A 119868-nucleotide genomic window follows, 5' to 3' on the forward strand; every position below is an offset into this window, starting at 1 on the left:
TAACTGACTTCACGGACGTTCCTTGCAGGTCCGCGGGGTCGATAATGATGCAGTACTGCGTCGTTTTGGCGATCCTGTTCATGACCATGGTCGTGGTCGGCATTGGCGTCTACTTCGCTTTCATCAAGGACAAAAGTGCGTCTGTATTTGCCACTTGCTGAATCAGTACTGCGTAACTGTTGCTTCATTTATTCACGTGCTGTGTAATGACATTATGCTGCATCGTTCGTCGATCCACCAGTCGATTTTAATTTATAACGCTACCCGTTAACATATAATTACCTCCTGTACAAAAAGTCCCAATTTTTCGTTACATGGAGGTTTTCGTCCCATGCAGGTATTGAGTTAATGCCCGCGTGAATGAAGCAGGGACTAAAACACAATGCTAGACATCAGTGACGGTGAACTTCAAGAATTTAACTGGGTGAATTGCACCTGTCACTTTCCCACGAGCTTATTCACTACACGGCACTCCAAAGAAGCAATTTCACTCCCCCCCCCCCCCCCGTATTTTTTTTTTTTTACTTTTCTGTGACTTAACACGTTTCAAGGGCCAAATGCATGCTGCAAGGGCAAGTTTTTATGAACTTCATGCTCTTTCCCGCACTAAAAATTGGTGGGAGCGTGCTAGCTGGTATACTGTACTCGGCGGCTTCGCTCTTCTTTTTCGCCGGCGCAGACGACATTTAAAATTGCGAGTGTGCCTTGGAAAGACGAAATTTTTCGTTTCCTGGCAGCAGAACTCACGGGACATCGACGAACCGACACCACAGGTAAAAGTGGAGACGCGCGCGACTACACGCAGGCTGGCAGGCCTAGCACCTAACCGTCACCACACTCACACAGGGAAACGCGTGGTAGTTTGCGGTGCGGATGAAATTCGCAAAATTAGTGCATTTCTCCAGCCGCTTTTTTAGTAAAAGGTACTAAAGCGCACAGAATTCGCTACATCAAGGTTCACCGTCGCGACGCCTTCGTTACACAGAGGTCGCCAACACATGGATTTCAAAGGGGCTGGCAATGGGGAGTTGAAAAGCTTCGATAAATCCAGGAATTCGTTATATAAAGGTTCGTTACATCCAGGTTTAACTGTATCACTGAAAATATATTTACATTTTTTCGCCACAGGTGAAGGCACGCCATCAGGTACGACGTAGGAGCTTTTCTACTGCTAGCGGGTCATTTGCGTGTGTTAATCTGAAATTGCAATCTAGTGCTTTCCCATTCATTTGCAGAATTCCCTGCCATAACGAATCAACAGTGTAAGGCTTTTTACCTACTCTGCTTGTAGCCGCGTGCATGATTGACATTTTTTGCAAGACCGAACCCGGGGCGTAGATACTGCACGAATATGATCAGAAGAAAACATGCAAACGGTATCACTCCTATTGAGAAGTGCCAGGATACACATGCAGGAGTTTGGCTATATAGTAAAAACGTCGTTAACTCACACATCATAGTTCTACTTCGTACGAACGCTATTCTTGATAAACTCCCCTGAACTATTATTGGCATGTATATTGAGAGTTTATAGTCTATTGCAACAAAAGGTACCGCTAGAATGTGTTTTCACGTCAAGAGCTGAATGTGCTAAGAGCAATCTGAGAGTTCACATTCCGTTGTCGATAGGTGGCGCCACGTGCTTATAGTCGCAAATAACCTTCGAAAATCTTGCGACCTGTGCTTTCAAAATCATCGTCACGCTAGAATCAGACTTCTGCTATTTCCTACATCACGACCAATAACCGTTATCTCGATAGTTAACGGCTGGCACTTGTGCCCATCCCCCATGGTGGTCTCACTGAACCATGATTTCTGCTACACGTTTCCGGCCCTGTGTGATCCTCGTACTGCCTGGCAAACAAGGGAGGTGCAGGTCACAGGGCTTAGCCGTGCACTACACTCTTAATCTGGTTCCACGTAAGATCCACTTAGTAACTGGAACTTTTTTGCAAAAAAGTTCCAGTTATATATTTGGAACCGTGTTCTACATATCCTGAAAATTAAGTGGAACAGTTCCCCACATATTTTTGCAACTAAATTATGTGGATCGGTGTTCCAAATAAAAGTATGCGGATCACTGTTCCAAATAAAAGGGTAGTTTAAGTTACTGGAACATTGATCCATGTAAAATGATTATGGAATTTATCCGGTGCGCCGTTCCAGGTACCTTCAGGCCAGCTGTTTATATAAAACGGTGTTCCTATAGGCATTGGGAAGCTGTCTATGGGACTCCACTTTTCCAATATTTCTGCTTTCCTGTCGGTATACACCGAGGTCATATGCCAGGCTGGCGGATGCATTGGTATCAGCAGAAAACCGCAAGCACCATTTTAACACAGCCTTGATCTATGACCCGCAGTGATACCAACAATTGGAAAGCAGAAACCACCGCAGCAGTGGGGTCCCTGACAGTTCCCAACAGTTGCCTATCGGAGCACAGTTCTATATAAAAGTTGGTCTGAGGCACCTAGAGCGGCACTGTCTTTGGCTTCACCCGCAGAATCCTGTTCTGGGTTTCAGCTGCATGTAAAAGAAACAATATACTTGCATTAAAATACGCACTAAACCAACTATTATGACTCATACACTGCTTTTCAATATACTATACAACTTTATTGGGTGTTAGTCTGCATACATTTCAGATTTGAATAGCTGTCTATTTTAAATTGCACAGAAAATGACCAACGTACAAGGAATAAATACCATAACGATAACACTAGGCTCCAAGTGGCATTTTCACATATTCACCTTTACTCAAAAACATGGTTAATAAAGACGGTATTAGGGGCAACTGCTTCACAAATAAATAGACGTGTGCGTCTACCGCGGCACTGACACAGACATTATACAACAGTGAGCATCAAATATGCTGTCTTAACAGATAAACCACGGTAATGCAAAGGCGGAATGACTCATTGCGCTTGCCATACTATGTTTACGCATAAATGTTTGGGAAAATGCAGTTTGCTATTAAATTGTAGGGAAAGGCCTAAAAACAAGCCATACACGGTTGTATTATCACAAACCTACAACAGTGCAGTGCAAGAGTTTAGGAAAACAACGCTCGAGCCAAGATTAACGATAAAACATTTTGACACGAGAGGTCACATGTGTCAGTATGCCACCATTAAAACATCATTATTAAAGATAGTAGTTTCCTGACACCAGACGTAAGTGGAACATCAAGCTATTTGTAGGCAAAATAGACTTTATGAGCGTCCTGAAAAGGCCTGACATAAGGCACGTTACTTGCCCAAACAATTTGTAGCTGTTTAAAATAATTCATCCCAAGAAATCTCACAAAAGCCAGCGTGAATCTTATATAATTTTGCAAACCAGGTAGCTGGAAGCATGTTACACATATTAAAATTTAACAAGCAGACTAATTATATACGTCATCAATTCAAGCGGCAACAAGTCAGACATCCGTAAGAAGCAAACAAGCCAGCGTTGAATCATACAGGTGACCAGTTTTACAAAGCAGACTTGAAAGCATTTTTTCCAGCCTCAACATTTTACCTTAGGTGAAACTCACAGTTGCGTGCTATAAAAACCCTCCCGTCTTGCTATCAGTGTAATTGTGACCAAAGCCCTGCTTCTGCCAAACAAGAAATGCAGCTTTGTTCAAAAAAGAAAACTTGTTCAAGCCAAATGCGCACATTTTAAATTCTTCTCGGACATGGGTGTCAGCTCATATCCTGTACTAAAATTTATCAATGAAGGCGGAAGCCATCTGCGTAAATAATCACTGTCACTTTTGCATCAGCAGTAGCACTGCCATGAAAAAAAAAAAAAATCTCATGAGCTACACTTGAATAATAAGGACGTTACAGTGAGGTGCAATGAACTACATTAACACCCACTATAGATTCAAAGGCAGCCAGCGCATTGTGCCAATGATGAAAAATAAGGCACGACTTCAGTGTTCAGCTGACATGAAACTTGCATGTGCCAGTAACTTAAACCACTTCATCTGATTTCACCCCCTTCATGCCTTTCATCTGACCTCCTTCATGCCTTTCAAGAGATACTTTAACCTTTACCAATAATTTAAAATCCCAAGTGGAGCTGAACACTTAAAGTATTTCAACAGAGATTCCAACTTAAATGACACCAGGCCACTGTCAAACTTCTCATGCTTTCCAAGAACTCCCTGCAAAAGTCCCAAGAACTCTCCAAAGGCACACAACCATATGAACATGATGACACGATGAAAAAGATGACATATGGGGCGAAGAGGATGACCACATCCTGAAGTGACAATGCAGGCGGCGAATCTGTGATGTGTTTCTTGCGGGCAATATTGATGCCGCCAGTCCCTTCTCTCAGAATAACCGGGCCTCGAGAAGACTTACTGCTCACCTCATGTACCTTCAAGAAAACAAGAAAATTTTGTTACATGGTTGCTTTAAATGAGTGAGTTGCTTAGTCCCTTTCATAACACAGTAATTGATTTAAAATCAGTGATTCCTTGGGTTTTTTCTGGGAGTGCTGCTAAAGGTGAAAGTGCGCTAAACAATATCACCACAGACAATCAATGAAATTGCCGTGATTCTGGAAGGTATCCAACTTTGCTGCCTCGGTATCCTGAATATAAGGTTTTTTTTTATCTTTGAAAGGTTTCGTTTATTAATCAAATAACAATTACCATAATCACCTTTCGGCATTATATTTTGCACACCTTCTCTCTGCAAAAAATGTTCTCTGTACTGTATAATGTGCTCCCTAGAATGCTGTAGTGAAACTGGCTTATTATAACTTACAGCTAAACGATGTTTCTACCACAAAGAAATAAATGGCCAATCACAGGAAATCATAAATATCGCACTGTGGCAAAATTTTTTTTTGGAATTAGTTCCCCCTAAAATATTTCCCTCTCGATATGTATTACCTCCATGGTTCGTAGTGGTATGAGGCAGAAGTTCAGCTGACTAATGCTGAACTAGGCTGTTGCACAATTTTCTTATAAATCCCAACTATAGCACATTTTCTTGCAGACGTCACTTTCTGCGCTCTAAACAATTCCCTTTAAAAAAATTACCCCTTATTTAACCACCTGTCAAAATCCAATGCAAGCATTACTCATGCTACACCTGAATTTGGGAGTATTATTGGTGCTACGGGCGTATTAACAGCGGGAAGTTTAAATTGTCAGTTGCCACCGTATTGTTGTAGCAGCAACCACGTTGGGCGTGTCCGTGGTGCTGGCAAATCACAACTCTCAAGGTGTAAAAGCTAAATATTTACAAAACTAAAATACAAAATAGTGGTTTTTTTTTGCCACTGTTGGAGCATCCGTAATAGGCGGAATGTGAACACAATGGCCAATATTGGCGTTCACGATAACTTCTTAACACTGAGATTTTATTAGGACGAACAGACCCAGAAATTGAGTCTCGCAAAAACAAAATGCCAGTTTACCCAACCAAAATTAAGACCCGGGTGTTTCTGCCAGGGCCGTCTCAAAGTGCACTTCCAGGAAAGTTTCGCTAACGTGTTCCGAAAAGCTCCGACTGTCACCTTGAGCCACAGGCCAAGCTGTCACTGAAAAGAAGTTTCAAACCATTAGTTATAAAGAAACTACCTAAAAACGCGCCATGAAAGACCCAAAAATGGCAGTGCGTACTTACTTGTAGAATGCAATGATTTCATCCCGTGCAAGAGCTTTAATGTGTTGCCTTCTGATGATACACTTCCAAGAAGGGGTCCAAATACAAATAAAATGGCCATATGCATTCCTTGTACCACTGTTCTAGGTCTATCTTCGCCCTATTGCCTAGAAAATAAACAGTACAAAAATATCAGATAATAAATTTATGCCTCGCTTTACCCAAGGAGCACGAGAAAATATTGAACAATGTCTGATTCGTTCCACGAAAGTATAATGTCTTTTTTACAGCGGAAGCCCTGGTAATCTTTCCTTGCTAAACAATTTGAGATATGAAAATATTTGAATATACTTTAAGCTCACCTGTCCTTGGTCTATGCGAACTGGTGAATATCTGCACAATATGCACAACTCAAAAAGTACTCTTTTGTGGCTTATGAGCTCCACAGAGCATTCATAATCCGCCACACTCTCCCCGACGACCCTTCAGCATGCCAAAGATATCTTCAGCCAGTGAATGCCACAGTCATGACTTCGCAGGAGCATGTAAAGAAAGGAAATAATTTGTTTTCATTTTTTTTTGCAGAGGAACAAAAACGTTTGTCACAACCTATCAGTGGAGGGCCAAATGTCTCCACAGTCAGCCATATACTCTTTCTGAACAGGTCATAGAGTATGAATACAGAATGTAGCAATCTGTTTTTGCAGTATAATTTCTACGTTCAAAGTAGAATAGAAATGAATTAATGTTTGCTGCACATCATGATGCAACAACTTTGCACCCGAGCGTTTTGAAAATTATTCCAACTCTCGAGCTGCCACTGACATTGATAGCATAAAATGGCAGGAATGGATTATTTTTAAACTTACTTTGTGACGTTACAACTTCTAATAGTCCACACGTGAGTTTTATGGGTAATTATTCTGAGGTCTCAGGTTACCACTGACATTGACAGCATAGAAACGGCACCACACTTTCTGCGTGTTTCCACCTGCCTTCCCCTCCACAAAAGGAACGTTTTGTTACTACGCTACTGCTCAGACAACCACTTTCCCTTGCATTTCACTACACGTCAGGGAGCCAACTAACGTTGACTAGTGTAAATAGACCACCTAAATTCATCGAAGGCATTGGAAGAAACAATGAACAACTACACACACAGCACAGATAAACGTAAGCAGTGCTGCCGCCAACGCCTTGAACGCACATCAACTTTAGACGGAATAGCGTGATTAGCACAGTAAATTTATGGCTCTCAGAAGACCAACACAACGCAATTAACACGAAAGTTTGAAAATACCGATAAGTCTAAAGACAGACGCTCCGACAAACATGTTGTGCAGTGTGTGCGCGTGAGACAATAGCGTGCGACTAACCCGAGAAGATTCAGTAGCGCTGACAGGCACAGCAACCGTCAATATACAACTAAGCAACACCTCACCGTAAGGGGGCATGCAGACTCGAGAAATGCGCGCACCAGCCACTTTCTAACTAGCACTAGCTAACGTACGCAGTCAGAAATGTCAAGCCGACTCCGACCCACAAACACACAAGCTTAAGTGAATAACGGCCGCAAACGTTCCCGCATCGAACAGGCAGCGGAGCGGCACGTTTATCGGACGCAGTGATGAACAAGTCAATGAACAACAACCGTTACCAGAACATAAATAAGCAGCACTGACCTTTTTTGCGCCTCCCGGCAAAACTTCACTTCGTCGAACAGTAAATACAGCCTGAGGACATGAAGAAATCCGCAGTTTCACGCCACAACCAAACTGGTAACCGTTCCCACCAGTCTGACCGACAGTTCATTTAGTACATCAGGCGCATAACGCGAGCAATCGAGAAAATCGCTACAGAAGGCCACTGGCGGCGCTGCATGCGGACGAACAAAAACTAGCTTCCGTAAACGTTGAGACGTAGGGGCGCTGCTGTCGTTAAAAGTGTTCACGCAGTCCCGTTTTTCCCTCATCGTCGTTGTACCCGTTGCTGTCCCACTATACCATGCATCAACGCAAGCGGCGCTGCCTTGTATTCTTTCCTGCATGCTGTCAACGCATGCGCACGGCATGCCGCACTGAAGTGGCGGTCGTTTCGTAATCGTTTCGGCCAACTTTTTCTTCCTGCGTGCCTTTGGCGATGCACGCCGACGCCGTGGCCAGTGACCAGTCCGCGGAAGAGATCACAAACTCGGCACCCTTGATCGCTTATATTTGCTTCGGAAAATGGGAGTAGGCCTTTAAGCGGACGTCTACGCTGCTCTGAGGCTGGAACAAAGAGCTCAGATATTAGCCAATTTAACACGTTAGTTGGGCTAAAGTTGTTTCTCTCCGTGGTCCGTGAGCGCGTGCGGTATGTGTGCATAAACTTTGATGACAGCTTTATTTCTTTCTTTGCAGTGAAAACAAAACGACGCTTCTTTATTGACTGCGTTCTCTTGACAAGTCTTTCCAATACCAATTATATATACTGCGACACTCTTTGATACCCACGTTATAGATAACTACTACCGCATAGTGAATCCAGTGTGATTACTCGCTAATTAGCGAGTAATAATACATCTGCCCGTTTTCCAGCAGTTTTTCTTCATGAACACCAATAGTGCAGGGGGGACCAGCAGGAGAAGGCAGGTCATTCGGTGAACTTGAATTACTACGGCAAGTAACAACATTAGGGTAACACTGCGAATTTTCGCGTACTGCAATGCATAATTTGAAATAAGAATGCCATTTCAGTATAAATATATAGAATGTAAGGCAGATGCCGCGGGGTAGATTTAGTTCTCCGGGTTTTGTGTCATTCTCCTCCTGCAAAGAGGCTTGCGTTTTTGCTTGTGAAAATTACTAGCCGGGACGAGACAAAATAGAAAAACTAACTACTAAGCATATAACTGCATGCGTAGCATGATGTGTGTGGTGTAAAATGTGACGCAGTTGGTTACCATTATGTATGTACCCCATCACAACATAAGTAACGTGCACTAAGTACCATTGAGCGCGTACTACACCACAGCGAGATGATGACTGAGTGTTGAACAAAAACTGCCGTTTCTGCGACGCTTTGTAAACCAAATGCATAAAATGTAATGGCCTCAACATGTATTTCGTAATGAAGATGTTCACAAAAGCACCACGAATTCTTCAGCGCTATAGGCACCGGTCACTGCTCAGAGGGCGCGACGAATAAGTACACCCAGCGCCGCCCCGCGGAGTCTTGAGCTAACTTCGGGTCGGTGACAGGCAGACGGCGGCCGCGCGTTCATATATTCGCACCCCTCGGTTTGTTTTTGCGATTCTGCAATTGTTTTTGAAAGGTGTCTCGACCTTGAAAACTGTTCTGGCGAATGGTTTCCCCGTGTCTCAAGTGCTTCTGTGCGATTTTCGCACAATTACGGAGCTGAACTACTACTGTCGGCCTCGCGTGCGCAAGAAGTTACAGAGATTGTACGTTCCCGCGCGCGTGTGCGCCGTGAAAGAAATTGACGGGACAGACATCATTGCCAAGTCCCATTCTCAGCAAGGGAAGCTTATTTACAGCGCCAATTCAGGTCAGTAGCAAGCCTATACAACGGCGCTCCACGACAGAAGCGTGTTTGTGTTATTGTTTCCTCTGTTCGCGCAACCACACTACAGTTACTTTTTCGTTTGCCCTTCTTCAGCTCGGTTGGTGTCGACACTAATTAAAAATGCATTCCAAACGTTATTAGCTGTTGACAAAGGAAACGCAGTTCCACAGAGTTCGAAATCAGCTGCGGAGCGGCGGTTGTCTTTACGAAGATTCCGTTTAGTTTCGGCTTCTATCTTGTGAGTAATGTTAGAGTAGTCTTAGCGGCTAATTGTGATACAGTTTGTTCAGGCCGTTCGGAATTCTCCGAAAAAATGTTTCCTCCTCCTCCCCACCCTCTGCTTAAACAATAGTAACCTCAACATTCAGAGTACGCAAAACGCATTAAAGAATTCTCCTCCCTATCCTCTGTTTAAACAATAATAACCTCAACTTTCAGAGTACGCAAAACGCATTAAAGAAGTCAGCGCGAGTGAATGCAACCTTCCCTTAGATAGCTTTCCACGCTCTCGCTTGGAATGCGTGGCCGAACTATGTACTACACGTCGGGGAACAAAGCAGGGCAGTAAGCGAGATGCGTATTGACCGTCTTGACATTGCTTTTGGCATCACCCGCGAAGTGCTGTGAATGCATATTCTTGTGCCGCCTTTTGGTATCCATTAGGTGCCGTGAATGTCGCTAAAAAAGGTTACTGCTGATAAAAATAGTGGCGGAAGCGGTAATACCTTGTGTTATGCAACTACTACGATGGCATGCGATTCATCGCAGCGCGTGATGTTCATGAACACTGAAAGCAAACGTTTTAGTTTTACGGCCCTTCGTGTCTGCGCTGCGCATAAACGGTAATCGTACTCATTATTTTACTCCTTCCACTGACAAAAAATGTCATGACTTTCTTACTTCCTTGACTTTTCTTACTGCTAAAATCATTTCTTGCGACGCTTATTCTCCCACGGCTGCCCGAGCGAGAAACCTGTACAGAACGATGGCAGGCTGCCTTTTGCGATTGTGGCTGTCCTTCGAGCAGCAGTAGCGGCGCTGCCACTAATTCTTTCCTGCAGCCTTTTGATCCTTTCGGACCCTGCAACTTGCAATTATAACTATGTTTCTTAAAAAACTTCCGCCACACAACGTCGAACCGCACGCAGCGCGTGTGTTTTTACGTGCGCTGAACAGCCGGTCGCGACAACCACCGACCCGGAGTTGCTAAGCGGCGGCGAGAGGCGGCGCTGGAGTCGCGCGCAAACTGCAGTGTCCGGTGCCTATAGCAGCTATGGCTTTGCCCGAACGGCATATGGGGAAAGGGAAGACGTTTAGTCCTTCTCAAATTGAAGTCACTGGTAATTTTGTACTTGACGCCTCAAATTAGAAAAATACGATGTTCACGAAGCGGTTTGGGTGCCGCAGAACACCTGGAAATGGGTTCCTGCGATTTCTTCTTTTGCCTAAGATATTCTCCTCTCGACATTTTTAATGCTTTGTACGGCGTTGACAAAAAAGTGGGATTTCGTTTTCTGTCAAAGGACATCACTAAAACTGCAGCTTAGCCGTATAATGAAAGTTAACTGCTGCAAGGCAGTATCATAGATGTCGGCGAAGTTCATTAAATTTTATGTGCGGTGTGCGCGTGTATATTAAACGCGCACGTGAATCTTGGGTCAAGAAGCACATAATATATATGCGGTTCATTGTTCCAGTTGATGCATGAAAGAGTGCATACTTCACTGCCGTGCACGAGTTATGTGGAACAAGACACGAGCAAAAAATATACAAACGCACTCTCCTCAACCGTTTACTGGGACATAAGTGGAACAGTAACCGGAACCGCCGACATCGCATGACCCCATTTCTTCGGTTCCAGATAAAAACCACGAACATAAACAAAACAAGCTGACGGTTCCAGATAAGATCCACCTATATGCCTCGTTCCAGCTATTCTTTCGTTCGGATCCACATAAAATATGTGGATCACCCTTTTTAACTGGAACTTATATGGAACCAGATTAAGAGTGTAGAAGCGGTTTACCTGCGAAGCCCTCCCTTCGCGCTTGGGACATAACTGCGCACTTTTGAAGCGCCCGTCCTCATCGAACAACCGTATCGCAGAAATGACCCTTTCCACTGCATCAAACCGAGAAATCAGAGCCTTGCCTGGACTGGACTGGATTGGATTGCTGAACGTTAGCTCACGATACGTATATCCTGGCATAGCCGAGCTAAGCCAGTGCTATTTTTTTTTAATGATGACCCACACGCGTTTATACGAGCAGGACATGGTAACGCCATGGCGGTCGGCCCAATATTACTTAGGCTTGGTGTGATTACAGAGCGTGGCACGACTAAGCTTATAAAACTGCTTTCGTCCGAAATCAAGTTGTTTGTGCATCTTCAGTTTTTCTATGATTATGAGGCTACTAAGCCCAAAACTACCTACTCACTTTTTATACGCAGGCAACAAGCTCCAGGATCCGCGTAAGCAATGTTTTTCTTTTCGGCTTTTTTCCCACCACGAACTACGAGAGTCGTAATGACGCATTTAGTAATGTATAATAAGCTGGATTATACCTTGCCTCTCCAGGAGGGGATCTGGCCACTCTGCGGTAGTATTTGGCCGAATCAACCAATGATATGGGAGAGCCCATCGCTTTGCGGTGGACACGAATGCGCTCATAAATGCTGCTAACATATGTGTATAAAGAAAGAGGCTTTAACGGCTGTCATTGGCATCCACATCTTTCTGCTGATCGCTTGCATTTGTCGAAATATGTGTCGCTCGGAGTTCCCTTCGTCCCCAATAGGAATAGGAGAGATAAAGGACTCTAGCTTTCGTGTGGGCCAAGAAAACCGCTGTCAGTTCCGCAGTGCTGAACTAGATAAGTTAGACCGTACCAGGAACGCTCCCCGGGAGGGTAGTATTCGGCATAACATTCATTACGATGCGAGAGGCTTTCGTCCGGCAGTGACGGGCTCATGATGAATAAGATGTATTAGTATTCATACATTGTCACGCAGCAGCAACACTTATGACTGCGTTCGTGATCATCTATTTACTACTTTCTGTTGTGCCTCAAAACAGGCCTTTCTTCAACCCTGCAGAATATCGCTGTGAAATAACCGCTGTCTATAAGGTAATACTTATTTCACGGCAACGGCGCCTTGAAGATGCCAGGGAGAAACAAAAACAAAACAAAAATTAAAGGGGCCATCAAAAGAAAATACAAGTTTGGGTAACTAAAAAGACTGCTTTGTCCAAATAATAAGTAAACCAATTTTGTCGCACAATTGATAAAAACCGAGATATTAAAGAAAACAGATGAAACAGTGACGACACCCCAGCCACAGTCCAGAAATTCTATGTGACGTCACACATAGATTGGCGATTGGCGTGTGTGCGATTGGCGACCGCCAACATTCGCCATGGTATGCCTTGACTGCTAACGTGGAGTTAACGCACTGATAACGATGTTTTTTTAGTGCTGGCCCTTATTACGTCAATCCGGCCCATATTACTTCACTGAAGCACGAAATTTCAGTTTTTTAATATTTATGCTTTTTTTCGCATAGAGAACATTTTACCGACTGGGATGGAACTGAGTGAGCCACAAAAGAGAAGTTCTCACAAATTGAACAGAGTTATATATTGCCTATAGTGGCCCCTTTTAAGCTTGGTATGAAACATTCGTAGCTAAAGTAACTAACTTGACCGAAGTGATAAAACTACAGTTCCCCCCTTGATTGACGATGTTTTTAGAAATGGCTCTTATTACCTTACTGTATTGCAAGCTAACCTGTTCGCAGCATTTGAGCGTCTGCAATAGGATTACAGGTTGCAATCTCAAAGCCGCGCCAAAGCAATGCTATCACGGGAAAATACGTGTTTGTTGGAACTTCAAAGAAGCGGAATGGTTCTGCAATCTGAAAGTTCGAAAGTAGAACCTGACACCATACGCTGACACAACGACATATATAGATTAAACGTGAGCGTCTACTAAGGGCCCAGTGATTAACAGAACAAAGAAAGCTTGCGGGAAGGCTTCTAAAATGTGTCTCTTAAGGGCAGTTTTCTTTTTATTACTCAAGAGTTGTGGACGCAGGGATATCCCGCCTTACGTCACAGCGCCAGTTTGACGCGCAGCTTGATAGGCGCACTCAGAGAAAACATGAACAGGTGGGAGCGCCACCTCGCAAAGGCTGGACAAACCCTGTAAATGTATCATTATTTCATTATACAGTAAACTCCTGCTACGAAGAACTCGAAGGTACCGTGAATATTCGTTCGCAGTATCAGAAATTCGTCTTAAGCGGACGTTTTTTTCGTTGTGCGCGTTAAACGGAGCAGGTGGCTTTGTTCGTTTTAACCACGAAATTAACCGCGAGTTCGTCTTAAAGGGAGTGTACTCTAGTATCTGCAAAGACGCGCTGCCGACCGGGACACAGCCCGAGAGTAGCGTAGCCTATTTATGGCGTATTCGATTGGCCGCTCCGGTCCACTGGCTCGGAGTCGCCAGATGCAAAGGTGACTCGCAATCAGAGCGCGAGAGGCAGCGTACCAACCGAATGCATCGGCGATCTCGGAGCAGCTAAGGCCTTAGGAGCAGCGCTCCTGTAGCGCCACCATGCAGCCAGGGCGGGAAGCCGCCAGGTAAACCGCGGCGTTTTGTGTCACGTGACCCGTCCTCCCGTCCAGATCGCGCCACGCTCTCACTTCGAAGTAAGAGCGGTCGGGAGCACTGAGCGGTCGGGAGTAAGAGCACTGATGTCCACTTAGTGGAGATCAGTGGTCGGGAGCGCTCCGAGTCGGAGGCTGACGTTCCGAAAGAACCAACCGAAGGCAGATCGAGCGCTCGAATTCCACCAACCGAAGGCGCGGCCGCTTTTCAGAGCACTCCAGAGCGCTGGTAAACGCCAAACCAAATACGCCATTAGTGACGCTACCCGTGAGACGGTAGCGCACGCGGAGGCTAGAGCGCTGGAAAGAGCAAGAGAGTAACAGACAAGTGGATGCCTCCCCATTTTCGGCTGACGCGGCAGGTGACGTTACACAGGCGGCGTTGGTTAGACTCTCGCACCCACAGCCCGGGAAACTTAAGAGCGAACGTTTCCTTCTCGCCTCTTCATATCATTTCAACATCCCTCCGGATCGACGGGTCGTCGGAGCTTCGTAACACAGCCACACTTTGCACTAGCAGGGACAAATAATCGTGTTTTCCTGCGCTTCATTCGCATTCTATCCCAAGAAGCGTTGATTTCACAGTTGGACTGTGGTTGAGGCAATATTATTGGATCAGTGGAGAAGATATCGATGATCGAACCACGTATGCGCAGCACAACCCAGAATACGCGCCTATCTTGCCAGTCTATGCCAGTATACGCCAGTCTTGTGTGGTGACGTTCTGGGTTTGTCACGTTCTCGGCTTCTCGGCTGCAGAAGAGGGCAGCTCGCCCCTGCTGTGCTCATTGGACGGGCGGCGCGACTTCGAATGGCCGCTCTACCTGTGCTCGCACCTGGTCTACCTGTCGGCTGCTGTTCGCCAAACTCCGAACAGAAATTACGAAGCCTACGCCAAGGATGGCAGTAAGGACGCCCCCTACTCCTACTCTGGCAACACGTTTTTCAACTTTTTTCTAAATCTTAAATGCTTTCAGAGCGTAGTCACCAGACACATTCGGTACTTATAACAGGGGTTCACAAAGTACCTCAGTCAAGAGTTACTGCTCTATACCTTCCGAAAAAGATTTCTCTCTCTTTCCCGAGTCTTGAAGTTCTTTGAGCGCTCGAATTACGACATTACGGGAATGTAGCGGCTATCGGCTACTCCCTTTCTCGGCTGCAATAAACGCATTCGATAGCCACTTTAGAAAAAAAAAAGCCACAAAGCAAAGCAAAAACGGATGTCGGATAGTTCTGCTGTGACGAGCAAATCACGCAGTGCCGCTCTGTGCTATTGATAACTACAGCTTTGACTATGCTTTGGGGAAGCAAAGGAAAGGGTGAAAGCGTTTATCGGAATTGTCACAGAGTCCCTTTACGCGAATATGGTGTGGTTAGAGTTTCGCAAGTTTCGCGTATTTTTGATGTCCGCGAACGGAAACTTTATAACCTCCACGTGTCCTTGACGCGCGAGACGTTGGAAAATTATCGTAACGGGGTGTAGTGGTGACCGAGTGCTTCTAGCGTGTGCTTCTAGCGCGCACGCGCACGCACGCACGCACGCACGCACGCACGCACACGCACGCACGCACGCACGCACGCACACACACGCACACACACACACACACACACACACACACACACACACACACACACAACGACGAAAGACGACGATAGTCGACGGTAGTCGACGATGGTCGACACGAAGATAGTCGACGAAAGACTATCGTCTTTCGCCGACATTTGCAACGAAAGCAGCCAATTTTTTATTCAGCGCAGTTAACATTTCGCTCCCGTCGATAGTTCAGCTGTATAAACATGGTATGCCACAGCGATCGAAAACACTATTGCGCAGCATGCCGGACAAAGAAAAATACGATCAAGGAAACGCTTATAAAACTGGTTAGGTACTTGTGGGATCGCGCAAGCAGTACATCCTATTTCAAGCTGTGCGATCCGCTTATGTCCTCTTGTGTTGCTACAAAAGTGAAAACGCCTGCGTATCGAGATGTCGGCGCACCCCAAGGCTCCCCAAGTGGTCAAATCCAATGCGGGGCCCTCCACCATGGCGAACATCACGGCCCAGGTGCAGCTCCGGCGCGTTAAAGGAGCCATGAAGACAAAACACAACTTTGGTTCATTCGAAAGTTTGCCTCGTTAGAATCGTACTGACACCACTTTGAACGTACTCTTCGCTCAAATATATAATTAGGAAAAAAAGGGATGGCCATGCGACCCACTAGATCTTTTCCCGCAACAGAACCTATGAAGTCATGTGAGCCCAGCTGTGCGATTGGCTGAAGCCGGAAAAATCAAACGCAATTTAGGCAGAGCTTATAAGCTTGCCGAACGAGCTATCTGCTCCTAAATGCAATGCATATTCATTTTACAGCAGTAAGAATGGTGCGGTAAACAACAAAAGTTACGAAAATACACATAAACATAGAAGTACCGATGCGCACTGCTGTTGGTACTGGGCGAACTATGGTTGTTTTAGCTGCACAGCAGTCCGACGATACGACAACGGCCGATTGGCGTAAGCGACGTTGCCTTACGTGACCCTGTTTGTCAAGCATACTTCATGTTTTACGAAGCGATTCCTTTCTACCGTAACAAAACCAAGCCAGATGTAAATACTGTCAAAAACAAAGCAACGGCGGGGTGCTGACTATGCTAGCGCCATTTGAAAGGTTTGACGGCAAGCAAGGCTGCAGAGCCGAATGGCGCACTGGAAGTATACGCGCTGTTATGACTTCATTGTAGACGTCACCAAAACACACGATTTGGCGGGAGAATCAAAATTTTAACCTGAATTGATTAATTTCTCAGTGAGTACGGCATCATTTGATGCTGCATGCGAAAGCGCTGGGGACGCTATAAAACACGAAACCTGTCGGATAAAACAAACTTGTATTCTGTCTTCATGGCTCTTTTAAACACCCTAAATTTTTTGAATTTCTTCTCTCTTTTTTTTTTTTTTTTGCAGGTGACCAGAAGTTTCAGGAGTTTAAAGCCATTACGCGGGACGGTACAGCTGTCCAGAAGCTCGTGTCCTTCGACGTCATATCTATCAAAACGCTGTCGGCGACTGAAATCGACAAACTCTTCACAGGCCTCCATGGAGGAGAACTGCACGGCATCGATATTCGGTATATACCCAGCATAAACTTGGGGAACCTTCAGAAGGCTCTCAAGGTGCGTGTCAGAGCGCCAACAGAAAGGTGACGTCGCGGAGTTCGTACCGGTTTTTTTTTATTTTGTGCGTCTGTTGCGGCTGCAATATTACGTCCATTTGATTGAACAGACAGTTGAAAATTCCGTTCGCCCCATTTGCGGAATTAAAGCTAGACATCTAACACCCCCTTCTGGAAGAAAGATGGTTCAAACGCAAAGCTTTCCTGATACAAATGCAAAGTCCACAATCCACTCAGCAAAAGTCAAGATCTACGGCACACTGTAAAAAATTTTTGCTCGAAAAAACAGAAATTTTCTGGCAGCTGTCCTGCCAGAAATTTTCTTTAAGGTTATGTTTTCTGTTTTTCATGTTTCTGTTATTTTACAAGCATTTTCTGTTTCTCACTACAGAGAATTTATGTCAATTCCCTGTTTTCGGTTTCTCATGGTTCTGTTATTTTACAAGCATTTTCTGTTTCTCACTACAGAAAATTTAGGTCAATTCCCTGTTTTCGGTTTTTCATGGTTCTGTTATTTTACAAGCATTTTCTGTTTCTCACTACAGAAAATTTGTCAATTCCCTGTTTTCGGTTTTCAGTTTTCTGCGTTTTTATAAAACTTTTTCTGTTTTTAAGGTTGTGTTTTCCTCCAGAAAATCTGTGAACCTTCTGTTTTTCACTGGTAGCTTTTCTAAGACTATTTGTGTTGTGTATACATCGTTTTTTTACCAAAATTAAAATAATGTACTGTTTCACGTTTCTTGTTAAATTGTTTTGCTCACTTAACAAGTAAGGCTAAATTGTTTTGCTATGACTTATTTTGACATTATTCTCTGCTAAAATAAGTCAAAGCAAAAGTATTCAGCGCCATGACACAATTTCGGTAATGGTTCTTCATATAATACATGTCCTGTTACTTTTTCACATTTTGAAAGTACTGCAGTTGAATTCGCGGCTTTATGCTTCATGGGTGAGAATAATCATGCCTTGAAAATAAAACATCACCCTGTATCATATTGTTTGAAACTGCCCACACAATTACTGGTGTGCAGTACATAGCATAAAGTCACCACTCAGGCACACAAGAAAGCAGGATGAAAGTATCATTAACATTATTTATTTTTCTACCAAACTTAAGGCTGTTGCTACCAAGAATTAACTTAGTTACGAACAACGTATCAACAATCTCAAATATGAGGATCTGAGTATGAAAACAAAATCACAATTCATGATATTATGGCACAGTGAACAAAAGGAGACTTTCAGTGAAAGAGGTTTTGTTCGACTAGGAAGATCACCTTTTTTTCAACTTTCAGAAATACCCAAAAACACGTCATTGAGGCAAATCAAACTACTTGCAGAACGTAATCAGTGACGTTAAACTAAGAACACTTTTTCCACAGTGACATTAAGCTACAAAATGTACACATCTCATATTACTACAGTACAATACTACTACTGGGAGTGCTCCGATACGACTAGGAACACATTTTTTTCTACTTCAAAAAAAAAAGTCCATCAATAAAATAAAATCGCACATTTTTCCTGCTTTCTGGAAGCAGAAAATGCAACATAACGCAAATAACACGGTAATGAAAAATGAGGGAGGAAGTGTTGTGAGACTAGGAACATAACATCTTTTCCACATTAATGAAATCACAAAAAAGCAGAAAACATTTAAATGTCAATTCATACAATAGCAAAGTAACCAAGAATGCGGCACGTTTGGTGCAAGGCGCTTCCATAAGAGGCATTATAATTGCTGCTCAGGGAAACTGGAGTGGGGGGCCTAGTAGATTTCATGGTCTTCCACCACAGTGATCAGGGATGCGACATTTGGAAACAGGAAATGCTGCTTTTGCTTTGACTTCTCCACCTTTGCTCCATGTCAGGGTTGATGGCTGCTATAACCCTGAAACAAGAATAGCATACGTTCCGCATATAAAATACATGTGCACCAACAAACAAGCATCGTTTGCAGGGTTTTATGTATGGTATCATGTTGTAATAATAGCTGCCAGTTGTTTGAAATCAAGTGTTAAGCTAGCCTCAGGTGTTTGATAACTACATTCCGTTTTCTTGTGCTACTGAGGCGATCCAGACGTACCACCTGAGCAAAGGCAAGAAATATATATAGCAGACTACCAACATTGCAAGGGGGTGAATAAATACAGTTCACTGCATTTCTTCACTACCCGCTTCACAGTACACAGCGGGAGCAGTCAACCTCGATTTTTTCCCAAACGGCCAAACTGCTCCCGCTCACTGAGTAGCCAGTCAGTGTTACTTATTAATCACTATTAACATTTGCAGATTATCCTACGTAGCTCTATCAATGGCTACATCAGCCTTGGCTTCAGCCTAAGCGGCAGCGGTTTGCCCGGTTGAATGAAAATTAAGACCGACCTTCCTCGCGGAGTAACCTTTGGAATGAATGGACCTTTGTCCAGTACCGGCCCTCCAGTCGGCCGCCACGGTGATTCAAACTGGCTGTAAGGCACGTCCCCAAAAATGTTTGGCTTTCGGGGAACCTGTGCGCGAAATATCCTGGTTCTGCACTCCCTCCCGCACCCAGCTGTCACCCGCGCCTCTCAAATTAATGCCACGGTAGCAGGCGCACGCTCGCGTGACTAACCTGCAGTGGCCGAAGCACCTCCTTTTCTTTACTTTTTTTTTTTTTCATTTTCCTTGCTCCCTCACAGGTAGCCAAGTGCTCACAGCGCTCAGCGTCAAACATTTTTGACCCTTACTTTGAAAGCCTTTTTTGTGTGCATGTACGAACTCACTGCGAACTTCCCCGAAAGAGAAAATAAAAACGTGCAGCCCTAAGAAGCATAGCCGCTCCCCAAGCAGCAAGCTGAGGGGGCGCGCTTTTGGTTATTTGACCAGAGGCAACTGCCAATTATGGTGGACCGGCAGCCCGCGCATGTGCAGGTCGCCACTGGAAAAAGGCCCAATGGAACTTTTTCCAGTAGCGATCTCTTCATACGGGGCGTGAAGTGTAGCTACAGCTAGTAAAAAGGCAAGCCACGGCCACAAAAAGAAAAATAGAAAGAGGAAAGCTTGGGGAGACTCGAACCCGTAATTATAACATCCGCAAGCAGAGACGTAACCTTTACACTAAACTCCACGACGGAAAACCGCATCTGATCCGCCGAATTTCATTTCGTCTGGACGGAACTTTCAGCAACCCACGCTAGACAATGCCTATGTATAACCACAGACAACGCGCGAGGTGGTGTTGATTCGCGGTCACCAGCTGGTAAATATAGAGGATAAGGGGAACACCGCGCCTGCGTCGTGCGTGTAACATTCATCAAAAGAAAAAAAAACTCATATTAAGGCGAGCGTCACTACATAGGCACGGCACAACACTCTTGTCCCACGAGGCGACGTTTCGTTACGCTACGGGGCGAGCACTTCATAACAATCTATTTCCATCCAACAAGCCAACAAACAACAGTGCAGGCACGAAAAAGAGAGGCATAAACAGGAACTAGGCGCAGCCTCCACACGACATAGTTAAAATTTAATACTCACCTGGGAAGATGAAAAATTGAAGAAAGAAGCCCGCTGCTGTATCGTTGTGCTAGTACCTACAGGGCGGCCATTTGCAAAGGGCCGCATTTCAGAATTGCAGGAGCGCAACAAAATGACCTCGGCCGGGCGCTGTTCGACGGTTAAGTAAATTCTTGTTAAACATTTAAAAAATTGTTCCTATTTTCTTCTATTTTATGCAAATTAAAAGTACAACATTTTCACGATTTCACGCGTGTTATTGGTCAAGACGAGGAAATAACAGAAAATGTGTGTTTTTTCTGTTAACAGGTTTCTGTTTAATAAGCTTCACAAAAAACTTCTGTACGGCAACAGACATTGTATGTAAAAACTCGGTAAATTTACCGAAATTTTTTACAGTGCAACGCTGAGCTAACCGAATGTGATGTTATGATTTTTTATCTAATATAGTTTGTGGTTCGGGTCACCTGGATGTGATGATTCGGTTAGCTAAGCGTTGTCTTTGATTTGGGCTCCCCCTTAATTAAAGGGACCCTGCAACACTGTCGATTGAAACGCTTTCGCTCTTTCCTTCGCGTCTGGAAGCACTGCGAAATCTATATTTATCACCAGCTCGGAGGGGCACTGCATGATTTGCTCGTCGCAGCAGATACGCCTTCCGTTTCTGCTTTGTTTTTGTGGCTTTATTTTTAGAGTCTCTATCGAATGCGTTCATTGCTGCAACTGAAGGTGAAACCGGCCAACAGCCGCTACATGGCCTTAGTGACGTAATTCCAGCCGTTGAAGAGCGCCAAGGCCGGGAAAGAGAGTAGAATCTTTTGAGCGACTTTCCAAATTGTCTGATGAGCATAGAGCAGTAATTTCTGGCTGAGGTAGTTTGCGACCCCTTAATCTAGGTACTGAGTGTGTTGGGTGACTACGTTCTGCAAGCATGTAGGATTTCAAAATAAATTGAATGTGTTGCAAGGTCCTTTTAAGAGCCTGGCCTGATCGTGTCATCGGCGCGCTTCTTTGGGAATGCTTTCATCATCACCATCGCTCAGCCGTATGTCGCTCACCTGCATTCGTCTACCACAATGGAACCCGTTATGCAAGCAAAGAAATCCCACTGGTTACGCGGTGTGTAATTGATGTGCTCTTTGTGGAAACCCAATGCGTAAAGTTGGCTTTCGTGCAGCGCGTTGTTTTTTTCGACGTCGCCAAAAGTGAGACATAGAACGCTTTGGTTTACAAGAAGTGCTATAACAAGCCCCGATGTAGAAGGCGGCCAACAATTGCGCTATTCGTATTTGTTTTCTGTTTTTAAGACTCTTTTCTCTTAGATGTAAAGCTTTGTAAAGATGTAAAGATGAAAACCTTTTTATTCTAAGTGCACCCAACTTCAGTTTAATTAATTCAGCACCTACAGCTCAGTATATTCCTGATTTTACCAAGCGCGGAATAGCGTTTCGGATATATTTTTCCTGCGAAGCAGTCTAAATCTGCTGTAGCGTTCACTTGCATATATTTTGGTACCTAGTATTGAAGGGATGCTGAATACTTTTTTAAGCTTTTTTTTCTAAATCTTAAATGCTTTCAGAGCTTAGTCAATATACACTGCCAGTACTTAGAATATGGGGTCACGAAGCTCCTTAGCCACAAATTAATGCTCTATGCCCATCAGGTAACTTGGAAACCTTCTTAAAATATTTTTCTCTCTTTCCAGAATCTTGGCATTTTTTGAGCTCGTTATTGCAGCAGTGTGCCGCCTATTGGCCTCTTCCTTTTTGTTGTAGCAACAAACGCATTCGATAGCCGCTTCAGAAAAACGCCTTTCCGGACTCCCTTCGGTTGCTGCACCCAACAGCACAGCACCCTGGCATTCTGTTATCATTTACATTGCGTTGTAGCACGTAATGTAATGAAAAAAAAAATACACCATTTTCCCGTGGGGAACCCTGATGAGGATGCGAAGCATCATGGGGGTTCCGTGTGGTTCCATTGTGCTGCCGTTATGTTGAGTGATCTGGTGTTCAGTAGCGCCAGAGGGAATTCGGGTCCACACCGGTGGCAAAGGCACGCAAGTACTGTTGTGTTACGGTGGGTAGGCGGTGGTTCTTGAGGCGCCGAAACTCGTCCATCATGTTCTTGTCGATGTTGTCGTCTCTGTTGTAGAATCGGTAGTCTCCGTCAGCTTTGGTGAGATAAAGGTTGTTGACGTTGGTGCACCGGCTGAGAGCAACATACACGCCTTCCTGTTCGCAGCTTTGTCTTCTTCTCGCTCTTCTTCTGCAGCGGTTCCCCTGCGGGAAGATGACGACGGTGGTTGAACGCCAAGCTATCTCGTGATGGATTCTTTGGTTGTCCAATCCCTAGGGGCATCCTGCCGCAATCATCATCAGAGGCGCTGCGGACGGGGCGAGAGCAACGTACACGCCCTCCTCTTCGCAGCTTTGTCTTCTTCTCCTCCTTCTTCTTCAGCGATTCCCCTACGGGAAGATGACGACGGTGGTTGAACGCGAAGCTGTCTCATGATGGATTCTTTGGTTGGCCAATCCCTAGGGGCATCCTGCCACAATCATCATCAGAGGCGCTGCGGACGGGGCAAGGACGCGGTACATCCCCCTGAGCAAGAGATGCTTCGCGTCTAAAAAATTCACGCACCTCCACGAAGTGAATCATGAGTGGGCGAAGCTCTGGGGATAATTCTTACCGTAAAACACCCGTTTCATTGCCCACTCGGGAATGTAAATAAGTGACAGCGCGTGTGTACAGTAATACAATTCCAATCCAATACGATACAATTCAATTTAATCCAATCCAATCCAGTCCAAATTCAATCCAATTCATTTCAAATCAATCCAAATTCAATTCAATCCAATCCGATCCAATGCTCCTCGCGCATGCGCAACACTGTGTACACGGACGCCCAGGCACAGGCAAAGCGAGGTCCTAAGGTGCGTCTTACCTAAAAAAAAACATAACCTGAGGGGGACGTATTTGCTTCGTGTTTGTCAGAAGCCGAAGCGGGAAAGATAAAATTTCCCTGTTTAGGTAGCCCAATCAACATTTACACAAACGGGAAACCTGGGGAGGGGCGAAGCATGCAGTGTATAAGTGTATACTTGGCACCTTGGCGTTTCTTCCCGCAGAGATGAAACCGTTGGGGGGTAGAGGTACAGAGCTTTGCTGTAAAAGTCTCGTGTCTTTAAAGCACGAAGCTTTCCAGTGCGAGCCGTTGGAAAACGAGTGTCCCGGTATTTTAGTAGCGTGACTACATGACATTACGACGACATAAGATGACGACATGAGACGCCGACAGCCAGAGCCCCTAAGGGGCTTCGCCCCTCAAAAGCAAAGCAGAAACGGAAGGCGGATGGTTTTGCTGTGACGAGCAAATCAACACATAGGGCCGCTCCGCGCTGTTTATAACTTTAGCTTTGACAATGCCTCCAGACGCGTAGGAAAGAGTGAAAGCGTTTACTGGAAGTGTTGTCGAGTCCCTTTACAGGTACTGGAGATGCGCTGAAACAACTTTGAAATGCTCGTTTCTGCAGCTTCTACTATATTTGTTCGCATCGGCGTGAATGAACTGTTGACCACGCTGCTGTTAATTTGCTTCTGCCCGCAATTATACCAAATCTTTTTAAATGATTTTCCACACATTACTGAAAAAAATGCCGCAGTAGTGGCTGCTTTGACATATAGAGGAGACATACATAGGGCTCTTGGAGGACATAGCCAATGGATGTATGGTGTTGTGATTGTGATGTGCTTTTATTTGAACATTTTTCTTACAATTCCATCGTCATGTACCCAGTGCAGTGCTGTTTTAGTACTGGGGTGTCACAGGTGCGGGTACAGTTGAGAAAGCCTCTAATAGGACCAAGACATAAGCCCTTGGTTGTTTTTCTTTTTTTTTTTAGGGGGGGGGGGAGTGCGGAGGGAGGGAGGGGGGTGGATGGGGTGGATCACATTCCTATTAAATCTCTGCATTTTACAGCTTGGCTAAGTAGCGTGATAAGGCAATTTGCGGCTAACTGAAGTTCAGAAACTCGGCTAACCGCAATTTTTAAGTTGAGGCAAGTTCGTTGAAGCAAGTGAAGCAAGTATTTCTGCGAGGAATCCTTACTATTCTTACTATCAGTAAGATGACTTCACGAGCCATTCTTGCCCAATGCTGCCAGAACTGGAAACATACTCCTAGCGATATTGGTAACGCCACACTCAGTTGTTTCGAAAACTCTCAGCCGAACAGTAAGGTGGCTCAACACATGCTGTAAAAAAAAATATTCTAGTATCAGATCGTAAAAACACGTTGGGAGCTAAAATAATTACGAAGAGGCAAACATTTTATCGAAGGTGGAGAAAACGATAAAGGGTCGTACGTTTTAACCCCTCCTCGTAAAAATGGTCCGGTGCTGTTTCGTCCATGCGCCGTTTGCCAGAACCACCAATTACACATGCCAAACGGCTGGTAACAATCGACCACATTTTTTTTTAACACACACCGACCATGCGGTGACGATACCGACGTCTACGAATCCGCATTTCTGTTGCGCTAGACGGTGGTAACCTAAAAATGTTAATCAGGAGATAGCTAATGTGGGCCTTCATTATTTGATGCACTTTTCGTTTCAATAAAAGCTAACTCAGTGCTGACTGCGAAAACAACGCCAAAAACGAGAACATAGGCGACACAGACAAAGCGCTGCTCTTCGAAAATGACTGGCGGCGTGCGTGTGAGCAAAGACGCGCCCCTTCACTGTCCCCTAAAAGAAGCAGATTTTATTACAACTCGCTCTCTCGAAACGTGCACTTTTTTTACCACAGGGACTTCACCTGGTAGCTTACTTCTATCTTACATCTGTGCAAATATTTCAAAACTCAATCGTCACTACTCCTCTGTTTTTCAGCGCTCCATCTGTGCCAAAAATGTTCTCGTCACTTTTTTTTTGAGCTGCTTAAGCTTCAAACAGGCAACAGACGTTCACTTTGCCAAAAAGTGTTGAAGGTAGTGACAACTACTACTTGAACAACAACTAGCTCTAAGCGGAAACGCGTTTCTTTCTCACCCGTTCGTGAGAGATTGGTATACAGCCGCCTTCAAAATTCGCTTCTTCTCATGCAGGAACTTGCAACGCGTGCCAACACGAAGAAGTACATCGTCCATGGGGTGTTCGACTCAGCGTATGTGGCCGCACTGGGGTATGATGCATTTTCGAGGCGGAGGCCTGTAATCTTTGTTTCAAGCACGCGCGTAACTAGGGGCAGAAAACACGGGACCGAAAAAGAGGAAGTTGGGCGAGGTGGGGAGCGTGAGGGAAGGAAAACAACAATTCGGGACGAAAAGGGTGGGATTAGCGTCACTAAAAGCTTGTTTAGTGACGCTAGGTGGGATGAGGGAGCTGAGAAAGGGCGACGCATCGCGCGCCGGGAAATGGTGATGGCTTGAGAGCAGAACGAGCTTCGTAGGGCGCTTGCCAGGGGGCCAGTCAAGTAGCGGCGGGCGTGGCCGCAAAGTTCAACGGAAAGTTCAACAACAGAACAACAGAAGGGCTTTTGCATTCAGAGCCTTAGAAAGTTCTGAGGATCCGCCCATTTCATTCCTCGTTCTCTTCTTCCATAATACAATAAAATGCAATAGAGCAGAACATTATACTTATATACATCATGTGCATGATGCAGGTCTCCTAATGCAGCTTCGTCGGAACCACCTCGTTGAGAGGGCAAGCGGTGCAATGATTGATGGTTGATGTTTAGTGGCGCAAGGCCAGCAAGGGCAAAAAGCGCCAAGAACGAGTTATTTAGTTAGTGATGTAATCGTAAATACTAAAAGCAGCGAGTAAAAGTAAATCTGACACGAAACAAAAGACAGTACAGATGGCTGGTGTATAGGGCCAGGATGATTATGCGTGATAAGACGAGAGCTGTAAAAATTTCATCTCTGCTAAGAACTTAAAAACACGTTGGGAGTGCGTTTCTGGTGTGTGGCCTATCCGTAGTCTAGCCGGGGCGACTTCTGTGTGTCTGTTGTGTGAGTCAGTTGCGTAGCGTCCTGATTGGGATTTTATTACGTGTAGTTTGTCGTCGGTTTGTTGACTCCAGTGTGATTGCCATGTGTTACGAAGCTGTGTTCTGACGCGTGTCTTGAGGTCAGTGTAAGGTACTGTTATGTCAATTGTGTTCATGACAGCAGCCGCGGCGGCCATTTGATCGGCAGCCTCATTGCCAGCGATTCTACAGTGCCCTGGAACCCAACGTATAGTTATTCCAAGATTTGAGGGTATTCAGACATTATAACCTTAAAAAGAAGATTGATCACATAGTTTCTAGATGGCTTTCTTGATGACAGTGCCTGCACAACGCTCAGGGAATGTGCACACGATGGACATGGGAATTTTATTTTGGATGATGCGATTTGAAACCAGAAATACGCTGTACGCTTCTGCCGTGTAAATAAGATATGAAAATTCACTGTTTTAGTGACACTAAAGTTTGGTCTGTGCGCCGCACATGAGACACTGGAAGCAGTTTTCGACGCATCACTATAGAATTCTGTACACCTGTTCTTGTCCTCCAGAAACAGGAAGTGCTGCAGAATCGCATTCCTGGGTACTCCATTTTTTTCTACTTGCGGGAATGACAGGTCGCATGATATAGGACATAGATCCCATGGTGGAATGAAATTATGGATGGGTATCTTGTGCGGGCCCGAAAGGGCGACCTTGAATTTACAAGCCTCCTTCCTTACTCTAAGAGAGAAAGGTAAGAAAATAGATGACCTGTTTAAAAAGAGTTGTAAGTTTGATGTATCGTTCGTGATAGGATTAAAAGGATGGTTGGTGAGAGACACGACCTTAGATGCATACAGCAGGTCAACATACTCTCCCGCTGATGCCCTAGGCACCATTTGTCGCACTCGACATACAGACTCTCGACAGGGCTAGTGCGGAAAGCGCCGCATAAGAGGCGAAGGCCAACATGCAGCACTGGGTCGAGCATTTTCAGTGCTGTCTTTGTCGCCGACCCATACACGTCACTGCCGTAGTCAAGCCGAGACCCTACCAAGGCAGTGTAGAGGCGCAGCAAGAGTTTGTTTGTCGGCCCCAAAAGATTGTGGGTACCATGTTTCGCTGGACGTCCGTCCCACGAAACGTGGGCTGACTGTTCGGAAAGAAGCTTCGAACGAAGCGAACGCGTTTTTTTAGGACGATAGCTTTTCTTTGGTTACTTTAACCCGAAAACTGTGGCCTGTATGCCTGCATGTTCCTAAAAACAGGGACAGACAGACCGTCCCGGTCTGTCCCTGCTTTGTGGAAACAGGGACAGACATGGAAACAGGCAGAAACAGGGACAGACAGGGAGAGACAAAAATAATTTTAATTAATTAATTAATATAAATTTTACATCAATTTTATTAAATGAATAAACAATTATTTAAAAATAATAATTTTTTGTCTGTCCCTGTCTGTCCCTGTTTCTGTTCCTTATGTTCCGTATGTTTATTATGTTCCTCTAGCTTGCGGCGCTAAAGGAACACAATGAGGGATTCCAAGTATAACACTTCAACTTGAACATTTGGCCACATAGGAACAAAAGGCCATAGTGGAGCCCCACCCGTGTGCAAGTTTTATGGCATGCACGCACATTTTGGGTGTAGATATTTTAAAAAAATTAGCAGGTGCATAGGATAGCCATCTACGGGTGGAAAAAAAAAAAACAATTAAAACTCCGTGCTGAACACTGCGGTGGTTAAACGGTTACCGATTGGGCTAAGAGGTCTCACGTCTGGTTCTCTCTCAGATTAATTTCTCTAAGATTAATTAAGAGTCCCAACACGTTGCACTTTACCAGATAATGGCGTCCTCATGGCCGTTTTCCGAATTTCGAAAGTCCTTAGTCTTGTTTTTGCTTTGCTCTTTATTATTTCAGTCTCGTCAACATTGCGTCTCTGCGGGTGTATACAGCCCCCACGTCGCCGTATAAGGCACTACCCATTCAGCCCATGGCCCATGTGGTGAGTGGAAACTCGGTTACAGTAGCTGCAAATAAGAGAAACTACGCGTACAGTGGCGTTGAGCCTTGGTACTGACTTCATTTTCGTGATTCTTGCGATGTACCGCATGTCAGTTATTCGCTTACCCTTCCGAACCTGCATCGCTGCACGAAAACTCGCGCGTCCTCTTAACTGCGGGGCCGACTACCCACATGGGGGGCGCTTGCATCGGTTGCTTCGATCGGAGGTGCCGTGCCTCGCAAAGCTCCACCAACTTTTCGTGTGTTGAGCTGGAGCCCTTAAACCAGTGCCGATCTACGTCGGATGATGTAAGGAACGGCTGGACATCACTTTTCCGGGCTGTCCTGAATTGTCCTGGACGTAATTTCGACTTTCTTGTGGAACACGCCGGGGTTAGGCCTAACTGCCAGGCCTACCCGCAACCAGCCACCTGACCATGCCTGCAGCCGCGTCCATGGAGGTCGTAGTGCAGGGAGAGGGTATCGACCCATCCGAACTCAACCAAGACGGCTGGGAAGCAATACGACAACGGCAACGCACCCATCAGCACGCCAAAAGTGAGTCTTCTCGAATTCCCCCAACAAACAACGCACCCGGTCGCAATGGTGCCCGGAACCGACCTGCCCGCCATGGCCCGCCGGCATTACCGCTCCGGGAGGAGGACATTAAAATCATCCTACGCCCAAGAAGAGGACTCGACCTCGGATCAGTGCCCCGGGCCCCACTGGCCGATGTTATCTTCCAAGAAGCCTGCATTGCCCAAAACATGACCGATCAGATACGGGTTCGCCGAACGCCTATTTGCTCATCAGCACCCCCGCAGAGGAGAGGGCTCAAAAATACGCCTCAGTTCTATTCTTAAGCATCAAAGATCGACGATACGAGATGGCCGAACACGTCTCAGCCCTAGCCAATACCGTCGCTGGAGTCATACTCAATATTTCCGAAGACGACTCTCCTAAAGACATTTTCCGCAGCGTCAGCAACAACAACCCCGACCTGCAAATCCTGCCAGCAAAACGTCTCCGAACCTCCAGCGTGGCACAGATTCTATTCAATAGCACCCGAGTACCTTTCTGCATCAGCTACAGAGGAGCGACTTACATATTTCCTTTAAACGCAAGACGGAGGCCTGCCCAGCTTGTTGGCAACCCGGTCACCGACAAGACGTCTGCCCTAATACAAGGCCACCGCCAAGGTGCAAGACCTGCGGGACTCCCTAAGCCGCTGCAGACCATACATGCCTCCCGAATTGCATCATGTGTGGTGGCCCACACCTCACTGGATCAGCGCACTTCCCGCGACGATTTCAACCCTGCAGGCAACCCCTTACGTACGCCCAGGCGGCCATTGCAGGCCACGACCAGCACGACGCCAAAACTACCCAACAAGAACGCCCCAAGAGATCCGAGCACAACGAAACAAAAGAAACCGGAAGCACGTGTAACCAGAAACAAGACAGCTCGCAGGCAGAAGAAAGCACCGAATGTACGATCCTCGAACAAGCAGCCGGGCGGCGACATGGTGAGCAGCCCCAGTGCCTCCTCTCACTGCTCACGCCACAGCGCTCAAATACCCGCCCCTTCCTCCGCAGCTAGTCAAGGAGCTAGCTGACATAAAAGCGGAGTTAGCGCTTCTTAGACAAGAAAACTACACGTTGCGACAAGAAAATATGGTGCTAAAATCGCAGCTTGAAAACCGCCCCCAGGAAGACTTAGATACTAACCCCCCGGTCTCCAAGCGTACAGCTGTAGATGGCTCTGCAGAAAATAGGGTAGAGGAACCTATGGAAGATGACGAGGTAGGTAAAAGAATTAACAACCTAGAGAAGAGCGCAACCTCAGTAAGAATTACCTTTCACGAACAAAAGCACGAATTAGTCCAACATGACCGCCACGCAGGCTAGCATAGAAGCTCTTCGAAATGAGGTGCACTCGTTCATAAGTAACGTTATGCAAAACATAAGCACCCCCACAGGGCTCGTCCCCCAAACAGGACTTCAACATGGATCAACCCAATAACAAAACCCGCGCAGTTAAAATCTGGCAACGGAACTGCAGAGGTTTCGCGAAGAGAACGTGCAATCTCCAGTTACTCGTCCAATCAGTCGAAATTCCCGAAGATGTCATAGACCTACAACAGACGGGCAAAGCAGTCAAACTTCCAGGCTATAAAGCCTTCCAAAGCAATAGCAATAACAAAACAGCAGTGCTTATTCAGCGTAATATCCCCGCCAGCAGGACTCGATCCGACAGCGTAGAAATATCTCACGATTTCATAATGATTCTGCCCACCAAAAGTGCCACGAAGCTCTTCATTCTAAATGTGTACAGTAATGCCAAAGCTGAACACCACCGATTCAACCTTCTCTTCTCGCTAGCCAGACGAGAGGCGGGTCCCCACACATTGGTCGTGTTAGGAGATTTCAATGCACCACACATAGCATGGGGATACTCCAAATGCACGAAAAAAGAAAACGACCTCTGGGATCAGGCGCAAATTCATCACATCACAATAGAAACAGAACCAAATACCCAAACCAGGATAGGTAACAGCGTACAGAAAGACTCCACCCCAGACCTAACTTTCACTCTGCACGCCAAACAGATCAGTTGGAAAACCACGGATGAATCACTTGGAAGCGACCATTTTATTATATAAATAGACCTTGAGCTCACTCACGCCATTAAGAAAACTCCTCAACAACAACACATCTCCGATTGGTACGAGTTCAGAAACGTCTGAGAATCACGGCGAGATGAAAAAGACACACGAAACCCCCCCGACCTTCACAACTGGGTCAAACAACTCGTTAACGACGTGAAATCAGTCACTCAAACGACCGACCCAGAAATTCCCGCGGAAACAGTGGACACGCCCCTTCAACACCTATGGGAAGCATTCAAGAGTTCAAAAAAGGTGGAGTAAAAATAAATACAATCGGAAACTACGCCGAAAGCTCGCTGATTTAGAATGCGCCACCCAAAAACACTCAACTCTTATAGAACCAATGGGACGAAATTTGCGACCGAATAAAAGGGAGCCTGGGGATGAAACGCACCTGGCAACTACTCAAACACCTGTTGGACCCCAGCAAGTCGAAAACAGACCAGGCCACCCGACTCACACACGTCATACAAAACTTCACTGGCTCGGACACATACCTTATTAATCGCATGAAAGATACGTACCTTCCCAAAACCACCAACGACCCCCTCCCCCCATACACGGGCACGGATAACCCGAACATGGACAGGGACATCACCGAAGCAGAGGTTAGGGGAGCCATACTTAAACTGCGACTTGGCTCAGCCCCAGGGCCTGATCAAAGCACCAACAAGATGCTAAGAAATTTAGACAACGACTCGGTAGTCGAGATCACTAGCAACTACTACTGGAAACGGGGCACACTACCGCACTCATGGAGACACGCCAAAATAACATTTATATCCAAGCCCAGTAAACCGCTCTCTCTTGAACACCTGCGACCTATATTCCTCACGTCGTGTCTGGGAAAACTCCTTGAACACGTGATACACGCAAGACTGCTCAGTCGCTTACAAACGACGAGCTCTATTCCACATACTATGATTGGATTTAGGGCGGGGCTTTCCACGCAGGACATTCTTCTCCAAATCTCGCAAGAAATCATAACCCCTACAAACAACCTCGACACAGCAGCCATCATAGCGAGCTCGATCTAATGAAATCATTCGACAACGTATCCCACTCAGCCATTATGCGAGGGCTTAGTTTAGTATAAACCCAGGGCATCGCACATACAATTACATACGGAGCTTCCTAACCTATAGAACGGCCATCTTACAGACTGGAGGAGTTACGTCGGACACGACAGAACTCCAGGCTAGAGGGACACCCAAGGAGCACTTTTATCACCCTTGCTATTCAATCTGGCCGTACTAGAAATCCCCCAACGACTTGACAAAATTCTGAATCTAAGATACAGTTTATACGCCGATGGCATCACCTTGTGGGTCAAAGGCGGAAGTGACGCACACATAGAACAAACGTTGAAGGAAGGAATACAAGAGGTGGTAACGGGAGCCGAGAAGGCAGGGTTAACATGCTCGCCTAGCAAATCCAAATTGCTTCTTCTGACCCCCAAAACACGATGCAAAGTAATCCCTAACATCAAAGTCCACATAGGGGATGATCCCATACCAACAGTCTCCACGCTCAAAATTCTAGGAATTCTCATTCAAAACAACAGAGCAAATACCGAACATTTGAAAAAACTTGAACGGCACGTCGCCCAAACGATAGGCCTTATCAGCAGAATTTCCAACCGCCGGAAAGGCCTACGCGAATGCGAAAGAATCCGGCTAATTCAATCACTCGTCATTAGCAGAATCACATACTCACTACCATACTTGCAGCCCTTTAAAACCGAATTGCAAAAAGTCAATATACTAATTAGAAAGGCGTACACATCGGCGCTTCAGCTCCCTCTAAGCAACTCCACTGCCAGATTCGAGAGCTTAGGGGTACACAACACGGCCGAAGAGCTTATAGATGCTCGCATATCTAACCAAATAGCTCGTTTATCCAAAACCACAACTGGAAACCACATTCTCAAACAACTTAAAATAAAGCAGACCAATAATACGGAAGACAGGTTACCCCTACCCCCTCACATTCACAAAACGTGACTGTCAAACGAAACTCCAGAAGTATGCATCCTGTATACCACCCCAATAGAGAGCAGAGGGCGAAGGCTCTACAGCAGCGATTTGCCATCAAAGTGGAAATAATCTATGTGGACGCGGTGGAATATAGACACCGTGCTGCATTCGCAATAGCAGTAACCAAGTCCCCCACCCCACCCCCCAACCCTTAACCTTAACTCTCTCTCTTCTCACCTCTAACCCTGCAACTGCGGAAGAGGCGGCTATAGCCCTAGCGCTCGTCCAAATTCCAACCCCTACAACCATAATCTCCGATTCTAAAACTGCCATTCGAAATTTTGCTGCAGGCCTATTAGCGCAGCAGGCAACCAAAATTATCCGACAGCACCCACCACAATCCCCAGTAGCACTCGTATGGACTCCGGCGCACGCTGACCTGGAGGGTAACGAGGCCGCTCACAGTATGGCATGAAGGCGTATTATCCGAGCCGGGCCGACCACGTTTCCCTACCATGGTGCCAGATCCGCCAGAGATACAATGGTCTCATATCAAGAAATACCCATGCACTACCGCCTATCCAGCAGAAAACTCCCCTTAGCCAACGTGCTGCTCACACCCGCACAAGAGCACACGTGGCGCCTCCTCCGAACGAACACCTTTCCGAACCCAGCCAAGCTCAACCTCACCCATCCTTCCCTTTACCCCTCACCAAACTGCAAAGCGTGCAGAGCCCTCGCGACCCTTCCCCACATCATATGGGAATGCATCAAAGACCCTTTCCCCCGAATTTCCTGCAGTGAGCAGCGGGAAGAGGCAGTGGCGAGCTCAGACCAGGAGATTCAATCTTCCCGGTCACCAGAGCCGCCGACGTCGCTGCCCGGCATAAACCGGCGGCCACAACAGCCTTCTAACCACGCAAAGCTCAAATAAAGTGCTTTCTCTCTCTACCCACATCACCACCGTGGGGCCGACGGATCCTTTTCGAATTATTGTCCTACTGTAGCTCCTAAACATGCGTATCAATATTCCGTCCGGCTTTATAGATAGCGACCTGCCCATGCGCGCCGTGTCCGGGTGCCGAATTTGTTACTGCTTGTTTGTTTGTTTTTAGTTATTTCCTACGCCACTCCATTAACTGGCGCTAAATTTAATCCTCATTTCTTCGCTGCGTGTACGAATTTGCTCAGCCCGCCATCGTTGTTATTTCGTCTTTTTTATGCCGGGGTCCACCAAGATCTAACTGACGTCATATCCGTCACGGAAATGACATCGGCAGAAAAACTTCGATTGACGCGGCTGCGCCGGGGTTCGAGCCACGAACTCTTGGCCGCGACGGGAGGTACGAAACGTGCTAAGGACTGCGCTATGAAAGACGCGTGAATAGGACGACGAACGCGCCTTGTATCCTTCCTTTCAGATGGTGCTGCCATCTAGGAGAGGCGAAGCGAAGTAGTGCATCATGGCGCTAATCAGCGCCGACAGTCACCGCCTCGATGCCAGCGCCTACGTGTGCGGGGGACGCGCAGCTGCAGCTGCGGAGAAGCCGACTTGCGGATGTCGCGCTCGTGGCACGGTCCGCTGCTCCTTTCACTCTAGGGGACGGTGTGTTCACCAAACGATTCGCTGACAATCCGTTTGGTTTCGTTCGCACGGACGGTTTGCGAGTGCATGTGGTTTCAGTCGGATTTACGCAATGCTTCGGCACGTGCAATCCAGTGTCTAAAGTTGATGGGTCTAACGGTGCCATACCGACGAAATATAAATAGCGATGTGCAAGTTCACATCGATGCAAAATAAACATTCAACTGCTCCTGTGAAGGCACATATCACTTTCGTGTTTTACCGATTCCTATGGAAGAGGGAACAACCACATTTTTTTTTTCTCGGTCCGTCGTGCTCAGTCTTTGCCTATTCCCACTGGGGTAGTGCACACCCTGCGTGGGCTCGACGGCGTGCTCAAAAAAATTCTCCCGCATTTCCCCGAGGGGGAGAATGTGAAAGTGCGAATGCACGGTTGTCGGCACGCTTGCGGCGCTTGCGCTCGGCCCCCGCAGCCCACCGCCTCGCCGCCTTCTCTTCCATCTCTTCCATCGGGTTTGTAGTATCACGTGTACACCACGCAGTTATCAAGCCGCTATAACGCCGCTGAGTCGCCAACGCACGCCGCTGACGACGTAGTTTGAATGCGTTAAAGATATAAGGCGCGTCACTAACATTGATATCAGCGTCGTGTCCGTGGCTTGGTCGGTAGAGCGTCGCGCTGCGGCCGCAAAGTCCTCGGATCGAAACCTGGCGCCGGATGCTGTTTCTTTTTTAAATATAGAGGAGCACTGCGGACGCCGCCGACGCCGACGCCGCCGCCGCCGCCGGCGGTGGATGGTTTGGGGTCGCTTATAAAGTGCATTCGCACTTAAAAAGTTGTTTTTAACGCGAAACTGTCCCTTCGCTAGGCTGGCGAAAGCACGCACACGGCCGGCGTCCACCGATCGTGCAACCACCCAAACATCGCCCGCAAGAAAGTGTCCACAGCTGCTAACCCTTTGCTAACGTGTTCCATGGCGTTCCACTAGTTCGATTGCGCGCGTACATCCGAAACAGTAAAACCCCCGTAAATAGTGAGCGCGTTTTGCTTTATAGCACAGATCAGAAAAAAATGAACAGGAAGAAGCACTTCGCGCGCGCTGTTTCAGATCATCGCATCGGCTGACGGCGCATAGCACGAGTACAACAAAATAAAAACTAGCGTGCATAAAAAATTTCCCGGGTAGTCTCGGTTGGCCTTTAGCTTTTCTGTAGGCAGTGTATCAGCAGCATGAATAGTAATTCTAGAAAAAAAGTAGCTGCAGTGAGTCTGATCCCGAGGTGGCAGTAGCTATAGGCTCGACGACAAGCCTATTCGCGACACAATCTGCTGAAAGATCCTGCAAATTTTTTTGCATCGTACTTTCAGTGAACATATCGTACACGATGTAATTTGTTGCGTACAGCGGAGAAAGCCCAGCAGGCGTACGGTAAAACAAATTTATTTTCATCAGGTTCCGATCTTCGGCACGTGGGCAGTAACTCAAAAAGATATCCCGAAGATAACAGCTGTGCTCACAGCATGCATTGATCGCGGACAGCTGCCATACCCAACTTTGCTTTTTGTGGGGCTTGTAAACCACCCCGACTGAGCTCCTAAAAACATGGCGCTCCAGTTACGGTAAAAACGTCGAAGCCGCTGAAAAAGTAGCAGTAGAATAGGGATCTCTTCTCCGAAAAAAAAAACAGTTTCCCCGCAAGAATGACGGCTCTTCCAGGCACAGAATGACTCTTTTGGAGCTGATTCAAGCCTTCTCTGTGAACTTTTGCAAATTCATAGACGACCTTCATGCAATAAGAAATCTCTTCGATGTAAAGCGGAAGACAATCAAGTTTCCGCTTGTTTACATGAACGAAAACGCTCGCAAAATGAAGAATGCTAGTCAGTCAGGCAGATCTGATAGCAGCATCATTTACATGCGTATGCTGAAGTTTGCACAGCTAACAAACGGGTCTAGATTTCGCCGGAATTCCCTTTGGTCGCCGGTATTACAGGTAACGACCGGCGCGACCGTCATTGATTGGTACGGCCGGTACTTTTTATGCGAGCCGTCGCCGGCCCCACTGCGAGCGAAGCGAAGCTGGCGAGTTTGGGGGTTAAACATAGCCCCACCTGACGGAGCCCGCCTTCCGTACACGGCAGTTTGTTGGCACGCTGGCTCCCATTGTCGCTGGCTGCGATGGGCAGATCGATATAAAGCCGGTAGCTAGTTGGCTGTGAGGCGCGCGTGGTAGTGGAGAGCTCTGGATTAATTTTGACGACCCTGGATCTTTAACGTGAGTAGAAATCTGGTCACGATTTTGAGTACCGACACTGTCCCAATGCGAGCAAGATGAGTAGCAGCGGCTGATAACGGTGCCCAAAGTTTAAGAGGCGTTCGTTTAGACACTAACCACCCTGTTACAAACCTGCACTTCCTGTAGCATTGAACTGCACTGACATACAGACAACAAGCTGCACTAAGTAAAAAAATTGGCTGCCGCCTTGGAAAGGGAAAAACCGTCGCGTCGTGCTGGTGAGCACGCTCGTGGTTGTGTCAAGGTGGGAGTACGATTAGTCTCTACGCTCAAAAGAGGCACCACACCGCGCGTAGCAGGTACCGCACGTGGAAGAAAGAGCCTGCGACTAAGCACTGGGGCGAAGGATCTACAGTCAAGCCTGAACCTGAAGAAAGGCTCCCGGGTTATCCGGCGCAAGATAGAGGACGATAAAAGAAATCGTTGTGTACCTTGCAAGGACCCGCTGATGTACCCCTGAATTATATTCATGGCGAGGTACTAGGCTTCGTTGGTTTACCAGTCCGGTATGATCCGTAACCCGTCCGAGGGCTCTTTCTTGGTTTTGAATGGTGAACAGTGACAAAGAAGCTGAGGCCAGACTGCAATAGACACCAGGTTTGTCAGAGAGCCTATGCGAATGCGCCGGAGCAGTTGAGTCAGGAAGGGCAACTTCGTGAGCGCCGATCATAAGAACTGCCAAAGATTAGCCGGTGGCTACCGTAAGCTGTCGCTCTGTGCTTCAGCTGGCACTCTCCCCTTTGTTATGTTTTGACGTCTGTAGACGTTCTCTGCAGCCCCTCCTGGCAGCGTGCATAGTTTTCCTTCCGTTCTTTTAAAGAGAAGCTTTCTATGCCTCCCTGATGGCGTCCGTGCGCACCACAAAACGCACATCGCGAGGGAAGTGAGGAGAAAACTTTTAAAAGAGCTTCCCGCCGTCGGGATCGAACCTGGGTTACTCGCGTTAGGAAGCCGGCGTCTATCCGATTGCGTCAATCCGACACGATCGAAACAGTTTGGATTTGGAGAGGGGTTCATGGACGTGCAAAACAGAAAAATTATGCATCCCTCCACCAAATGACGACCATTGTTGAACGGGAAGCTTACCTCGTGCGAAATCAAATGGCGAAGGTTCAAAGTCAAAGCCGCTGAGATCAAAAGTCCAAACTAGGTGCGGGTCAAAGTAAAAGCTTAAAGAGACAAAGTCTAAACCATCTGCTAGTAAAAGTCCAAACTCAGACGTCATCCTTCGCGTTCAACCATCGTCATCGTTACACGGAGTGGTGCACGATTTTTCGGGATATAATTTCGAATTCTCGCGCCTAGTATAGCCTAGCGCATGCGCAGGAAAAAGCCGTGGCCGAGTTCAAAGCAAAGCTGACCCTGGCAGTGGCACGGCCCCCTGGCTGGAATTGCATCGGCTTCAGCCTCTCGGCGACCTTCTACCCGAAGGCCAAGCAAATCCAAGACAGCGCGGACGGATCCGAACATGCCAAGTACTGCGAGGTAGGCCGCCTCCCGCACGCGCGAGACCGCATGCGCTACAGTGCAGCCCGGTCCGACGCACGTCCGCTGTAGCCCGGACGTGCGTCGGCAGAAAGAAAATGGCGAGGAGAATCTTTCGAAGGGTGGGACAGCGGAACCTCGCCATCCAGATCTGCTAGCTCGGGGCTACACCATGCACCGCGCGACACAAGCGTGGACACCAAAACAATTCGGATGTGAGCTTAGTGATTCCTATTTATACAGATTTAAACTAGCTAGCTTAGTATATTTGAGAATTGCGAGAAAACTGGTGGAACTTATATAATCGGTATTTATCAGAACCGATCGCTCTTTTCGCCTTTTGTAATACCTGTTAAAACACAACCGAACTGGTATTTACCAATTTAGAAAACGGAGTCCCATTCGTGGCAAGCAGTGAGCAAAAGGTAGGGTTTCTGTAGCAGCCAGGTGTCAGCATGTGGTCTTTACATTTTGTTTTCCCGCCCTTCAAACCAATCCTTAAGGTACCTTTGCCGTACGGCCACTTAATTCCGTCGGGTCCGGGTTACCCAGGAAGTGCTGTCGAACAAGTTAATCAATCCGTGCGAACGAAGCGCGCAATGGACGCGAAGCTGCCCCTAAAGAAGCCCAAAACAACCGTCGCTAAAACAGACGACAAAGCCTGGTCGCGCCGATGCGCCCGCCAGCGTGAGCGCGCGGGGAATGCTGGGTAAATTCGCCGCGCCATCTACACTGTGCTCCGTGAGTGAAAACCGCCCTTCCATCCACCGCCGCGTTGGGAATTTCTTTTCCCGCACGCCACGAAAGAACCGCTGGCTGGTAGAGGTAGAAAGCTTTGCTTTACAAATCAGCAGGATAGCGCTTTTGCAGCTGGGTCTCCCGCTTCTGGCGCCATTTTGATTGAAGTACGACACAGGAAGTGGTTGAACTCCATGCATATCTTCAGGATGCTGTTTCGCGCACTTTTCCCCGTCTTTTGTTGCAGCGCAGGTGATGCCTTTCTTGGTATATGCCAAAGAAGCCACTTACTCCCGTTACAAAATTTTATCGATTCAGCTGTTGTACCTGTATTGAAATGTGTGTTTGCATGCGTTGAAGAGGACGCTTATGCCGTTTCGTTCAGTTCAACAGGACAAGTGGCGCCAGGGCTCCATCAGACATTTCCTACACGGTTCCGTACAAGGATGGTCTGATCTCCTTCGAACAGCCCGCGGAGTTTAGAGAGAAGGTATGCGTACGTCAGTCGACCGGACGCTCGTTGCTCTGCTTTATATAAGACGAAACTGAAGTGAACGCTACACGAAAGGAGTATTTACGTGCTCAATCTATGTTAATCAGAGTGTTTTATTCGGCAGTGGTTTTAAAACATTTGAGTGCGTCTTGGGCCGATTTCGAGCATGCAAAAATGAACTATGTTTACCCGTGTTGATCCACGATGATGTTGATCCGTGTCATAATGTGAAGCTGTTTGCACTAGCAGGCAAATTTGTCCACATACTTATTCAATTTCAATACCCGCCTTTCGCGTCTGACGTTGTTGATGTGCGCGCCATGCTGTCAAACGATTTGCTCTCATAGCTGACGCCACCCAAACATCTATATGCTGCCATCCGTGTGTCTGGCTTTTGCGCATTGCCGGCGAGTTGTGCAAAGCACGAACGTTGGAACGTGTGCTACGCAGATAATTTAAACGGACCCTGCAACACTTTCGATAAGCGCTTTCACTCTTTCCTTCGCGTCTGGAACTACTGCGAAAGCTATAGATCTCGCCAGCGCGGAGCGGCACTGCTTGATTTGCTCGTCGCGCCAGATACGCCTTTCATTTCTGCTTTGTTTTTGTGGCTTTAGTTTTAAAGTTGCTTTCGAAAAGCGTTCATTGCTGCAACTGAAGGAAAACCGGCCAACAGCCGCTACATGGCCTGAGACGTAATTCGAGCCGTCGAAGGATGTCAAGACTGGGAAAGAGAAAGAAATCTTTTGAGCGAGTTTATAAATTATCTGATGGACATAGAGCGGTAATTTTTCGCTGACGTACTTTGCGACCCCCTAATCTATATATGTACTGGGTGTGTTGGGTGACTACCTTCTGCAAGCATTTCCGATTTCAAAAAAAAGTTGAAGAAAGTGTTGCAGGGTCCCTTTAAACGCACAAATCATGCACCGAAGCCACCATTTGGCGTTGTTAGCAAAGTTTGGCAAAAAGAAGCGAAGAATGGGTGGAGAAGAGTTCAAGAGAGACTTCGCGGTCGCTTGACACGCCCTCGAGGACCCTTGGGGTGCGCGGACTTTAACTTGGGAACCACTTTCTACAGCATCCCTGCCGAGTGCCAAAATATTTCGAGCCATGAACATTCGTGGACGACTGGTGGGCGCGGCACGAGGAGGGAAGGATGCTAAAAACGGTGTTGGGCTCACTATACAGCGTTGATGTATTCTCTTACTTCCCTGGCGCAGTGGTTTCACGGGGATTCCCCTTTTATGGCAACTTCCGGGGTGCACCTTTTTTACCGCAACCTGCGGCGCTGAAGGTGGGGAGACGATGATAAGAAGACACTTAACGTGCACCATGTTTTTTTTTTTTTTTGTGACGCCATGGTTATGTTTGCATAGTTTCTTGATGTTTAGTTTACCACATCCAGTGTTTTCTGGACTTCTACAAAGGAAAAAGAATCTTCTCGATCTCATTTGTTTGTCCTCACGCCAATACCCCCCCCCCCTTTTGTGATGGCATATAAGACGCCTACGAATGTAGGACATCAGCTTACATTCCCCCTGACTGCAACGCCCATGATTATGGTTTTCTGGTTTGTGATGGATTCCACCTAGAAATATTCGACCTTGAATTGTCAATTGTCTCCACTAATTGCGCGTCCCTTTTTTCGACTGCGTCCCAGGTTTTGAAGATCAAGGAACTGAAAAGCTACAATAGCTGCGTGCTTTTAGATGACGTGTTCTACGACCACCACAACTGTAGCTGCGATGACCACAACTACAAACTGCTGGGCGCCTCGCGATCGGCTCTCTGGCAAACCACTCTGACGAACACTAATTAGAGGGTGTTCTTTTTTTTTTTTTTGCAGCCACATGGGCGGAAACTTTTCCAACGGGTTTTTATCACTTCTTTTTCACCAGCCTAAGTAATAAGTAATGCTCCACAACTAATTGAAGTGCATCTAATCTGTGAATGACGCAAAAGCGATACAATGGCTGAATTCATCCTATTTCGCATCTCTGAAGTAACGCAGGAAAATGCAAATAAAAGTTGCCTGCGTCAGCGCGGGCTTTTATTGGGAATTAATTTCATGCTATACATTCAATTAAAAAAAACCCTCCGCGGTGGCTCGGTTGAGTGCGCATTGTGCCGCTGAGCACAAGGACGCGGGTTCAGTACCAGCCGCGGTGGCTGCGCCAACCACCTGATATCGTGCGAAAGCAGCATAGATTCCTTTCTTTTCGCCTGCTGCCGTTTTGCTGCATGTACTAGATGACTGGATGCAGTCTGTAGCGTGCTCTGAAGCACACGCACGGACGGCCCAGCCAGCACTCCAGCCATTGAGAGAGTAAGCGACCAAGCGCAGGCGAAGCAGCCATTAAACCTTCGCCTAGCCACGTGGCACTGAAACGGCGAGGCTCCGAGCGGGCGCCGCTGCGACGCCTCTCGCAGCGGAACACGTGGCGTGACGTCACACCTGCTACGCTTGTTCTTCGGTGGCTCAAGGTCGTTGCGACGCGATGAATGACCTTTCAAGACATGGCGTAGTAGAGCTTTCGCTCTAAAAGTAAATGTGCCCAGGCTGTCGATATTTCGGCGTACGTTAGTAACATGTAGCCCTCCACTGCGTCGCGCCTCATGCCCGAGTTTGGCGGGTAAAGAGCCTGTGTATCCTAGAATTCACATTTCGTAAAAATAGAATGCAGCACGTCAAATATCTCTGCCTGACTTCGATTATGCGAAGGGTTGCAGTTCTTTTTAGGAGCCATGAAGAGAAAACACAAGTTTGGTTCATTCAAAAGATCGCCTCGTTAGAATCATACTGACACCACTTTTAACTTAAACTTCGCTCAAATTAGCTACTGAATTAGGAAAAAAGGAAATGGCCATGCGACCCACTAGCTCATTTCCCGCAATAGAACCTATGATGTCATACCAGCCAGGTCTGCGATTGGCGGAGGGCGGCAAAAGCAAACGCAACTTAGGCAGAGCTTATAAGCTTTCCAAACGAGCTTTTGCGCTTAAATTTAGGGCATATTCTTTTTAAAGCCTTAACAATGGTGGGACAAACAGTACATGTTACCTGAGTCCTTCAATGCCTTTGTGGCCATGAAACTTCACCGTCACGCTATGGGAGATCTTCGTACGCTGCCGCGCCGCGGCGCTGGTGTTGATCGGAGAGCAACCGGGGGGCATGGCCAGAGCCAGAGCGCGTTTGGCAGGGAACGGACCACGGAGTAAGATAAAACAGACACTCGCCGCCGCAGCAGTGCGCTTTCGCTTTGCGTGTCGTGGGCCGCTCAAAAGCACTTATCATGTTGTGAGCGGCGAAAAAATTTGGTGCGATCGGGCATGCCGGTACTGCGTTCCTGCCTGCCGGTCTGGCTACAGAGCAGCGGCGGCCGTTCGATGCCCTCCGATCTGCGGTGGCGCCCCTCGCGGTATCCTTTGTCCCCGTACAAAACTTGGCCGGGAATTTCATGACCAGAGAAGCATTGAAGGACCCTGGTATTACGAAAGCACACGTAAACATAGAAGTGCCGATGCTTACTTCTGTTGGTACTGCACGCACTTTGCTTGATTTAGCTGCACAGGAGTGCGGGGCGTTGGGGTTGTCTCAGACGACACTGACCGATTGACGCAAGCAACGGTGTCTTACGTGACCATATTTGTAGAGCGAGCACTATGTTTTACGAAACGATCATTTTCTCCCTAAAAAAAAAAAAAAAACAAGCCAGGTTTAAATACGGTCAAAAACAAACCAAAGGCAGAAAACGGCTTGCCACGGTATGGTGGCGCCATCTAGATTCACTAACGGTAAACAAGCGCTTTTCCCGTCGTCCTTCTTTACCGTCGTTGTCCAAGTCGCGCTCTATTTTTTTAATCATATTGCACCAACTTGCCCAACAGATTTGCTTAATGAAGGCTTTCCAATCACGGCCGGACTGGCCTCCTCTCCTCCCGCGCTCGCGGGAGGAGGAGAGTCGAGTCCGGCCTATGGTCCGGCCGTGTCCCAATCGGCTGCAGAGCGGTCGGTTCCCGTGATGCCAATGCAGACCACGAAAACGCACGATTTAGCGGGAAAATCAAAATTTTAACTTCAATAAGTTCTCAGTGAATAAAGCATCGCTTGCATTCGGACAAGCGCTGGGTGCACTATAATACGAAATCTTTCGAATAACACACTTGCATATTGTCTTCATGGCTCGTTGAAATTTTCAGATAGATAGATTTAATGGATGGATGGATGGATGGATGGATGGATGGATGGATGGAGGGAGGGAGGGAGGGAGGGAGGGAGGGAGGGATGGAGGGAGGGACGGACGGATGGACGGACGGATGGGTTGGTGGATAGATGGATGGATGGCTGGATGGATGAATGGATGGGTGGGTTGGAACTTGGTTGGTGGGTTGGTGGATGGATGGATGGATGGATGGATGGATGGATGGATGGATGGATGGATGGATGGATGGATGGATGGATGGATGGATGGGTGGCTGGATGGATGGATGGATGGATGGATGGATGGATGGATGGATGGATCGATAGATAGATAGATAGATAGATAGATAGATAGATAGATAGATAGATAGATAGATAGATAGATAGATAGATAGATAGATAGATAGATAGATAGATAGATAAAGAAAAAAAGAAAGAAAGAAAGAAACATTTATTGAGCGTAAGTGCTGATGGCACGGCACTCGCCCAGTGGAGGGCATCCTTATTCCGGGATACCCAGGCTACGACTTGCTGTCCAGGCCCTCTTTGCCAGTTCTTGCTGGTGTCCAAGGTTCGGATCCACTGCTCAAAAGATGGGAAGGGGATAGGGGGTACGTTTGGAGTTTCTTGGTACTCCCATACCTCGTGGTAGAGGGTGCCGTTCGTTGGACAGAAATTGCAAAGTGAGAGATACTGAGTTGGGTAGAGGGAATAAATGAGGGTGCTGTAGGGATAGGAATTAGTCTACAGTCGCCAAAGAGTTGTGGCTTCTTCTCTGGTTAACCGAGGATGAGGTGGCGGGAATATTCTTCTGCCAAGCCTATAATGTTCCAGGACGTCTGCATACCGGAGAAATGGGTCCGTTTTGATGTCAGCGGAGGTCATTCCGTCTCGGGTAATGGCCCTGTGTAGGTACGCGCGGGCAGTGGTGTGACCCGCCTCATTACCGTCGATGGATTCATGCCCAAGAACCAGCGAAGGTTTTGCTTTTTGGTTCCGTTTACAGCATCTCTCTGCTCCGAGGATCTTATTTTCTTAGATAAATTGTTTAATTTATGTAAAGAATCAACAATGACCACCGAGGTTCAAGTTATCTTTAATTTTTGGGTACCCGCCTGTTTTATTCCGCCACTTGTTTCTGTATACCTTCAAGCAGGCTAAGCTATTCTGAAAAAAAAAAAAAGGTTTGTTTGGTCACGCACAATGTCGACTAAACTAGGTTGCATACTTTGTGCTTCATGATTTACCCGAACGTATAGCGAAGGTGGATGAACAGCGCAGCTTTGTGCTCATGTCAATAATGTCTGCGCTACACGGCAACCTTCAATCGACAGTTAAACGCTCGCTTACAAGTGCGCCCTGTGTATTTCCGATGAGGCACTCGATAGACAATTGGTTTATAGGCCTTCGGAAGGCCTTTGAAACGGCCGTGTAGCATACGTTTAAGTACAATGGCGTTGCCGTCGCTATGCTGCTGTCACAGAATTGAGAAGTAATTCAGTGGCCGATGTCTCGGGCGGGAGGAGCGACAAACAACTCCCCCCTGGATACGAACAGAGGATGTGGTTCGGACCTGCTAACCGGCGATAGGTCCACGCCTGATTGGCCGCTGGCGTGAGGAACGAGACGGGGCACGGGATAACAGTTTCAGAACAACGGGCATTTACTTTCTTCACATTCACAGGAAATTCAAGACAGACAGACAGAAGGTTTGACAACGTAATAACGCACTGCAGTTGACACCCCGTCGGGGTCAGAGCTGCCAAGAGACCGAAATTGAGCACATTGATGAGAATGAATGAAACGGTACTCGCCGTTACGAGCCCAAGAAGAAGGCGACAGTAACTGAAGGGGATAGTAGAGTGTACAATAGACGGGGTTGGAGGCTTCCCCCAACTGCTAACAAAGGCACGCGAAGAACACATACAGCGTGGTGCACTGAAGGAGGCGGATAAAATCCCGTGCAGTCCACTTAGAGAAATACAACAGAGAAGACGAGTAGAAAGAGTCCGAAGGAAAGTGGAGAAGGGGAGAACGTCTTAGCTGCGGTCCAGCTGATGGTCTCGCCGGGTTGACGGAGGCTGTCGGTCGTCTGTGGTGGGGCGCCACTCATCAGCGACGCAATTTGGGCGAACTTCGGCCGCGCACTTTCACCTCCTCGAAGCGATCTTCGGGGGCCCGGAGTTCACCGGCGTCGTCGCTCGGCCTCCCCAGCACAGCCCTCAAGGCCGACGCCGCGTCCCGGCCGTCCGTCCGGCCACCGCAAGTTCTCAGCTCTTTCTCCCCGGAAACCCCGCGGCCCGCGCTGCACCACGCACACAGTCCACCGGGCCGCACGTCTTCCAAGAATTCGCGGGGCGCAGCCTTCCGTAGGCCGCGGCACTCTCGCCCACCTCCCTCCCCGAAACACATGGCCAGCCGAACCGGGTGCGACAATGGCGGCGAAAACATTCCTTCGCTACGCGGTACGACTCCTATCGGCCCAAAAATGGTGGGCGGCAAGAAAACCCGTCAAAGAGGGACATGAATTTCGCGACAGATGCATACTGATCGGCACGGTTGCAGCTGAACACGTATTCATAGATGACGTCGAATCGACGCACGTGCGCCGCTGCCTGGTCGATTGGGCCGGATCGGAGGGGCATCGCAAGTCAAACGTCTCCAACGCGAAACGCGTAAACCACTCTCCTTTGGGTCCCGGCACGTCCACATTGAAATCACCGACAGGGACCAGACGTTTAGTGTCGCCGCCGCATCTAAGCCACTGCCTGAGGACACCTAAGAACTTCTTGAAGTTTCTCAGTGCGAACGTATCAATTTCCAATTGAACGCATGAGACGGTTTGCTTGTGCCTCGCGTTCTTTCCGCTTGAGACAATTTTGCTTCTCGATCCTCTTCTGACTTACGCTTTCGAACGTCTTTGGTCTGTCTCCTGCGCGATGCGCCGCTGCTCGTTCCTGCCGCAGAGTAAAGGAAGAGTTGACGAGGATGGTGGATATCGCTGCCTGTTCCTTCGCTCACTTCGCTGCGTTCTTCGGCTCCCTCACTTTATCTGCTATGCGCTGGCATTGACGGACACCTTTCAAACTCCTCTCTCTCTCTTCAAAGACACGTGGAACCTCGGAAGTTTGTGTGATGGCACTAAATTTAGACTGTACCCTACCTAGCCATATACAGTCCCGCTGTAAAGACGATTAGAGAGAAAAGGCTGAGAAGGGACCGATCGAGAGAGAGCCATGTCAGGGCCTCCCCTAAAACAAAGTATGAGTCGGAGTTAAAAAAGATAAGCAGTTGCAGATAAGCAACTTATACGAGTGACCCCCCCCCCCCCCTGTGGTGGCTCAGTGGCTAAGGCGTTGTGCTTCTGAAGACAAGGGCGCGGGTTCGTTTCCCGGCCGCGGTGGCCGCTTCTCTAGTGGAGGCCAAGAGCAAAGCGCCCGTGTGTCGCGCACATTAAAGATCCCCAGGTGGTCAAAATTAATCCGGAGCCCTCCACTACGGCAAGCCTCTCATAGCTCAAGCGTTAAACACCCACGTTAAACACCCACCATTTGGAAATTAACTTTTACCTATGCTAGACGGATGCTTTCAATTAACAGTCGACTACGTGCTTACGTGTGTGTCCAACGATTCCCCTTTAAATAGACAATGCGTTCAAAGGTCTTCGGAAGGCCTTTTAAATGGTCGTGTAGCGCAAGGGTTAGACAGGCGAAATGGCATATGCCATCACCCTGATCAGGAGGGGAAGCCTCTATTTGCTGCCATCATCATATTCATAATCATCATGGCCAGGCGGGAGTAAAGTTACATGGGAATGCGGAGAGAGGGAGGTTGCAAGGCTAAGCTGCGCGCAGAAACCGCGTTGAGTAGCGCTCCAAACCCGTGCTGCTACAGCTTGCAGCTAACGTTGTTTCATGACTCGTTGATTTTTCTTTGTAACCGTGAAATATGCTTCATCCGGCCAGAACAGGGGAAGGGAGCAGAAGGCGCTTAGCTCGGGATGAAACTTTCAGCCCACCTGAGCGGACAATCGCATCCACACAAACAGTGCACTAACCGTTAAAAACAATGTCGGTACGACGGCATTTTATACCACCACGCCTCAGGACAGCGCACATGCGGTGCCACCTGGCTCATTCAACGGTATAGATAGAGCACGTAAACACGCTCGCATTTTCGCTACTCCGTTGCAAAAACGCACCCACGGCCCAGGACTGAAGCCGCAACGCCCTTCACGCCGGAACAACGTTTTGGTCATGGAGGCACTGCAGAAGAGTAAGTCATTCGGTGTCTCTATAAACATAGCTAGCAATGTTTGGTATGGGCTCTAGTTTCCTATCGCCAGCATTCGGAATTTTTCCATGCATATATTTTTATCATAGAACATGACTCTGTGATGTTCCGTGCGGGGAATTTTCTTTTCTTCGGGGACTTTTCCGCTGTAATTTTTGCCAGTAGAGTAAAAGGAAACCTTTAATAGATGCAGGCAATTTTAGGAGTCGTGGAGTAAAAAGGAAGAGTAATGTCAGTAAACGGGACCGCGCATCATTACTTTGTTTTCTATAAAAAGTTCTTTAAAGGTTTCTGTATATGTATTTTTACACACTGTATTTTCAATACGACAATAAACGAAAATAACACTTGATCTGATAGATAGATAGATAGATAGATAGATAGATAGATAGATAGATAGATAGATAGATAGATAGATAGATAGATAGATAGATAGATAGATAGATAGATAGATAGATAGATAGATAGATAGATAGATAGATAGATAGATAGATAGATAGATAGATAGATAGATAGATAGATAGATAGATAGATAGATAGATAGATAGATAGATAGATAGATAGATAGATAGATAGATAGATAGATAGATAGATAGATAGATAGATAGATAGATAGATAGATAGATAGATAGATAGATAGATAGATAGATAGATAGATAGATAGATAGATAGATAGATAGATAGATAGATAGATAGATAGATAGATAGATAGATAGATAGATAGATAGATAGATAGATAGATAGATAGATAGATAGATAGATAGATAGATAGATAGATAGATAGATAGATAGATAGATAGATAGATAGATAGATAGATAGATAGATAGATAGATAGATAGATAGATAGATAGATAGATAGATAGATAGATAGATAGATAGATAGATAGATAGATAGATAGATAGATAGATAGATAGATAGATAGATAGATAGATAGATAGATAGATAGATAGATAGATAGATAGATAGATAGATAGATAGATAGATAGATAGATAGATAGATAGATAGATAGATAGATAGATAGATAGATAGATAGATAGATAGATAGATAGATAGATAGATAGATAGATAGATAGATAGATAGATAGATAGATAGATAGATAGATAGATAGATAGATAGACGGACGGACGGACGGAGAGAGTGAGAGAATAAATTTTTGTCGAGCAGAGGCTGTTATTTGCTTCGCCCCGTGGAAGGCATCCCTAGTCGGTATACTTTGGCTTTGATTCAAATCTCCTCTTTCCCGTGTTGCAAACAGGCTGGTGAGTAAGAGAGATAGAGAACAGCTGTATTAAGCCTCCTGCAGTAACCCCTACCCCACTTTCTTCGGATGGAGTCTTGGGTCGATGAGGCCGGACGTCTTCTTAGCGGCGAGAGTCGCTCCAGGTGGGCTTCGGCGTACTCGGGCTCCCCCTTTCTGCTTCCGGCCCGTCCGGTCGCTGCCTCTCGACCGCCGCTAGAATCTGCTGGACGGCCTTGTGTTGCTCGTCGTAGTCGTTGGATCTCTTCGCCTCCTCTATGTGGTGCGGGAGAACGTCGGCATTGTTGTCATTGTTCGCGCTTATGCAGTCTTTTGGGATGTGGGCCAGCGTGGCCCGTTCCTTCCCGCACAGACTGCACACATCAGTCACGTACACATCCGGCCACAGGTGCTTGGCTAGCACTGGGGTAATCACTGAGTTTGTAGTTGACGGAGCACTACCGTCTCTTCCCTAGTCAACCCGGGGTGAGGCAGAGCCATCGTTCGTCTTCCTAGTCTAAACCACGACATCACCTCGCTGTAACTGGTCATAGTGTCCTTATCGGGGCGATGCACCTCGTCGGCGACCGTCGTTCCCGTGGCACGGCCGGATAATTCTCGCGCCACGGCGTTGGCCGTCTCGTTGTGGTTGGCGAGCCCCAGCGAGCTCGCCACCCCTTCGCCTGTATGTGCAGGGAACCACTTAATTACCACACCGTCGTTGTCGCTGTTGGTTTCGGCCTTGCGTAGAATACGCGAGGCCGCACAGAACACATGGTTCTTCGCAAAATTGCGCACTGCCGTTCGCGAATCACACAGCACCGCCTTTGTTCTTGGGTCCGCGATGGCGAGTGCCACCGCCACTTCCTAGGCTTGGTTCGGCGACTTGGTCTTCACGCTTGCCGCCAGGCTGGTCTCGCCGGTCTTGGATTAGACCACGCTGATGCTGAAGACGCTGTTGATGTTTTTGTAGCTGGTCGCGTTGAGGAATACCGCCCCTTCGTCGTTTGAGTGAAGTGCTATCAGCGCTTTAGCCCGTGCTTCTCTTCGTTCCTGGTTGAATGTTGGGTTCATGTTCCGTGGGATCGGGCTTACGACGATGCGTTTGCTCGTCTGCCGCGGTATTTGGTCCTCCGCTGCAGATCTTCCCTGACGCTGACGCCTAACAAGATGGCAAGTTGGGCGAGTTGGTGCTGATTCATATCGACAACAGGCGCGGAAAGACGTAGACTAAGAAAGAAATACACAGGACGACGCGCTGACGCCTAGTTGTCGTAGTATTGCTCTGCCAGTCTTGGTTTCCGATAGTCTTGTGAACTGCGCCGTCTGCTGGGCTTCCGCTATTGCTTCCATGCTGTTGTGGAGTCCGAGGGCTTCGAGTTTCTGCGTGCTCGTGCCTCCTAGGAGCCCCAACGCCGACTTGCATGCCTTGCGTAGCATCGCGTCGACTTTCTTCCGCTGGAACTGCCGCTAATTGTGAAAGGCGGCGACGCATGCGACGTGGCTGACCACGAAGGATTGGACGAGTCTTACGAGTCGTTCCTCCTTCATCCCACCTCTTCTACTCGACACTCTTCTCATGAGTCGCATCGCCGCGCCGGTCTTGGCGTCGAGTTTGAAGACCGTCTCTCCGTTGACCCTGCTGCGTTCGATGAGCATTCCTAGGACTCTGATCCTGCTTACTTGGGGAATGGTGCGTCCCCCTTGTGTTCTTACTGTTATACTGACGCGTCTCTGGTGGGCTGCTTGTTGCGCCTCGCTCCCTTGGGCGGCATCACTAGCAGCTCCGACTTTGCCGGGTAGCATACCAGTATCGAGCCACTCAGTTGGTCTTCTATTGCTCCCAGTGCTTCTTGAAATTTGCTCTCGATGTAGCCGTCGCTTCCACCGGTAACCCATAGCGTTACGTCGTGGGCGTACACTGCATGTCGCACCCCATCGATGCTCTGCAGTCGGTTGGCGACACCGATCAGTATAGGTCGAAGAGCAGCGGTGAGATTACCGCTCCCTGCGGCGTTCCCTCACTCCCTAGTGTCTTCTCTGGTAGTTGTAGGTCTCCCCCGCAGATTCGGGTTGTGCGGTTGGTCAGGAAGTCTCTGATGTAGTTGTACGATCTTTTTCCCGGATTCAGGCGCGATACTTGGGCGAGGATCGCCGAGTGCCGAACTTTATCGAAGGCACTCTGCAGGTCCAAGCACAGTATTGCTCTGTTGTCGGTGGTGTTTGTGTCGTAGTCTACGATCTTCTCTCTTGAGCTGTAGCATAGCGTCTTGGGTCCCTAGCTTACTCCGAAACCCGATGAGCGAGTCCGGGTATAGTGCTGCTTCTTCGAGGTATTGTTGCCACCTGTTCATGAGTACGTGTTCGAGTAGTTTTCATACACACGACGTCAGCGATATCGGTCCTAGGTTCTCGACGCCGGGTGGTTTGCTCGGCTTCGGTATTAGAATGGTTTTGGCTTCCTTCCATCGGCGCGGTAGCTTTCCGGCCCTCCAACATTTGTTGAAGTATTCCGTCAGTGCCGCGACCGTTGGGTCGTTCAGGTTTCGTAGTGCCTTGTTACTTACTCGGTCGGGGCCCGCCGCCGATCTTCTATTGATGTCTTGCATGGCGTTTCGTGCCTCCCATTCTTCTATGTCCCGATCTATGTCGGCGTTTTCCGCTCCCTGATATGCTGGGTGTTTTTCTTTTGGGGAAACCGAGAGGTATTTGGCGTCGAGTTTTCTCTTCACCTCGTCCTCGCCGTCCTTCGCGATCGCCTTGTGGATGATTTTGCTGAGTTGTTTATGCTGTTCCCACTTGGTTTGTGTTTCGTCCAGGCGGTGCCGGAGCAGTCTCCACGTTCTACCCATGTGGAGTTGTCCGTCCGCCTCCCAGCATGTCTGTTCCCAATGTTGTTTGCCGAGCTCCCTGCTGTGTTTCTCTATCTCTCTGTTAATTTCGGCGATATTTTTTCTGAGCTTTCTGTTTGTACGTTGTTGGTTCCATTTTCTTTTTAAGGCTTCCTTTACTTCGATGAGATTGGCCAGTCGGCTATCCATCGTGTGTACGTTTCCGTCTGTCTCTATTTCAATAGTTGCTTCCTCGGTTGTTTCCACGATCGATTTTGCCCGCGTGTCTATGTCCTCCATTTTCTCGTGCTGAGTTGGGAGCTGGCAGCAAAACTCTTCCCAGTTAGGGTTTTTCGTGCTTCCTTTTCTCTTGGCTTGTGTCGTTTCCGAGCGGGACTCGTATCTTTATGATCATGTGGTCGCTGCCGAGATCTTTCTTGGTGTTCTTCTATGCCGCGTCCCCTCTGTCTTCGATCCTTACGAACGTCAGGTCCGGAGTGGTGTCTCTGGCGACCGATGTGCCCGTTCTCGTTGGGGTCTCATGGTTAGTGATCAGTGTTAACCCTGCGCCAGTCGCGTCTTGCGTTAAGTCTCTTCCTTTTTTGGTGGTCTTGTCGTAGCCCCAATCGTAGTGTTGTGCATAAAAGTCGCCCCAGATTACTACCGTTCCTTTCTTTATCGTTCTCAGCGTTTTCTGCACGAGCGTACGAAACTTCTGTTTCCTGTGCTTCGGGCTGCTGTACACGTTTACGGCGAGTGTGCTTGTCTTCGTCCTCCTCCCGATGATCACCTCACCGCGCAGCTGTCGGTCCAGTTGCCAGTGTTCAGCTCGTGCTCGACAAAGACGATGCCCTTACGGACGAACATGCACACCCCGCCGAGAGGCCTGTGTGCTCCCGTCTTGTTTTCGTTCAGGGTCTTTGCTGCATTGGCGGGTGCTCTGTACCCTGGTAGTTTTGGTGTTTCTATGCAGTGCGTTTCTTGAGGCATGAAGATGTCTGGTTTTCTTTCTATCCCTTCTAGGTGTTGTATTATCGTAGCTCTTTTACTTTGGTAACCATTACAGTTCCATTGCCAGATTAGGAGGTCCCTGTCCGGCTTCTGGTCTTTTACTGTTTTTCGGTATGGCTTGGTCCTTGTCCTTGGTGTTGTTGGGTCCATAATTGTTGCAATTTAGTGTTGATCTGGGTCTCCGCGTTTTGCATGAACGCTTGCGTTTTGGTTTCCATACTCTGCATGAATGTTCGCAATCGGATTTGCATCTGCATCATTCCGCTTTGCAGATCCTGCAGCGTTTTCTCCATCTTGCTAAACTTTTCCTTCATCGTTTTTGCTAGTTTTTCGCGCTCCCTGTCCATGCGGTCGAGACGTGCCATGAGTCTTCTTTCCTTGGTGGTTTCGATGATCCGTTTCGTGTTGCTGGGTTCCATGGGGTGTTCTTAGTCGCTCTCGATGTTGCTCTTGGTGGATTCTTCTTCGGCGATGGCTGTTTCCTCCCTCCTCATCGGTGCTGGTATCTCTGGGGCGGCTTGCTTGCGTTTGGGTCTGAGCCATGGGTTGGATGTTGGACCTCAGTGCCTCTCTTGTCGATCTTATCGTCTATCATTTTGAGAATCCTGTCGCTGCTTTCGCCGATCATGTCGTCGACTTCCTTTCTCGTGGGCTTTCCTTCCCTTCGTTGTTGTTGCTGTTTGCCCCTAGGCACTTCCTCTGTTTTGGCTCCCTTCACTGCGTTCGACCACTTCAGCTTTTCTTCGCGCTGCGGTGGTGGCCGGGGCTCCTGTCGGCTAGCGTTTCTTCCGCAGCTGGTACTGCGCCGTTTACTCTCGCTTCTCTCCTTTCCATCCTTGCTTGCCTGAAACTACGGGAAGTCGGGCGTCTTTGGTGGCTTTGCCTTCTGCAGCTGTTGTTGTTCTAACCCTGTCCTTCGCTCCCATCACCGCTTCGTAACTACGAAGGGCACCTTGAACTTGTTTTTGCACACCTTGTCTCCCGTCGGGTGCGCTCCCCCGCATAACTTGCATCGGGGCTCACACACTCCTTCGTGTTCCGCGTTAGGGTTAGCTATTCCACATCCGAAACATACTCTGGCCTCCGGGGTCGGGCATACATCGATTCGATGTCCAACTTTGCCGCAGCATCGCCATACTTCGTGGGGTTTTCTGTAGAGGCCGCATTTTATCAACGCCGCTCTATATTTGACGTATCTGGGTACCCTGTGTCCTTCGAAGAGGACGATGACTGCCGTAGAGTTTCCGATTCTGTGCGCTTCAAGCGCTAGCGGATTGTACTTCGCCACAATTGCTTCGTTAATGTTCTCTGGTGTTTCGTCGATCGCAATGCCTCTAATTACTCATTTGACCGTTCCTTCGGGCGTGGTTCGGTATGCATAGACTTCATACTCCACGTTTCCGAATTTTATGGTCTTCACTCTGGCGTACACTACGGCTCTTTCCTCGCTTGGGGTGCTAACTACTAGAATGTTATGCGCCGCGTTTACGTACACCATATATTCCCCTTCATGTTCCCTCACCCTACCTCTGGCCGCCATGATCGCGTGCGTGACAACTGAGGTCTCGAGTTTGGTCATGTTTAGGCCTCCCCTCGGTATAATTACAATCTTGTGGTCTTCCCTGGGTATCGTTGCCGGCATACGGGCAGCTCTCGTAATGTTTTCCGTAACGCGCTTGGCGAAGTGAGCCCTCTCCTTAGGTCGCGATTGTCGGTCCGAGGCGAGAGTTGGTCGCTCACCTTGCAGGTCCTTGGTTTTACGCATTCTCCTGCTCGCCGCGATCCATCCGCTCGACTCGCCGGGCGTCGCGTCGCGGCCTCTTACTTGAACGCACGTTCTTCCTTCGAAGTTGCCGACGGTAGTTGCCGGCATGGTCTCGGGTTCCTTAGCCTCGCACACCTCCACCGTCGGTGACGACGACATCTTGCAAAAAAACTTTCTTACGGCAACCCCTTGCATGTCTGTCTTCTTCTACGCACATTTCAAAACAGATGTAATTTTAGAAGAAAACGACAGAAATGCTAATATATCTGGTGTGTGGCGAAACTTCCAAAGAGTAACAGAAAAGACTGAAGAACGTCCTTGCAAGTAGAAGAAAAAGCCTAATTTTCACATTAGGCTATAGACTAACTTGATCTATGTTAGCAAACCTCGCACGGTCTACAACATTACTTGTATCAACCATCAACCATCAACCAGCCATCAACCATCAACTATCAACCATCAACCAGCAACCGGTGATGGGGCATACTTAGGCGTGAAGGATAACAGCGAAAATGTCGCTCGGAAGACCTCCCAGACTGAAACAGAAATATGGGCTCACGCGGCCATTACAAGTGGGCAAGTTTCCCCTCAACCGGGAGGGATTAGCAGTTACTTGGCGAAGTTGAATTTGAGCTGAAACGGCGACGGCGGGTTCCGGTCATTTTAGGGGGCAGCCCTTTGGCAGCCGTTACCTGGGCTTTGCGGCAGCGGCGTCTGTTTATGTCCGCGTTACCGTGTGAGCGAACGCAGCAGCGATGAAAGAAAGAAAACGGAGAGGAGCGTCTAGGGAAGGGTGCGGTGTAGTACGACACGTGCGGCTACGGCGCCATCTTTCTCACTGCCTTTCCCTCGCACATATCTCATGCGTCGCCACCAAGGAGCACCCTCCCCCTGACACATCCCCAAAACGCTGTTCCATTGCCCGCTAGTCCAAGCCACCTCACATTTCAGCGGGAGGTTCACACACAATTTCCAACAACATGCCCGCTGTTCGTTTGTGCGGGGCTAATCAGAACCACGTGACATTTGCTCGGGAGGTTCGAACAAGATTCGCAACATGCTGGCCGGCGGCAGGGGCGCCCGCTAGGTAGCAGCAGAGTAGCGCACGCCGCCGTGCGTTCGCTGATCACGCGAACACGTCCTGAGACGCAGCAGAAATGTGCCGTGACCGAGAACACCGCAGCTTGCGCTGCGCACAAATTTCTTATAAGGGAGTATAGCAATGGTCAGCGCATTTCTTACGCTCACCCGTGCTTCTGTTTATTTTTCGCTATCATCTGATAACCGTACTACCGCTGCTAGCTGCCGACAGCGCAACTTGCCGACGGGGCATTGGCGGAGGCAAGGGGAAAATATTTGTGAAAGAGTTGACAGCGGTGGTGAGGAAGAGCCCCGAAGCTGCGCCGAGTAAATCGATGACACCGGAATGAAAACTGGGGGGGGGGGGGGGGGGGGAGCTGGACAGGTACTGCTTTGCAGTAAAAGAAATATGGGCTCAAGCCGGCATTCCAACTGGAGAGGTTTCTCTTCTACCGGGAGGGGTTCGCAGCTACTTGGCGAAGTGAATTTGAGTGGAACCATGGTGACGGCTGTTTTTGGTTGTTTTGGGGGCAGCCCTTCGGCAGCCATTACCTGGGCTTCGCGGGAGCGGCGTCTGTTTACGTCCGCGTAACCGAGTGAGCGAACACAGCAGCGACAAAACAAAGATAACGGGAAGAGCGTGTAGCGAAGGGTGAAGTGGAGTACGACACGTGCGGCTACGGCGTTATATCTCTCACTGCCTCTCGTTCACACATGCTTCTTGTGTAGCCACGAATCCTCAGACGCTGTTCCATTCTCCGCTAATCCAAACCACGTGAAGTTTGCGCGGGAGGTTCAAACACGATTATGCAACAACATTCTCGCTGCTCCCTTGTGAGATTCTAATGCGAACCACGTGACATTTGCGCGGGAGGTTTAAACACGATTTGCATCATGCTGGCCAGCGGCGGCGGCGTACTGCGATGTAGCAGCAGAGTAGAGAACGCCTCCGTACGTTCACTGATCACGTGAACACTTCCTGAACCGCAGCAGAAATTCGCCTGGACCGAGAAGACTGCAGCTCGCGCTGCGCACAAATTTCCTATTAGGGAGTGTGGTAATCGTCAGCCCATTTTTACGCCCGTCCGTGCTTCTGTTCCTTTTTTCGCATTCATCTGATAACCGCATACCGCCGTTAGCTGCCAACTGCGCAACTTGCCAAAGGGGCATCGGTGGAGGCGAGGGGGAAAATAGTTGTGAAAGAGGTGTCTGCGGGGGTGAGGAGAAGCCACGGAGTGGCGCCGAGTAAATCGATGACACCGGAATGAAAACTGGGGGAGGTTACACATATACTGCTTTGCAGTAAAAAGACCCAGCGCACGCTGTTCAACCCTACCGAAACGTACGAGCTCTCCGGCACCCGCTGCTCCATCGCGAGTCCAGCGAACGAACGGCATCACACTCCTGCAGGTAGGTCCGTCAACGAGCAACGACACGGCCAGCGCATGAGGCACGTCCGAGCCGGCACAAACAAAATCCCCGGCACCGGCTGCTCCGATCGCCCGACAAACCCCACTTCGTACAAGAGGACGCAACCGCGAGCAAGCGGACTCGGGAGGAACGGAACGCTTTCGAGCCTGCTTGTACGGGAGAGATACCGATTTTAGCATTCTCGAAACAAGGGGCAAAAGACGAGACCTTGAGCGACGACACGGACATGACAAGGACGGCAACGAGTGATCCCGATCCAGACGAAGGCATCGAATGCCCTAACAATGAAGTCACGCTTGCGACGCCAAGGAATGTGGGACCGAACGGACGAGACGAACTAAGCCCGCTTCCCCGCCACAACGGTTTCCCTAACCACGGCGACAGCGAGCACGGAGCCCCAACAACTTTGACCCGTCAGCCACGCACCGTATACAGCAACGCCAGGCGACCGCACGCTAAACGAAAAGTCAAACGGCTCCCGCACCATATGCAAAGCACACCTCAATTGAAGCACATTTTGTCTAATCAATTAAACATTTTATTTTTTCGATGTAGTCTTTCATTCGAGCCACGACCTAGCTGACAGTACAGATACGCTGAGTATTCGGGAGTAATACAAATTGAGTACTTATGAGTAAAAATTGAGTACTCATGAGTACCAATTGAGTACTCATGAGTATAGAGTGAGTGCTCGTGATTTCAGATTGAGTACGAATATTCGTGAGGACAAATTAGTTTGAGTACAAGTGAGTACGATTACAAATGAGTATGTGGTGAGTACGAGTGATTTTGAGAACAGACGAGCTTTTTGAGTCTGAGTTTGATTGAGTACAGCGTGAATGAAAAAAAAATTGTGATTGAGTTTGAGTGAGTTCATTCTGTTTTGCCGACCTATGACCAGAATAGGAGGCCAGAGGTCGTAACGCGACGGAGAAGGTAACACAATGAGTCCAGCTCGGGTTGAAACTTTCAGAACGCGTGAGCGACACGTTGCATCCACACAAACAGTACATGGATGGGTAAAAATAAAAAGAGAAAAATCGGTGCGACCGGATATTAAATGGCCTAGCTCGCCTCAGCGCAAAACACGTGCCGTGGCACCTGGCTCATTCAGCGAGAAAAATAGCACTGAAACACTTTCGCGTTTTTACGACTGCATTGCAATAACTCACCCACGGCACAGAATTGAGGCCGCAACGTCGTGCACGCCAGGTCAAGGAGGAACTGGGATGGGGGTGGGTCATATTCGGCGTCTGTATAAATGTGGCTAGCAATATTTGGTAGTGGCGGAAGTTGCCTATCGCGATCATCCATTTTAAAATCCATAATTCGCGTTTTATTTTTAGATATTACTAATTATGGTAACTTGTGTAACCATTATCGTCTTTTCGTGGTGCCCGCCTCCTAGACACATGAGCGCACATAAAACCGAACGCAGCTTAATTTCGATGTCTTTCCACATATTTATAGGTGGCATTCACTGAAAAGTTTAGGTGTCAATTTCTTCGATTTGCAACACTGGAAACGGCCACGCACATGGCGCGGCTTGTGCCACTACGCCCGCAAGAAAGAAAAAAAAACACTGGCGTGCATCGTCTGCTCCGTTTCAACCCGATTCTCAACGATGGTGTCAACACAGATGTTATTAATCGCACGCACATTGGACTCAAGGCATTACTTTGCGTTCGGTGAGGTAGAGTTTGGAACGTACAACACCAATCATGTGCTTAGATGATGATGATTAGAGGCCCTCCATTTGTATCGCAGGACGTCGGTTGCCACCAACTGACTTGCCTCTGCTATTCTACTTATTTGTCCTACCCTTCCCAAACCTAATGGGTTAGCCCCCGTCCCCCTCCCCCCCCCCCCCCCCCCCCCCCGGGAGCACGGACAAGTATACCGCCATACCGCGGAGCCCGACGTAACAAGTAACGGTGCACTCACATGGTTGACCGCATGCGTGCCTCGCCAATGAATACAGACTATAGATAACAGGAAAAGATTTATGGCTTGGCTTCCGTCAAGAAATCTAGCTGCCCGGGCCCGGACGATATCACCTACACAACCCTCTCTCATCTATAGGGACCGGGCAGCTGGACGGGTGGCGCCACCACCGAGTCGGCGCTCCCCTCGTCAGTGGAATGAGCCGGTGCATTGGACTACACAGCCGCCCGTTGTTTTTGTCGTGTTTGCTTCGGTGCTTTGAATGTTTTGGTGGTTTTGTGAGCGTATATGTGCGGTGAAACAAAGTCTAGACAGATGTGTTGGGTTCTTAGATTCAGTAATGACTACGTAAACTTGTCGGACGCTTCTAAAGTTGGGTATCGGCTGCAATGGCATGAGCGCTTTTTGCAGCGACCTGCGCTTGGCTACACCCGTTCTGAGTACGAATAAAACTACTATTAGTAATATTCTTTTCTTCTTAAATGCACTAACGGCTACGCAAACTTATTGGATGCTTGTAAGGTCGGGAATGGGCTACATTGACACGAGCGCTTTTTGCAGCGCTCGGCGCCTAGCTCCGCGCGATCTGAGTAGGAATAAAACTATTAGCAGTATTATTATTCATTTCTATCACTTTAAATTATCCTCACTGGTTTCAATGACTACGGTTTCTACCCCAGCCTTAGCGCTGGGATACATCTATACGTGTGCTTTAAATAGAAAGGCACCTGCAAACGAGATGGATTACCGTGTAGCCGTAGAAATGTTGCGGTAGTTTACACTTGCTGTAACCGTGAGCTTTGTGCCTTCGGTTCTGGTGAGCGACACTGTGACAGCATGAGAGCCTGAAAGCCGAAGTGGAAATCCCACATTTGTGGTGGTCATTTTATCAAGAGCCAAAGTTATCTCAACAGCCCAAGCTACAAACCATCTACCATCCCTCCTCCTGCTCCCGTTTTACCACCTGCGTAGAATAAAGGCTGGCACCGATAGTTAAAAAAATGTGGCAGCGTTAACGTCAGCCGGTGTTTTTTAATGCTTAAGTATTCTTTACAGAGTACCTAAAAAATCGTGTAATGCCTGGTGAAGACACCAAAAACTCGCGATTAGTTGCCTCAAATATGGGTGCATCAGCCCGAGTCCTCCAGCACAGACACATTTCCGACACGCTGGACAAAGTTTAGACTTGGAGAGGGAGGCATCGAAGTTCAAAATTATACAGCAAAATCATCTAGCCCTCCGTCTAATGATTATGATGGTTGAACGCAAAGCTTTCTTCCTCCGAAATCGAATGGGAAATGGTCAAAGTCAAAGACGCTGCGATCAAAAGACCAAACTGCGTGCTGGTCGAATTCGACGCTCAACTAGTCGAAGTTTAAATCCAGAAGGCAACCAAGGAAACCCATACGATAGAGCTTTGCGATAAACCCTCGTCATCGTTAGATGAAGGTGTGCATGATTTTTCGAGCGTAGATGGCAGCTTGTAAAATGACCGCAGCATTCAGTTGTGAAACTGAGTATAGGTTTTAGGCACACTCCTGTCGCTCGTCCTTTAGCCACGCAGGAATTGGTTTTTGAAAAACCATTTACCAACTAGCCAACAACCATTGCAATTCTTGTAAAGCAATGCTTCTCCACGACAAGCAATAACGTCCTACTATCATGCGGTATTTATTCTATCAACGAATTCCGTTGACTGTATTAAGAGCATTTCTGTGAAATTAAACGCGTTTCAGCCGTAGATAATGAAGTTACAGGAGCGTCGTCCATCACAATTTCTGTTTTGAGGTAAATCTTAGAAGACACCCCCCAACTTTGTCTTTCGCTTGTGCACGACGTCGACGCCGTTTCGTCATCAACTGCCCAAGGCCAGTGCTGCAGCATTCCTAGATCGGTTGCACACACCGGCTTTGTGGGAGCATTTAGCTGCAGTATACTCCTCGATACGCAAAACTGCATTCAGGCATAAAAAATGCATGAAGCAATGAACTTTCATTTGCAGCTTGACTTCCAGCTTGGCGCATTGAGCGTCGTCTGCTATTTGCAAATACGAAGTATGGGCGTAAATCACACTCATGGCATGCCTCCTAAACGTTACATCCACGCTCAAGATTTACCGATCTGAAAAATGCACGGGGGGTTACGTACGCTTTGCAAGCCGCACCGCAGAAAAACGACAGAAAGCCATGCACAGTTACGCTGCGCTGGCCGCCACCGGCATTCCACTGACGAGCGGTTCGCCACGGGCGGGGCTGTTCGCTGAAGCGACGGTGGTGCCATACAACGGCCGCCCGGTCCCTATGGGTGCAAAGGGAAAAAGTTGCCTCCTGCATGCCTTCAATCGTTCGTGGGAAACTGCACGCCTATACAGCCAAGGTGGAAACACGCTCGCCTTGTCCCAGTCCTAAAGCCAGATGAAGTTCCCGCCTCCATTTAATACTACCGACCTATAGCGCTCTTGAGTTGTCGGGAAAGTGATGGAAAAGATGGTGCTGTTCCACTTGGACTGGGATTTGACCATCCAACATATATACCCGGCACAGACATCTGGCTTCCGCATGCGTTGTAGCAGCCTCGACAACGTGATCTCCCTTGCGAATAGCATTAGACAAGCAAAGTGTCGGCGGAACATTGCCGTGTGCCTCGACATCAAGTCAGCATACGAGTGCGTTGAGCATGAAGCCATCCGCCCAACGCTGAAGTCTTTAGGCATCAGGGGCCGCATGTATGAGCGGTGACTCATCGCTACTCAAGGTGACCCGAGGTGTTCCCCAGGGTGGGGTGCTGAGCCCTACACTCTTTAACATTGCTATATAATATGCCTGGAGAAATGCGCGCCACAGTAGGTAGAAATCTATCTGTATGCCAACGACATTTGCATATGGAGTTCCGGCCACAATAGGCGAGTTTTACGGTCAAGACTTGAGCGGGCAACTGACCTCATTGCGGCATTTCTGGCTACACGAAGCTTAGAAATCTCATGGGAAAAAATGTGCTGTGATAGCCTTTGCGAAGCGGAACCTTATGCGCTACGGCCTCATTGATCGACCGCAATTCACTACGCCCCGACCTACCAGTTCTTGGGAGTAACACTGGATAGTAATCTCATTTGGTCGACCTATGTTCACCACTTCAAGGACAAGATTACATCATTCGCCCGCATATTCTCCACCAACACCGCCGGTGGTTCAGTCAACTCTCTTCTCCGGCTATACGAAGCGCTTTGCGTTGGCATGATGCGTTACAGCATCTCAGCTTTGGTCCCTCTATCAAAAGGAACTGACAAATCCTGCGGGTCTGCATTAGAGATGTAAGTGTTCATAAAATTTTGAGGGCGTGAAAAAAACAGGCCTTTCCATGTTTTTTTTTTTCTAGAAAATATGAAAAACTGGGAAAAGACGTTTCCGCCCAGATGCATAAAACATATCGACATACTTCGTAAGACGAAAGCCTTAGGTGTCTCATCAAACGCGAAAAGGGACCGTAGTTGCTGGCGACTACATGAATGAAACCAAATTACGGCCGCTGTAAAAAAAAAAAAAAAAAAAATAAACTATACATAAAAGCTTACTTGGGCTCGAATGGGATTTGAATACGGGTTGCCAAGAGCCACAGACAAGTGTGGTAACTACAGCAATAACCCTGTACCATGCCTGGATGGAACCAGAATACAACCTCCTTCGATGTCACCGTGGGAATAGCCATAGCCCTGGCCGCACTTGCCGCTGTGAAGCAGTCACTATACTTACCAATTCAGCCATCCTGCCGAAACTACCACATTGGCCGCACCTGTTCATCAGCCCTCCGCATCCTAGAAAAATTGTTCTACGTCCCCTGATATCCGCATCGCCTGGGCACCTGGACACGCTGCCTTCTCCGCCAATGAAGCGGCCCTAGCCACGGTTCGCGATTTAATACACCGTGCCCTTGCCGACGTGGGCAATCTCCGCCCACAAAGGACAAACCCAATCCCCTAACTGGTTACGGGGAGATGTGTGGTATGGCGCTCGAAACCACAAAAGAAAACCGAAGAAGAAAAGGCTGGGCGCAAGATGTCGCCGCATTCGGAAAACCCTTTTAATCAGTTGGCCCACCCAATCACTGTTCCTCTAATATTATCATTCGGGGCGACAGTACTGGGTTTTTGCCGCGGGGATCTTTGCCGCGCTGTACATTCATTCATCTTTGAATCACGGCGTCTACCGTGCTAGCCGCTAATTCAAGATGGCGGGCTGCTCTTAAAAACATGTCTGCGCCTGTATCATCTGCCTTCCCGCTCACTGTCTCTCCTTCGCTGCCGAATCTTCTTTCTTTAATTTTCTTACGTACTTTCCACGATTGTCCTTCGGCCTATCCTTTCCTTATTCATTTGTGTTGATTTTGTAGTTGGTGAGCTCTATCTGCTACCGCACCTCATTTTCTGGCAGTTTACTTATTATCTTTTTATTCCGGTTTATACTCACCTTTTTCCTGTATTTATTCACTTTTCTTCTTTTAATCCAAATTCCAGTTTTTCATCTTCTCTCAGTTAGCGCCCATTTCCTGGCCAATCCCCCTGAGTGGGTACGAGCCATGTTTTTTTTTTTTTGGAACCAACCAACCATTCAAGCCAGCCAGGGATCGGGGGAAGGTCGGACAGGAAAGAAGAGGAGGAAGAAGCTCACGCTGGAGAAGAAGCATCTCCACGGCGGCACTTTCAGGACCTGTCTTCGGAACGGCCAGGTGACCTGTGGCCGTCGTAAGGACGCCCGGGCACCACGTCGCCGGCAACGCTGGGCTGTGGTGGTATTTTCACCGCCACCAACCTCCAATATCTTCGTGGTCCTGCTAACCTTGTCCTCCCCCCCACCTCTTCAACACCGGGCCGCCTCAACGAGCCCGCTGCCTCTGAGACGCTTGCCTCTGCCCATCGCCTGGTGCCCTCGACGCCGTTGCCCGAGCCGCGACCACCGGTTGCATGGCATGAGGAACTTACTTTATTTTTACTTCCGTTGGAACTAATTTACCCATTGTTGTATTATTTACGGTCCCGTCTTTGTGATCGCTCATCATAAATGTAATCGTCATCCCTTCTACCGAAACCCGTGTTGCGATCCCTCATTCCTGCGTCCCTCCAACTGGTCCTTGTGTCTTCCGAACCTTAACATCATCACAAGATGCTCGCCCATCACCGAAAAACTCGCTGCAGCCTCGCACCCCTCCACTGGAGCCTCTCCCGGGAGGAAGCCACAACTTGGCGGCGGCTCCAAACGAACCGCTACCCCCATCCCACCCGCCTCCAACTTACCTTCTCCATCCCGTAACCTTCCCTTTGCGCTCACTGACTGGCTCGCTTTACCACATGCTATGGACGTGCCAACGCACTCCAGAATTTCTTCCGCTTCCCAACCCCACCTTCCAGCAGTGGAGGGCTTCCCTGGCCAGCCCAGGCCCGGATACCTAGCTCAACCTGGTGACCCCAGCAAGGACAGCCACCCAAACGCAAGAAATCCCGGAATGGGGGTGCCTTTCACGGGGCGAGGCCCATGACATCAGCCTCTGCCTTACGAATAAAGGTTTATTCTCTCTCTCTCTCGCTGGGAGCAGCTGCGGGCAGATCTCCTCGTATAGGAGAGTGTCAATTTTTGTATATAATGAAAAAGGAAGCGTCTAACAATCATTCTTGGCCAAAACTTGCAATCCAGGTGTAATGATTCGACTTAGAGTTCATGTACATTGGCATTATAAGATATAAGATATGAGATCAGAACGACTGTTGAAGTAGGTTTCTTCTCTGCCTTTTTTTTTTTTTTCAGTGATGGAGTGGCTTGGCTCGGTCTTCAGTAATATAATCTTTCTGTTTCTTTACGTGTTTCGCTGGGCTCGAGCCAGCCCAAAGCGTCCGCCGCCGGGATCAAGACTTCCTCCTTCACCGCCTGGCACTCCATTCGTCGGACATGTTCAGCTCCGCCAACCGTTCTTTTACGCAACCACGGCCATCGATTGGGCCACGACCTTCGGCCCCATCTACAGGTAAGAAAATGAAGGGCCGTTAGGAGGCCACATTCCGGGCCTCATATATCTGTAGATATTTCTGAGCGTACATCACCGGAGTAGCTTGCTATAGAACCCACAGTTCCGGAACTGAGCAAAAAGTGAGATCGAACGCTTCATATCTTGCTATGTTTTATTGCTTAAAGCATTAGTGCGGCATTTGGCTTCAGTGCGTGCCTGCATGCCATCGACTCAGCTAGGGTGGACGTTTTGCGCTTCTGACAACCTCATGGGCAGCGGAATCTGTCTTCTTCTTCCGTATAATCACGGCAGTGAGGGGCGTCAGAGGGCGCCACCTCCCGACGGCAGTGCACAGTGACAGCCTTCACAGCTGCAGGTGACAAGGCACTCAATGGCGGCGCGGGGTGTCGCTAAGCGATTATCATGGCGCAGGATTCGCCGACGGCAATCACTACCTTCCAATGCCCCAATGATGCTTTCCCTAAGGAGGTACGTGCTTGTTTAGGCGCAAGCTTTACAAGTGACTTTCTGTTCCTATAGGTGGCGCTGCACGCCAAGTTGAAACGTTCTCTTAAAGGGCTGCTCCGGCACTACCCAATGATGACGAGAGCAGCTTTCGGTCCTGGTTACAGGTGTCGGAAAGGAACACAACAGGGCCCTTAAAAATACCGTGTGTGTGTGTATGTGTGTGTGTGTGTGTGTGTGTGTGTGTGTGTGTGTGTGTGTGTGTGTGCATGCGTGCGTGCGTGCGTGTACGTGCGTGGGCGTGCGTGCGTGCGTGTACGTGCGTGGGCGTGCGTGTGTGTGTATGCGTGTGTGTATGCGTGTGTGTATGCGTGTGTGTGTGCGTGTGTGTGCGTATGCCTGTGTGTGTATGCGTGTTCGTGCGTGTGTGTGCGTGTGCGTGTTTGTATGCGTGCGTGTGTGTATGCGTGTGTGCGTGCGCGCGCATGCACATGCGTGTGTGCGTATGCGTGCGTGTGTATGCGCGTGCGTGTGTGTGGGTATGCTTGTGTGTATGGGTGTGTGTGTGCATGCGTGTGTGTGTATGCGTGTGTGTATGCGTGTGTGTCTATGCGTGCATGAGTGTATGTGTGTGCATGCATGCGTGTGTGTGCATGCGTGCGTGTGTGTGTATGCGTGTGTGTGCATGCGTGTGTGTGTGTATGCGTGTGTGTGTATGCCTGTGTGTTTAAGCGTGTGTGCATACGTGTGTGTGTGTATGCGTGTGTGTGTATGCGTGTGTGTGTTCACGTGTGTGTGCGTGTATTCGTGTGTGTATGCCGGTGTGTGTGTATCCGTGTGTGCGTGTGTGTGTGTGCACGTGTGTGTGCGTGTATTCGTGTGTATATGCCGGTGTGTGTGTACGCGTGTGTGCATGCGTTTGTGTGTGTATGCGTGTGTGTGTGTGTATGCGTGTGTGTATATGCATGCGTGCGTATGCGTGTGTGCTTGCGTGTGTGTATGCGTGTGTGTGTATGCGTGTGTGTATGCGTGTGTGTGTATGCGTGTGTGTGCGTGTGTGTGTATGCGTATGTGTGTGCATGTGTGATGTGTGTGTATGCGTGTGTGTGCGTGTGTGTGTGCATGCGTTAGTGTATGCGTGTGTGCATGCATGTGTGTGCATACGTGTATGTGTGTGCATGCGTGTGTGTGTATGCTTGTGTGTGTGCGTGTGTGTGTGCGTGTGTGTGTGTGTATGCGTGTGCGTGTGAGTGTGTGCGTGCATGTGCGCGTGCGTGTGCGTGTGTGCGTGTGCGTTTATATGTGTGTGCGTGCGTGTGTGCGTGTTGTGTGCGTGCGTGCGTGTGCGAACCTACTCCCGGGAAACTATTCTTGAACTGGTTTCCCGGGATTTATTTGGATTGAATTGAATTGAACGACCGCTATGGAGTTGAGCCATGAAGACGACGACGACGACCAAGAACTGCTCCTCAGCATGAGCTTGGCGCGTGGAGGAGGACTCGTGGAACGGCTCGCGCTGGAGACACGTAGTGCACGCTTATTGAAAAGGAGAAGAGGTTGGCCTGTGAAACTGATATTGTGCCTGCTTCTTCCCGCTGGAGCGAGGGTGCTGTCACCGGGACTAAAACAGGGAGGAATGAATACGGAAGGAAGGAGAAGTATCAGGGAAATCGACGAATGAAGTATGTGCATGCAGTAAGTCCATTAAACGTCTCACATACAACGGGGCTGACTAGGCTAACCGGTCTCTCGCATTTGACCGCGTTGTTGGTTGCTCCCTTTTCTGGAACAAGCTCGCCTTAATAAATCCCCCCCCCCCCCTTTTGTTTCATCACCACCGGCTGTCAATTTTCCACACGCAACAATATAAATAAGCGGCGGTTCAATCGCTGCTATGGCCAAGGAATTGAGCCTTGCAACGTCCTTAGTCGGAATGCTGGAGTCAAGCTCGCGCAGCCTCCTCGGCCAAACCCACGGAAAGCCTCGCCCACCCTCTACGGAATACTTGTTCGCACTGTGGACAATCACTTTCCGCAGGGCATCGGTCTTTCATCATAACACTGATTTCACTCGAAAATACAACGCTTCTTGTGAGCAGTGGGGGGCCCTGGTGAATACACAGCTGCAACACGCAGGTCCGTCTGGTAGATCGCATGGAGGAAGCAGTAGTGTCCGCCGGGATCCGGAATGTAGGAGGCCGAACCCATAGCAATCAGTAGAGTTTTTAGGGGAAAGTCTTGTATGCCTCATGGGTAGAAAAACCCGGTGCTGACCGACCACAATGGATAGGACCAAAAGACGCGTAGGGAAGAAGATGCGCACACCTGCATTTGAGAAGGCTTATTGTAGCGAAGTACTGGCAGAGGTGTCACCAGACTGCCGGTCCAAGTAATTCCTGTCGTGTTTCATAGAAAAAACACGTCATCAATCTTGCGGCCGAGCACCCAATGGGGCAGAACGAGCGATTGCAACGCTGCAAATGAAGAGGACGGGCTGCGCCTGCGCAGTCGAGGAGTGCGACCGTGCTCTGGCGCGTTGCTCAACTTTCGCATTCTTGCGTGTGAAAAGTATTAAGTGTCGCTGCTGTCTCACGCCGCCTCCAATGCATCTTCTTCGCCTTAAAGGGAAGGTGAAGCAGTTTTAGAATTAAAAGAAAAGTTGACTAGCAGCAAGTACACATTGAATAGTTCATGTGTACGAAATATTTTCGCAATACATGCAATAGAAGCGGCGCAATGAGCAAACAAAAGTGGCCCGATGCCCCGCCCCCATCTCGCCGCGCGATGCCGGAAGACCGAAGAGCGCGGGCGAAAACCGGCTGAAAAACGTCATACCTGGACTTCCGGCCGGATCGGCCGCCTCGGCCATGCTCTTTTCGCCGTGTGTTTCCTTGTGAATGATACTTGTTGTTGTTGTGGTTGATAGCACTCATTTGTATAATTTTCGTGTTCAAAAAGTATGCACGAACGCCAAACGAGGCATACGTTATCATGCCGTATTCCTAAGCAGAATAATGCCACGCCGGGATGCTTGATAACATACGGAAGCGACAGCCGAGGTGGCTGTGCTTGATGACAGAGAATATACTACACTACGTTAAATACTTTGTAAACCGCTCCAATGCGGTTTTTTTTTTTTTTTTTTTTGCGACGGACGTGAATGTTCTTCTTCTTTGGTGGGGTTTTTTTGGCGCAAGGGCATCTAAGGCCAAGAGCGCCATTGCTACGATGAGGTAAAAATGTGCTAATGAAATGAGTGCAAATAGTGCATAAAATTACTTCGGTGTAAAGGGCCGGATCCAAAAGATGAGTGAGGAGTGTGATGAGGCATGGAATGAGCTAACATTGGATTCTAGATTTAGGAAGGATGGGGAATACTGCTGTACTTTGGCCGGAGATGTTTCGTTCCATTCCAGAAACCAAGTCACATTTATTCAGGAAAAACTTGTTTCGTTAAACGCGTCGGTTTTCTTTCCCTATGGGCTCAGGACAGTGTTCAAAAAAACAATTTTTTGGCGAAACTAAAACAAGAGGCCAATCCTGGTAGAAGTTCTCTCCCGGCTAAGAGGTAAACAGTATTCCTACAAAGTAAAAGAACCAAGAAAACCAGATTACTTATTTTGCAAGTATACATGTCACGATAAGGTGATGTTTGTCTGGAATTAAAAAAAAAAACACCACTCCGAACCACCACCGTGCCATAATTTGTGTTGACTGCGGTGGCCTAATTTTTTGCCCAAGATTCCGTGTGGCTGCATATTATAACCTGGCAAGCACTTGTTGTCACTGAACCTCAAGTGTGCTCCAGTGATAGTCGGTGATATATATAATGATGATACTAAAAAAATTAGGAGCGAGGAGTAAATATACGGCCTCTGTCCGACTAGCGCGGTGAATGCTTTAATCTAGAAATGCTGAAACAGGCCAACGATTTATTATCACAAACGTTTGGTGATTGTTACCTAAAGTACCGTAACTACAACGTAACTGCCTTGTCCGACTGGTCTGTTAATTATAACGAGGTGGCCGTAATATTGTAGCAGAATGCGCAACGCACAAGCGAAAACCAAGCCCTACTACAGCCAATAATGCTGAGCAGGCACTAGCATGCTGCAGTGTTTTCAGAATAAATGCATGTGAAGCAGTAAGACGCCACCCATCGAAGTGCAGCTAGCAATCGCGGAGGCGCCGTAGCGCCGCTGCCGAAATGGCGCGCGCGTGTGGGTCTGTGTACGGGGATGAGTATTGATTGATTGTAGGGTTTAACGCGCCGACGCAACGCAGGCGATGAGGCGCGCCGTAGTGGAGGGCTCCGGATTAATTTAGACCACCTGGGGATCTTTAACGTGCGCCAAAATCTCGTACACACGAGCGTTTTTGCTTTTCGCCTCCATCAGAAAAGCGGCCGCCGCGGCCGGGAATCGAACCCGCGACCTCGTGCTCAGCAGCGCAACGCCTTAGCCACTGAGCCACCGCGGCGGGTTACGGGGATGAGTAACGGGGCTGGGGTGGGCGACAACGAACAAAGGAAATGCGGAAGCAGAGTCTGCTTGTTGGTTTATGCGTGTACCGGCAAGATGTGTCTCGCATATACGTTTACAGCGCATGAACGCTATTTTTTCGCGCAGTGCACGTACGTGCTTTTCGCTGGTAGATTGTTTATAAATTCCCATTACTCTTCGGCATAAATGGTTTTGTGTATAATAAGAAACACTTAAGGCAGTACCTAATATTAACATAAGGTATAAAATCTCCCTATGCTGGTTGCCTAATTCAAAATATTTTGATGGAACCCACTAGTCGGCGTCACAGTCACTGCTTTGGGGTTCTCTGCCGTGTAAAGCAAATTTAAGCTCCAAGATAATTGAACCAACAGCACGGGAAATTATAAAACAAACTTCCAGTCATTTGCGAAAATTAAACTGCAAGCTAAATTACCGCAAAGGCAACCGTGCGATCGTTCGCAATGCTTCCGATAACCCGCGTGGCCGAAAGGTGTCCTCATTTGACGTCATGACGGGCGCAAGCAATCAGGGGCGTCAAAATACGAAAAGCGCGCGTCTTTCAAACGGGGCCGCGCTTCTTGCAAGATAAATGCCACTTGGACTTATGTACGATAAATTTCAATGTGATATTAGGAATCAGTGCGCAAAAAACTATATAACTGTTAATCTAACTCAATTTTTTTGGAAAGCGCTTCAGCTTCCCTTTAAGGCAAGCTGCGGATGTCTGCAGACCGAGGTCTGGTAGCTGCTGTCGCGAAATCTCGTTATAGCGTAAATTGAAGTAGCCGCCTGCTGTCGTAGTCTGGAGCCACACCGGATGTCCGTATGAAAACCGTGAAGGTATGCGTAGGAATGCTCGAACACTTATAAAACGCCCTGTTAGCCGCTAACGGGAGCTTCTACCTACGGCGGTTTACGCTTGCCAATTCCCAAATCTCCTGGTTTACAAAATTAGCCCTTGTCGTATTTCGCACAAAATTCAGCGTAAGCGCAAAATGAGACAACTTCAGTTAATGTGCAGAAATCCTTGCAAGAACAGGAAGAAGGTAACGAGAAAATAACTGGCAAACAGAGCCTGCCGATTCTGTCAGCTAAATATTGTGGGTGGTAGGCACCCATATACTCACGCACACATGTGAGCAGTGGCGCAGTTGTTCTACGTTCTTACTCCCCCTAAACGCCTTAAATGGTTTTTGTTACTCTAACATTTGTTCTCCCCGCTTGCGGACAACTGCCCTCTCTGTGTGATTCCTGCGTTCGAAGCTGCCGTTGAACACCTGTTGTGGACTTGCCTACGTCTTAGTAACGCAGAAGGGTTGCGAGCTCGGCTCGTTGGAAAGCCATATTCTCGGATGAAACCAGCGCGAACTTTAACAAAGACGAAGGATGTGGAACCCAAGGACAGCGGCTGTCCTAGTGTTCCACTTCCTTTGTCGTTGTTTAAGTTCGAGCTGGTTTCAACCGAGAATGTTTTAGAAACGTCCGAATGCACACCTCCGAAGCACAGGGCTCCATCCTAGCAGGCCGCCAGTGTTTGATATAGAGACCTCAGCACCGGTCCAGTAAAGATCGTTTTCCCGAAGTCCGGTGTCGATCAGGAACCCAATCGCCCGGGCTCCGGTTGATTTGGCAGGAGGCTGGCAGGGCGATGGTGTTGAAGTTCTTGGAGACGGCGGCCGAATTGACGAACTCGAGGCGTTGAGGTTGAATAAGTGAAACGACGAGTTTATATACAGCTATTTACAGTAGAACTGAGTACATGAGTAATGAAAAGAAAAACTTCGAACTTCAGCTAGACGCTAGCTCCGAGTGCGCACAAATCATTCGAGCTCCTCAACTTCGTCTAACTCCCCTATTCTCGCAGCGTACACAAACCGTTCGAGAAACGACGGCCGAGACTCTGTCTCGCCGCAAGATCCGTCTAGTTGCCCGGTACAGCGCTGTACCCTTAACCACCGACGCGATCTTAACCTCTAGCCTAGGGGGCTCACAAATCCCAACCCAGCTTTAACGGTCGAGACTCCTTGTCCCGTCGGGAACTGCTCGGCGCTCAGACAAGAACGATTTCCAACCGCCAAGTTCGGCCTTATAAAATCTCGAGATCACCCTCTCTCGGGTACGCCCCTGTAGCTTTCGTACACGTGTAAGGGAGTGCCCAAATTCACGTAGACAGCTGTCACTCAGCACGCCACGGAATATTCAATCAGGTGCCGCCATCTTCGAGTCAACGGCACGCTCGCAGACGAGCAGGCGCTTGCAACCCCGCGGGGTGAAAGCGAAAGACGGCGACAGTGCGTCATGCCGACCAGGGCGCGTTAACAATGGAGCCTCGCGCGGCGCTCGTCCGGACGCCGGTAATCCCACCACCTCCGTGCGTCAAGCAGACGGTGCCCGGAATCCGGCGGCGCTGTCTGCTTTCTCAATGGGGGATTATCCCTGTGGTATGCGGTGGGCCAGACAATCCGTCTCCCGTGCACGCCGTGATGAATTGGCGACGGCTGCAGCGCAGTGTCGGCAGTGCTACGTCGCCAGACAGAGTGGCGGGTTCTCACGCGCAGCCTGCGCGCCTGGCCGCTAATCTCATAAGTGGACCTTACAGGTCCCTTCTGTGAATTTTTGCGTGAAACGGGTGCAATGTTGTTTTTTTAAACCGCTTTTAAACAGTAAAAAAGGGCCTACAGAAAGCCAACTCGAACCAACGATCCTGATTACTGGCAGAATTACAAACTGATTTCTACTTTAACTGAACACGCAATACGTGAGGCAAAACATAAGTATATTACAAACTGATTTCTACTTTAACTGAACACGCAATACGTGAGGCAAAACATAAGTATTTTAATGTTACGCTCCCAAGTATTATGAAAACCGACCTAAGCAAATTCTGGAGTATTATAATCCCGAAAAACAAAAACACGGTACTCGTCCTAACCAATGCAACCGGGGATTAGTTATCCTTGCAAAAATGTGCCGAAGAATTTAACAGAGCCTTTGCCCAAGTTTTCACTACCGAGCTGCCTTTAAATGACTCTTTAGAGCCCTCGTAACTAAGCATATTTCGCCCATTGTAATTACAGCCCATGGCGTGGCATGCGCAATCGACCACCTAGCTTCCAAGTCTAGCCCCGTGCCTGACGGTATAACAGCGAAGCTCTTGAAAATAACGTCTGCTTACTCAGCTTACCTGCTTTCATTGTTATTTCAGCAATCCCTAGATTCATGTTGCTTGCCGGATGATTGGAAACTTACCCATACCCTACCATTTTTCAAATCTGGCGACCGGTCTGATCCCCTTAACTATAGGCCTATTTCACTTACTTCAATTAGCTTCAAGTTGCTAGAACATATTCTTTTCACGCATGTTGTAAGCCACCTTAACCAGAATAACTTCTTCATTAGCAATCAACACGCATTTAGGAAACATTTTTCATGCCAGACACAACTTTTTGAGCTTGTCACTGATCTGCACGTTTCGCAGCACAGGATGCTTTGTACCGACGCCATTTTCGTCGATTTGTCTAAGGCTTTCGATCGGGTTCCACATGAGCCTAGTAAATTTCAGGTATTCTCCGTATCCAGGAATGCACCGCGGTGTCTCGTGTCGCCGTGAGGGACGAGGCAGACTCCGATGTCCAAGCTATGTACAGTTGATGTACAGGAATATTTACAAGGCATATACAAGGGAGCAGAACTAGCCGGCAGTGGGGCTTAGAAGTTTGCCGGGGTCTAGCCGGCGCAGGTGGGACTCTCCCCACGACATGCAGCAAGTTCAGAGCAAAAAGATCCCTTTCCATTCGCCGGGCTCGACATAAATATCCTCGGTGAGGGAAGGGGAAAGGTTAAAGAAAACAATTAACGGCAAGGAATGCATTGCACGTCACACCCAAGGTGGTGCAAGCACGCCGCCAACGCCGCGTCCTTTTGTCCCCGTACGGGCGCCGTCTAGACAGCGCTTACGCTGTGGCCCCCTGCGTCTGGCGGCCAAATTGCCAGCGGCCCCCTTTGGAGGATAACGATTTCCCCAATCGGCGTCGCGACGGGTGCACGTAGTGCGGCGACGTCTGCACTCGGACCCCGCCAAAGAGGTTTGTCCTGCGCCGCTCTGCCTGTTCCCACGCGCACCTTGCCGCCTTACGTACAGGTGGCCTAATTGGCGGCGGCTCGTCGTCGGATGTGCGCCAGGGGAAGGAGGGTGGCGCTGCGATACATTGACCTCCGCGCTCGAACCTTACAAGCGTCTAATGCTTAAAATTTGTAACCTTAATCTGGATGACAAAACAGCCCACTGGATTCGCAGTTTTTTAACAAACCGTTGGCAATCTGTAAGATTAAGCGACCACGTTTCTAACACTGTGGGTGTCTCATCAGGAGTCCCACAAGGGTCCGTACTAGGCCCATTACTATTTCTAATTTATATAAACGACCTCGTATGTAACATTTCCTCGTCAATTCGTCTCTTTGCCGACGACTGTGTAATGTATAGAGAAATAGTAGCTTCCGATGACGTTTCTATAGACTCCAGCATGATTTATTTACTCTAACTAAATGGTGCGAAAAATGACTGATGAAAATAAACATAGAAAAAACTAAGCATGTACAATTTTCTTCTATGACAAGATCAGAAACTTATCATTACTTCATAGATAATGCCGAAATTTAATCAGTTTCATCTTTCAAATATCTTGGAGTTACATTCACCTCCGATTTAAACTGGGCCCCCCCATATCGAAAAAATCACATCAAAGGCGTGTGAAAAGCTCGGTGTGCTCAATCGTCGCCTTTATTTAGCTAATTCAGAGACGCGGCTTCACGCGTATAATAGTCCTATCCGCTCTTCACTAGAATACGCGCAAATCATCTGGAATCCACATCAAATGTGTCTGACTAACATGCTTGAATCCGAACAGAACAAGGCCGCGCGCTTCGTTCTGTCATCGTACTCAAGATACCAGAGTGTATCTGCCTTGAAAGACGAACTTAATCTCCCCCCTCTCACCCAACGCAGGGAGTTTTCAAGATTAACTTTTTTCACACCCTGTACCATCATCCAAAACCATTCGCGCGCAAATTTATCCTCCCGGCACCCTATACGTCCGCACGCACCGACAAAGCTCACCAAGTTAGCCCAATTTTCGCCCGAACAAACAAATATCAGAATTCACCCCGTGTACTGGCAGTAAATGAATGGAATTGTTTACCTAGATGACTAGTCGACCAAACAGCCGTCTCTTCTTTTCAAACCGCACTCCTCGCTTTTTTAGCGATTCAAAATACCCTGTACCTTGTCTTCATCATGATCATCTTTTCTAGGCTGTAAGTGTGTGTTCCGGCTTTTCAAATACCAGACTTTCGGTCACTTTTACACTTTTTGTTTCCTGGATATAATGTTCCACGCTGTATTTTGCAATTGTATACTTTTTGTACCTTTATGATAGTTTAATGTCACTTTTGTTGTGTCGCTTGTTTTCTTTTTACAATATTGTACGTTGTGTCGGCTTTCAACTCATCCCCCCCCCCCATGTGTGATGCCAACTTGGGCCCTTACGGTACCTAAATAAATAAATAAAAATAAAATAAATAAGTACCTTTAAAAACTTCGCCTCATGCCGTAGGGCAATCTCTTGAAGTAAAAAAAAAAACTTGTTTTTGCAGAAGTTGGGGAACACGACACGAAGGACAGTAGTTCCAACAGCGATAAATGACCACCTATTTCGCCCGTGTTTGACCCGTGAAATATACGCAGCTTTGTAACGATTACCTGAAGAACCTAAAACTTCGTTCGCATCGTCGCTTGCATTGCTCTCGCCGCGCACTTCTCCTTTACAAAGAGCATCCGAGAATTAAGAAAAGTCGGGCTAATTCGGGGTATTCTGTTTCAGCATCAGGACTGGTCTCACAGAAATATATATAGCAAGCCGCATCGACGAAATAAAGAAGCTCTTCTCGAAAGATGAGCTCTCGTACCGTTCTAAGGCGTGGCGTCTCTCAGGATTGGACGTCGGCTGTATGTACCCTCCACTGTTGTTTCGTCAGCGATACGAAGTTGCGAAAGGCACTGTTCCACGAATATACTGGCCTTTTTTGGAAGCAAATTAATTCTTCTTAAAGTCTTAATTTTGATAGGATCAGCATGATTCTTTATTTGGTAGCTCATTTTATCCATGAAAAACCATCCCCCATATATGATTTCCAGTAGGTATCCTTGATTCGAAAGTTTGTGAGCTCAGCACAATTGAAAAGGCAGTGTCACATCGCCACACGAGTATATTTTGCCCAAGATACTTGTAACTGACAACTGGAAAGCAAGGGTTTATACCACGTCGCATAGAAAAAATTTCTGAACTGAAGCGACAACTTCTAGCAGGCCTACTGAACGTGCAACGGAAGTTTTAGCTGGTGTTTCAGGTAGCACTTGTGATATTACATGAGAAATGTTAAAACCCTTAAAAACCACCAGCGTAACAATCATTTCTATGGTAGAATTATCTTCCAGTGCCGTAAAAAACGAAAGACTCTATTTTCTATCCTAGTCCCTGCTTTCAGCTTTTCGAGCGTTTTCTTATCAACACCAATTTTGTTTGCAGACCCTTTGTCATTAGAGGGCGATGCCTGGGTGACGAACCGCAGGTTCTGCCTCCGAGCCCTCAAGGACCTTGGTTTTGCGAGGCCGTCCATTGAGACTGCAGCTTTGGCAAGCATTACGTCACTTTATTTCTTTGATATGTGAAGTCAAATTGGAGGTTAATTGCCATGAAACTGCACCTCGACTATATAGAGGTGAACAGTGCTTACAAGGGGGCCAGTTGGTTCTACAGTGCCAACATCGCTGGCGATGTGCTAACACATACAAAGGATTACACGCAAGCCGATAAGGTGCTGTATGGTTTTGTGTGCAATCCTTCGGCTGTGTTAGCGTTGAGCCAGTAATAAACGCCGTCTATGTCGTAATGCTCCAGCGGACAGTCTCCCGTGCATCAAGGCTATGGAGGTTTTTTTAGTGAGACGTAGCTCATTAGACGGTATTCACATAAAAGTTTAACGAGTGATCTCTCCTCTTGGCAACACTGAAAGCCGCCATGACCGTGTCCACAGTGTCTGCGTATGCGTCCGCATGTCGCAAAGAAAAAAAAATGGCCGCGTATCTGCTCCTTTCGTTGCAAATGTCGTCAAAAGACGATAGTCTTTGTAGACATTTGCCAAGGAAATGCCCCTTGCTTTCCCGCTCACCTTTCATGATGTTTCTGTACCGTCGCGCTCATCCCAAGGTAAACACACTAAAGGTTTGCGCAAGGCTATTTGAATTTACCGCGTTCTACTGCTACATGCCGGGTTCCTCGATGCCAGCGCAGCAGTACGGCGGAGACGCGCGTGAATGGAGGCAGCCGACTACAAGGTTTATAGAACCGCGTGGCCGTGCTCCACGGGCGTTCCAAGCAGAACTTGGAACCTAGCTAGTGGAACCTTTCGTTGCTGTTGCCGCGTGATTTTTCATATGCCGCCAGGAGGCGGCGGTTTTCTTCAGTAGATGTCCAATATCATTTTTTATCGAAAAACCAAGCATCCATGAATTTTTTAATAAAGGAACACTGTAAATATCCCTTGTGTACTAATTTCCTGTCTTATATTTGCGTAATGTCTTGTTCTTGTTCAACAAAGTTGACAAGTATGAACATATAAACCAGGCTTAGACGTTTACATTTGGCTGTGAGTATATAAGACTATTGCGCAGTAAACAGTGTACTTTGGCCGGGTGGCTGAATCGAGTTGCAGACAGACAGACGGACAGACAGACATACAGACAGACCAAAATTTCTGGGTTTAAGTAGCCCAAGAAGGACTATCGTCTTTAAAACACGCCCCGGCGTCCGTCGTCTGCGGCGTTACCACGCGATTCTCGGCTGTGGCGCCAGTCAACCGATATGAATACCGTAATTACCCGATTCTAACGCGCCCCCAATTCTAACGCGCACCCGATTTTCTAGGCAAAAAACCGAAAAAACTTGCACCTCCGTTTGTAACGCGTGAGGAACTTTGTGAGCAAGAAAAACAAATGCGAGAGGAACGAGCGATTTATTCCCCTAAGTAATCTCAGTCATCTCACTCCTCGTCGCTCTCCGAGAGCTCCTTGTCGCCTTCCGCTGACTGCAAAATTTCGTCATTGGTGCCATCAAGCGCGTTCACGATGCCACACTTCTGAACGAACGTTCAACCACGTTCGATGGGATCGTTGCTCACGCCTCGCATGCCCATCCCGCGAGCTTCTCCATAGGCATACGCTTCAGCCAACCGCTCGTTGTGAACGCGTGGGAGCCGCTTGTAAGCGGTGAAAGCGGCGCACCTTCGTTGCCGCTGCTGCCATTGCAAAGCACGCAAGTGGAATAATTTGACGATTTGTGTGAACGCCGAAAGAAAAGCCTAGGCGCCTAGATCCAAAAAATTGTTGCTAAAAGGTGCTTGACGTCATCTTAAAGGAGCCATGAAGAGAAAATGCAAGTTGGTTTTATTCGAAAGATTTCGTGTTTTATAGTGCCCCCAGCGCTTGTCCGGATACAAACGGTGCTTTATTCACTGAGAAATTAAACAATTTAGGTTAAAATTTTGATTTTCCCGCTCAATCGTGCGTTTTCGTGGTCCCAAGTGACATCACAGGAACCGACCGCTCTGCAGCCTAGAGTACCTTCATTCACGCATCCGCCGTACAGGGTAGAGACACGTATACGCTGGCGCCGCCATTTTCGGTTGCTCGCTCGCCGCCGAAGCAAGTCATTGTGTCAAAACCGCGCTAAAATTATCGCCGCAACGCGGTTTACTGAAGAAGTTTGAATCATATTGTCTGTTTCACGTTGCTAGGTCTCGTGGGAAACGAAAAGAATAACGCGTTGAGCCCGTTGGCCCAATTGCGGCGGCACGGGACCGTTCAAAGGTTGTCTCCACTCTGTACAGCGGTGTTGGTTTGTTCCCGCGTTTCTTTACGTTCCGTAACCTAGACGGCACCACCATACCGTGGCAAGCGTGTGGTTTGTTTTTGCCCGCATTTAAACCTGGCTTGTTTTTGTTCTGGGAGGAAATATTCGTTCCCTGAAACAGTGCTCGCTCGACAAATGGGGTCACGTAAGACACCGTTGCTTGCGTCAATCGGCCAGTGTCGTCTGAGACAACCCCAAGCCCCGTAGTGCTGTGCAGCTAAACCAAGCATGCTGTGCGCAGAACGAACAGCAGAACGCATCAGTACTTCTATGTTTACATGTGCTTTCGTAACTTCCACTGTTTGTCCCAGCATTCTTATTGCTTTGTAAAGAATGTGCCCTAAATTTAAGCGCAAATCGCTCGTTCGTCTAGTTTGTAAGCTCTACCTAATTTGCGTCTGCTTCTGCCAGCCTCCGCCAATCGCAGAGCTTAGCTCATGTGACATCATAGGTTCTGTTGCGGGAAATGAGCTGGTGGGTCGCATGACCATTCCCGTTTTTCCTAATTATGTAGCTTATTTGAGCGAAGTTTACGTTAAAAGTGGTGTCAGTATGATTCTAACGAGACAATCTTTTGAATGAACCAAACTTGTGTTTTCTCTTCATGGCTCCTTTAAGATGGCGATGGCGATGGGTGGAACGAAATTTTAGCTGTTTAGGCAGTTTCGGTTTCGTATCCGATTCTAACGCGCATGCGATTTTTCGGCCTATTTTTGCGGAAAAAAGGTGCGCGTTAGAATCGGGTAAGTACGGTAATCGCAGTGGCATTGTGTGGTGATGCATGCCGCAGAGAACTCCGCGTCACCCCTGAAAAATGGAGCCGCGGTTGCGAAATGCGGAACGACGCACGAAATGCCCACGCTGCAGCGCAGCGCGCGAGCGCAGCGCCAGCCGCGACAGACACGCGCAACTCTGGGTCGGTCCCGTCGCGCCGACCTCCTTCAGCGCCAGTGAACGCAACTTTGCAAAAAAACGTGTGTTGTAACGCTATTTGCGCATATATGTGCTACATAGTGCAACAAAGTCATGCAAAATGTTATATAGGCGGGGGAAGTCTTTAAATAGAACGGGGCTCTGATAAAATGCTGTCGCCTCGCTGCCAAGCCGTAGACTAACACAACTGGGAAGCATGTGTTCAAGGCTTTGCATTCTCCCACAGATTCTTCTTCTCTGTTTTTTTTTTTTTAGCGATACCAAGCATGGTTACTGAATCTTGAAAGGCCTGCATTAAGCGGGCGGATTACATGCTGCCGTGGTGTACGATCAGCTTGTTAGTTGGCTGGTTAGCAGGTGGTCAATACACATAAGTGCGCTTTAAATTTGGTAACAAAGAGGGCCCCCAAGCCCAGTTATAGCATTGTAGTTTTATCACCCAGTGGGCGTTAACGTTCCCAAATGTTACGCGAGCTTTTAGATAGCATAAAATGACCGCCTATTCTCGCAAAAGAAACAATGAAATTGTTGTCTAAGCCACTGAAAAGCAAAAAAAAAATAGAGCTAAGACGTGCCGCAATAAAAGTTGGAACAATATGTAAGCAGGACAAAATTTTTCGCGTTGGAGGAGTAGCAGGTGGAGGATGACAAACATTATTTATCCCATCCGTTGTGATTTCGGTCACTCTGGACCAGTGAGTAGTGTACTCAGGGAACTAAATTTTTCTCCCGTGACTTTTGTTGCAAAGGTGTAGACGGTAATAAAAGCGCTAGTATTCCTTCCTAACGAAGGTCTCCTGGCGAACCCGTTGCCGTGAAGAGAAAAAAAAAATACCCGAATATGAATATTCCGTACTTTATTCCGATACGCCTATTAGATGTTCTGCTTACCCCCCCCCCCCCTTCCCCCCTTCGCCCAAAGGAATTTCTTGTGATAGCCTTCTCGTGAAGAGTTTCTTTTTTCGGGGCGTGTTTACATGTATGCAACTAGCGTACTGGGCTACAACTGGAAGCCCAAAAGTTTCTCGGCGAAGCGGGCACTTATTAACGTCCGCACTTTCACTATACCCCAATAGACGTGAATTTCACGCTGTTACATGTATGGAGCATCGCATTCGGATCAAAGACCTGTATGTAACTCCCATGTGGTCCAGTTAGTAGTTCTGCAGTCGCATGCAAGTGCACTCACATGGATGGAATACCCCGCGCGGAAACATCGCGCAACGTCTGATATATTTGCAGACAAAGCCTCCTCTTTTGTGGATTGAACAATATAAATTACGTTTTCTTTTGAAGCAAAACATGCTGCCTTGAGAAAGGTTTGCCCCGCAGGCAGGCTGTACAAGCGTTTCTCTTCTGGGCATCACTCCTATGCGGCCTCTATATGCCTTCCTATACGCGAGTTCAACCGAATAAATCCTTCTTCATTCACATGCACTATGTGGCACGATTACTTTAAAATCTCTTGCTTCGTTTTAAGCCCAAAAGGGGCGTCTAATATGCTTCATCCGCGCTGCAAAAAGAAGAGCGCCCCCGAGCCAGCAGCGTACCGGCTTGCGGGGACCGACCCTGTGTTGCGCATATCTGCCGAAGGGGGCGCTGGGTGTCGCGGGCTCCGTGTCGCCCTCTGGGCGCTGTCAGGCGCCTATAGACAGAGGTGCGCCCGCACCTTGCCCACGGCAGAGTCGTTCAGTACAAAAGCCAAAACCTCGCGTGAAAGCAAGGTTCACGCGAATGCCGATGAGATACGGCTGTATACCGTAGCGGCGTAGCGGTGAGCGCATTGTTGGCTGGAAGACTAGCGGCATCTATCGGCGAGTGGCCGAACGGCCGAAGTAGAAGCGTTAGTAGAAAGCTGAGCAATCTGGGGCCGATACCAAAAAACGGCAGCTGGAAATCAGCTGCCGGAAGCAGGCAATAACTTTCCTCGTGTCTTGGGACAGGTAGGCTGTAGGGCGCTACCCGAAACAGCAGTTGACGTCGAGGTAATGCTTTTGAGCAGCTCGCGGGGACGGCCGCATTCCCGTGCTCACCGGAATGAGGCCAGAGCACGGGAATGGCGCGCCGCCATTCCCGTGCTCTGGCATGCGCGCCACGCCCGTGAATACTTACCTATTTTGGCATTTAGCCTCTATTAAAAGTGTGGCTTCTGTGGGAGCAGACCAGCTCCCAGCTAGAGCATCAGAAGCACCTGATATCTCGTGCGGGGAATGCTATGGGCCTGAAGGCGCCCTAAACTGAAACCACCTCCCACTCTCCTTCCCCTGCTCATTCCTTCAATAACAACAAACGTTTTTGTAGCGTGAGCTACGCTGGCCGAGGTTGAGCAGTTTTGTGTGGCTCCTGGAGAGCCGTGCTGTGCATGCGCGAGGAGCAGTGACGTCACACGGCGCACAGAACGTTGCTCGCTGCCCGGCGTCTCTGCGCCCAGCTTCTTCGCTGACCTCCGTTCCACACGTGGCGGCCTGGCACACTTGATGATCACGCGAGAGGTGGCCGGGCGTGGAACCGATGACTCGTGCGTCGCAGCAACACCGGCGTGCGCCTGCGGAACCAGCTTAGCTCTGGGGCGATTGGCGACGCTGCGCCGGAGCCGCTTGATAAATTTACTAAGCCACTGGTAATTTTTTCTTCTTCTCCTTAAACCTCGTATAAGAAAATTGTCATACATTGTGTAAGATTGACATTGAATTGTCTGTGTCATGCTTTCGTTTTGTAAGTTTTTTTTGCGTTTTAGCGTGATTGAATCTGGAACTAGAAAATGGGCAGTGAAAGGCTAGAGGTCCAATTCATGTCAAGGGTTGCTTATCCGTGACGGGATGGTAGAGCCATGCCATGGCCGAACATTAGGCCTAGTGTTAGCACATCCGAAATGGTGTAGTTTCAACGCGTCTCGATTTTACATGAACATCCACCTTATTCTTTCCTTTACTCAGGGCGAGTGTAAGCACCTTATCAAGGCGATTTCGGATGCAAAAGGAAGACTGATTGCCATTGAAGAACTGATCTTTCCGAGTATTTCCAATAATGCAATACAGCTCATCTTCGGTGAGCGATACTCCTTCGACCACCCTACGCGGAAATGGCTGGACGACACGCTCAGAAAAACATCGAGAGCAGTGGCCACAGCGGGACGATTTACGGCCCTCGGTCAGTTCAAGAATCCCCGCCTGAACAGAATTGCGTTTTCCGGGAGAGAAAACCTGGAGAAGTGTTTCAGAGAGCTCGGCCAGTTTACGAGGTGCGTTTTTTTTTTACTTCTGTTACTTGCAGCTGTGCTCTTGCGAGCTCAAAGTGCACGCGCGTCAGAGGAGATTTCAGAAGGCGTAGTTGGTTCTGCATCGCTGCGAAGATGGCTCAGTCAAGTAGCAAACAAACACAGAGTAAACGGAAGAAACGGGACGAACCACTTGTCCTGGGACGTAAACGTAGTACAAGAGGCAAAATTAATGATATTTCGACACCTGTGCCGAACAACACCGCTTTGAAACGTATGCAGTATAAAATCTATAATATTGTCCATCAGCCTTTTTATGCGATTAAAGGTCTTCAGTATTAAAATAGCCTACTATGTAATACGTCTCCCCAGGCAAGCACCCGTCCACCGAAACAATGGTTCCGCTGTGCGCACACCGTAAACTTCGCGATGGATTCGCTTTTTCCGCGTACAGTATAACGTGCCCCGGTATTTCTGCAATCAATGATGTTACAAAGGATATTATTCAAGCGTTAAAAAAATTCGTGCGCTGGCGATAACATTGCAACCAATTTGGCCGAACTGATGGAACGACGCAAACGTGCCAATTTTTGAACTCAATAAATTTCAGCCTCGCAATGACGTGCTAAGCATAGTTAAAGAAAGACACAGGACGACTTGATATTGTTGGCGCTGGGAAATTGATGAACGTTGGGAAACGGATGAAAGTGTAATTAGGTGTCAATGTTATAAAAGCGTGGTGGTATCTTGTGTCTATAACTAACGCAACATATTCTTATTTTGTCTTCACAGGAGCAGGATATGCGGTCGCATGTCACGCTTGTGCGACGAACCCGATGAAACGCTAATTGACGCCTATATTAAAGCGATGTTGGAAGATAAAAATAACTCAGCATCGCATTACAACGGTGAGAAATTGACCCATTGTAACTTCATTAACCTGTTTTCTTTGAACGGAACTTAAATGTACACGGCTCCGGGAAGCTATGGTTCCAAAGACGCTGACAAGACAACACGTTAGTACCCTTACTCAAATGTTTTGTCAGCTCATCGTCGCGTGACCGAGACCTTCACGGAGTGTAATGCCTTATTATTATTACTACTATTACTACTACTAGTATTACCAATATTAATATTATTATAATTATTAATGGGCGTAGAAAAACTTTGGTAACATGCGTAGCCGAATGGTCGTAAGTATTCGTGCAATTGCACGCGATCTTCGAGAGATGGGCTGCACAGTTGCAATTAATTGGGCCCTGGTTATAACGGTACACGCGGCCACGAGGGGGAACACAAGGCATCGTGGGATATTGCTTCCATCCCTCACAATCGACTAAAGAAGGATGCCTCATACAGGCCTGGCGCCTCTGGCATCCGGCACCATGGAGGATAGAAAGCTTAGGAGAGGCCGCGCTGGCCAGCGGCGCATTGGAAGAAGGGTGGAGGAAGTGTCTCACTTTTTTCGCCTCCATCGTAGTCCGCTGGCAACCGCGTCCTTGCAACGGCGCGAAGCCCGCCCCACCGAGGCCCTTTAACTGCACCGAGTTCACTTTAACTGCTGAAGGATAAGTAATTAATGGGTAACTGCGGTTTTAATCATAGCGAACTTCAATTTCACGGCCTCTTTCTTTCTGACAATAAATTAGTATTTTAAAGTCCTAGCGATTTACATCAAGTGATTTAGCCTAGGCAATCACCCCTTGTGAGTACGTCCCAAAACATTCAGGACATCATAATCATGATCATCATCGTCGTCGTCGTCGTCGTCATCGTCGTCGTCATTTTGACCTGGCCTATATGATGCCCTCATGTGTCAGCGCACAACACATATCCCTGTACTCGCGCCTTCACGACGTAGTTCGGGAAGAACACGTCATTGAAAACCTCCGCCATGCGGGACACTGGATTTACCGCATTTTGTCGTCTTTATTCTACGAAGCCTGGTGTGTAGACCGCGGTGTGTTTCTCTGGCCGTGTGCCAGCGCCAATGCCTCGGTGTGGTAGGGCGTAGTTCGAATTATCCGTGGCTTAACCTCCTCGGGTTCGAATTAGCTGGCTAAATTTATAGACAGACTTCTATGGACACTTGGCCGGACCAAATCGTACACTTCGGATTATCCACAAATTCTAATTATTGAAGTTCGCATTAACGAGATTTCACTGTATAACAAGAACAAAACTTGCAATGCTGTTTGTGGATACGTCGGTGCCAACAACATTACTTGAACAAGCCTGCCCAACACTTGTCCCTCCGGTACTGCTTCTCTGCCACAGTTCCTAATTTGACGAGCACAGCCATCGGGTTCTTCCAGGCAGCGTCGGCTGCTGTGCCCAGTTACTTGCACTGGCACATGCTCAACTTCGCGCGCCTGGCTGACACGCTGCAAGCTGAGGTGCAGGACGAGATCGACAACGTTGTCGGCCCCGACAGGCTCCCCGAGTGGGAAGAGCGCCGCAAAATGCCCCTCACTATGGCCGTCATCTGGGAGATGTTAAGGTGGAAGGCCATCACTCCGTTCACCGCCCCTCGAAGGTATAAGCGAAGAGGTCTCGCCAAGACGCGTAAACCTAAAACCGACAAAATTGAGTCTATTCGCAAAAATTAAACCTTGTTTGATATATATGGTGGTCTTGAAGACATAACCTCGAGCACATCATCGCCGATATTATTGACGGTAAACCTTTGGCAGGTGCAAAGAAAGGAACGTCAGAATACTTACTACGTTTTTTTGTGACTTTAGTTTCACACAATTGTAAATGGTGTTTCCAGTGAATAGAGTGAGTGTCCTATTCGCGCGGGCTGGTAAAACCAGCCACTAGGCAGCAGCAGCCTTGGGAATGTGACGCCATGCACTTAATGGGCAATTGAAAGCCGCACACTGCTCTTCCGAGTGAGCGTGTTGGCTTCGCAGTCGAGTGTAATTGGTGAATTCCCGGTAGCTGTCATTGTCACTGGTCAATCGGTTATGTGAGAACTTGGGTTGGTGATGTTGACGTCGCAGCCGAATTAGAATTTGGGAATCTACTGCTAGCTTCCGATGACTGCGGTGTCATGGGGCAATGCCCTTGAGTGCGTATGTAGGTATTTTGGGTGAGCATATTGACTTCGCGGTGAAACGGGCTTCTGGCGCGCCAGCTGCCTTGCCGATCCACATGAGTGGGAATGTTGCTGTCGAGCCTATATGCCGCCTCAACTTGTGTTTTCCTTAACGTCAGAGGCGTCGGAAAGGGGGTTCAGGGAGAGCGATAGCTCCCCCTCCTTTATAGATGGGTTAGCATGGATCCCCCAATCAAGCGGCACCTGTAGGCTTCTGCTGAGCTCCAGGCAGCACCGGGAAAGTTAGACTTATTTTCAGCAGGCAAAATGATTTAGAATCAGACGACATTTAGTTGAAATCCCGTTGGCGCTGGTCACCAATTGAACCTTTTTCGCAGTTTTGACTGCCACCAATTCTAACCAAATAGTGATTTTTATGTTCCCCTTATTAAGCAGATATGCAGTTAAAAAGCCTTCGTAGGAAGCATTTCGCAAGCTCATTTTCCGTCTCAAATATATGATGCCTGCGGTATCAATGAATGATGGATGGTATACTGGCTTTGCCCTTTGTATCAGGCTCATGCTATCATGATACTAGCCTGCTTCACTGGGCAGTATGACCAATATTTTTTTTTACGCTAACCAGCTTAGTTTTCTTGGGGAACTCTGGTTTTCTAAGCGGCTTGCACCAATCGCATATTCACTCACGCTGTAACAAGTTGTTAGCAGAGATATTAGCAGTGCGGCTATATATATTACGAAATATCAATGCGTCCGTATCATACCACTGGAATTTTCTTAATTTACTGGCACAGCAGACAATCAGAAATATATGGTACAGAAACAAATGATCCGTTGTGCATACGTGAACCCTAATAATATAACGAGCGTGGTTCAAGCTGGAACAATCCAAATATTATACCGAACCATTACAAATTCATTACACTGACCTCACAAGTACACTTTAACCCATGTAACTTCGACTGTTCTGTGTATTCAACTCTTTTGCTTTGTCAATATTCATCGTGTGAGCCTTCATTTGGTAGCATAAACGTGCATTTATGGTAATACGTGCAGGACGCGTGTATGGCATGTGCTAATGTTTATTTTATTTTTCAGACATTTATATGTACGTACACTGCTTTTTTGTATTGATAAATAAAAGGGCATAGATCCGTGCGTGCTACCGTTGCCTCGTGTAGAGGGCACAGTCAGCGTGAAGCCAGTAATTGGCCTTCTACAGCGAAGCTTGCTATATGACTCACTGATTGCATCGTTCGTCGTGCAGATTACACAATGGGTTTTACAAATCGATGATGATGATGATAAGCGAAGGCACATCAAGGGCCTCAAGAAAAAAATTAAAGCCGCTCCACTCGATGTGAAAGCTGTCGGAAGTGCTGAGCAGTGATTCGCCACAATGGGCTGTAGCGCCGTTATCCGCTCACTGCTACCACGCAATGCATTCAAATTTACCGCCTTCGCAGTGCTCGCACGCCCCCTGCCTGAAACTACAGTGGCTGCACGAGCGGGAGTTCTGTTCTTTTTAGATGCAGAGCATCTGGGGCGGTATTCTCGAGTTTTGTCCCTTTTGCGTCCCTTTCAAAAATGTCCCTTTTGGCGAGCCCCGATTGGCTAAAAGCAAACAACCGGAAGTGACGTAACCCGAGCGCGGCAAACCTACTGCCAACTTTTCTTCATGCTGCCCACGTCCACTGCTTAACCGGAAGTACGTCACGATGAAAGGGACGCAAAAGGGACGTTTTCAAAAGGGACAGTTACGAGAATACCGCCCCTGATTCACTCGCCTTGTCCCTCCGGCGTCGTCGTCGTTGTTGTCGGCGTTGTCCACCCCTCTGCCATTCTCCTCGCCGCGCGAGCTGCGCTCTCCGCCGCTCTCCGCCGCTCACCCCCTCTCCTCTCCGATAACGAACACTCTCTCGCGAGGGGCATTGGATTGGATTTGATTTGATTTGATTGGATTGGCTTGGCTTGGCTTGGCTTGGCTTGGATTCGGTTGGATTGGATTTGGATTGGATTGGATTAAAGTGGATTGTGTTGGATTGTGTTGCGTCATAGCCGCGGCAGACGCGCTGGAGCCGGCGCATGTGCAGTACTCTCTCTTCCGAGGTTTCCTCTCCTTCGGGCGCGCTGCGCATATAACCGGTGTGCCGTTCTCCGGCGAAGCAACATCCACGCTTGGCTCAAACACCTAGAGTCCACGCCGCTTTACAAGTACGCCAACGTCGTCATCGACTGGGACCAGCTTACGCAGTCCCCTCAACGTTATGTGCGCTATAAAACGCGTTCCCTTCGCCGCTCCGCCTATGCGTCGCATCTACACAGGGGTTCCCGCGAGGGGAGGTGGGAGTTTTTGTTGTGCTTGTTTTTCCTCTCGCACGTGCCGGCGTTGCACTGCCACATTTTTTTTGCTTAATCGTAAAAACCAATCCAACGAGCGTTCCTAACTAAATGAACGCGGGCGCTGCCGGTTAACTGCGTATATTTTGCCTCAAATGTACCTGCAGTTTTCTTTGCGGTAAACACCGGGGAGATGTATGGCAAGCGCCAGCTGTTCACGAGTTTCGAACGCTTGTGACTATATACACCGCTTGGCTACGACGGAACGCCCGCTCTACTTGGGTCCAGCGAGCGGGCTACGACGACCAGGCGCGGCCCTAAAGTGCTCTGCACTTAAAACGCTTCCCTTGTTCGGAAGTCGACACCTTAGAGGCACAGGCCTCCATCATGGAAGACCCCTGAGCTCCAGCGGTGGCTCTGGGGACCCCAACACTGCTCCCTTCTTGCCAATTCCTCCGAGAGATGGGTGCGTCCGTACCTATAAATAGGTTATTTTTATGCAAACGGGCATATCATCGCAAATAAATAAATAAAAAAAAAGAATCGATCCACGCTCCCTCGCGCTATGAGGTCTATCCCATAGCGCCATTCCGACATGGTCGAAGGAGTCTGTATATTGGAATTCACTTTAACTCAGGTAGCATGGGAGCAAGCTTTGCGTTTTAACCATCTGTGTCTTAATTAAGAAAAAGGCTCTGATATTTTGTAGCGTAAGGTACACTGGCCGAGGTTGAGCAGTTTCGCGTGTGCCGTGAAGAGCCGTTCTGCGCAAGCGCGAGGGACATTGGATTGGATTGTATTGTATTGGCTTGGATTGGATTAGATTTGGATTGGATTGAATTAAAGTGGATTGCGTTGGATTGTGTTGCGTCATAGCCACGGCAGACGCACTGGCGTCGGCGCGTGCCTAGGTGTGCGCCTCAATTGCGCAGTAGCCAAGTCTGACGCTGCAGCGGAGCCGCTTGATAGCCGTTTCGTGTGGCTCGTGAAGAGTCGGGCTGAGCATACGCGAGGAGCGGTGACTGGACAGGACTGGACTGGACTGGACTGGACTGGATTAGACTGAATTGGACTAAACTGGACTGGACTGGACTGGACTGGATTTGACTGGATCGCTGAACCTTAGCTCACGCTACGTATATCCTGGCATAGCAGAGCTAAGCCACTACTAATTTTTTTTACTATACTCCCCAGCACCTGCGAAGTTGATTGTATATTGGATTGAGCTTGATTTGGTTTTATTTTGGGGGTTGATTTGATTACTTACGTATACTTGTCATTGCGGCGCCACTTTACAGACCTTGCAGAAGTACTTGAATAAAATAAATGGTCACAATAATATTTAAATAGCAATAACCTAATATTGAGGATTATTATTATTATTATTGTGATTTTGGGTGTAGTAACATATTCTTGCTCCCACGTGGGAAAAATAGTTCCGACGCCACTGCTTAACGTTGAGCCTAATATACGCGCCAAGCAACATCAACCTCGCACTACGTCGCGTTGTGTGGCCGCTTGTCGGCGTCTTATCAAATATCGCCACCACAACCAACATTGTCACCAACCACAGCAACAGCATATTTAGGTCTAGTGCAAAACGAAGACCTGTCCATGTAGTCCCTGACCGGAGTGTCATAATTTTCTTTTCACTTAACCTTTGTTCTCTTCGCACCATCAGCCATTCTGGGTGCAGTTTCATTGCTACAGACGCCGACGCCGCACTGCGGCTGTCCTGCCCAATGGGCCGTTTATTGCTGTTTTCATAAATGCGTCAATCGTGCTCAAGAAGTGATAAGCAAAACGGAATTATCTCTGTTGGAAAGAGGAGGAATCTGATTTGGTGAAAGCGAGATTACCGTTACCGCCTTTTGTGATTTGCAAGTGCCGACTTCCTCAATCCACCGTCCTTCCTCACAGGAGCGGGAGATGCGTTAATGTCCCTCTTAGAGCGTTCTCACTCCTCTACTCAATAGGAGGGCAGTATCGGCGTTAACGAGATGCGCATGGTTTTGCCAAACTGTGGTCAGCTTCGCCGGACAGTGATTCTACCAGACATCAGCGCGTGTCATTTTTTTTTTTTCTTCTGTCCAGGGCTGGCGCGGATTTTGTGAGCGACGGGATCTTTTTTCCTGCCGGCGTCACAGTCATGGCGAACTTGTGGGCGGTTCACAACGACCCCAACCGCTGGCCTAATCCGGAGGAATTTGACCCGACTCGTTTTCTACACGAAGACGGCTCAGCGACGGTGGACAGGCCTGAACACATAATTTCCTTTTCCCTCGGTAACTCAGGCGCTTCCGATTTTCCTTTGATGGCGCACCAAATTGAGTCTGGCACACACATGAGAACGGGAAAAAGGGGATCGGGTTTTTCAAGTGCAGAATGCCAGCATAGGCTAGGCTCGTCACTCCGCTTGTCTATTTCCTACGCTAAGATTCGTTTGTTCACTGGCAGAAAACAATACATTATTCTATTACGTAGAGCAAGGGTTGGCAACCTTCTGAGGCGACAGAGGAGGAGGAGGAGGAGTAGGAGGAGGAGGAGGAGGAGGAGGAGGAGGAGGAGGAGGAAATACATTTATTAAGATTTCTGAACGGCCCGGAGGGCGGCCCAGGGGAGTGGTTCCTTCTTCACTGGAGCCCATACGCAGTCCGCGCCGCCTGGGCTCTGTCCACCAGCTGAAGCTGAGTAGACAGAGAGAGGCTGGACAGCAACATCTCCCATTCCTCTACTTGAGGCAGAGAGCCGAGTTGCGTGAAGCCGACACCGTGCAGGTCGGACACCAAATCAGGGGGAAGAGAGGAAGAGGGGGCTTTCAGGCAGAAAAAAAATTCGGCGAAGTGACTATAATGTACAGAACTCTTATATAAATCAGGTTTATTTTCATGCTTATTTAAATAAGCGATCTTTCTTTGTTCCTATCTAACCCCATTTAAGGTCAAAACTGCCATGTAGGCTTTCAGATTGGAAGTGACAGGGGTAGGGGGACAATGTTCTGACGCCGTTCCGGGGGCTGTATAATACTGCCCCGCGGGCCGCAGGTTTCCGACCCCTAGCACACGTAGGGCTTCATCAGATCAGTGGGCATGTGTTTCAGTGGATGATAATGAAAAAAACATTTTTTTTTAATTTAAAGCTGGTGGTTGGCCACCCTATTCCGGGAGTCCCTTGGATCTTGCTGCCACTCTCGCCCTTTCGGTCAGCCAACTTTATTGTGAATGCTCAGCAGCAAACGACTGCAAGTCTTGTTTCAGCGAAAATTTCCCCAAAACAATTATATGACAATTGGCTGCCAAGGCTACTACAATATCATTAAGGCGATTTTTTAGTATCGTATTATCGCGCGTACAACCCGCACCTACATATAATGCGCACCCCCACTTTCAGCCCGCAGGAAAAGAAAAAAAATTGGGCCCATCTCCCCGCGAGGGGGACTCGAGTAAATGCGTCGCATAGGGGGTGGGTGTATTGCGTTAACGTTTAGTGTTTGGGGAGTTGGTGGTAGTGAATGCGTTGTATCAGCAGCTTCTTGACGTTGTCAAGGATATAATGCGCGTTCGTAGCCTCCCATTCTGTGTCGGCTTTGTGGCGCAGTGGGTAGAGCACCATGTACATTGCGTTCCGCCCGCAGGGTCGAGGGATCGAAACCAGGCGCCGGATAGTATTTTTTTTATATAGTGTAGGGGGAGGGTTGCGGACTACGACTACGGACGTCAACGCGGGTGACATCGTGAGTTACTGAAATGCTCTGCATTTAAAAAAAATCCTCGCGTATTGCCTGCACATTTCTTGCAGGAAAGGCTGCACAAAAGCTACTGCTCAAGTAACACATTACATTCTACGTAGACAGAAAAGGCGTATATTGAGCAAGTGGAATACAATGACTGCAAGACGAAAGTCACAATTCACCAATAAAATTCAGTTATAGTGAGCTCGTCCTTGTTTTTCCTTCCTTGTCCTTATATGTATTGCGCAATAGCTGCCATGGAAAGCTTAGTCAGCGTCACTGCGTAGGAGCTTCACGGCACAACGTGCATTGCCGTGAAGCGGCACCAAAGGAAAAACACCGCATATTATCTGCACCCTACTTTTCCACTGAAATTTTCGCATTTTTGGGGGGGGGTTATACGCCCGAAACTACGGTACTTTTAAGAATTGTTTAACGGGCTGTTCAAAGGGCTGTTCAACAGCCCTTGTTTGTCTGCTAGGATATACCTCTAGTCCTTCCACGTTTAATTCCGTAATCACAAAGCCATGGTCACTACCATTACCGTATGGTTATAAAATCAAATACTACATTTTCTAACTATGTGTGGGATGTGTCGCTTTCCAGATTGAATGGACGCTAATTTTGTACCTGCCTTTTTGTTCACTACTCTCTGGCAGGGCCTCGCAAGTGCCCCGCGGAAACGCAGGCTATCATGTTGATGTTTCTTTACATCGTCTGCATTCTACAAAACTTCCGCGTGCTGCCCGAGGAAGGCGTGACCATCGATCCTGGGGACAGACTGGACCGCCTGCCTGCAAAGGATAAATACCTGCTCCGATTCATTCCTAGAGCCAAGCAACACGGCGATTAAAAGGCAGTTAGACGGCGACTGGTTCCACTATTCTTACGCAAGAAGGAACAATCTCATTCTTGAAACGTAATATCATCTCGCGATATCAGTGATGTTAGCAGTCTGGCTTTTTTTATTTCTCTATTTTTTTTTTTGACATCTTACTAACCTTCTTTCTATTTTGATACTGTTCGCTACGTTTCTGCGATCATTACAATCAGGTAAAAACGTTTGGACAGTCGCACAGTCGCTTCCTTGGGAAGGTATCAAGGATACGCTGACGTATGGTCTCGTGGGTGGTGTTATCGCAGGGATTACAGGCGTCCACACCGACTATAGGGCTGATATTTCGCTCACATGTACGTCGTTGTGAATTCTTACTGCGACAACTTGTGTGCTGACATTTTTCCCGTACCCGATCATGGGCAGAGGAAAATGTTTGCGTTGCTCTACACGCCATCAGAATACGTGTAACGCCACATGTGAAGGCGGACGGTGGTGCGGGATGTACCTTCCCAATGGAAATCTTCGAAGGACCTCTTTTAGTCTGAAGAAAAAAGATATAAACGACGAAAGCGCGGAAAGCCGCCAGAAGGCTTCGCAGATTAGTTGAATATCAGACACACTTCAATAGGAGCATCATTGCTACTTTCTCTAATTGGGAGATAAACTAAGTCTACGGGAAATGCAGACACTTCAACGACTGCAATAAGTAGTTTGTGGCCCCGGAGGTGCTTTATTGGTTGAAAAAGTTTTGGCAGATCCAGCCGTGAAGGACGTAGAAGGATGTTCGCCTGTGACACAACGTCAAGAAAGTTCAGTAGTACGGTTTAAGTCGTTCGTTCAGACACCAGTTCTACGCTTACCATCCAAGTCCTTGGCTTTTGTATATAACTTTGCTGATGTGCTAAAGAGCCAACCCAATGATGCGCGCTACATGGAGGGGGGGACAAACCTGGGTATACCACAGAAGGCAAAGCCACAGAAGCTGCAAATGGCGAACTGATGACTTCGTGTGAACGTTTTGAAGGTTATACGGTCTCAAAATACTCGCGAGAAGCATTCCTAGAGCATAAACAAGGTACTAGGCTACACTAGAAAGGGTGAGCTTACCAACGTGTTCATTGTAAAAAAAAAAATGGGGTTCATGCGTGCGTTATTAGCCAAAATGAAATGAAATAACTCTTACATTGCAGAAATTCTATTCAAGTTCAGGCGCGCTCGGCAGAGCCGCAGAGCCTCTCAAAACGCACTCCTGAGAAAGCTGCTAGTGCCCTCTAGTGGACGCAAACTACGACTAAGATTTTTCATAGAGCCCCATAGGTGGCAGCACGTAAACTCTGAAGCAGTGGTTCTAGCGTGCCGCGGGCCCTCTGGGCTGGAACAAGTGTTGGGGGATGTCACAGTGAAGTAACTTTATGCGGGTCGTATTGTTACGTCGCGCCAGGACAAAGGACGTGAACCATGACCGAATGACGTGAACGCGATGCATTTTATTAGGGGCTTGCCATATTTGCTCAAATGTCTAGGGGGCACCGTGTAGATAGTCTTCGTAGTTCAGCGGCACAGTGATGTGCCCTACTCTAAAACCTCCTCTTCTTCACGTGGCAAAATTGTCAAACAATTTACTGCCATATCTTAAGTCGCAGCTACACCCATTTAAAGGGACACTGAAGGGAATTTGTCAAGCTCCCGTTTTTGCTTGCCCTGCGTAGACTGGCTCAAATTAACACAACTTTCATCGTTTACCCGGTTGACAAGTCGGTAATTATTTTGTAAAGCCCGAAAGAAGAAAAACTACTATGCGCGGTGTGCGGCGGGCGGCAACTACTAAAGTCTGTGACGTCGGGAGGAGGTTCACCGTGATTGGACGATGTCCAAGATAGAATTCAAAGAATTCATCATCATTCATCATTAGCATTCATCATTCAAGTTTCGGTTTCTGTTAACATGCTTGACATCCGATGCTATCGTTGGATGGTCATTCTCGATATCTCAACAATCGCCATACCGCGCTTCTGCCATGTTGTCGGCTGTAAAATGCCTAAGATAAGCCTCCCAGGGCGGCTTGGAATCGCAGAGAGAGAGAGAGAGAGAGAGAGAGAGAGAGAGAGAGAGAGAGAGAGAGAGAGAGAGAGACCACTTTCTCTTACAACTGGGATTTAGGGGGGAGGGATGGCCCAAAACCCATACGGCTCCGGCGACCGCAAGGGCCCGTGCGGTTAGAGTTTCCTGAACCGCCAGGTCCGAGCTCCCCAAGGCCTGTTCCCAGTGGTGGGGCGTGGGGTAGAAGGGAAATGGTTCGTGTGGACACTCACACAGCGAATGAAAGTGGGTATCACGTTGGTGGCAATGAGGGCAGTGTGGTGTTGGAAACTTGCGTGGGTGCGTGTGTGTGAGCGTGGTTCTGTGGGGGAAGCAGTGAGTTTGTAGGATGCGCCACATGTTGGCGGCAGCGTGCTTTAGTGACGGGTGCGGTGGGGGATACTGCCTGGGGAGGAGTAGGTGGTGCTGGGCGACTACTCGATATGTTAGAAGTGCATACCGAGAAGCCGTCGGGACACCGTTGTTAGGCGGAAGAGAGAGGCCTGCTCGGGTGGTCAGTGCTCGAGCTTGATGGTGGGCTGCCTCATTACCACCTATGCCAGTGTGGGCCGGGGTCCACAGCAGCGACACGGGTTGGGTGGGGGGCTTCTTCCGCAAGATTTGCAGTGCTACTTTAGATATGGTGCCCTTGGCAAAGTTTCGAAGTGCTTGTTGGGAATCCGTGAGAATTTTCATGGGGGTGGGGGTTTGTGTGAGGGCGAGGGCCACTGCCGATTCCTCCGCTGTCACCGGGGGGTTAGTGAAGATGGTTATGCAATTGGTTGGTGCATCAGTGAGTGAGGTCAGCACTACTGCAGTGAAGGCTTCCTTGGAGTGATACTGTGCTGCGTCCACGTACAGTGTGTGCTCCGAGGGTGGGTAGTGGGTGTTGTGGTGTCTTGCTCTAGCTTGTCGTCTGGCCGAATGGTTGGGTGCATGTTTCGAGGAATTGGCCTGATCTTGATAAGTTTACGCAGATCGTTTGGGATGACCTGAGGTGGGTCGAGGGGTACTGGTGGGTTGAGGTTAATCCTCCGGAGGATCCTTCGTCCCGGGAGGGATTGAGACAATCTGTTTATTTGAGCTGTTCTGTGGGCCTCGACAAGTTCGCCAATGGTGTTATGAACATCCAGGGCGAGTAGTCTTGCAGTCTGGGCGTGGGGGGGCAGTAGCAGCGCGGCTCTGTAGGCTTTGCGAAGTAGCGCGTCCAAGTCGTTTTTGGTAGATTCGCGTATGGTAGATGGTAGCAGAAACGGCTTATTATGAAGCTTTGCACAAGTCTGAGGCGTTCCATTTCGGATATTGCGTGGTGTCTGTTTGTTATTCGCTTTATGAGTCCGATGGTCTGTAGAGTGTGATTTCGAAGGGCGCGTTGTGTGAGGGTTGTGCTTCTATTTGCTTGAATCGTAAGGCTTAGGATGCGTAAGTTACTTACATGCGGAATGGGGTGATCATTAATTGCTATATGGATGTTGTGTTTGGCTGGGGATTTTGTTGGCGGAGGGTGTAGGATTAAGAGTTCTGATTTGTGCACCGAGCATGTGAGACCGGCTTGCTGTGTTGTGTGTGAGACTGCCGTGGTTCCCAGTTGGAGCAATTCCTCGATATGTGCGTCGCTATCGCGGGGTACCCATAGTGTAATGTCGTCTGCGTATATTGTAGATCTGAGTTCCGGTATGTTTTCCAGGCTGCGTGCAGTGGGTATCATTGCCAGATTGAAAAGCAGGGGGAGAGGACCGCGCCTTGAGGAGTGCCTCTCGCTGGCATTGGGAAGGTTGGAGAAATGAGGGGGCCAAATCTGAGTGTGACAGTCCTGTCAGAGAGAAAAGTGAGCACGCACTTGTGTGTGCGTTGCCCTGGTTGAGAGATGTGATCGCTTGTAGTATTGCTGCGTGGGAGATGTGATCAAAGGCCTTGTGTAGGTCTAAGGCGAGGATCGCGGCATTGTCTTTTTTGGAGGGAGCTTGAATGAGGTCGTGGTAAATTTGAATGTGTGCGTTTTAAGTTGATAGCCCTGCGCGAAACCGTATGAGGTTGGGTGGGAGGAGGTCTTGTTCCCCGAGGTGTCTCGTTATTCTGTTATGTATTATGTGCTCGAGAAGTTTTTCTAAGCAGGACGTAAGGGAAATCGGACGGAGGTTTTCTAGTTCGATTGGTTTGGAAGGTTTAGGGATTAGCGAGATGTTGGAATGTTTCCATGTGGTTGGAAGGGTCCCTGCCGTCCAGTGGTGGTTGAAGAGTGTCGTGATTGCGTCGAGGGCTTTATCGTCTAGGTGTCTTAGTATCTTGTTGGTGATTTTGTCGGAGCCGGGAGCTGTTCCGCGTCGGAGCTTTAAAATGGCGCTGTGTACCTCTGCAGCTGTTATTTTTGTGTCTGGTGTGGGGTTTGGATCGCTTCGAGATATTGGGTCTAGTAAGGAGGTATTCACTGCTAAGGGGATGTACATGTTTTGCAGTGTCTGCATGAGTTGTTGTCCCGTGGTGGCCTGCTTATGCAGTAGTTGGGTTATGCGCTGCGTAGTGCGCGATTTAGAAGCTGCGGGGTCCATGAGTTGGCGCAGTAGGGCCCAGGTGCGCTTCATGGACAGTCCTCCCATCATTTCGTCGCATACTTGGTGTCACTGTGCTCGGGTTAGTTGCGCGGCATGTTCTATGATCTCCCTGTGTAATTGTGCAAGGCGTTTTTTGAGGGCCTTTCTGTGTTTGCGGGTTTTCCACCGGCGTTCTATGCTGCGGTACGCCTCCCACAAATGCTGTATGCGTGAATCGGCGTAGGGAACTGGTAGTTCGGGATCAACAAGTTTTTCGTTCTCTTCCTTTGCCTGCATTATTTGGTTTAGCCACCGTTCTAGCTCTTCATCCGTTTGGTTGGATGGCGGTGAAACGTTTAGGGTCGAGGTGCGGAAACCGTCCGAATCAGTGATGTGTTTTTGCTGCGGTTTTTTTGTTATGGCAGATTGGTACGCGAAGATTGTTTCAAGAATGTAATGGTCACTGCCAAGTGTGTTTAGTGTGGGTGTCCAGTTTATGCCATGTAGGCGATGGGAAAATACGAAATGAGGTGTTGTGTCCCTTTGTGCGCTGTTGGCTATGCGCGTGGTTATGTCCTGTTCGTTGTGTAGAGTCCGCTGTAGATCTTGTATTGTTTCCCAGAGGAGTCGGCCTTTTTTTGTTGTTCGCGTGTAGCCCCATGTCACGTGTGGGGCATTGAAATCCCCCATGACCAGGAGGGGTTGACTGCCAGCTTCTCGTAGTGCTTCCATGAGAACGTCTTTGAATTTGTGTTGGGTGTTTTTTGGGGAGCTGTATAGATTGAGCACGTGTAATTTGGTGTGGTCGGGTTGAAGAGGATATAGTGTGACGAAGTTATGTGGAATATTAATATTCGAAAAGACCCGATGTGCGTTTATATTGCGTTGTACGAGTGTTTATATTTGGGGGTATTCGGGCGTTTCAAAGGTCTGGTATCCTGTTAGTTTCACAATAGTACCTGTTTCTTGAAGTGCTATAACCGTGGGGGGGGGGGGTTATGAATGGTTGACAGGTGTGTTTGGAGCGCGGGGCGTTTGGCGCAATAGCCTCTACAATTCCATTGCCGGGTAGTGTGTGTTTTATAGGTCGGCATCTGCTTCCATTTTGATTGGTAGGGGGGTACTGGCAGATGGTTCGGGTGTTGGCATTGCTAGTCGTTGTGGTAGAAGTTCTTTCATGCATGTAAGTAGTTCATTGTGCAGGGCCGTTATAGATTCCTGCATGGCGGCTTGTGCTGCTTTGACTGAGTCGTGAAGTTGTAGATATTCTTGTCGCTGTGTTCGTAGTTCTTGGGCAATATCTATTGACACCGCAGAATTAGCGCTCTCTGTCGTTTCCCTTTGTTTGAGTGGTGGGGATTTTGTGTGGGAGGGTTCGTGAGATGATTTTTGGTGGCATGTCTCTTCTTCAGAGGATGAGTGTAGTTAATGTTGTCTCAGTAAGAGATTCTGTTCTTTGAGCTGGGCGTTTTCTTGCCGCAACTTTAGAATTTCGGCTCATAGGGCCTGTATTTCTCTGGTAAGTGCTTGGTGTGCATTGATTTGAGTTGTTTGGGGTTGTGTTTTCGGAGGCGTGTTGAGTAAGGGTTTGGGAAGGCCTTGGGGGCTCACCTGCGTGTTTCTGCCTTGAGATGATCGGCTGGGTGAATGTTGAAGGGCATCTCTGTACGTCAAATCTTCGCGGTTGTGGTCTTGCTTCTTTGTGGAGTTTTCTCTTCCTTGTGGTTGGTGCTCAGACTGGGAGACTAGGGCAGCGATGGGTGGTTGGTGGGGACGTCATGGTTTGAATCGGCGGGTACAACACGACGCTCCGGTGAGGTGGGAGTCTCTCGAGAATGCAGTTGGGGTTGCACGGGTGGTTTTCTGTCAGTGTGGTGGAGCCGCACTTGGTGCATCGAGGCGTAGGGGGTGTGTGGGGGCAGACGTCCTGTCTGTGGCCGGTCGCCAGCAGTTAAAGCAGGCTTCGGATTTCCTCTTGAAAGGGTAGCAGCGTATGATCGCTGCCCTGTAGCGTACCCAGTATGGTATTGTTGTTCCGTTGAAGAATATTTGCACCAATAAGGAGTTGTGAAGTCTTTTGGCATCCAGTATGTGAAGCGCTGGGTTGTAGTCAGTTAGGCTTCTGAGTATGGTGCTTGCATCGTCCTCTGTTGGGGCATTGAATATGACACCAACATAAGTGTTGTACGGTGGGGGGATGTGGTTGGAGAGGAGGTATGTTGCTCCTTGGTATTGAAGGGTCGTTAGTTGGAGGTATTGCTTGGCTCGCGCTTCTCACGGGGCGCTGATCACAATGAAGTTAGATTTCTGGTTGATTCGGAGTTGATCCTCATTGTTGAGTGATATTTGCTTGCCTCTGGACGAGGTCTGCAAGGGATGCAGCAGGTACGGTTTGGAGTTCCAGGCCGCCTTGGGGTCGTAGCACGATTTTGATGTCGTCTTCTGGCAGAGGTTCTGCAGGCGGAGGTGGTTTCCTTTTAGGCTGTTGTCTGCGCTTGTGGGCGTGCTCGCCGGGCGGGGTGCTGTGCATGGGTTCTTTGGTTGAGAGTAGCTGACTGCCGGCGTTTTGGAGGTTCGGTGTTTTGGCTTGACAGCGGATGCGAACCCATCCAGGTTCATCTAGGGTTGCTCGGTCAAATTGGCTGTCCTTCTACGGTGTTTTCCATGGCGTGGTGCGTATCACGGAGGGTACTGGGTGCAGGCGATGTGCGTCGGGCCGAGCGAACGCCCGTGTGGTTGGCAAAACCGGCATGCGCCGCTGCCGAAGCGAGCGGCTGCGACGAACGCAGATACGGCGTGGCGGCCGCGTCTTCGACGGGGGAGGGGGCGAGGAACGTTAGGCTTAGGTTGCAGCTCTGAGGTGGCAGAGTGAAAACCGCTTGTTGTGCAAGTTTCGATTATCTAAACTCACCTTGGTTGGTATGCGGTGATAGCGGATGGTTAGATGGTCATGTTGTCGCACGTTTTCGGTGGCTAAATCGCTTCGTTGAGGGCATGGTCGATCTCGAAGCGAGAGCGATGTGAAGACACGTCCACTCGCTTTGGCCACCTGGCAGCCTCTTGGAATCGTAACAATCACCAGCCAAGGCCTACGCATTGGATGAACGCCCTCCGCGTCAGCGCAGACGCTCAAATGCCATGCGCTTTTCCCCCATATTTGGAGCTTACCTCACTCATGCCTGTATCGTAAAAAGCGTGTTCGCACCAGGCCATGGGCTGCTGATTCTGGCCTGTGCCCACTGCCCGCAATGACGGCTCAAAAATGGTGAACTCAGTACAAAAAACATCGGCCGAAAACGAAAAAATGAACTTACAAATATATATATATATATATATATATATATATATATATATATATTGTGAGACCAGTGGTAGCCTCGTTTGTGGAATGTCGGAACGCTGAATGCAATGTCCCAGTGGAATGCCATCTTCACTGGCGCTCGGTTGCGGCCACGGCTTCTTCATCTCTGTATATACTCATCATCACCGATTCTTCTACCTTCTCGAACGATCATCATCGGTAACCTGGTTCGGTCGCCATCTTGCCGCCTTGCAGCTCGGCCTGCGAATAAAGCGGTTTGTGCGTACTGGTCTGCCTCGCCTACCATCGGCCTTACAAGTGGTGGAAGGTGCGTTTCGGTCCCGTAATCCACCTCTCAAGCTGCCCCACTGGAGCTCCGTTCGGGTCGCCGCCTAATGCCGGAAACTACAGCGATGACGCTGGAATCGGCGAACGCCACGGCCCCACCAACCCCCCAGTGCATCATAACGAGCCCCCAGCGTGAACCCCCTTTCTTCCCTGGCCTTCGTGACGATGATGCCGACGAGTGGCTGGACAACTACGAAAGGGTGAGCGCATTCAACCGCTGGGACGATAACCTCAAGCGGCAAAACGTTTCGTTCTCCCTGACCAAGGTTGCCGAGACGTGGTATCTAAATAACCGGCATACCATCACCGACTGGGCCGATTTCGTTGCTCAGTTCCGCCGGATTTTCGGCTCTTCTAAAGCTCGGAGCGACAGCGCGAAAAAGAAACTCGAGACCCGTGTGCAACAGGCGCATGAAACGTACACCTCATATATCGAGGACGTTCTGGCGCTGTGTCGTCACGCCGACAATAACATGCCGGAAGCTGACCGTGTACGCCACGTTCTAAAAGGAATCGGTGAGTTCGCGTTCACCACACTGGCAACGCAGAACCCCACAACCGTGTCGGACGTGATCTCCACTTGTAAGCGTCTCGACGAACTACAGTCCATCCGCCTTCGTCAAGACACGGCTCCTACCCACCATCTGGGAAATGAAGACCTGCGTGCGTTGATACGCTCTATAATTCGCGAGGAGATGCACGCCAATATTTCCCAGTGCACACACTGTGTCCGCGAAGCTCCTTCTGTGCCTGGCCTACGGGATATTGTTAAGGAGGAGCTCGCGGCTATGCCCGTACTTCCGCCTCCCACCCAACCTGTTTCTGTGGCAACGCCATCCTACTCGGATGTGGCTGGTCGGCATCCTCTACCGCTCAGTCCCATTACGACACGGGCCCCGCCCGGCTACGTGGCCGCCATGCCTCGATTGCATACCACGCCGACTTATTTCCCGCCACACCAAGACCCCAACGTTGGCCGGCCAGTCTGCTATTATTGTGGCATCCGGGGCCACATCTCCCGATTTTGTCGAAGGCGCCAACGTGACGAACGACGCGGCTACGCAGCCTACGAACGCGATTATGTACGTCCGAATTACTTCGACTACGTGCATCGTACGCACCCGTCTTTCTCACGCCGTTCACCATCGCCACCTGAGCCACCAACCGACTTTTCTCGTAGGCCGCGCGATACGCGACGCCGCTCTCCATCGCCAGGCCGTCGGGCGCTGTCACCCCTTCGGCCTGCGACCTACGTCACCGACCAGCACTCGGAAAACTAGTTAATGCAGTTTTGGGAGGGGAAACTGCATCACGTGGGAAACTTACAATGCCTCCGGAGCGTCCATCGAACATGTTGTCAGTTTTGGTTGAAGGTGTTTGTGTAGATGCCCTTATTGACACTGGTGCCAGTATTTCGGTGATAAGTATGGAATTGTGTGCCCGACTACGCAAGGTTCGAACACCCTACAGTGGACCTTCTTTGCATGGCGCCAATAGCAGCACGATCAGGCCATCCGGACAGTGCACGGTACGAATTTCAGTCGGTCAACTTCGTCATCACGTTCAGTGTGCAGTGTTGTCACCGTGTGCGCATCACCTCATCTTGGGCTGGGACTTCTTGTCATCCGCATCCGCCGTCATTTCGTGCCAGCAACCGCAAATTGAACTCGCAGATACGGAGGACACCAACATTCTGGAAGAAAAGCCACAACTGAATTTGACAGCAAGTGCCGATTACGTTTTATACCCGGGCCACGATACAGTCCTTTCAGTTCACTCAACCCAAATTCGTGACGGTGATGCGTTAATCGTTCCTTCTGCGCGTTTTATTCCCCAAGGAATCATTATCGCGACCTGCTTTGTCCGTTTTGCACGTGGGTCTGCGCCGCTCATTGTTACAAATACCACTTCTGAGACGATACTCCTCCCTGAAGGCACCACGCTCGCTTCCGTTGTGGCTGATGACAGTCTGTCTCTGGTTCCCCTCTGCTCTGTGTCTTCCGTTCCCCTGTCTTCAGATTCCGAGTCCTCACGTCCCACCCTGGCAACCACGATTAGCGAGGACCTCACGGTGTTCGAAACGAGACTCCTACTTGAGCTGTTGGAAAAACACAAAAACTCATTTGACTGCATCTCTACCAACCTTGGACAGACGTCTGTTGCAGAACATCGTATTGAGACAGATGGGACTCACATTGTTCGCCGCCGCCCGTACCGTGTGTCGTCGTCGGAACGGAAAGTCATAGAAGAAAACGTCGCGGACATGCTTCAACGAAACGTTATTCGACCTTCCTCGAGCCCGTGGTCTTCTCCTGTTGTTCTGGTGAGGAAAAAAGATGGTTCCGTACGCTTTTGCGTGGACTATCGGGCTTTGAATAGGATTACCCGGAAGGATGTGTATCCGATGCCGCGCATAGATGACGCGCTGGACCGTCTACAAGGGGCTGAATATTTCTCTAGTCTGGACCTGCGATCTGGCTACTGGCAGATCCCCATGCGCGAGTCTGACAAAGAGAAAACGGCGTTTGCGACTCCAGACGGCTTGTACGAATTTAACGTAATGCCTTTTGGCTTATGCAACGCCCCAGCCACATTTGAGCGCATGATAGATACGGTCCTTCGCGGGCTTAAATGGAAAACATGCCTGTGTTACCTTGACGACATCGTCATCTTTTCGTCAAGTTTTGCGGAACATCTGCAGCGTCTGGACGAGGTGTTGACTTGCCTAGCAAAGGCTGGTCTGACTCTGAACACCAAGAAATGTCGTTTTGCTAGCAAATCGATAAAGGTTCTTGGTCACGTCGTCAGTAAAGATGGCATACGCCCCGACCCAGACAAAATTTCTGCTGTAGCCAATTTTCCTCGACCTCAGCAACAAAAAGCGCTGCGTAGTTTTCTCGGCCTGGCGTCCTATTTTCGCCGTTTTGTCCGCAATTTTGCTACTCTCGCTGCACCTCTGAACCAGCTATTAAATTCTGATACCCCCTTCGACTGGAGTGATGGCTGCGAAAAGGCCTTCCAAGACCTCAAGCATGCGCTTACTTCCGCACCTGTATTATGCCACTTTGATGAATCGAGACCGGCGATCCTCCACACCGACGCTAGTGGGCATGGCATTGGCGCCGTTCTGTTGCAGCGCGATGCTCACCACCGCGAGAGGGTTGTTGCTTATGCCAGCCGCTCTCTAACACGAGCGGAGACGAATTATACAATAACGGAACAGGAGTGTCTGGCCGTCGTGTGGTCTGTGCAAAAGTTTCGGCCATATCTCTACGGCCGACATTTCACCGTCGTCACAGACCATCACGCTCTGTGCTGGCTGTCTTCATTGAAAAACTTGTCGGGACGCCTGGGACGCTGGATTCTGCGATTGCAAGAGTACGACTTTACAGTTACCTACAAGTCCGGACTCAAGCATGTAGACGCAGACGCACTCTCGCGGTGCCCACTGATGCCATCTTCACACGACATGGCGTCGCTTCCTCATACACCGCCATTATCAGTTGCACCTGTCGACTATGCACCGGCTGACGACCGCCGCGACTTGGTCGATCATCAACGAGCAGACAGTTACTGCCAGAAAATAATGGATCGGCTCGCTGGTTCGACACGTTCACCGAATAGCCGCCTACGTCGCCAACTGCGGCAGTTCCAGCTCATAGACGGTGCACTGTATCGCAGAAACCACCACCCAAATGGCGCTACATGGGTCCCAGTTGTGCCTCGTTCTCTCCAGAGTCGCGTCTTGCAAGCTTTTCATGACGACGCCACCGCCGGCCACCTTGGCTTTCAAAAGACGTACGACCGCATTCGAGGTCGCTTCTTTTGGCCAGGACTCTCGACCAGCGTGGTGAAATACGTCGCATCCTGTTCACCCTGTCAGCACCGCAAGCGCTCTACGGCACCCCCTGTCGGTCTCCTCCAGCCTGTTCCGTGTCCAACTACGCCGTTTGAAGTGGTCGGTATTGATTTGTATGGGCCCTTACCGACGACGTCCACTGGTCACCGCTGGATCGTCACGGCCGTTGATCACTTGACTCGCTACGCGGAGACAGCGCCACTTCCCTCGGCTAGCGCTGGCGACGTCGCTACCTTCTTTTTGCGACACATCCTGCTACGACATGGAGCCCCTCGCGTACTGTTAAGTGACCGCGGCAAGATGTTTCTATCCGAGATCCTTGCCGAAGTCCTTCGTGCCTCTAATACCTCCCACAAAATGACATCAAGCTACCATCCACAAACGAACGGGCTCACCGAACGCTTTCACCGCACGCTTTCTGACATGATATCAATGTACATACGACCTGACCACAGAAATTGGGACGCTATATTACCTTCAGTCACCTTTGCCTATAACACGGCAGTTCAAAGCACTACAGGGTACGCGCCTTTCTACCTTGTCTACGGCCGTCATCCATCGCACGTGCTTGATACCTGTTTCTTTACCGCTCCTGTGTCCGCTTCTGCATCGTTTCCGGAACAATTCGTGTCTCGGATCGACCACTGTCGGCGCCTGGCCCGCATGCGCACAGAAGCAAGCCAACAAGACCGAAAAGAACGCTACGACGCTGTTCGCCGGTCCGTTTCTTTCCGACCTGGTGACGAAGTCTTGGTCTGGACACCGGTTCGCTCTCCAGGCCTCTGCGAAAAATTCCTACACCGGTTCCTTGGTCCTTACAAGGTTCTTGAGGCTACCTCACCGGTGAACTATCGCGTCACCCCCGTTTGCGGAAGTTCGGACCGCCGTCATCGTGGCACGGAGATTGTCCACGTTTCCCGCCTCAAGGCGTTCCACCGGCGTAATTCGCAGTAAAACGCGACCAGGCGGCCGCTCTCGCCCCGGGGGGGAAAATATTGTGAGACCAGTGGTAGCCTCGTTTGTGGAATGTCGGAACGCTGAATGCAATGTCCCAGTGGAATGCCATCTTCACTGGCGCTCGGTTGCGGCCACGGCTTCTTCATCTCTGTATATACTCATCATCACCGATTCTTCTACCTTCTCGAACGATCATCATCGGTAACCTGGTTCGGTCGCCATCTTGCCGCCTTGCAGCTCGGCCTGCGAATAAAGCGGTTTGTGCGTACTGGTCTGCCTCGCCTACCATCGGCCTTACAATATATATATATATATATATATATATATATATATATATATATATATATATATATATATATATATATATATATATATATATATATATATATATATATATATATATACCCTTGGGGATTAGAACTTGCGACTTGCAAAATAACATATCTAGCGCTCTAGCCCACGGGCCAGCGGTGCCGGCGTTGGAAATATAAGGTATATAATGTATAACCAGTTTACACTTTTATTTACATGCTCACATTTTACACAGCTTAGGCGACTATTTGTTGTATAGCGCTCGTGCGCTATACAACAAATACCCCAAATTTCCACAACATCTCATGTCTGGCAATTGCATTTCTTAGACGGAAAAGCGTTTGCAGATGTGTGGCCGTGCTGCTGACAGCTGTGCTTGTTCACCAAGCGCAAAAAAGGGCTTCCTGCTCCCTAGTTTTACGCGGTAGGGTAAAAGTTTCAGATGTTTTTATTTCCTTAGTACCTATATTGACATCGCTGACTCTTCCCCCGCCTTCATGTGGCCTTAGATTTTCCTACTAGCGTACCAGTCAGTGGAGCGTCGCATGTGCACTTCTGCAGCGCTTGTGTGGAGCAACCCGGACTCGGAGCTTGACACAGTGTACAAACTAAAAAAGTAAAAAAGGCACATTATTCCATTCACAAACGTGTCGTGGCTTAGTTTTGACTGAGCGAACGAATTGCGACGTCCCGGCGGCAGCCGGCAGACTAAACGCTGGGCCGACTGACTCTGCCGGAAGGTCGGCGAGCCGTGCAGTAGTGCAGTCATGCCAAGTCATTTCCTCCTGACGTTACACGAAAACGCCGCAGAAAACGGGCGAGGATGCAGAGAGGAGGACAGCATTTTCGAATTGATTTATCTACTAAATAAATTCGCGTGTACGCACTCACAGTGGTCGAAACATGGCCTATGGACTCCGCACTACAATTTGCGCTTGTAATCCCGCAATGTCTACAAATCACTTTAGTGTCCCTTTAATGCCCGTCTTTCCTGTGTGTAGCGTTTCCGCAAAGTACAAGTGTACAAAAAGTGTAGCGTTTCCGCAAAGTACAAAAAGCCAACTTTAAACTGCGTGATCCGCGGAAAGGTCAAGTCTAAACCGTGCGGCAATGCCACTTTTTCTAAATTGGCGGCGAGGTTTGATCAAAAAGGTTGGAGTGTCCAGGGGGGACCCGCGGATCCCCTGAAGCACCCTCCCGGACCCCTTAGGGTTCTCTGGCCTACATTCGAAGACTTACTGCTCTAAAGCTTGGCAACCTAGTGGAGCAAATTTCTGCTACCGCGGAATGGAGCCAGCTTCGCTGGCACGTCTACTGACGCGCTTTCTGTTTAAATTGGCCCCGTATATGCGTACTTAGCTGCAGTGCTTCGTCTCCACCATGCACGATGCTACTTATGGACAACAACACGCAGAAAACTCTTAGAGGTTTTCGTCCCTTAACGAATTTTTAGCCAGAGGCCTTCATGGCGGCAGCTTCATTTGCTCTCGTTTTCATGCTGCTTTAGAATGCAAAACGCGCGTGAAATGAATATCATATTAGTGATACTGAATAGTCAATCTCACGTCTGTATTACAATACCCACAGACGAGTTTGTGCTCATCTGAAGTGAATCTCATGTGCACTTATCTTCTCGACCAGCAATTCGAATTCTAAGACAGTTTTGTTGGTGTGCTGCGGTGCTGTGGTGCGTTGCTTTGGTGTTGGGCTGTGGTGCTGCGGTGCTGTCTGAAACACACACTACTCGCAATTTTCAGGACGAAAAGTTTTCGAAAGCGGTTTGCGAGATGCCATATACAGGACGACACCTCATCAAGCCTCCAGTTTACTTTGGGTTTTTTGTACATGGAAATGCGTTGTTTTGTGCCAAATCGCGCTTAGCGCGCGTCACGACTTTTATTTATTTCTATTGCAGTATTAGTTACAGAGAGTCGGTACTAACGCTGAAGTACGCGTTCTTATTAAAAGCATCAGCCGTCTCGACATAAACTACTCTTTTCACGATGGTGTTCGTGGTGCTGAGGCTTCGAACTACCGTAGCTAGCTGCAATCTTCTTGTTCCAAGCTGAGGATGTAGTCGACGATCTCGTCCAGCCCCAGAGGTGGGCTACTCGAACATTCCAGCAGGTGATCTTCCAACACGTCATCGCCGAGCTGTGGTGCACGTGCCGGCTCGGAGCCCGTTCGGTGCGGTGGAACCACTTGTTCCGGCTGCAGAGCAGCGTACCTGCAGTGTAGCGAGTTTTAAAGCGTAAGCAGTATTTGCAGAGTACCCCAACGCCAACAAAGAGAGAGCGGATTTCACAATGGTAGGAAGTAATTGAAGTGGAGAAAAAAATGCGCTCCTCGTAGGATTCGATCCCACAACCTTCGGATAACTATTAGGCTACATATACCCAGTCTGAAATCACAACAGGAATACCGCAAAAACCTAACCCAAATTCCTGTCGTACGACAAAAAACTTTGTTGTGACAACAGAAGTCCCGTTGTTACGACAGAGACATCTGTTGTTACAAAACCCATTTCTGTCGTACCGACAAAGTCAATTTTCTCAACGACAAGCATTCCAGTCGTCATAACAAAATTGCCATTTACGCTACTCTTCACAATGGGCAATGACATTCAAACCATGTGCAACTAGTGATGGAACATCAAAATCACGACAAGATAGGAATTTGTTGCGACGGAACATCAAAATGAGGACAGCAATACGACACACGACAGAACATCAGGATTCGGACACGGCAAGAATACGACAAGACGAAAGTACGACACGCGAAAATACGACAAACGTACAGAGATTTTTTTTGGCCGTCATTTTCGACGGTGCATATATATACCGCAATAAATATATCTACATATTAAAGGTTTAGTAGTATTTAAAAAATGAACGAATTACCCGCTGGTTGATGGCGCTGGGCCTGGCACGTTGAGGGCTGAGGGCGGCAGAGAAGGCGGCTGCGAATACTGCTGGCTTGAACCACTCATGCCATGCTGCCCAAGCAGTGTAAAGATGGGCCACTGCTCTGCGTCGATCACCGGTTGGCCTGTGATAACGACAGCCTCGGCCATAGGATGCGAGGCACTGCTGCTAAAGATAAGCTCGAGGTCGTGCTGAGTAGCGAGCGGTAGCGGCGGTGGAGCTTGTGTCGCTTCGTTCGGTACCACGGTAGTCTGCATCACTGCAAGTGGTTACCGCGCCTATTACCAGGGCATAGATGTATAAGGCTCAATGCCTGCGCGGGTGGTCACACACGTAGGGGTTAATAATGGAAATACTTTACAGGGGGAGCACTGCAAATAGGAAAAATTTGCAGGGTTCTTCGAGCATCTATAGTTCGGTATGGGGAACTGCACCTATCTCTCACGCACTCGTATTCCCCATTTCCCAAGGTTGCAGTTTTAAAAGGAATGATCCAGTCAACGCGGTTTTGCTGCCTCCGGTCACACTCAGCTTTAAGAGCTCGCGTGGGATATTTCGCGTAAAGAGATCATCAACGTCGTTCTGTCCGTATATTAGCGTGGTAAATATTGCCCCGATGACATGGTATACGGGGGCTCACGTTTTTAGCAAGCTGCTGCCGCCGCCAAGCGGCTGCACGGCTTTATGAGCGAGGGGATCGGCCTGGTTGCTCTGTCTTCTTCTTCTTCTTCTCTCTTCTGGCCTGCGGCTGCTGGCTGTTCTGATCGCCGCTCTTCCATCATTAAAACCCCCCTTCCACCTGGACTCGGCTTTGTGACGTGACAATATGCTAATGAAGAAGAGAAAAAGGAGGAGGAGGAATAACTAGAAAAAAGGGGGAGAAGTGTGATCGTTTATGACTAACACGGCAGATGAAGGCGAAAATTTCACTTCGAACGGACAATTTTGCCTACCTCGTAAGCGCCGAATGAAAGCGGGCTTTTCCTCGTCATAACTCTTTGTGCGAGGAAGCCAACTTTTCGGTGCAACTTCGGGATTAAGCATCGTCTTGAGTTCTCTATGCGGTAACAATGCGTAGAAGCACTGGGGTCATCAAGGAAGTATATTGCACTATAAGTCAATTTTCTGGCGTAAGTACATTTCGCCGCAAGGGGGTCGTATGCTGTTCTTACCCAAGGACACACAGAAAAGAACTATGGGAAATGTCGCATTACTTCATTTGAGCCACAGTCTGGAATGTGCGCGCTACGTTCACAGGTTTGTAGGCAAATTTCGCTGAATTCTTTTTGTACGAGAAAAGCCCCTCGAGGAGTCTTCATCTCTGGTGCCCTTTTTGCCGATTGATGGCATCGCCTGCGACTAAGCGCTCAAACAACGGATTTGTGGCAAACTCGTCAAGTCTATGCGCATCGGATTGCCTCGTCGGAAATCTACTTTTTCATTACAGAGTAATGCAAATCGCCAATCCAAGATTCAGTATTTAATTGTGTGTTAGTGTGCGATAGTCCATAAGAACTCATTTAAGCAATGAGTAACGGAATCTGTTTTGATGTGCGCGGCTTCAGAAACTTAGCGGAAGATGCCATGCCACCTACAGTAATCGGTCGTAGCAATCTTCTCTTCTATAGCCATAAATCTGTCATTATTGGTGGTATTTTTTTTTCAAGTTTATCTAATACTCTTGGCTTCCTTAAGCTGCTAAAGAACCTCCGCGCGGTTATCAGAGATTTTCATAACTCTAAATAGAAAAATCATGATAGATTATCTTGCCAGCATCCTGTATCCTCCCTGAAGCATTGTTACGACCGCAGAAAGCACGACAGGGCTTCCGACGTTACCGTCTGCTGGCTGTGTGTAGTAGATGTTTAAGGCTGACATCGCATCGAAGGGGCCGGAATGTGGCCCATCACTGGCAGCGCCGTTATGTCCGACGTCATATGGCGTGAGCGGGCCCACCGGAGCTGGGGAAGCCTGCAGACGGCATGCATAGTACACACACAAGGCCTTGCCACATCAGCGCAAAAAAAGAACGCACAAAGAAACACACATTCCATAGCTGGACTAAAATGCCCCAATAGTAGTTATAAAGCAAGTGCGCTAAGCTTTACTTGCGGTTCAGTTTCTTGTCTCACGTATGCCACTACACCCAGAACGACGAACAACTGTATGCGACACATCAGCTGCTAGTCACAAGGAGTGCTAAACCCCCGATCACTCAAATACAGTACGAAATTATTAAAATATTGTAGTAGTGGGCGTGCTCAATGACGGGTTGTTGAAGCGATTGTTTCTTTATTTCCAGTTTTTCTTTTGGTAAAGGGCAGCGGAAGGGAATTTGTCGAACATCTTTATAGATGAGCTCAAATTATATACCTTTATTTATTTATTTATTTTGGATACCTCTAGAGCCACCAAGCACATTACATAGGAAGGATGCAATTCGGGCAATGTAAAAGCCAACACATTGTGGGGATCCTGGCGTCCGAGCCATTGCGCGATCGCTACGTTTGTGCCGTTCCGCGGCACTTTTTCCCTCTCTCCCCGAAATTCCCGATCGTCTCAGCGCCACCGTGTAGAGCCGAGGCGACCTCTCGAACTTCTGCCTGCGCTGAAGGCTCTAGCGGCCATTGCGGCGATAAAGCGATGTCACGCAGCAGGCGCTTCACCCTGGTAGTGGGGTTAACCTCCCCTCATTGGCCCATTTGAACGAACCCGAGCCCCATCTCGCCGGGACACGCAGCGCGTGTCCTTACGCGGGGGACTGTTGAAGGGGGGGGGGGGGGGGGGGGTGCTCAATGGACTCTGAAGGTACGTGACGCTTTCTGTACCATCCGGCCGACACTCTGTTGCGCCGGCGAAAGCCCGCCAGCCCCGCTGGATGCTGGCTCATGCCTTAGGTTGCTGCTGTTGTTCCGACCCGACGCTTACATGTAGGCCGTACCCAACACTTGACGACCACGTCATGCTGTACGGGCCTGTGAGCGAAAGGACCGCGTCTCTATCGCAGCTGCGAGCCAATCTGGCCAGTGCGGCGAGGCGGCCGCGCCCCGGATTTTGGCCTGAACGAAGAGCCCAGTGGTTCTGCGCTGCGACGACGCGCAAACTTGCGCCGCTTCTTTCACCTAAAGGAGGCTACGTACCTGTAACCAATGTAACTGGTAGGTTGGCGCGGGATAAACGCCTTCGCTCCGTACCCTGCGTACATTCTGCTGTTGACCCCTACTCCACCTGTCCAATAGAGGCGGTGTTGAGTTGGCGCGGCGCTGTTTCAGTTTTGTGAGCGTGCTTAACTAGCTCGAACCCACGGGGCTTCCTCGCAATGTGTGTGCCTGCTATGCTTTGTAATGCATAGGTTATGAATATTGGGAGGTAGAGAGAACACAACGTATTTACATAAACCACAAACGGCAGTCAGACATTTATCTGTGTAAGAGGTGCAATTAGCACAAAATAAGAGACACGGAGAGAGAGCGTAACAGGACAATTGACAATTGACATTAAGGGGGTCGGTGAAGCAGTATATAATTTATAAATCCTGAAACGAGAACAAATAGCATGCGACGTCTGCGAGGGGCGCCAACAACTGCATCAGTGACGCGAAATGACGCGAACTCTGCTTGTGATATGATTGGACGATGTCTATTATTTTAAAATCCATGCATTCGCAGTTGCGTTCGCGTAAATGTTGCATTTTTTTAGGAAAAACTTGAAGACTATTGGCCACAAGCATATGTACCGGAATGAAGTTCTTGCGGAAGAAAACAACGTTAATCTTCTATTCTTGTAACGCAGCGTGCTTAGGAGTGGTAAGTCAAGGCTGGAGTGTTTCGAAATGCGGAACCGTAGACTTTGGTTTCTTTACCTAAATGCAATCAGACAAAAAACGCATAGGAATAAAATGCTACTGAAGGGGCAATATTAACTCCGAAGACCGTTCTAACGCACGCATACGTTGACAGGATCGTTTCACGAGCAATCAATTGCAATCGCATTAATACGCATTTGCATGTCGAAATTCTCTTGAAGAACTTAGTTTTTGTCTACGTTTATTTCCTTAGTGAGTTCACTCAGATGTTTCGGGCCATCGTAGTGCCTGGTTTAAGAATAACACCAACGTGGTAAAGGTATAGAATCAAGGTGTAGCTTACGTAATGTTTTTTTTGTTTTGTTTTTTCGTGCCCTTCTTCATGGTGTTGGCTTTCCTTCACCACACCAACTTGTGCGGTGAAACAGCCTTTATAAAAAGTTTTTGTATTGAACAATTCACGACCTGAAGACTTCAAACGCAGTGGCAAAAAAATGATAATAAAACATGGCAGACCGTTTGACTGCGTCACCTGAGGAATGTAATTGGAAAGTCCATTTTTTCGTTTCAAATTAGCCATTATTTTTGGCACTAAGCTAGGCATTGCTGGGCAACTTTGAGACCAGTTTCCAAATGCATGCTTTGCAGACGCGATGACGTTTGAGCCTGGGCATGTTCTATATGGGCATATGTCGGTATGGGTTTGACCGCAGATGTTCTTACAGATAGATACGTTAGGGTTACCAGTAGTTAGGGTTAACGATTAGGGCTAGCTATAGCTGAAGTTAGGGCTACCGCCGGACTGTCGCATGACCAATGGGGACGTCAAGCCGCCGCATACCCGTGTTCGCAGATAATGAAAATTTCGATGGTATATTTACGGCTACACGCAGCCAATGTAAACTTTCATGACAGGTTGTGGCCATGGGCATCTGGGGACGCCGCTTTTTCCGTAAACTCAACCAAGCACTGCGTACGGCGACCACCTGACGACAACGGTCAGCTTGTCGTGCCGCGTGTCACCTATATTATAGAAGACGCCACAACTACCTGGACCATTGTTTGTTGCCGCCACTGATCCACCGCCGATGGTAACGTGGTCGACGCGTCGTAAAGGGCTGGCCGAATTTGCGGTGGCGCGGCGTTGAACTGTGCTTGAAGCATCACCTGCGAGGCTTGCGGGAGCACGGCGGCCGGTATCGAGGGCTCCAGCAGCGGCAGCGGTGGTGGAGCTTCGGGGAAGTCGCAGGAGGGCACTTTATCACCATCCAGTCATGGGGACGGAAAACGGAAATAGTATACAGTTCAAGACGCTAGCCTTCAATCCACCTGTGAAAGGTGCGCCCACCGCTTCACATCCTTAAAGCTTTTAGGAAGCTGGCGTTTCAATCGAGGATTCGAGATAGAACTGTAGGGAGTCTTGCTGTTGCGTACAAGTGCATAGACACTTCAGCAAGGAACATCCCAAGAATTGCTTTTTTGAACTTCAAAAAAGGCACTTCGTCGGCGATAAAAAATCGTGGCGCATAAAATTGACTGCGCGCCAGGACAAATGTAAAAAGCAATGACTCTCACCAGGAAATATTTCTTCGGGCACTTGGGTCGGCTTGCTGAGTTTTAATGCGAAAGCTAAAATAAAAAGAAGCGGCGTAGGAATGCTGACACTCTAATAGGAAATCCTCGGAATTTTTTTACATTTTTGCCTCTTTTTTTTGTCGCTTTCCTAAGCGCCTTCAACATACACCTCGGCTAGCATTGCGCTGAGGGAACATTTGCGCGGATGGACCACTGCGTACGGTCGTTACTGCCCTCAAAGTTATGTCGCTTCTTTTTTTTTTATTGGTACACCACTGGTCGAAATTCTTTCATCATAGAACGTCACATGACGTAAGTCTACGAGTAATCATCTATTCGTGCGTACGTTACGACGCATAGTGATGGCTTGAGGAGACGTACAGTGCGCAACACCCTTGTCTATAACACTGACTTCAACTTCAACTAGTTACCTCTCAAAACTGCAGACTCAAACTTGTCACAAAAAACGTTGAAGTCAAAATATATCTTTAAGACTATATGACACAGTAGTTTTCTCCAAATGCTTTTTCGGTCGAGGCAAGCTAAAAGGCTACAAGTACGAAACCTGTGTTATAGACAAGTGTGTTGCCCTCTGTAGGTTTTCACGTCCTATAAGCACAACCATGACCCGCCACCATAGTGAATGTTTTAACCAGTGTGTCGAACCGAAAAAATAATACCGGTTCGGTTACGGTTCGGGTTCGGGGGAATTTATTTCGTTCCGGTTCAGTTCCGGTTCGGCGAAATCACAACCCGAACCGGTTGACGAACCGGTTTGGTGAGGTAAATTATTAGCAAATTGCGAAAAAGATATTTTGTAGTTTAAAGCCATCATAAAATCTAAATACAACTATAGTGCATTCAAACTACTGCTGTTTCCCAATAAAACCTAAGGACAATTTTAAATTGCCCTTAACTTTAACAATTTTAATAACAAAAGTGAGTAATTATGCCATATATTAAGGAACACAGATACCCTTATTTTGTACTAGAGGCTACTTAAAGCAACCACCAACTGTCATGACTGTCTGTAGGATATATCTTCTCCCGCTTCTGTTTTTGTTGTTGAAATCGTAATCCTATCTCCGGAATCGCTCACCACCGCCAACACTACCCCTGGGGTTAGGCCAACATACTTGCGGGTGACCTCCGTACCTAAACCGATGATGTGTTTTGATATGTCAGTGGTGCACTTTTTCCAATTGTATCAAACTAAAACACCTTACAGCAGCCACGTATATGCTACCAATGAATTCGATTGTTTGGCCGCCTAGGATAATTTGTTATCAGTCACCTTCTCTAGAATTTTAGGCAAAGTTTTGCTAAAAGTGAGCTGTAGTTAACGCTCAGTCACTCATTATTTCTCTACTCACTTGAATGCGTTTGAGATAGCTATTACGGATGTGGTCGTCATGATGAATACGTCTCCGTTCTGCCCGACCACCACCCTCGTTCCTTTCACTACACTGTCGAACCTTATAACGATTATGCGATTACAGTCTTAAATAAATAGAACAGTTAAAATAAAAGTTCAACAAGCGTAAACTATGGGCGCTGGGCAAATGGGACACTGCAGGACCGCCCTGTAATCTACTTTTTGTCCAAGACGAAATATACGTACCGCCCGCAAGTTCGGGGAATAAAGTTTTAAGCAAAATGAGAAAGTGAGTACCATACGCTAACGGTTTTCTCTGCCATATTTATTATCAATTTTTGGATATGCTAAGAAAACGCCAGATTGTCCCTTTTGTTCATCATTAAAAACTGAATATTACACGAGGCACCACAACACCCGCTGCTTTCGCTGTAATGACACCTTCGTGCTTGTTAAATAAACGTTAGACAGAGGAAGCGATGTCTAGGGCAAAATAAACCTTTTGGTGTTTTGCTCATTCACTGGCTGAAGGCTGCGAAAAAGAGCCTATAATATTTGTGTAAACACACGGCACGGAATAATTTAAAACCACATAGTTGACTTTTTTTTCGTGGAAAAACACTTCTAAAAAAACATTGGCATGTTTGACGCCCCGAACCTACAACTTTTTTTATTACTGAAGAGCACCATATATTGCAGGCTGGCAGAGCAATTTAGTTTTAACCACCTTGGAACCTTTAACGTGCGCCGAAATCTCGACACATTTCTTTCGAGTACCGTAATTTTCTGTCTACCACAGAAAAACGGCCGCTGATCGAACCCGCATCCTTGTGATCAGCAGCAACGGCTCAGCCGCCGAGCAGCTCTTGAGGGTTGTACTTGTCAAGTATACACTTTCCAGCTGTGCGACCTTTTTAAGTAGATTATGAAACGCAGCAGGTGTGAACATTTTGACTGTTGGCCTTGATCATTGCGCAGTACCGGAAAAGTTGCGGCCCGATTATCATTGCATAGTCGCGGCGACGGACGGGCAAAGTCGATGTTTCATATCGCCTCCAGGCTGCCGCGAGTGTGAAAATTTGTTTGCTCAGCCTTGCTCACCATAGCATTGAAACATTTTCGCGCATACCTTTCCTCATATTGCAACGACGAAGAGAGCGCGATAGTACCGTGACTGATCTGAAGGAGAAAGCTGCGTGAGAAGTTACGAAGTTGGTGGTGCGTGAAAGCGGAAAGCCCCGAATGGCTTTTATTGCGCGTTATCAACCGCGGATGGGCGAACCGTTTCGTCGTGAACTGGTAATTGTTATTTATTTTTTCGGTTCAGTTCCGGTTCGGACTGTGATGGAGGCGAAAAGCAAAAACGCCCGCGTGTACGAGATTTCGGCGCACATTAAAGATCACCAGGTGGTCAAAATTAATCCGGAGCCCTCCACTACGGCGTGCTTCATCGCCTGCGTTGCGTCGTCGCGTTAAACCCTACAATCGAACAATCAATCAATCAGTCAATCCGGTTCGGGTTCAGTGTGCTCAAAAAATAACGGTTCGAGTTCGGGTTCAGTTCCGGCAAAAATACCAGTTCGGTCCCGGTTCTCGGTTCCGGTTCCGATTCGACTCCCTGGTTTTAACCAATTTCTTCGAAATCAGTATTAACCCCAGGTAGACTAATTGCAACTTTGGTTTCACGCAAAAGGGCCAGAGGCCTATCGCAGTGGCCGAAGCTGGTGTCATGGCCTTCGCAGAACAACGGCGACAGTGCCGAAACCGCCAGCATTCCCAGCCATCTTGGGGAGTCCCGCTGAGCATTATAACTGAGGTCATGTTCGTGCTAAGGGCTTTCTTAGTGCGGCCAAGGGGTGGAGCTTGCTCCGTGGGTGGAGCTAATCCCAATTCCAGAGTTTCGCTGTTACCGACGTCCTGGCGATGGCCTGTAGCTTTTGAAGCGATTGTTACGAAATAAGTAGATATATCTCTCCCGTGCCCTACTACCATCATCAGAAGGCGTGTTCAATTAAAGACATCATCGGGTGGGGTCTCCGCGACACGCCCCTTTCTCCACATATTTAAACCAGAGAGAAGAGACCTCCAGAGGTGAGACACCCCGAGCGTATTTCGCTGTTTTTCGACCCCCTACTCACCACTGGGAATCGGGAATGAAGCCGCACATTGAAGGATCCCATTCGGGGAACATTGGAGCAGCCTCCGAAGAAAGATTGAACGAGCCCAGCCCTAAGAGATGTCTGCCCCGACACAGCACGAGATGTCCCTGACCGGAGGCAAGACCGACGCGGAGACGACGCCGACTTCTGCTTTCTGAGCCCCGGTCTCCAGCTCTTACAAACGATGCGACGCCGGACCAGAGCATGGAAGCCCTTCTCAAAAGGTGGCCCATCGTCCGACTGAACAAAACGGAAATCATCGACAAAGTTGAAGACCTCCTCCCAGTGACACGACCCCAATAATTGAGTCCACTGAGCTTGCTAATAAGTTGACGGAACGTCATGACGCACTACGCAAGATTAACAGAGAAGTGGAAAATACTGCTGACATTGATAATTTGGAAGACGAGTTTCAAGATGCACTCAACTGACGCCCGCAGAAGCCAGGGTTGAAGTTAAAATAGTGGAAACAAAGAAATTTCGAGAAAACCTAATTGCTTCTATCAAAGATATAATTCGCGAGAACACACAGAACGCCGGGCGGATTAGACCAGATATTTGGAAAGTAGCAGAACTTCAAATGCAAATCACACTCATGAAGCAAAAATGATGAAGGTGACATACAGGGAAACTGGATTTCCAACATATAACGCCAATAGAAACCAACCATCTTGTGTATTCTTTCGAGGAGACTGAGCGCAAAGAAGGGACCACTACCAATATATTCTTGGAGCGGAAGGCAATTATTCTTTCCAGTACTGGACTAGCGCACACACAGGAAACCATAAACGACTGTGACATCGATTGCCTGACACCAAAGATAAACCGGGAGAACTATTGTAAAGGTGTAACAGTGCATTAAGGGACCAATGATATAGAGTGCAAAAGTATGGATCCCGCTATGTTTGACGCTGATTACTCTGGCAAAGACAAAAAGATACATTTTTTACGAGCTGGCGTACTCTGTCCTCAATCATTCAAACTTGAGGCGCCAAAAAAGAAGTAGATGCGAAAGAAAGCGGCAACTGCTATAA

At 48.4% G+C, this 119868-nt stretch overlaps 3 protein-coding genes and 2 long non-coding RNA genes across 5 annotated transcripts; 4 read left to right on the top strand and 1 right to left on the bottom strand.

Moving 5' to 3' along the window:
• Positions 1–34: 34 nt before the first annotated feature.
• LOC144140942 (uncharacterized) lies at positions 35–25739 on the top strand. Its single transcript, XM_077672435.1, has 3 exons — positions 35–135; positions 16815–16977; positions 25631–25739. Exons 1-3 carry the CDS (start codon positions 45–47, stop codon positions 25737–25739), a joined length of 363 nt encoding a protein of 120 aa, XP_077528561.1. The 5' UTR covers positions 35–44.
• On the bottom strand, positions 2624–7401 carry LOC144140941 (uncharacterized). The gene is made up of 5 exons (XR_013316396.1): positions 7295–7401; positions 5975–6143; positions 5634–5779; positions 5425–5547; positions 2624–4374 (listed from the first exon to the last, which is right to left on the bottom strand). It is a non-coding gene; the product is annotated as an uncharacterized LOC144140941 (long non-coding RNA).
• Positions 25740–38388: 12649 nt separating the features above from the next.
• LOC144140943 (uncharacterized) lies at positions 38389–41625 on the top strand. The gene is made up of 3 exons (XR_013316397.1): positions 38389–38530; positions 39654–39758; positions 41425–41625. It is a non-coding gene; the product is annotated as an uncharacterized LOC144140943 (long non-coding RNA).
• A 6490-nt stretch (positions 41626–48115) lies between these two features.
• On the top strand, positions 48116–82659 carry LOC144140944 (uncharacterized). The gene is made up of 5 exons (XM_077672436.1): positions 48116–48240; positions 65357–65573; positions 76404–76528; positions 77109–77215; positions 82585–82659. Exons 1-5 carry the CDS (start codon positions 48222–48224, stop codon positions 82657–82659), a joined length of 543 nt encoding a protein of 180 aa, XP_077528562.1. The 5' UTR covers positions 48116–48221.
• A 705-nt stretch (positions 82660–83364) lies between these two features.
• LOC144140945 (cytochrome P450 1B1-like) lies at positions 83365–93624 on the top strand. The gene is made up of 5 exons (XM_077672437.1): positions 83365–83664; positions 84433–84548; positions 85918–86176; positions 91136–91326; positions 93431–93624. The coding sequence occupies exons 2-5, from the start codon at positions 84452–84454 to the stop codon at positions 93622–93624; spliced, it is 741 nt and encodes a 246-aa protein (XP_077528563.1). The 5' UTR covers positions 83365–83664; positions 84433–84451.
• Positions 93625–119868: the final 26244 nt, after the last annotated feature.

The sequence above is a fragment of the Haemaphysalis longicornis genome, unplaced genomic scaffold, assembly GCF_048455015.1.
Source record: "Haemaphysalis longicornis isolate Haplotype H1 unplaced genomic scaffold, Haemaphysalis longicornis Haplotype H1 scaffold_569, whole genome shotgun sequence".
Taxonomy (NCBI): domain Eukaryota; kingdom Metazoa; phylum Arthropoda; class Arachnida; order Ixodida; family Ixodidae; genus Haemaphysalis; species Haemaphysalis longicornis.

Bases quoted from the DNA above. Each gene is read 5' to 3' on its own strand.
- LOC144140942 (XM_077672435.1), top strand. From the start codon at position 45: ATGATGCAGTACTGCGTCGTTTTGGCGATCCTGTTCATGACCATGGTC. The intron at 136-16,814 runs GTGCGTCTGTAT...TTTTTTTTGCAG, and splicing joins CGCTTTCATCAAGGACAAAA to GTGACCAGAAGTTTCAGGAG. The intron at 16,978-25,630 runs GTATATACCCAG...CTTCTCATGCAG, and splicing joins CTGCACGGCATCGATATTCG to GAACTTGCAACGCGTGCCAA.
- LOC144140944 (XM_077672436.1), top strand. The intron at 65,574-76,403 runs GTAAGAAAATGA...ATTCTGTTTCAG, and splicing joins ACCTTCGGCCCCATCTACAG to CATCAGGACTGGTCTCACAG. The intron at 77,216-82,584 runs GCAAGCATTACG...CTGTGGGAGCAG, and splicing joins CCATTGAGACTGCAGCTTTG to ACCAGCTCCCAGCTAGAGCA.
- LOC144140945 (XM_077672437.1), top strand. From the start codon at position 84,452: ATGTCACGCTTGTGCGACGAACCCGATGAAACGCTAATTGACGCCTAT. The intron at 84,549-85,917 runs GTGAGAAATTGA...TCTCTGCCACAG, and splicing joins CTCAGCATCGCATTACAACG to TTCCTAATTTGACGAGCACA. The intron at 86,177-91,135 runs GTATAAGCGAAG...TCTTCTGTCCAG, and splicing joins CCGTTCACCGCCCCTCGAAG to GGCTGGCGCGGATTTTGTGA.